The following is a 144,179-nucleotide window of genomic DNA, read 5'->3' as shown; positions in this document are numbered from 1 at the left end:
CAGGAATTTTTCTGATAGTTCCTTGCATTGTCGTCCAGAAGTCATCAATTTCGTCCGGGTTTTTCCTGTTGTAGTCATTAGTCGGTGCATGTGCGTTGATTATTGTGTAGGGTTTATTGGCTGATTTCACTGTGATGGTGCTGATTTTTTCGTTTGGTGACGAAAAGTCGATTATGCTGTCCGTCATTGACCTGTGTACTGCAAATCCTGTGCCAAAAAGCCTTAGGTTTTTCAGTTGCCTCGATGATTTTCCTTTGTATATTCTGAAATTCTCCGTGTTGAAATGGTCTTCGTTTGTGAATCGTGTTTCTTGCAGTGCACATATTTTGATTTGAAATTTTTCGAGAGTGTCTGTCAATTGTTTCATCTTTCCTGTCTTCATCAGTGTGTTCACGTTGAGTGTGCCGATGTAGTGTTTGCGTGACCTGTGTACTGCAAATCCTGTGCCAAAAAGCCTTAGGTTTTTCAGTTGCCTCGATGGTTTTCCTTTGTATATTCTGAAATTCTCCGTGTTGAAATGGTCTTCGTTTGTGAATCGTGTTTCTTGCAGTGCACATATTTTGATTTGAAATTTTTCGAGAGTCTGTCAGTTGTTTCATCTTTCCTGTCTTCATCAGAGTGTTCACGTTGAGTGTGCTGATGTAGTGTTTGCGTTTGATCTTGAGGGAGTTTGAGAAGCTCCGATTCTTCTCATGATGTGCGTGAGCCCCCGGAATCCGATGCTCACGACGATCCCAGTCTATTGACTGGGGCCCGGGGTAATGAAATTTTTCTCGTTGTACCATCATGATGATTAGTATTTGGATGTATGGCATGCTGCCGACTACAACCTGACTTTCCAGATCAGGAGGTTGGTTGAGGACGCTACTGACATGTGGAGCAGACGCCTTTTGTAGCCGCCCACTGTGGGAACAGACGCTACTAGTAGTTTTGGTCCGCCCCGAGTATTTCATTTCCTCGGTACCACCTATATCTAGGAGGCATTCCCCTATCCGCCACCTGGGGAGGCGCTCGGTTGCGGGTCTACTAACCGCCCCGATATATATATATATATATTTTGAATGTTTTGATGGCATCTCCAGAATTTCCCCAGAACATAATCCCATACCAGAGGTGAGAGTGTACAACTGCATAATATATACACACTGAAGGGTGTTGTAGCTGGTACAATTTTTAATGTATGTAACACAAAACAAGAAGTACTTAATTTTTTGTTCATTTGGTCAATATGTGCTTTCCATTTCAAGTTGTCTTGTAGATGAAATCCGAGAAATTTGGTACAGGCTGTTTTGGCAATTGTCTCTCCATATAACTACAGGTTGAGTGATATCAGATTTATTGTTCGTGCTGTGTGCATATCCATAGCTACAGTTTTTTCAATGTTTATTATTAAGTCATTGTCTTCAAAGTAACATGTTAGCCTGTCAGTGGCATCTTTTATGTTTTTTACAAGAGTTTCTTCTGAGTTTCCTGTAATTAGAACACTCGTATCATCAGCAAATTGAAATATTTTACTGCTGTTATTGCTTATGTTTAGGTCATTTACATAGAGTAAGAACAGAACAGGACCCATTACTGATCCTTGTAGCACTCCATATTTAACAGTCAGTAACTTGGAATTATATTTCCTAATGACATTGTCCCTTTCTTTATCTATTTCCACATATTGTTCCCTGTTCTTAAGATAAGAGCTGAACCAGTTGTTAGCTGTTCCCCTAATGCCAAGATTTTCTAGCTTGTGTAGCAGTTTGTCATGATTTGTAGTGTCAAGTGCCTTTGACAAATCTAAAACTCAGTATCACACCTATGTCAAAAGTATTATCATGTGGGGTATGAAGTGAAATTTGTGAGTGGATTAAGGACTTTTTGGTAGGGAGAATGGAGCATGTCATCTCAGATGGAGAGTGATCGTCAGATCTAGAAATAACATTTGGTGTACCTCAGGGAAGCGTGTTGTGACCATCACTGTTCATGTTGCATGTTAATGACATTGTATATGGTATTAATAGCGACCTCAGGCTTTTTGCAGGTGATGAATTTATTTATAATGAGCCACTATCTGAAAGAAGCTGCATAAATGTTCAGTCAGATCTTAATAAGATTTGAAAATGGTGCAAATATTGGCAACTTGCTTTACATGTTCAGAAATGTAAAATGCGCTTCACTAAACGAAAAACCGTAGTATCTATGACTATAATGTGAATGAGTCACTCCTGAATTTTCCCACCTCATACAAGTACTTGCATGTAACACTTTGTACGGATTTGAAATGGAATGATCACATAATTTCAGTCATGGGTAAAGCAGGTGCTAAATTTCGGTTTATTTGTAGACTACTGGGGAAATGCAATCAGTCTACAAAGGAGATTGCTTACAAATCACTCTTGTGACCAGTTCTAGAATATTGGTAGAGCACGTAGGACCCATACCAAATAGAACCAATGAAGGATATTGAACATATTCCGAGAAGAGTAGAATGAATGGTCACAGATTTGTCTGACCAATGGGAGAACGTCATAGAATTACTAAAGGAACTGAACTGGAAGGCTCTTGAAGATGGATGTAAACTCTCCTGGGAAATTCTATTAACAAAGTTCCATGAACCAGCTCTAAACGATAACTCTAGGAATATACTACAATCCTTTACATATTGCTCAAATAGGGATTGTGAGGATATGATTAGAACTATTTCTGCATGCATAGAGAAATTTAATAAGTCATTCTTCCCATACTCCATACGTGAATGGAATGGGAAGAAACCATAGTAGCTGTTACAATGGGAGGTACCCTCTGCCCTGCACCTTATGATGGTTTCCAGAGTACAGATGCAGATGTAGATGAAGGGCAGGGGCATGTAGATGCACCCTGGCAAAAGTTTCAAAGAGTAGTGGACCATGCACTGCACAGATATTTACCCAGTAGAACAGTTCATAATGGGACAGACAGTCCCTTGTAAACAGTCACTGTTAGGAAACTTCTAAATAAACAGAGAGTACTGCATAATAGGTGTAAATCATAGCACAGGGCTATAGATATAGAGATGCTGAATGAAATGCGATTGGCTATCAAGAAAGAAATGGGTCAAGACTACTGTAGCAGAATTTTCTCAAATGGTCTTTCACAAAACCCAAAGAAATATTGATCGTGGGTAACAGCTGTTAGTGGCACCAAAGTTAGTGCCTACTCATTCACAGATAAGATGGGAACTGAAACTGGGGGCGGCAAAGCCCAAGCAGAAATGCTCAATGTCATTTTCACAGGTTCCTTTACAAGGGAAAAACAGCTGAAATCGTTAAAACTTAACAAAACTCTAGGGCCTGATGAATCTCTGTCGATTCTATACTGAACTGGTGGTTGTGTTAGTCTTCTTGTAACTATAATCTGTCATAGAACCTCCGAACAAAAACCCGCACACAGTAGTTGGAAGAGAGCACAAGTCACACCCATTTACAAGAAGGGTAGTATAAGTGATCCATGAAACTACCTTATGATGCCCTCGACACCAATATGTTGTAGAATCTTGGAACACTTTCTGAGCTCAAATATAATGAGGTATCTGAAACAAAAACCTTGCCCATGCCAACCAATATGGATTCTGAAAAAACTGATCATGTGAAACCTAACTCACACTTGTCTCAGATGACATACTGTACTCTTTGATTAAGGCAATCACGTACTTGCAGAATTTCTTTACTTCCAAAATGCTTTTGACTCAGTACCAAATCCATATTTATTGTTAAAACTACCGTCATTTGGGATATCAATCGAAATTTGTGAGTGGATTGAGGAATTTTTGGTAGGAAGGACACTGCATGTTATCTTGGCTGGAAAGCCATCATCAGATATAGAAGTAACATCACATGACCCTCAGGGAAGTGTATTGGGACACTTGTTGTTCATGTTGTATACTAATGATCTTGCAGACAATATTAATAATGACATCAGGCCTTTCACAGGTGATGCAGCTATTTATAATGAAGTACTATCTATAAGAAGGTGCATCAATATTCAATCAGATCTTGATAAAATTTCAAAGTGGTGCAAAGATTGGGAACTTGCTTCAAATGTTCAGAAATGTAAAATTATGCAGTTCATAAAACGAAAAAAACATAATATCCTATGATTATAATATTAAAGAGTCACTCACACTTGGAATCGACCAACTCATAGAAATTCCTGGATGTAACACTTTGTAGGGATGTGAAATTAAATGATTACATAGACTTGTTGGTGGGTGGAGCAGGTGAAAGGCTTTGGTTTATTGGTTAAATACAGGGGCAGTGCAGTCATCCTATGAATGAGATTGCTTACAAATGAATCGTGTGACCAATTCTAGAATATCGCTCAAGTATTTAGAAACTGTACCAAATAGGACTAACAGGGTACATGGAATGTAAACAGAGAAGGGCAGCAAATATGGCCACAGGTTTGTATGACATGTGGGAAAGTGTCAGAGAGATTCTGAGGACTGAAATTGCAGAAGATAGACATAAACTGCCCTGAGAAAGACTTCAAGATTACGTATTGATCACTTAGGAATCGTGAGGAAAGGCTTACATTTATTACTGCACACACAGAGGTATTTAAACTATCATTCTTCCCACTCTCCATACTTGAATGGAATGGGAAGAAACCCTGATAGTTGGTACAATGGGACATACCCTCTGCCATGCACTTCACAGTGGTTTGCAGAGTACAGATGTAGATGTAATGCCAGGAGAGCATTTTCATTTGGGAAAGTGTGTATGGTCCTTTGTTCTCAGTTAACTGTGGTAGTAAAATATGATTTTGAGAAGCATGCAAGCTGTCCGTGGTGGTCTAGCGGTTCTAGGTGCGCAGTCCGGAACCGCGTGACTGCTACAGTCGCAGGTTCGGATCCTGCCTCGGGCATGGATGTGTGTGATGTCCTTAGGTTGGTTAGGTTTAAGTAGTTCTAAGTTCTAGGGGACTGATGACCACAGATGTTAAGTCCCATAGTGCTCAGAGCCATTTGAACCATTTTTTTTTAGAAGCATGCAAACATAACCTGTTTTGGTATCAGATGGTCGGACTGAGGTACACACTGAGGTGACAGTAATCATGGGATACACCTAATATTGTGTCAGATCTACTTTTGCCCGACATGGTTCAGCAAGTCAACTTGGCATGAACTCAACAAGTCATTGGAAGCACCTGCAGAAGTATTGAGCCATGCTGCCTCTATAGTCATCCGTAACTGCGAAAGTATTTCCAGTGTAGAATTTTGTACTCAAACTGATCTCTCAATAATGTCACATACGAGGGGCGTTCGAAAAGTACGTGCAAAAATAAAAACTACTTACGTGTTTGGGATAAACCTATTTCATTTTTCGACATATTCTCCTTTTAGACTTATACACTTTGTACAACGCTGTTCTAATTTGTTGATCCTTCCGAATAATAGGAATTGTCCAAGTCTGCAAAATAGCTATTAGTTGCTGCAATCACCTCCTCATTTGAATAAAATCTTTGTCCTGGCAGCCATTTCTTCAAATTGGGGAACAAATAGTAGTCTGAGGGAGCCAAGTTTGGAGAATAGGGGGAATGTGAAACTAGTTGGAATCATATTTCCATTAATTTTGCGACCACAACTGCTGAGGTGTGTGCTGATGCATTGTCGTGATGGAAATGGATTTTTTTTGTCCAATCGCCGGCGTTTTTCATGCAGCTCCGTGTTCAAACGGTCTGATGACTATGAATAATTTTCACCTTTCATAGTTTAACCCTTTTCCTGATAGTTGATAAGGATTATCCCTCATGAATCCCAAAAGACAGTCGCCATAAGCTTTCTAGCCGAAGGAATGGTCTTCGCCTTTTTTGGTGCAGATATCTCCTTTGGTAACCCATTGTTTAGATTGTTGTGTGGTCTCGGGAGTATAGTAATGTATCCATGTTTCATCCACAGTGGCGAAACGACGCTTAAAGTCCTTTGGATTCTTCCTGAACAGCTGCAAACCATGATTCCGTTTTTGGTCAAGCATGAGCTATCGCAGAACACATCATGCGGATAGTTTCCTCATGTCCAAATGTTAATGCAAAATATTATGTACCCGTTCATTCGAGATGCCCACAACACTAGCAATCTCATGCACCTTAACTCTTCTGTCATCAATCACCATATCATGTATTTTATCAATGATTTCTGGACTCATAACCTCCACAGGGCGTACAGAACGTTCAGCATAACTTGTGGCCACATTGCCACTCCAAAAATTTTGAAACCACTTATAAACTGTTCTAATCGAAGGTGCAGAGTCACAGTAATGTTTATCAAGGTTCTCTTTAGTCTCCTGAGGCGTTCTGGCTTTCATAAAGTAATGTTTAATCACCACACGAAATTCTTTTTCGTCCATTTTTTGAAAATCACTCGACGTCCTTGATTCACACGAATGCCAAACACAAAGAAATAGACCAATGTGGCTGAAACTCGGTGTGCATTCTTTCCAAAGATGCTACTAACTAAACATGACCTCGATACGCACCGGTGGTGCCATCTCTCGGACTTTGCACGGACTTCAAACGCCCCTCGTAAATACTCGATGGGATTCAGGTCGGGCGATCTGGATGGCGAAATCATTCCCTCGAGTTGTACAGAATGATTTTCAAACCAGTCGTGAACAACTGTGGCCGTGTGAGACAGCGCATTGTCGTCTATAAATATCCCATCAGTAGGAACATGAAGTCCGCGAATGGCTAAAAATGTTCTCCAAGTAGCTGAACATAACCATTTCCAGTCAATGATCGCTTCAGGTGGATCAGAAGATTCACTCCATTCTATGTAAACATAGACCACACCATTATGGAGACACCATCAGCTGCACAGCGCGTTGTTGAAAACTGGGTACATGGCTTCATGGGGTCTGCTTCAAATTCGAACCCTACAATCAGCATTTACCAACTAAAATTCGGACTCATATGATCATGAGACCAGGAGAGTAGGTGCAGGCGATGTCGTGCTGTTAACAAAGGTACTCGCATCGGTCGTTGGCTGCCATATACCATTAACGCAAAATTTCGCAACAGTGTCCTAACTGATACGTTTGTCTGCAGTTATTGCACCCAGTGTTGCTTGTATGTTAGCACTGACATCTCTATGCAAACGCTGCTGCTCTCTGTCATGCGAAGACTGTCGGATATTGTGTTATCCGTCGATCTGCTGTCTTCGACTTCTCTGACTTTAGATATTGATGTTGTTACAGGGTGTTTCAAAAATGACCGGTATATTTGAAACGGCAATAAAAACTAAACGAGCAGCGATAGAAATACACCGTTTGTTGCAATATACTTGGGACAACAGTACATTTTCAGGCGGACAAACTTTCGAAATTACGGTAGTTACAATTTTCAACAACAGATGGCGCTGCAAGTGATGTGAAAGATATAGAAGACAACGCAGTCTGTGGGTGCGACATTCTGTACGTCGTCTTTCTGCTGTAAGCGTGTGCTGTTCACAACGTGCAAGTGTGCTGTAGACAACATGGTTTATTCCTTAGAACAGAGCATTTTTTCTGGTGTTGGAATTCCACCGCCTAGAACACAGTGTTGTTGCAACAAGACGAAGTTTTCAACGGAGGTTTAATGTAACCAAAGGACCGAAAAGCGATACAATAAAAGATCTGTTTGAAAAATTTCAACGGACTGGGAACGTGATGGATGAACGTGCTGGAAAGGTAGGGCGACCGCGTACAGCAACCACAGATGGCAATGCGCAGCTAGTGCAGCAGGTGATCCAACGGCGGCCTCGGGTTTCCGTTCGCCGTGTTGCAGCTGCGGTCCAAATGACGCCAACGTCCACGTATCGTCTCGTGCGCCAGAGTTTACACCTCTATCCGTACAAAATTCAAACGCGGCAACCCCTCAGCGCCGCTACCATTGCTGCACGAGAGACATTCGCTAACGATATAGTGCACAGGATTGATGACGGCGATATGCATGTGGGCAGCATTTGGTTTACTGACGAAGCTTATTTTTACCTGGACGGCTTCGTCAATAAACAGGACTGGCGCATATGGGGAACCGAAAAGCCCCATGTTGCAGTCCCATTGTCCCTGCATCCTCAAAAAGTACTGGTCTGGGCCGCCATTTCTTCCAAAGGAATCATTGGCCCTTTTTTCAGATCCGAAACGATTACTGCATCACGCTATCTGGACATTCTTCGTGAATTTGTGGCGGTACAAACTGCCTTAGACGACACTGCGAACACCTCGTGGTTTATGCAAGATGGTGCCCGGGCACATCGCACGACCGACGTCTTTAATTTCCTGAATGAATATTTCAATGATCGTGTGATTGCTTTGGGCTATCCGAAACATACAGGAGTCGGCGTGGATTGGCCTCCCTATTCGCCAGACATGAACCCCTGTGACTTCTTTCTGTGGGGACACTTGAAAGACCAGGTGTACCGCCAGAATCCAGAAACAATTGAACAGCTGAAGCAGTACATCTCATCTGCATGTGAAGCCATTCCGCCAGACACGTTGTCAAAGGTTTCGGGTAATTTCATTCAGAGACTACGCCATATTATTGCTACGCATGGTGGATATGTGGAAAATATCGTACTATAGAGTTTCCCAGACTGCAGCGCCATCTGTTGTTGAAAATTGTAATTACTGTAATTTCGAAAGTTTGTCTGCCTGAAAATGTACTGTTGTCCCAAGCATATTGCAACAAACGGTGTATTTCTATCGCTGCTCGTTTGGTTTTTATTGCCGTTTCAAATATACCGGTCATTTTTGAAACACCCTGTATCTACTGTATATGCCCGACTTTTCGTTATATCTACACCTCAGTTGGAGCGGCCAGAAACATCTTCACTGTAATGGTCAACTAAATTTCGGGTTTCCATAATGATAATACAGTAGAGCGTCGATTATCCGAACGTCGGTCAACCGAACGACCGCTTAACCGAACTGTGTACTCGCTCGCACCTGTTACTCTCCATCCCCCCCCCCCCCCCCCCCTCACTCCCAAACCAAGTTTCCCACAGTAGTCGCCGCACTGGGTCACCGCTGGCGGAACATCGCTTCTAATGGGGCCTTCACAAGGCGCTGCTGACCGGCCGAGCCGCAAGTCGCCGAGTTTCAACAATCAGCACACTTCTGTCGGCTCGGCACTGGCAGTAGAAGTAGCGGCAGTATCAAAGCTGTTCACAGCAACAGCTGCGCCAGCTTAGAGTTGAGGTGTGCCGCTCCGCGCAGTTTGAAGGATTGCGCGCCCCCAAGAAGAGCTTCTCACGGTGCAAAACAGTCACCTTCTGTTTAGAGATGGGTCGAACTCGTTCATTCCCGTGAAGTACTTCATTTATTTCACTCTTTGCCGTGAAGCGTTCAAATGAAGTAGTTCATTCATGAAGTACGGAAGCCTGGCGAAGTTGCCCAGTTCGCCGCTCAGCCGCGGCTACGCTGGCATCGCCTCGCTCGTACAATAAAGCTTCGTAATACTTCGTAAGTTTACCAACAGATGGCCTAACTATGCAGTAACGTGCACGCAACGTTTTACACATTTACAGCGTCTGAGCTAACTTGAACAGAGCATGGTCGAAGGGGACAAAGGAAAGATAAACAGAGAAGCCTGTCACATATAAAGAAGGTATTACGTTTAATGAAGCTCGACATTTTCTCACGAAGCGCCCAAAAAAGTCTTTATCTGCCAAGTGAAACCTTATTTGTTGTATTCATGGACTGAAAACTACAAAATAGAATGAGTATGTTTACCACTGTCACAAAGTCTATATACCTACGTTAAGTAATTATTCAGAAGTTTTCTTGTAGATTTTATTTTTGTTGAGAGTAATAACCCTCAAAATTCAAAACGTAAACTGTCACCTGTAGTCATTGGTACCATTTCAAGTAAAATCCCTCTTTATTTTATTCGGAAAGCAGTTTTTGTGTTTATTCACACTTATACAATGGCTAGCAACTCGCGATCGCGTAAAAGTAGTGAAATTTGGGGTTTCTTCGCCGATTTAGGTGATGGGAAAGCAAAGTGCAACTGTTGTTCTAACAGTATTTCGCCGCGCGATTCGTCGACTGGCAGTAGAGGGAGGACTGAAGCGAAGGGAGAATGAGTGACGTAGCGCCGATGTAGTGGGAGAGGGAGAGGGGAAGAGAGTGATTGACCTAGAAAAAAGTGTGGAGTGTGCTATCTGTGAAGAGTTTGAAGTACCAGTTCATTGAAATTGAGTGGTTAGTTCACACTTCACTGGAGTGAAGCGTTCATTTGAACGACTCATTCACGAGCTCTCCATCACTACTTCTGTTCTCTGTTACGACCACTTGTGTACTGCTGCGTGAAGAAGTGAACTTGACGATACAAAATGCTTAAACGTAAACGTGTTGTCCTTTCTATGAGAGACAAGGACGAGATTATTAAAAGGTTAGAAGAAGGTGAATCTGCAACCACTTTATCCAACGAGTGCAAGGTGGGGAAGTCGACAATTACGGATATAAAAAAACAAAAGTCAAGACACGGCATTCGTGAGCTTACAATACAGGGAGAAAAACTGTCGGCTGATTCTTTCAAAGTCAAACTAAGGGACGTATTAAGGGAAGAAGATTATGCTCTCGAAAACGTTTACAGTGCTGACGAAACTGGACTTAACTGGAAAGCTTTACCGAGAAAAACTCTTGTTTCACGCCATGAATTAGCAGCACCTGGTCCTAAAACAAGCAAGGACCGTATTACAGCTTTGGCTTGTGCTAATGCTACTGGAAGTCACCGACTGCCTATGTGTGTCATTGGTAAAAGTAAAAAACCGCGTTGTTTCAAGCAAGTTAATATGTCAGCCTTGCCTGTTGTGTACACCTCGCAAAAGAGTGCGTGGATGGACAGTACGATTTTTATGAAGTGATTTCTATACGTTTTCGTACCCTCTGTAAAAGCTCATCAGCTAAAGACTGGGAAGTGGGAGAAAGCACTACTTCTCCTTGACAATGCACCAACTCAACCGTCATGTAATATTTTAAACGAAAAAGACGAGTTCATAAAGCTAATATTTCTTCAACCTAACGTAACCTTCTTATTACAGCCCATGGATCAAGGCGTTATTGAGACTTTCAAACGATATTACAGGAAAGAATTGTTGCGTAAGTTAGAAAGAGAAGAGGATGGAGAAGAAAGTCTCTTAAGAAATCATAAGAATATTGACTTGAAAGACGCATCCTACATGATCAGCGCAGCATGGAATAGTGTAAAGGAAGAGAATTTTAAGAAAGCCTGGAATAAATTTTTGAGCACAGAAGAAAATTCACAAGGTACGATTGAAAATGACGAACAGAGCGATATGTCCCAAATTCTCGCTATGCTAAAAGAAATAGATTGCCACGAATGTGATGAAGAAGACGTTCATGAATGGATGAATATCGATGATGCAGATCCAGGACACCAAATCATGCAGGACAGCGAGATTGTAAACGTCGTCACTGATAAAGATGACGCCGCCAGCATCTCGTCGATCAGTGCTCCAGAAAGTGAAGATGAAAGTATACCAACAGCTTCTGAGGCGTTCACTTGTTTAGATACTGCCTTGCGATGGTTTGCAGCCCAAGATGAAAGTGACCAGTTTCAGATATGTGTAATGAAAAAAGTACGTGACTTAGCTGCTCGTAAGCGTGTAGGCATTCTTAGACAGACCAAAATAAAGGATTTTTTTAAACGTTAATTTTGTATACTGTGTGTATTGTTCATGCAAAATGCGTATGTAATATGTATATATTTTTGTTTAATAAACTGTGCCACGTACTATATATTCCTACTGAAGTTGCCTTTGTATGTTACTTTGTAATACTAAAAGAGATGCCTGATTTTATGAATAAATTTACTGTGCAGTACTTCTTTTTGGCAAATAAACATGTACAGTTCGATTATCCGAACAAACCAGTTTTCCGAACACCCATGTCCCCCAATTACTTGGGATAATCGACGCTCTACTGTAATAATAATTAATGCTGACTTTTTGCACATTCGATCCCCCTTCATTTGTTGCTGTGTTACCGAAGACAACATAGTTAATCATATCTTTGGATTTAAGTTATTGCTTCAACTTCCTATTTCCGACGTTACTACTTATCCGCACTGTTTCTGACTTTGTATCATTTCCGCCCGATTGGAAATGAAATGTTAAATAGCGTTTCAGTCACAATTTACGTTTTGTAATACTTCATCCTCCCCTCATCCAGAGATACAGTTTGCAGCTTATAAAGGCACATTTGCATGCCGTGCGTGAGTTTCCTCGGAAACGCGAAATCTTAATTAAATAATTAATCTGTGACAAATAAATAAAGCCTATGGCACAGAACTGCAGCGCTGTGTCGCTGATAAAACAAAACACAATTACGATACTCTTATGTTTTATTAAGAAGGAGAGGTCTTGTACAATAGCTGGTGCGTGAACCACGTATATTTTATTAACTGGCACACCGCCATATTTGATGTTATATAAGAACACTGCGAGTTGCAATCTTACTAGGCACTCGATTCTGTAAAGAATTTATATTTATGAAAGTAAGTAGAATTATTTAACTGTAGGCTTATTCGTTGAATATATCTGATTTAACTAACTGTGTAAACTTTTTATGTTTAGTAGACAGTCGCCTCTGTACGACGTATTGACATGGCTGGCAAATTATTCTAATATTGAGATTTAGATTCGAGTCTGCACCTACCGCAGCAGTATTTGGAAACGATTTAAATACGAAGCCCGATTATTTGAGTCTTATTTCACGGTCAACTACGAATAACATTACATTTACGAAAAAGCCATTGTCAAGCGTCTGATACCGAATAATTAAACGTCCACGTTCCAGACAAGCAAATATTAATTACATCCAATCACTACCATACATATACAATAATTATTTTATTTAATTTATTTTGTAAGCTTACCAATGATTATCGTTCACTAATATGCACATTATTGTGGAAATCACTTTATTTTTTTATTAACAACATTTAATAAAAATTAAGTGATCATGAATGTTTGCGTTTTGCAATTACAGCAACTAAAATGTCACTCAAAGTTACTATAGCAAGAACTATGGTCCTATACTATACTTCGATACAGTCATTCGAACTTTGTACGCTTTTACTTTCACAAAGCTAAGTGCCCAATTCCGTTCTTATATTCAATTTAACGTCCCTTTGCATAGTCCACAGATCCTATTATCGGTTATTCAGCATGTAATAGAGTTTAATACTGAGAGCTACTTTCTCACGTGCACACAATTCCTCAGATATTCTTGTCCATGATCTTACGGAAAATATCTACCTAGACTTCAGTATAAGTTTCAACGTAAGTCTGTCCTGTATAAATTAACTATAGTCACTTTTCTTACAGTTTAACAGAAGTGCCCTGATCCCTTCTGTAGCACATCACACGGAAATGGCAGCTACACTATGTGAATCAAATGTATCCGGACACTGCCAAAAACATACGCTTTTCATATTAGGTGCATTGTGTTGCCCCCCTCCACAGCCAGGTCCTCCATATCAGCGACCTCTGTAGTCATTACACATCGTGAGAGAGCATAATGACGCATTCCGCAGAATTCACGGACTTTGAACGTGGTCAGGTGCTTGGGTGTCACTTGTGTCATACGTCTGTAGGCGAGATTTCCACACTCCTTAACATCCCCAGGTCCACTGTTTCCGATGTGGTAGTGATGCGGAAACGTGAAGGGACACGTACAGCACAAAAGCGTACAGGCCGACCTCGTCTGTTGATTGACAGAGACCCCTTACAGTTAAAGAGAGTTGTAATGTGTGCTAGGCAGACATCTATACAGACCATCACACAGGAATTCCAAATTGCATCAGGATCCACTGCAGGTACTATGACAGTTAAGTGGGAGGTGATAAAACTTGGATTTCATGGTCGAGTGGATGCTCGTAAGTCACACATCACGCCGGTAAATGTCAAACGACACCTCGCTTGCCGTGAGGAGCGTAATCGTTGGACGATTGAACGGTGGAAAAACGTTGTGTGGAGTGACGAATCACGGTACATAAAGTGGCGATCCGACGGCAGGGTGAGGGTATGCCGAATGCCCGGTGAACGTCATCTGCCAGCGTGTGTAGTGCCAACAGACGATGATATTATGGTCTGGTCGTGTTTTTCATGGAGGGGGCTTGCACCTCTTGTTGTTTTGCGTGGCACTATCTCAGCACAGGCCTACCATAATGTTTTAAGAACCTTCTTGCTTCCCACTATTGAAGAGTAATTCAGTGATGGTGACTGCATCTTTCAACACGGTCGATCACCTGTTCGTAATGCACGGCCTGTGGCGGAGTGGTGACACGACAATAACACCCCTGTAATGGACTGGCCTACACAGAGTCCTGACCTGAATCCTACAGAACACCTTTGAGATGTTTTCGAACGCCAGTTTCGTGCCAGGCCTCACTGATCGACATCGACACCTATCTTCAGTGCAGCACTCTGTGAAGAATGGGTTGCCATTCCCCAAGAAACCTTCCAGCACCTGATTCAACGTATGCCTGCGAGAGTGGAAGCTGTCATCAAGGCTAAGGGTGGGCCAACACCATATTGAATTTCAGCATTTCCGATGGACGGCGCCACGAACTTGTAAGTCATTCTCAGCCAGCTGTCCGGATACTTTTAATCACGTAGTGTATATCGCACGCCGCAGCTACGTAGACTTATTCAGAGTGCAGAAAACATGACAAGAGAACTAACAAAACCCGTGGATGGTTTACACAGGGTGTTTATAAATGAATAACAGGGTTCTAACGCTTAGTAATATTTATTACCCTAAACTTACAGTTATAAATGATATGGCAAATGAAAGAGCAACTCAAACAGTTTTAACAAGAACCTTATAAATGTTCAATGTGGGCACCGTTTGTCACACGGCACACACCAAGTCTATAGCCGAGTTCTTCCCAAACGTTGATAAGTGTGTCTTCAGCGACTGTAGCAACAGCTACTTCAGTCCGGTTTCTTAATACAGGGAGGTCTGCTGGTAGCGGAGGTATGTACACACGATCCTTGATGAAGCCCCAAAGGAAAAAAAATCGCATGGTGTTAGGTCGGGTGAATGTGGAGGCCATGCAAAGCAAGCCCTGTCATTGGGCCCCCTGCGGCCTATCCAACGCTTCGGCTATAGACTTGATGTGTGCCGTGTGACAAATGGTGCTCAAATAGAACATTTGTAAGGTTCTTGGTAAAACTGAGTTGCTCTTTCATTTGACATATCATTTATAACTAAATTTAAAGTAATAAATAATATAAAGCGTTAAAACCAGAATATTCATTTATAAACACCCTGTATAGTAGAATTTAAAAACAAAAGTAGCCACTTTGAACCCTCGTTGACTTCCCTGAGGCACTACTTTGCTGTGGGCATTATTCTGATGAGTAATTATATATCGATAATTTTTATTAAAACTTTTTCAATGGTATTAATTCTTACTGATATTATTGATCATCTGTATTGTTCTCAATTAAAAGAGAGGTTATACATGGTGAGAGGAAATGTCTGAAATCTGGTATTCTCGGCTCACAAGCGACACTGTGGATCAGGGAATATTGAATTCCCCGATAACTTCCTAACTGAAATGTCCCATGCGTCTAGCTACAACTACCATTCTCCGTTCAAAGGCCAATAATTGCCATTGGGTGGCCATAATCATGTTGAACACCTTCTCGCATGAGTCGCCTGAGTACAAATGACAGTTCCGCCAATGCACCTTCTGTACACGATACTACTGCCATCTGTATATATGGTGTCTATAACCTCAGCGTATAGGTTAAAGTCATTGACACCATGTATATGGTTATGTGGTTATTGTTGCTGGTTTTCCAGCTCTGCAATTCGTTTTCGTTCCCATGTAAGCACACAGCCTGTTTTGAAGTGTTATAGGATTGTCAGGTTTTGTGTTGTGTCATCTCATCTCATGTTAACTGTCTCGTAATATTGAGGAAACAATGTTTTGTACAGGCAAGGAGGACAAATACTGTACCGAGCAGGAAGTAATTCGTATGCTGTATGTAATAGAGGAAAAGGATATCTTAAATTTGCTAGATGGAAAGAGGTTCTGAAATAGTGATATTTTTACGGAACTAGCGAAATCTGTGGCTGAAGGTGGATACGAACGAACACCCGACCAGTTCAGCAAATCTATGACTGAAGGTGGATGTGTACGAACACCTGTTCACTTAAGGATGGGGCAACTTTTTAGATAAAAAGTAATGTGTAAATATAAATATTTCTATTTACATTTAAACTGGATGCACCTCCATTTATTGTTGTATTTCAGATCAAGATGAAAGTCTCTGAAGAGGGATTTCCATGAGGCCAAAAAGCGCTATCGAAAGTGAACGGTCAGATTTCGCATTTTACGATGACATGGTTAGTCTCTTGGACTGGAGACCACCTGCTCTAATTGAAGAACGTGGTGTAGATTCCACATCGTGCAAAGAACGTGAGTGTTTGGCTCTTATCAGGAAACAATATTTTTAGTTAATTCGATAAAACAAAACGCTACATCGCGCATTTTTTTACTGTGCCGAATCTGTAGAAACACACCAGGAAATGGTATATCGGAGTCTCTAGTAAATGAGGAAATTGATTTTATTTTATCTGTGGAGGATTCTCATAATTTTACAGTCACAGCAGCCAGCAGACCTGCAAAAAGTGGATGCTGCTTTTATTTGAAATTTATTTATCCTTGCCAATTGAAACTGAGTTTTGTTATTGATAAATGGCAATGATTGTCATTGTGGTTTTATTATACAGGGTGAACATTAATAAAACCAACAAACTGAAGGGATTGATTCCCGCCTGTAAGTGGGGAAAGAAAGGTACAAACATGTGTCAAGAAATGGACAGTGTGTGTACAACGACGACAAATTGTCCTGGGACTCAGTACAGAGCTGTGTTTCAGCTACATCACAAAAGATGGTCAAAATAGCCTCCATGGGATGCAATGCATGCATTTACATGACGGATTATGGATTGCCACAATCTTTTGCACGTTTCGGCCTCTCTCTGAATAGCATCACAAGCATCGTGAACACACTGTTGGAGGATCTGCACATACAGAATCTGTTCAGCATACACAACGCTTTCCAGGTGGCCCCAGAGGTAAAAATCCAGGGGTTTAAGTCAGGTGACCTAGCAGGCGTGCTACAGGGCGTCCAAGTCCTAACGAACATCTGGAGAAGATCTTGTTGAGGTGTCAGTGAATTGTAATTTGGTGGTGGGGTGGTGCTCTGTCATGCAGAAACCACATAACCTGCCGTACTACCAAAGGGACATTCTGAAGCAGCCCCTGTAGACTATTCCACAGGGTCTATGTATGTTCCTCTGTAGAGGCATTGTGGAATAATAACTGGTCCAAATATGTGGTCACCAAGAATCCCTACGCACGCATTGATGCTGAACCAAAGCTGATGAGACACCTAACCATTTCCCAAGGATTGTATTAAGCTGGCAGATGACGGTTATGGAGTTTAATTATGCGTATTCGTGATGGTCTGGTGCAAATGTAGAAGTAAATCCACTGCTGATAATACTTGCACACTTTGCGGGTGATAGGGGTAGCAGTGGTTCTCAAGCAGGATACGCATAATCCCACTTTGGCTTACGCCATTTTGGTGGGCCACTTGCCTGGAGATTGTACTACAGTTCGTCTCATAGTCCTTTAGAACCCGTTCCTCCAAATCTGGTGTATGCACAGTCCACCGACTACCTGCATGAAACATCCTGACAGATTAAAACTGTGTGCCGGGCCGAGATTCGAACTCGGACCTTTGCCTTTCGCAGGCAAGTGCTCTACCAACTGAGCTACCCAAGCACGACTCACAACTCGTCCTCACAGCTTTACTCCTGCCAGTACCTCGTCTCCTACCTAGAGTTCGAATCTCGGCCCGACACACAGTTTTAATCTGCCAGGAAGTTTCATGCAGGTAGTCAGTATTTTGCACCCGTGACTTATTAAACTGATAGTTCGGTAATTTTCACATCTGTCAACACCTGCTTTCTTTGGGATTGGAATTATTATATTCTTCTTGAAGTCTGAGGGTATTTCGCCTGTCTCATACATCTTGCTCACCAGATGGTAGAGTTTTGTCAGGAATGGCTCTCCCAAGGCCGTCAGTAGTTCTAATGGATTGTTGTCTACTCCCGGGGCCTTGTTTTGACTCAGGTCTTTCAGTGCTACAGTGCTCATATTGCGTTTATTTCGACAGGTATGTGATACATATTGGACCCCTACAGATGAAAATGTCGTGTGACTAGGGCCTCCCGTCGGGTAGACCGTTCGCCTGGTGCAGGTCTTTCGATTTGACGCCACTTCGGCGACCTGCGCGTCGATGGGGATGAAATGATGAAGATTAGGACAACACAACACCCAGTCCCTGAGCGGAGAAAATCTCCGACCCAGCCGGGAATCGAACCCGGGCCCTTGGGATTGACAGTCTGTCACGCTGACCACTCAGCTACCGGGGCGGGAGGTGATCCAATATCATGCTCTAGCTGCGGCACATGCTTGGTTATTCACTCACATTTTGGAACAAAGCCATTGTATCCGTTGCACAGAATGGAATTTACCTGGTGAGCCACATAAGACGTAACACTACTTTTATTTCGTGAACTGTTCCAAATATCGAAACAGGATTTTAGGCAAGTGATATTGGGCTAAGAGGCATGTACTTTTGCGTGTTATAAAGTACCTTAACTCTTGTATCGACTGAAACATTGAAGCTAGTGCCATTTTTAATAGAATGATACACTTTTTTAAAACAGCATCCGAAAGCACTTGAAACAACGAGTACAGTGGTATAATACTTGCTAGTGCGGAGGTTGAAACTCTTTGCAGTAGAATCCGAGAAATATTCCAAAATTGAAAGCAAATCGGCCGGGATCGGCTATTGCGCTGTAAACACGCTTACGGTGGTCTACGCTTCTGTATCAAGCATTGTGACTGTTTATTCGTCTCCATTGCAGAACTAGCAGGAACTTTGTCGTCTATAGGTAAGTCATTTGAGAAACTCATTTCCAAAAGGTACCAAATCCATAAAATCTAACGTTTTACAACCACAGTAGCATCAGAATATGTTTTGTAGCTGTGTTGTTATATTCAGACAGAAGTTGAGACTCATTACTACAAGTATCTCTGCTTAAAGCTTATTTGTTTATTTGTTATTGCTTAAATAAAGTGGATTTGGTACCTTATGGCAGAAAATTGTGTTAAGATTGGGAACTGTTGATCTGGAGCTTCTATTGGTGATTCACAGTATTCAGTTGATAGATCAGACTCCATAATTTAATTAAAAATTCACAATGAACGTAAAAAAGGCCCCACATGTCCTTACAAAGCACAATGTCATGTAAACAAATGGTGGCCATGTTGTGTATGACGTCATTACCAAGAAAAACAACGATTGGCTGCCAGCATTTGGTACTTCTTGGAAACGGAATAATACTGGATTTGGTGCTCCTCGCCATGAACGGCAAGTCTTAGGGGAAATATAAAACGCCTATGGTCAATACATAACAGTTCCTATTACATAGGTAATGTTTCTAAGTAGTGCTGATACCTGTCATCTCATTACGTTTCAATTTTTCAGATTTTGTACCTTTTGGAAATGAACTTCACATTTCTTCCATGCAGACATTTACTCCAATGAAGAGAAATGAGACACGCTACTTTTATACAGCAGATAATGGCATGAGGTGTATTGTGAAAGAATGTAGGATCACCCAGAGGAGTGTCACTCGCATCTTACCCATCCTTATCATTTGTCACCACATCAGGCACTCAAAGGATGTGATTCCAAAGGTCGTATAGAATTTTGTTGGTTTGCACTACATTGCTCGGAAGACAGCACTACATTTTTCCAACGTGTTCACTTTACCCATGAAGTAATGTTTATGAACCACGGTAATGCAAATTTGTGGAAAATGCACTATTGGGCAGCTGAAAATCCACACTGGCTTCGTCAGGTACAACAATCATGACTGTGAAGGGTACATCTACATCTATACTCCGCAATCCACCTCACAACGAGTGACGGAGGGTACCCCGTTTACCACTACTAGTCATTTCCTTTCCTGTTCCACTCGCAAACAGGACGAGGGAGAAACGACTGCGTATGTGCCTCCGTATGAGCTGTATTGTATCATATATCATCTTCGTGGTTGTGGTGTCACAAGGCTTAGGCCTGTCCCACCCCTCATTAAATCGACCAAGACTTACAGGAATAATTGTAAGAACATTATTATTATGTTCTTTAAGTTTGTTTTTGGGTTTTCAGGAATACCGTGGGAAGAAAGTTTATTTATGTTGCAGATAACGTGTAAGACGTTGCCCAACGATCACCATGAAAGTTTGACATAGCGGCAAGTGGGCAAGGAATAAAATGAATGCTGCAAACTACCGCGAGCCACGGAAGAGCCCGGGCTGCGAGGGTGTCGAGCTTCCTAGGTCGTTGTTGGACAACGTCAAAGGAAGAGATATTCTGCTTTCTCTTTGTAAACAGATTGATCGAGTCTTGAAAGGTTCATGTAAAACTTCCACAGTTACAAAAAAGTTGTTAAACGGCAAAACCAATAGTTCATCATTTATATAGATAAAAAGTAGTAAAGATATAGGAAAGGAAGAGTTGTGGCGTCAGAATGAAAAGTGATACATCGCTCAGCAACGACGAAGGACATAAACAGGGGTGTTATGTGGTGAAAACAAATCAACTGATAAAATAGTAAGTCTGTAATTAAGCATAAAGCCACATAACACTGCGTGGTCCTTACGTGTAATGTATGTTGGAAGTAATAGAATCTTTCTGCAGTCAGTTTCAAATGCCGCTTCTCTAAACTTTCTTAACAGTGTTTCTCAAAAAGAACCTCACCTTCCTTCCAGATGATATACATACGTGGTTTGCTGGCCCGAGGAGGAGGCATGAAGTCTGAGGATTGGCTGTAGTGTCACGACAAGAGGTGGTCACGAAGTCCGAGTGGCTGAAGCCACGAGCTGCGCAAGGATGGCCTGTGCAGAGCGAAGATACCAGAGTTCTTCACTGGGATCAGCGTTGACTACAAGCAGCAGGTCGAAATCCATTCGGTCGGTTGGCAGCATTCGTGTGGGACGACCGCTCGTGGCCTGGCTGCCGTCTTCTACCTGGCTTTCATCGGCACCACTCAGTAACCGCTGCGACGCACCGTGGATCCGTGGAAGTGCTTGCTGATAAAGGAGAGAAAGATTCTGTAATCCTCGTGGTGATTTGTTTCATAATCTACTTGCCCTCATTATTTTCTGGTTTGTACCCAACCCTCAGAGTTTTACTTGATTGGCTCTTTGGGTGTTATATTGTCTTTCCTTTCTGGTTTGTACCCAATCATTAATGTTCTAATTAATCAGCTGGAACAATTGTACTAAGGCACAGGTTGCAGTTAAACAAAAGAGGGCCCTTGTGGTTAGATTTAGCTGTTAACTGGTTCAATTCATTGATTGTAATTGCATTTGTCAGCCATTAGTTATAATCTGAACAACCTGTTGTAGTAAGCTGTTTGTTTGTGAAAGGCTGGGTCACTATTGGTGTATTTTAGCTGGATCTTGTGGTTCTGCTGAGTGATTTCTCTTGTAATAAGTGTTCCCAAGTAATGTTTTAAGATGTTCCTTCAGAGTGGTCTTAATAACTGAAAATCAGTTTAACTTTGAAAATATTAACAGCCAACTGTCACCAGGGCTTTAGTAAAAATAAAATTGTCAGAAGGAATGAGTTGGGATCCAGTCGCACCTCAGTTGCCCATTGAAATTAAGAGGTTGGTCGCTTTGAAGTAAGCCTTATCATTATCATATTGTTTCCTAATCTGGTTGGTTGGTTGTTGTGGGGAAGGAGACCAGACAGCGAGGTCATCGGTCTCATCGGATTAGGGAAGGATGGGGAAGGAAGTCAGCCGTGCCCTTTGAAAGGAACCATCCCGGCATTTACCTGGAGCGATTTAGGAAATCACGGAAAACCTAAATCAGGATGGCCGGACGCGGGATTGAACCGTCGTCCTCCCGAATGCGAGTCCAGTGTCTAACCACTGCGCCACCTCGCTCGGTTCATAATCTGTTTAACCTTTAAGCACAGGTGCACATCTTAACCCCGAACCTTTCAACATGCAGCTTTCAAATTAAAGTTAAGCTATCGGGTTTTGCGTAATTGAATCACCCTTGTCATCAATGGTGCTCATATAGTTTCATCTGTTGCAGAAAGGCATTTAATAAGACAGACTTTGTCCAGTGCAGTAGTAGACACCGCTGTTTCACCCGATAACGGGCGGGCTGCAGGTCTGGCCATCTTGTAATCATTGTCATATTGTTTGCTATTTTGCAATACAGCACTTCAGATTTCTTTCCAAAGATTAAAAGCTTGTTCAACTTAAGGTTTAAGGTCAAAAGAATTCTCCAAATTTGTTCATTTTGTTAAAGAAAATTGTGCGGTTAGATGCTTCGATTATCTGTAAAACATAGTTTATATAGTGTTAAATAAACAGATTGTGTGAAAAGAAAGTTATATTGGAGGGTCCTCCCTTCCACATTTTCCTTACTTCCAGTAAGTACCACGTATCAGATGGTACATGCAAGGAAAATGGTAGAGAGTACACAGACAACAGTTTTATTACTGTTCTGTAAACCTTTACATTCACGACTGCTGTGGGACTGCTTCAAAACCACCACCGTGTGAAGGAAAAGGTACAATTCCTCTTAACCAAACCCAAACTATACCTACAACTTGCACCACAAATATTGTGGAAATGGAAAGTGCTATTGATGTGTGGTCTTCACAGAATGCATTGGCAGTCAGAGACTCGTACTGTTAGCCAATCAACAGATTGTAATAATACTTAAAAAGTGTATGTTTTGTGCAAACATAAATTTGTTTAAAAATGGAACATCTGACATTACTGCTGGGAATGTGAGTAAATATTATTATTTAAAACAGCTATATAGTAATGTTCTCTTTGAAATCCGACTGAGCAATCTCATCAAAAAAGTTTAATAAAAAAGGTTCCTTCACCAGCTACAGAACACTATGTGATTGTACTGAAAATTTAGACTGAAACTAATAAGAAGGAAAATTCAGTAATTATGGAGTATTGAATTCCCTAACAATTCTGAAATGTAATGTCGCACGCATCTAGCTCCAACTGTTATTCTGCGTTTTAAGTCTGTTAATTCCCATCGTGAGGCCATAATAACGCCGTAAAACTTTTCACACGCATCACCTGAATACAAACGCGAGCCCTGCCAATGCACTGCCCTTTTATACCTTGTGTACACGATACTACCGCCATCTGCATATCGCTATCCCACGACTTTTGTCATGTCATACAATTTATAACAACAGCTACAGTACTCAGTAGTGCTGCAGCTGACATCTCTGTAGGCACAGTGAGTAAACTGTGTAAATACTTGCAGTTAAACTACAACTAAAGAACACAAAGGAACTGAGGGCTAATAAACATAAAATTCATTGTATTGGCACACTAGAAAGCCGTTGGGCCTACATGACCCATTTGGCTTCAGTGAAAAATATAATGTATTCTGTGAAGAAACCTAGTTTTCAAGAAAAGTGTTTCAAAACAAGTTTAATAAATTCTAATTCTCATTTATTTTAAACCATCTCCTTACCATCACAACAGACTCTGCCTTCTGAAACTCCTGTCCGGCCGGACATGGGGTCTGCATCTTTCCACCGTCCTTCACACCTACAAATCCTCAATCTGCCCCATCCTTTGTTATGCCAGCGTTGATTGGATTTCTGCCCCTCCCAGGTTCTATAAGGCCCTCCAAATCCTCGAACGCCGAGCACTCCGCCTCGCCTTCCGTCCCCCACTCGCATCCTGTACGACCTCATTCCCTTCCCACCTTCTCCTTTTCCTCGAACACATCCGCACCCTGTATATTGTGCGCCGCTCGATCCCTCTCAACCCCTGGTGTTTCTCTACCTCTCCACCACCAGCCTGTTGCCATGCCTTCACTATTATGTCCCACCCTCTCTCCATCTCCACCACCGGTCAATGCAGCTTCCAGCACCTACCCCTCCCGGATGATGAGCTTCACCCTGACGTCCACCCTTCCTACCAACTCTAACCCCACCTTCCTCTTGCCTCCTCCTCTGGGCTCCCCCTCCCTCCTCCTGAGCGGCTTTCCCCTCCTACACCCCCTCCCTCTCCTGTCCTCCCCTTCAGTTTCTCTGCACTCCCTCCTGCCTTGTCTTTCCTCTTCATCTCTTGCCCCACCTGTCTCCTGTCTCTCAGTGCACCCCCTGATGCCCCTACTCTTTTCATCCCACCCCCTCCCCTGCTGCACCTTGCTCTCCCCTCATTATCCATCCTCTCAGGCCTCTCCCTTCTGTCTTGTTCTGGAGTCTTTTTAATACCGTGGCCAACTTTTAACCTGTGCATGTGACCCCAGTATCTTTTTTTGTGCTCTCCAAATCGCCAACTGTGTTTTTAACTTTATGTCGACTTTTTTAATTGTCCCCCCATGAACATCTCCATGTCAGTGTATTTTTACCTCCGTTATCTCCTCTTACTCTGTTTTTATGTCCCCCTTTTTATCGCCTTTATATGTATAATTTTCTTTTTGTATTAGCTCTCATGTCACTTGGCTGAAGAGCGGCGGATTGTGCCACTCATAGCCCTCCCCTGCCCATATGGGGCGGGGGAGTGAAATCACAATAAAGAAAAAAAATTTTAAATTTATGTTTTGAGGGTATTTGTGGGAATGCAGATATAAGCGGCAAATGATGCTAAACGTAGCAGTTAATTTTCCCCAGCAGAACTTCTTGACACAGTGACGTTTGTATAACTGATTGAAATTGCTTGCCAAATCACTCGTCTGTCGGCTGTCAAGGCGAGCGACTGACTACAGGCGATATTGCATGTGACAGGTCACGGTGATCTGTCACTCATGTGTGGGGCCCTTTTAACCCATAGGTACCCCCTAACTGTTAATCTTGTAGAAACTTTGTCTATTAACGTACTGATTTCTATTCTATAGAACAGGTTACGAATTTTTCTGATCTATGGCACTTAGTAAATTCTTTTATCTTTGCTGCAATGTACATAAGATACAAAAATGTGAACCTCGGTTATTCAGCAGATTTCCATTTTTTCGACCATTACAATAAACGTCAGACTGCAGAAACTTTGAAATGGCACACAGAAATTAAAGAATATACAGTAATTTCAATCTGTAATAAAAATGTGAGAAAACACTTGCAAATAAATATTTAAAACCGTTGGCCCAAAATGAGACCAACTAATGCTGTCAATTATTTGTATAGTAAAACAAAACCAAATTGTAGCTTCACACTTGCATATTCCGTGCGAACAGGCCATGAAAGTCCAACAGTACAGACCGGCCGCCATGTCACTGTCAGCCCACAGGCGTCATTGGATGCGGATATGGAGGGGCATGTGGTCAGCACACTGCTGTCCCGGCCGTATGTCAGTTTACCAGTTTACGAGACCGGAACCGCTACTTCTCAATCAAGTAGCTCCTCAGTTTGCCTCACAAGGGCTGAAGCACTCCGCTTGCCAACAACTCTTGGCAGACCAGATGGTCACCCATCCACGTGCTAGCGCAGCCCGACAGCGCTTAACTTCAGTGATTTGATGGCAGCCAATGTTACCACTGCGACAAGGCCTTTAGCCACTTGCATACTAGTAAAATCAAATTGTAAAAATTGATTACTCACTTGCTGAAGGCATTTCTTCATTTCAGAAAGACAAATAGCGATGTTCCAAATGCTACCATAGCTCTGAATAGGCCATTAATTAATGGCTGCAGCAGTGGCCTAGACATAACAAATTTCCAGGAATAGTGGGGTTCACCTTGTGCGAATATTCACTTGTTACTTAAAATGCTTTTCCTTCAAAAATGTTTTATCACATCAAAGCAAGTACTACTCCAAAAAAAATGTGCTAGTACCAGGTAAGTTCTGCACGGGACATGATGGCTGGTGCACAGTGACCAGTTTTCGTCCAAAGCATTTATTTATTTGTTTGGAAGGAGAGGCCGCCACTGTCTGCCTGATACACCATGATGACAGAATTGAGGTGCAAGCCCTGTGTCTTTCTTAAATAATTTTACAGATACTATTTGCATTACTTACAGCTTTGTAAGTCAACTTCATGATGACATCCCCATAATTTCATTAATGGTCATAGTTATTGTAATATTTGCATTTAAGTAAGATGCTACATGAAACTCAAAAAAGTTTGCAATGATAGGGGTCCCTGTGATTTTGCATTTGGTGCATGTTTCGTAACATGTTTCACATATGAAATTTAGCTAACATATTGGATTTTTCTATAGACTTGGGTGGAGGCTTCTTTCCCCAGTGTTGAGAAAATTTATTTGATGTAGCACACTCACTTGTAGTTGTGCAGGCCAGCAATAAAAGGTTATTTCATAAATGGTTTGATATACTGAAATGAGATTTTGTCAAATGGCAGCAAGCAAAGAGGGAATTTGGCATATTGTTATTACAAAAAACTTCGTTACCCTTTTGTTGTATTCCACTAACTACATACGTTTTTTGATGAAACAATGTAATTTTAAAGGCACTGTAGAAGAGTTGATGCTGGTCAGTTATAATGCCTTGGACATTGCTCGTTTCTGGGCAAGGACAATTTAATTCAATGTCTGTTAGTCTATACTTAAGTGCATTTATGAATGTTCATTTATGTACAATTACTTCTAACTGTATGCTAACTGTAATGCTTTGAACATAGCTCACTTTTGGGCAAAAGCAAGTTAATTATAGATTTCTTTGTCCTTTTTCATGTTTACTTGTTAATGTCTATTGTCTACTTACATGTTTTATAACTGTTAATTTTTGTTAAGACCCTTGTAATTGGTGCCTTTGGCATGAATAAAAAAAACTGTAAAGGCTACCAAAAGTTTTTTTTAATGAGAATTGCTGTGGGGTTTGGATCAGAATAAGCGAAGACATATTTATTTTTGTACTGTGGATGTGCTGTTTCATAAGCTATTGACCTTACTTTTCGTCAGTCCCTCACTTAATAAACCACAGTTTCAGAATTCTCTTGTGCCTGTGTCTGCACAATGTATTAGTGAGGTGACATTGTGCAAACACTGCTGGTAAAAGAAGCAAATTTTAACATGGCAACAAGGGAAATGCAGGTTTCATTCAAAATTCGCCAAACATGATGCTTCTCTTAAAGTCACATATGGTTAAAAACCAGATGAAAATAAATTGTTGTTTTTCTTGCATTTTCAATGGAATTCGTTTTTGATACTAATCAAAGCAGAGGAGACAGCAGACCTTCTTGTGAATGGTCACCTTGCAAGTGTGGGCATGGAGGGGGGCCACTTAATGTTTACAAAAAATGTGAGCATAAGCTTCAGTTTAGAATGGCATTTCGCCTCCAGCACGCTACATTTCTCTTACAGCACCTGCCCGCAATTCCTAACAATTGCCGAATGCACATCAACCGGCCACGTCATTCTGAGTGCACTCTACCTTGTATCACAGCACATAACAACTCAGGCCACTTCAGAGAACACACTAGGAATGACTTATTTGCCATTAGAACCTATATCGACATCCACGAAGAAGGTGCACCTAAAATATCAACAATATGGCACTTCAAGAAGAATATAATAATTCCAATCCCAAAGAAAGCAGGTGTTGACAGATGTGAAAGCTACCATACAATCAGTTTAATAAGTCACGGCTGCAAAATACTAACACGAATTCTTTACAGACGAATGGAAAAACTGGTAGAAGCTGATCCTGGGGAAGATCAGTTTGGGTTCCGTAGAAATGTTGCAACATGTGAGGCAATTCTGACCCTACGACTTATCTTAGAAGATAGATTAAGGAGAGGCAAACCTACATTGCTAGCATTTGTAGACTTAGAGAAAGCTTTTGACACTGTTGACTGGAATACTCACTTTCAAATTCTGAAGGTGGCAGGGATAAAATACAGGGAGCGAAAGGCTATTTACAATTTGTACAGAAACCAGACGGCAGTTATAAGAGTCGAGGGGCATAAAAGGGAAGTAGTGGTTGGGAAGGGAGTGAGACAGGTTTGTAGCCTCTCCCCAATGTTATTCAATCTGTATATTGAGCAAGCAGTGAAGAAAACAAAAGAAAAATTTGGAGTAGGTACTAAAATCCATGGAGAAGAAATAAAAACTTTGAGGTTCGCTGATGACATTGTAATTCTGTCAGAGGCACCAAAGGTCCTGGAAGAGCAGTTGAACGGAATGAACAGTGTCTTGAAAGGATCTAAGGATATAAGATGAACGTCAACAAAAGCAAAACGAGGGTAATGGAATGCAGTCGAATTAAATCGGATTATGCTGAGGGAATTAGATTAGGAAATGAGACACTTAAAGTAGTAAAGGAGTTTTGCTATTTGGGGAGAAAAATAACTGATGATGGAAAAAGTAGAGAGGATATAAAATGTAGACTGGCAATGGCAAGGAAAGGATTTCTGGAGAAGAGAAATTTGTTAACATCGAGTACAGATTTAAGTGTCAGGAAGTCGTTCCTGAAAGTATTTGTATGGAGTGTAGCCATGTATGGAAGTGAAACATGCACGATAAATAGTTTGGCCAAGAAGAGAATAGAAGCTTTTGAAATATGGTGCTACAGAAGAATGCTGGAGATTAGATGGGTAGATCACATAACTAATGAGGAGGTATTGAACAGAATTGCGAGAAGAGAAATTTGTGGCACAACTTGACTAGAAGGGATGGGTTGGTAGGACATATTCTGAGGCATCAAGGGATCACCAATTTAATATTGGAGGGCAGCGTGGAAGGTAAAAATCGTAGAGTGAGACCAAGAGATGAATACAGTGAACAGATTCAGAAGGGTGTAGGTTGTAGTAGGTACTGGGAGATGAAGAAGTTTGCACAGGACAGAGTAGCATGGAGAGCTGCATCAAACCAGTCTCTGGACTGAAGACCAAAATAACAATATTGCACAATGACATTGTGAAATGTATTGATGATAGGCTCCAGGCAGTGAATCGATATTGTGTCAAGTCCTAGGTGTGCAAACGTGGCAGATATGGATGCCAGATGTTATTTGGTTCTCAGTCTGGCTTCGCATTCTCGTACAGAAAAGAGAAAGTGTAGATGGATAAAGGAGTGGTATACAAAGAGAGGAAGACTGATACATGAAAATTTACTAAGTGAGCTAAGGAAAAGTGATCTAAATGATTATCGAAAATTTCTGAGGGTGGACGGTCACTCATTTGACATACTTTTGCAAATAGTTACACATTTATTTAAGAAAAAGAACTCTTCCTTGTAGATGCTATTCCTGCAACCCAGTGCCTGTCAATTTCATTACATTATTTGGCAAACAGGAAATTCATTTGAAGAGCAGAAATTCATTAGTGCAATACCACCACAGCCTGATCGTTATGGAAACATGCACATGCCCTTTATTTACATACACATAATAAGGGGTACTGTGGCTGTTCTCATTTCAAAGATATACTTTGGCTGAAGAGAGTAAATGAGTGTGAATATATGTGTGTGTGTGTGTGTGTGTGTGTGTGTGTGTGTGTGTGTGTGTGTGTGTGTGTGTGTGTGTCAGAGAGAGAGAGAGAGAGAGAGAGAGAGAGAGAGAGTACAGATGACTAAAATAGGGAAGCTGAAACTGGCATTCGGATCGGGTCATGTGACATCCCTCAATTCCTTCTTTGGAGCAACCATATTAGATTGCATAGTACTTTGTTGTTTCTATATCATAACTTGCGTGTTATGACAGTATGCCATTTCAAGGAAATGGCACATAGAAGATTTATTGAAAATATCCCTCTTGGAATGATTTGTTACAATTAAATATCAGTTAACATATTGGTGGTGACAGGTCTTTGGGAGATCCTATGTAAACTATACTAATGCTCAGAGTTGCACGCAGTTGCGTTGTTGTTACAGACATGTGGTTATGGAGTCTAAGTACGTAGATTTGTGTCCTGCTACATGCTAGTATTTTTTTTCCGTCTTTCCTTTTGTAAAAGATTCTTATTCTTTCTTATCCATGTAATAGAGTATGTTCTACAATATTCGCTGTTATGCACTCTCAGGAACAAATTTCTTTGAGTTTGTGTCTTCGATTTTCAGTCTGATTAAAACAATGAACGGATGAAATTCCTGCAAGTGATACGACCGGCAACGATATTTGTATTCTTGAGCATCACAAATATTTGTCTGTTTTTGTCTATTATGTGGTTACCGTTGGTTATCCTGCACACATCCCATCGGAAGTCAGTTTCTTCCCAAATTAGCTGTAGCATTGCAGGTGCAACTTGCTCAGTGGCGGCATAAATTCTTGCTCTAAGTTCAGATAGAGAAGGCGGCACAGGAGGTACAAACATGATATCCTTGATGAACCCCCATAAAAAAAAAAAGAGTGGTGTCAGGTCTGGGGAACCTGGGGACCATGCAACTGGTGCATCACAGCAAATCCACTGACCTGGAAGCAGTCACTCTGAAAATCCCGAGTGTCAGCCAGGTAGTGGTGTGGTGCACCATCTTGCATGAAGTAAATGTTTTGTTCTTGATCTGTGGTATCAAAAATTGTTGTAACATATCCAGGTACACTATCCCATTGATGGGTCTCTCTCAGAAGAAAAGGGGCCGTATGCTTTGTTCTTGCTCAATGCACAAAAAACATTGTTTAGGGCTATCACAAACAGTTGCAACGATTGATGTGGATTTTCACTGCCCCAGATCCTACAGTTGTGTGTGTTAACCTAGCCAGTTAAGTGAAAAGGTGAATTATCAAAAAAGATGATTTTGTCCAAGGAATGTTCATTCTCAAGTAATCGATTTAACATATCTGCACAGAAGTTCTTCCGAGCAATTTTATCAGTATCTCTTATTGCTTGTACAATCATCAATCTGTATGATTTCAAATGCAATGGTTTCTCAACACACGCTAAACAGCTGTATGTGGAATTTGCAGTTTTCAAGATACATGCTGGGTTGATTTTGTAGGGCTGTTGAAAAAACATTGTCTCACTTGCTCAACGACGTCATCAGATGTGCTGTTTCTACAAACATTTATGCCAATCATAAGTTATAGGCCTACTAGGAGGATCTTTGGCATACTTGGCATAGAATTATGCTGAACTGTTGGCACCGACCTTGATTCTTCTAAACACCCAGCTAGCACACTTGGGTCCAGTGAAGGCAGCCATTGTTAAGGCAACTGCCGCTAGCACTCCTTACGGTACCATTTGGTACTAGCAAACTGAGACAAAACTTGATGTATTTCCCTACAAATTGACACTACAATCACCTCTGTAGGTACTATGAATTACTTTATATGAATTTTCAAAGTTGGAAAGTACTAACACCCTGTATGTCAAAAGATATCAGGATGGTATGAAGCAGGAATTTTAGAAATGTTCTCAATTTTGCTAATGACAGATCTGGCCTATATGACCAGACGCTTTCACGGCAAGAATGTATATTTCATACCAGTTTGATGACGTACAGATATGTTTTTGTACTTAAAAATGGCATAAGGCCGAAATCTGGATTGTATAATAACTACACTGAAGTGCGAAAAAAACTGGTATAGGCATGTGTATTCAAATACAAAGATATGTAAACAGGCAGGATAGCGGTCAGCAACTCCTACATAAGACAGGTGTCTGGTGCAGTTGTTGGATCGGTTACTGCTGCTACAATAGCAGGTTATCAAGATTTAAGTGAGTTTGAATGTGGTGTTGTAGTTGGTGCACAGGCAATGGGGCACAACATCTCTGAAGTAGCAATGAAGTGGAGATTTTCCCGTACGACCATTTCACGAGTGTACTGTGATATCAGGAATCCAGTAAAACATCAAAACTCTGACATCGATGCAGCCAGAAAAAGGTCCTGCAAATACGGGACCAACAATGACTGAAGAGAATTGTTCAATGTGGCAAAAGTGCAACCCTTCTGCAAATTTCAATGCTGGGCCATCAACTGGTATCAGCTTGCGAACCATTCAACGAAACGTCATTGATATGGGCTTTCAGAGCCAAAGGCTCACTTGTGTCCCCTTGATGACTGCACGACATAAGGCTTTACGTCTCACCTGGGCCCATTAACACAGACATTGAACTTTTGATGACTGGAAACATGTTGCCTGGTCAGACAAGTCTCGTTTCAAATTGTATCGAGCGAATGGACATGTACATGGATGGAGACAACCTCACGAATCCGTGGACCTTGCATGTCAGCAGGGGACTGTTCAAGCTGGTATAAGCTCTGTAATGGTGTGGCATGTGTGCTGTTGGAGTGATATGGGACTCCTGATATGTTTAGATACGACTGACAGGTGACATGTACATAAGCATCCTGTTTGATCACCTGAATCCATTCATGTTCACTGTGCATTCCAATGGACATTGGCAATTCCAGCAGGACAAAGCGATACCCCACACGTCCAGAATTGCTGCAGAGTGGCTTCAGGAACACAATTCTGAGTTAAAAATCTTTCGTTGGCCATCAAACTCCCCAGGCGTGAACATTATTGAGCATATCTGGAATGCCTTGCAACGTGCTCTTGGGAAGAGATCTCCATCCCTTCGTACTCTTATCGATTAATGGAGGCCTGCAGGATTAATGGTATCAGTTCCCTCCAGCACTACTTCAGACATTAGTCGAGTCCATGCCACATTGTGTTAGGGCACTTCTACATGCTTCCAGGGGCCTTACACAATTTTTGCCATATCCTGGCATCTGTTTACTGGTTAAATATGCGATTTTTATATTTGATTTCTTTTTCCATCTGACTGGTGGTACATTACTAATAGTTATGCTGGGTCCAATTTCATGATTACAGACAAATGTTTTAGAAAGTGAATTTTCATATGAGGTGTGCTATTTTCAGTTGTCTATAGGGATATTGTCTAACTTTGGAGTTTCCTCAGGGAAGTCATTTTCCTGTGTAGAATGTTGCTTATTTTGAAAATAATCATTGTATTTAACAATTTAGCATTTAGCTAATTTAACACCTTTGGGCACTTTAAAGCTACTATCTAAATATGAAGTCCATATGTAAACTGGAAAAAGTACAACTCATATCAGAGTTTTATCACTGTGCCAACAAACATGTTAAAATAGAAGACTGTACTATTAAAGTGGAGAGACATGTCCAGCGGTCAGCATCTTCAAATGAAATGGGATGCATGTCAACATATCAATGTGTTATTATGCTGGTGCAGTGACAAAACCCACATATGGGATGGTTTTTTTTATATACACCGAATTCTTTACATGTTGCATCCCCAGCACTGATGTGCAGAATACAGCACACTGTATACATAATATCTACTGTGATGTAGTTTGATAATGTACAGGCAGGCAATATTAGCTAATTGCTACATTATGAAATAAAATGTTTATTTTCAAAATAAAACAATAGCCTACACAGGAAAATTTGTTTCCTCGCAGAATTTGCAGCAGCTATGGACCCATGCGTACACTAACTCTGGCATGGAGAAAGTTGGTTTTCATGTTGATGATTGTGTAAGTCTACTGAATTCCATCATGGGGACCAACTGGCTGCCAAGCATTCCACAGCAACATGCACAGTGGCCGTAACCTTGTCAATGTACTCACTTGATGCGAAGCTGTCATAAGATGCACAGCAGGTTTACAGGTTCTGTCCCAAAATGTTTGAGAATAACGTTTTTAAAGAAGTTTATTGCTTTTTAATGTAAAAAACCTTATCTATGCATCACTAACAGTTTTGTCCAGTCGACACAGGCTCCCTGGACAGTATCACTGGGAACGTCCTTAAGACAGGGCATCAAAGCCTCTTTTTACCCTTCTGATATCTCGTGAGGGTACCCCTTCAAGCTTGTCTTTCATCCTCTGAACAAAAAGAAGTCAGCGTGGTACAGTGCCTGTGGCAGTCTGTTGCTAATGAGAAAGTCTTCCACAACAAGGGCAGTGTTGCTTGGTGCATTGCCGCGATGCTAAATCCTGTTGTTTGTGATGTCTCTTACCTGAGTGTTTTACCCTATCCGACACCTGGGTGAAGACCTGAGTATGAAACTGGCCATTAACTTTTGTCCTTGAGGCAGAAATTCCCTGTGAATCATACCTCTGTTGTCAAAAACGACAATGAGCATTAGCTTCGCACCAGATTTGCCCGTGTGTGGCTTCGGGTGAGGTGATATATCAAGCGCCACTCACTGCTTTGTCATTCAAAAACCCATATCTTGTCACCTGTCCCAACTCTGCCCAAAAAATTATGGTTACTTCCACAGAATTCCAATTATTCTCAGCACTTCCGCACATGGACTGCCTTCTGTTTGTTGGTCAGTTATTTGAGATTCTCTATCTGTACACCTTTCACATCCCTATTTCATCTCTCAAAATGTGATAAATGTTTTATTTCAGCATGCTACAATTCCCTGCTACCATTCTTACACTCAGGCATTGATTCCTGTTTAAAACTTTCTGCAGTTCCTCTGAATTTTTGATGTTGATAGATATCCTAAGGGCACGTTGTCATTGACATTTCCCTGGTCCTCCTGTATTATCTTGTGTCAGTCAAACTCTCAGCAGGATAGCACAGCTTCATCCCCTAAGGCTTCCCAAATTGTGAATGCTATCTCAGTTTTTTTTTTAATGCAAAAGTAGAATGTGCATCACTTTCCAATAAAGTGCTGCATCTCAAATCTTGGCATGTCAACGAGAAACACTGTATGTGAAACGTAGTCCTCCCTTTGTCGCTGTAAGGAGGCAATTGAGCCAAGTCGCATTTGGTAGCCCTGATCACTCGCCACAGTTTCCACAGATAACGACATCACTCTACCCAATGTGATTCACTGGAGCATTTTATTTTCAAACAATACACTGGTTTTGTATATCACCCAACCCTGATCAGTTCCAATACGTAAACAAATGCAAATATCGAAATTACTTTAATGCAATCTATTGCCAAATTCAGCAAAATTGTATGTATAACTGTTTGTAATTTAGATAAATGCCATATTTATCATTTTCAGTAAATACAGTAAATACAAACTTGATATAAAATAATATGAACTGTAATAAGAAACCACAACAACTGGTGGGAAGAAAAATTATAATTTAACTATGTTTAAAATGAACATTTTGTAAAATTAATTGTTAAGAAAACTTGTGATGTAAATTTTTATTTAAAAGAGGGAACATGTATTAAATTTAAGTACAGAAGTTGAATTTATATTTTGTCATGGGCACCACAATGATTTAATTGTAAATCAATAAAAATTTTACAGTCTATAATGAATGTACTGGTTTATATTGTTCAAACTACATTTACACTTAGGTTGTTGCCTCTGCCGAACAAGTAAACTGTACATACCTGCCACCAGGGTACACTGCAGGCCAGTAAAAGTACTGGCAGTTCAGTTCAAGTAGTTACGACAGAACACTACGTGAATAGGGTTTTGTGGAAGTTTAAAGCAATAAATGTGGAAATGAATTTTAAAGTGCTATTTGAGTTTTATTTAACAATTAACCAGTCATACAAAACAAAATTATATGCTGTAATATTCAAAATAAAAAGTACTCTTTACTTTTGTTTTCAGTAGTAAGCAGATCAGACCACTAATATTATAAGAGGACTGAACATACGAAATTAAGTACAATGTGTCACATTACGTTCTAAAAAAATTTAAACCTGCAAATAAGCTTCACATTCTACCTGAAGCTGCTGTAAATAATTAATTTGGTGTGATTTGACTTTATAATGGAATTCCTCTTCAACAGTAATAATTAGAATGGGGATGTTTCAGTGTGAAATTGTAAGGTGCACAGCAAGTTTATAAAAACTCATCTTCACTCTGTCGGCACAACATCTTCGGTGGCGTTTCTGATAGTACAGAGGCACAAATGTGGGTTCAAACTGGTCCTCCGTGCAAAGCGCTCCTCAAAGGCGGTGCAGTCTCAGGACTCCTGTCGCATTTGGACCTGCCCAGGTTTTTGCGAGGTCTCGCCACTGACGAACACCTTGCCACACGCGTTGCAGGCGTACAGCCACTCACCCGTGTGCGGGCGGTGGTGCACTTTCACACTTCTACTTCGCGTAAATGACTTTCCGCAGGTGTCGCAGCGGTACGGCCGCTCACCAGTGTGCATACGGAGGTGTACCTTGAAGTTCCTGTTTTGCGTGAACGACTTGCTACAGTAGTCGCAGCGGTAGGGCCGCTCACCCGTGTGGATGCGCAAGTGCTGCGCCAGGTTGCTGCCGTTGGTGAACCGCTTGTGGCAGACGCCGCACTCGTGGGGCCGCTCACCCGTGTGCTGCAGCAAGTGCTGCCTCAGATTATTGCTGCGCGAGAACGCCTTGCCGCACGTATCGCAGCGGAAGGGACGCTCGTCCGTGTGCTGCAGCGAGTGCAGCCTCAGCTGACCACTGTGCGAGAATGTCTGGCCGCAAGTGTCACAGCAGTAGGGTCGCTTTCCAGTGTGGACGCGCATGTGCTGTGACAGGTTGCTGCCGTAGGTGAACCGCTTGTGGCAGACACTGCACTCGTGAGGCCGCTCACCCGTGTGCTGCAGCGAGTGCTGCCTCAGACCGTTGCTGCGCAAGAACGCCTTGCCGCAGGTATCGCAGCGGTAGGGACGCACACCCGTGTGCTGCAGCCTGTGCAGCCTCAGATGATCTCTGCGCGAGAACTTCTGGCCGCAAGTGTCACAGCAGTAGGGCCGCTCGCCCGTGTGTGTCCGGTAGTGCAACTCGAGGCTGTTGGCATCGTTCCAGGTCTTGTGGCAGATGTCGCATTTCAGCAGGTGCTGCTGCACGTGGGTCCTCAAGACCCTCTTGTCGACAAACACTTCCCGGCAGACGTCGCACGTGTAGGTGTCACCTCCGTCAGGTAGAAGTGACGGCTGCCCGACGACACTGCCGTTCGTCGGCGGGGAGAGCCTCTCGCAACTGTCATTTACCTGGTAGCAGTTCGAATTTGCGTCCGAGGCATCCTTGCAGAATCTGTCGCTCAACACAGTACTTGTAGCGGAATAGCTGTCTTTATGGGTCCCAAGCTTCCTCTGCCTCTCAAAGCCCATCACCTGGCCTGAGAGTAGGTGCGTATTGCTTTCATTCCTGTCACGATCTTTCCGGCTGCCACTGTGATTACTGTCACTACACTGTATCTCATCTGTTCTGGTGCTTATGGTGGCACATTTGTGAATAGTACAACCACCCTGGCCTTGTGGGATAAACCTGAAAAATTGCAGAGATGGCATTAAGTCATTTGGTAATGATAAGACGTTTTATATTCATATTAATGTAACTGCCAATGTTCAGCAGTACTGAATAACATAATACACAGCACTAATATAAAACCTGATATATATTTCATCTATGTAATTTATGTCCTCTGCCTCTGCATTGCCATTTGATTTTACATAGATATTTTTTAACTTTGATTATTCTTCACAAAATTTTATCCTTACTGCAGTGTTACATGTAGCAATGGCGAAAATAAAATGTGGATATGTGGGGAAAACCGTTGTTTACCTAAGTTAAATTTCAAATTTTTCATAAATTCTAAAAGTAATATGAAAGGTAAAATTAACTTCATAATCCAATCAATGCTAAATGAACTGATGTTGGGAACTATTAAAATCTGATAATGAAATAAATTTTAATATTTGAGAAAATGAAATCTGATATAACAAATTTAAAACTGAGAAACAGTAATACTACTATGTCACAAAAAAACCTGATTGTTAAATAATAATAAAAAAATTTAGTAATTTATGATCTAGCAAATTGGTGTTGAATAACAAAAGCAATTCTACAACGTTAATGGATAGTTAAATGTTAAAGTCTACTCAACCAAGTGGTGGCATGGGAACACACACACACACACACACACACACACACACACACACACACACACACACACACAGGGATTTAAGTTCTACAAGCTTTCAGAGCCAGAGGCTCCTCCTCCTGGCAGCAGAGTTGAAGGAGAAGGAAGAGGGGTCAAGGAAAAGGTTTAGGCAAAGGAGTACAGTTCACAAAAGTCACCCAGAACCCAGGGTCAGGGGAGACTTACCGGACAGGGCAAGTGTCCCACCCGGTAAGTCCAATCCTTTTCCTTCAACCGCCGCCTTCTTCCCCTTCAACTCTTCTCCCAGAAGAAGGAGCCACTGGCTCCAAAAGCTTGTAAAAGTTAAATCCTTGTGTGTGTGTTTTCCCCTACCATGGCTCAGCGAGTAGATTTTTTATCTATCCATTTACATTATATTATCAATAATTGCCGTATTTACTTGAATCTAAGCCGCACTCGAATCTAAGCCGCACCTGAAAGATGAGACTCGAAATCAAGGAAAAAAAAAAAAAAAAATTTCCCAAATCCAAGCCGCATCTGAAATTTGAGACTCGAAATTCAAGGAGGAGAAAAGTTTTAGGCCGCACCTCCAAATCGAAACAAAGTTGGTCAATTGTAATATGAGACACAATTTAGGTCGAATGAATGACGATACAGCTACAGTAGTTTGGTTCAAGTCGTAAGCTTAGAAGTTAAGCTTTACCAGGTAGCCATTGCTATGCGTCAGGCACTCCGTCCGTATTTATACGGGTACCCTTCCATTTTCACGTGCTTCGTCTGGTTTGAATTGATTGCTTATTTTTCTTTGATCTGATAAGTGCCGTTCTCTTTGTTATAGGTGTTTACGTCACTCTAAGCTGAAAATGCAGTATTGTACTGTGTCATGCATCGTTTGTCGCATTCTGATAATGTGTGTTTACGACCTGTCGCCACTCGCAACATGGCTTGCTTTTGTGCGCGCTACCGCCGCTTACGATAAAAAAAAAGAGGAATTGTCTCATTACCGAAACAATGGCAAGAGACTGCTATTTGTTGTTACTTACACTGCTGCTTTCTTTGATAATGATTAACAAGAACCAAATAATAGACTGTGTATGATAGAAAATGTTCTGAACGAGAGTTTAGCTAAAATTTTTCGCCGTTTGAAAATCTTTGCATACGCCTCTTTCGTTCATTACATTCCGCGCAGAAATTAGAGTCATCTTAGGTTTAAAAATCTAGTCCATTGCCGTGCTTCATTTCTGACTGTATCGCTATTAGGCATAAGAATAATACGAATATATACATGACATGATATGTGTATTCTTCCACGTTTGCTGTTGTCTCACACTAGTTTCGTAGTTTATTAGGCATTATTAAATGAGATAGCAGCAAACACGAAAGAATACATGGCAAAATGTTTATATTCGTATTATTCTTATGGTGAGAGAATACTGCATGTGATTCACAATTCATAAAAGTTCCTATTAGCAACCATCTCTTATCACAGATACGAAAAAATTCAGAACGTAGAGTTGGCCATATTGACAAACATCCCAAACAGTCTTGCCAGTCGGATTTTCATAGTACATCGAAATGCTGCTACATTGGAAGATGAACAACACAGAATTTGTATTTACTTTGTTGGATAATGTATGAAAATGCAGTGGTCGAAACTCGGGGCGGAGAAAAAAAAAGCTCGTCTTCCACCTTTTTTTAAATTTATTTACTTACTCAGAGGTTTTGGCGCCAGAATTTATCTTTGTGCCTGCAAAGCATGCCTGGGTAGCGCTACATATATTCGACGGCAGAAGTTAGTTGTGGCGGCACCTACCAACATTTTTCAGAACTTCCGCTTACTTTGCACTCGATTCTAAGCCTCAGGCGGTTTTTTGGATTACAAAAACCGGAAAAAAGTGCGGCTTAGATTCGAGTAAATACATTGATTATTTTCGTTGTTATAAAAGCAATTCTATGTAATCCAAATGGTAATACGCAACAGTAATTAACTTAATTTTTTTAAAAATAGGTATGTGGTGGAGGCCGCTGGGCAGCACTGTTGTAGTTGATGTATGAGTTGCTGCCTCTGTGTTGGTGGGCACTGCACTTACAGCTACAGCATATGTATAACTTAGTCCTGAAGCTACAAAAATTAAAATTAATATCCCAATAAAAATGTGTCAGCATATCAGAGAAGAAGAACACACAGCCCGTTAATCCTGGATCCACATATAAACTATGATCACAAGAAGACTTTCATTATTAATCCAACAATGTCTGCTTTGTTGCCGGTATAGTGCAAAGTGTTCTGGGGGTCGTTTGGTCAAGTAAATCACACACACAATTAATTTTTAATGCTAGTTTCCAACTTTTGTAATGTTTTAATGAAGTAGGATACATTAGAAGCTGTCGCCTGCAAAAGGTTTGGCAAGTTATAGATAGTAGTATCGGTTGATAGGAGTCGTCCTGAGGCATCAATGAATTATCAATTTGGAAGGCAAAAATTGTCGATTCGGACCTGTCGTAGAACTATGCAACATGTTTCATGCTCTCACATATTATGACCTTTGAGGAATGAGAATCTCTATCCAAATCATTAGCATTTCTACAAACTGAGGTGTTGCATAACACAACTAGCTAAGTTCAATCACAAGATCCATAGAGTCAGAGACAACAGCACCCGCATTCCTGCCTTGTTCCTTGACATCCAGAAATCATTCAGTACAGCTCCTGCAATGTTGTTTGGTGAGCAAAATAGAAGTGTATCAAGTATCGGACCAGATTTGTGACTAGGTTTGAGACTTCATAGCAGATAGAATGCAACTCATCTTTCTTAATGGAACAAAATCAACATGTGTAAACATTAATTTCTACAGGTTGTCAGGAATGTGTCATAGAGCCACTGTTATTTACAATTTATATTAATGATCTGGTGGATAATGCTGGAGACTTCACAAGGCTATCTGCAACTGATACTGTTGTCTGTATTGTAAAGTTGCAAACCAGAAGACTGCAATGAAATGCGTGAAAGCCTGCCGAGGACCGAAGATTTGTGCAGGGACTAATAGTTAATGCTGAACCTAAATAAATTAAACTTGTTTTGCACAAACAGGCACAGAAATCTATTACTGTTCAATTATACTGTTTGAATAAATCACTGGAAACAGTAACTACCATAAAATACTTAGGCGTAAATGACCAAAGTGAAATGCCCACATAAGAAAAGGAGGTAGGGGAAAAAAAAAAAAAAAACAGCCAGGCAGAGATTCACTGCCAGAATCTTTAGGAAATGTAATTCACCTACAAAAGAAGTGGCTGACAAGACACTTGTTAAGAACTGTTCTTGACTGTTTGATATGAGCATGTATCCTTTACCAGGCTGGATTAATAAAAGAGATCGGGAAGGTTCAACGACGAGTTGTGCATTTCTTCACAGGTCGCACGGTTGGCGCGAGAAGGTTATCGAGATGCTCAACAAACTGCAGCGGCTGACGCTACAAGAAGAGGCAGTATCATAACCGACAGGCTGACAATTGAAATGGCAAGAACTTACATTTCAAGAAGAGTCTGTCAACATATTACTTCCTCCTGTAGCCACAATGAGAAAATACAACAAATTAGAGCTCATTCTGAGGTTTATTGACAATCTTTCTTTGCAGGAATGGAACAGTGGCAACAGAAGTACCGTCTACCACACACCACGAGGAAGCTCCCACAGTGTAACTATATTTGTAGATTAGGTTGGTATTCTGGGGATCAAACTATGATCTAATGTTTAATTTTGTAGCTAACGTTTTGTCTCTTACTGTGGGTGAGATTGTATGTGTTTGTGGTGGCAAAAATGGTCAATTCTTCACAGCAAACACGCTCGGCTAGCCGAAGCTACAAAACTGTTCAACTGTAGCCACGCTACAGCCGTGTCGTGACGTTGTCTGACAGCTGTAAAAGATGACTGGAGAGCTGTGTCAACATGCATTACAGAATCTGTACGGCGAGAGGGAATTGCTTGCGTCATTTACTATGAAGTCCCAGAACTTGTCTAATTTCAGTCCTCCTCCTCTTCTTGGTATGGCTGTTTTTCTGTTTACAAGTAAGTATGAACTCTCTTTGATCCCTAGCACAGAAACAATTGCACCTTGATAAAATTTTAGTATTTGAGAACATGATTAGGTGGTTCCCTGACACAGAAAAATGGTGCACTCAGAACACCAGTTCACTGGGCAAGAACTCTGTCAGATCCAGATAATTTGGTGATGGAGATAGAACACCTACAATCCGTAATGAGATTTTCACTCTGCAGCGGAGTGTGCGCTGATATGAAACTTCCTGGCAGATTAAAACTGTGTGCCCGACCGAGACTCGAACTCGGGACCTTTGCCTTTCGCGGGCAAGTGCTCTACTTGCCCGCGAAAGGCAAAGGTCCCGAGTTCGAGTCTCGGTCGGGCACACAGTTTTAATCTGCCAGGAAGTTTCATCTACAATCCGTGTTCTACAAAAACGGGCATTCTTCTCAGGATCTTCAAAAGGTGCTGCACCCCGTTTCCCTATGAGGGGTTCCTGAGGAGATACAAGAGGAAACGTGAAAGGTTGCACATTTGCCAGATCGGTAGAATTCTCCGCAAACATTACATTAAAAGCGTGTTCCATCCACCTGCCAAGATTAAGGCTCTGCTAGAGAGTGTGAAGGATGACCTGTGTCTACAGAAACCGGGCGTTTACCACGCACCGTGTGAATGTGGTATGGCATACATCGGCCAGGCGACCAGGACTGTTGACATCAGGTGCAAAGAGCACCAGAGGCACACAAGACAGACAGGCAACCAAGTCAGCGATTGCCGAGCATTGTTTAGAACTCGATCATTCTATGAAGTATAATGATGCCAAGATTTTAACACAAACATCGAGACACTGGGACACCGTCATCAAAGAATCTACTGAGATTAAGGTTGCGGAGAATCTCATTAACCGGGACACCGGTTTCCAGCTGAGCTCGGCTTGGAAACCAACACTCTATCTTCTGAAGCCGTAATGTAGGCAACATCCATACCCCCAAGGGACACAAGTATAAGGAGGGAATTACAGATAACAGCCCAGTACATATAACAAAGGACATATGTGAAATGGCACCTCAGGCAACAGACACAATATCTCTTCAGAGTCTGGAGCGACAGTTTGAACACAAATGGCCTGAAAATAGCACTGCAGCCGCTCCTGGGGGGGCCAGAACTTCGGACGGAAAACCTGACACGACACAGCACAGTAGCAGAATGTCCTAATTCACGGAAGGACTCAAATGATGACAATCGGAAGATAAAATGTCTAGCACAACTTGGACGCGATTCACAACGTAATTCAGCTACATTGACAACGGATAATAACCACAGAGTACTTACACAACGTTTGGAACAGCCGCGGCTGTAAGAAAATGTTACAGCCATTGCTATGGGTCGGCGCACACCACAGACAGAGCACCAGACGCAGCGTGGACCACAGGGAGAACACCTAGCACACTGTAGGCATAAATACTGGACTCATTCCACACTGGAGTCACTATCAGACAGCAACTGAAGACTGCGAGTCACACAGTTGAAATATCGTGGAGGAGAGATGCGAATAACTGGCAGAAAACCGATTAATCAAGATAACTCCTCACCGGGAAAGCTTGAAGAATTATAGCTAAATACTTATATGGCCAACAAATTTTGGGAAACTAGTGAGACAAATAATCCAACATATTCTTCACTTTAGTCAGGCGTGACTGAACCTGAGTGTGCAGCACCCTCTGGACCAGAAACACGAAGTGACCAGAAAATTTTCAGTTATAGTCTGAAATGAAGTCAGATGATTGTAAACATTCTCTTGAAAAAAAAGTCAAGCAAGTTCTTACATTTTTTTTAATGCCATATTCAGGAGCACACCATGGAAGCGTTTCATTTCTTCCTTGGCAATATTTCTCCAGTCCCACCACACAGGCTCTTGTGCAAGTGATGTCACTTTACGTATTTTGGCCATGGCATACCTGTTCGTTTGGTCTTAAATTTCTTGAAATAGGTTGTCTGTAAAAATTAACTGAAAGAAATCAACCGGAAATGATGGAACATTACCAGTTTCAGTGATAAAACAATACTTTGTATAGTCAAAAGGAAAATCTGTAAAGTCAGAGTATTTTTGCTCCACATTTGCCACGAATCTTATGCTGAATCACTATAAAAATGCACATTTTCACAGTTTTCATTGCGAACTTCACTAGAATGGTTTAGAAATGAAACACTCTCATCATCAATATCACATCACATCACAGCCATTGCACGCATGCAAACTTGAGCATTGTACTTCCAACATTCCTTTCAACAACTGCTACAGTTTGACACCGAGTTAACACAGGTTTCCCTAGATGGCAACACTAAGCTCCATTAATGCCTACTACTGTCAGAATTGAGAATTGAGCATGTGAGAGCCGAAAAAAAACCTGTTAAATGAGGCTTGCGGGGAAACAAATTTCACAATGTCGAGCACCACTCGACGTTTGAGTGGAAAGGTTCAATCTCCTGACCGTGGTTTCAATGTTCATAAAAACATTTCCTTCAGAAGGAAACAACTGACATGTTGTGGCAAAGGTACATTAAAACATAGCCAAAAGATGTCAGTAATACATAAAATTTCAGCTTTATAATAAATTAAAATGTGCACAACATGGTGGTTATCGTTTAGTATTACCTCACAAATGTAGAGCTAGTGTGCAAGTGTCACATAAGCAATGCTTGTGCTAAGTAAAGCTTCTGGCAGGAGAGGTCACTAGTAGTATACGAAAGGAGGGTGCACGATAATGAATGATACTTTATCGTGATAAACTTGCTTAAAACGTTAAAATTAAAATTAAGACATTAAAAACCAGCTCATGCTGTGTACATATTTAAAAATAATAAAATATGAACAAATAGAGAGATGGTCGCGGTAGTGGATGGAGGGAAGACGGTAAAAGTGTTAACTCACATATACATGTCTGAAAAACTGAACATCAAACCTCTTGGAATACGTTCACATCATAACAGAGAAGAAACCGAAATACCATTAGCATTAACAGGTAAGGAAAATGACATACCCTATAGTCATATGGAAGATCGAGCCTTTTCTTTGTTACATTAATGAAAGTAGTGGTCTGAAACTATCTAGCAAATTCCTATTTTTGAGTTGCAAAATAGATCCATCTTTGTGGGTAAAATGTTTAAGAATCTATAATTCTTCTACCAAGTCATCCCTGTAACCTATACTTTCTTTACGCAAAAGTACCAAGTTTACTTTATCTTATATAAGATATTTTCGATGTGTAAAGTATACAAGTTGTGTGTGAGACTCTACACAAATGGACCATTAGAAAACTTAAAAGTCAACAAAATGAAGCAGACTCTCACACACTGACAACATCAAAAGAAATGGCTTAACACACATTAAAAAAAAACGCACTTGAAAATGGGAATTATTTCTCGAAATGCGTCGTGCGAATAGTAAAATAAAGAAAAATCGTGACTGGTAGCAGAAGATTTATTTATTTATAAACAAACCTATTGTATCTACAGTCGCAGTCTTTCAGAAACCATTTATAATGGATCAAATCAAATTAAATTCTACTGTTGACATATAAACAAATGTAAATTCTGTAATAACTATAAACATTTGGAAGATGAAATGCTAGTATTCTTAAACTACCTATTTGGCTCTAGTCGAAAACACGTTAGCAAAGCCAGCTCTTAATTCCAAAGTAAGTTCCAGTTTCGTCAAAAGTATTGTTTGCATAGCTACATATGTGAATTTCATCATTTAAACAAATACTTCAGCTTAGTCCTCGTTGTAGGAGAAACTGTTAAAAAGAAGGAAGTTTTCAATGTATTCAGTTAGTTTAATTAGTTAAGCTTTAATTGTAATTTGTGTAAATTAAACTTCGAACAATGTGTAGTTTCAGCACGTATTATTGTAATGATATATAAGGGCCAAATTTTTGGTCATGAGACTGTCAGTCCACGGTTAAGTTTCAAACGAGAAACCTGTGTGGGTTAGAACGACAACAATGCATCAACTTAACAGTGAAATAAGTGTTACACCAATAGGCCGTGTGTTAAAGCAATAACAGTATCTGTTCGATTTATTTGAAAGACTGAACCGTGTGGTTAGGCTTTTACTGCTGGTAGATGTTCAACAGTAAACTATTGTAGCAGTATGTGGATGTTCGCCTGCAAACTATCAATGACACTTGTCGAAAGTTAAACAATAGTGCATTGGCCATGTAACTGCGTAATATTGGTGGGTTGTGAACAGTGAAAGTAAAAGACTGTGAAACAAGACTGTGCATTTGTTGGCTACATCATTTACAGTAGACAGTAGTTTTACTTCCACAACCCATTTTTGAGCCAGTACGTTGATTCGAGGACAACAAGCGAAGAAACAAACGAATGTGAATCGTCACAACTGAATGCAGTTCTCTTAACAATGTTAGTTAAGAAATTGATAGAGATAGATGTGCACTCACTGACAGCAATAATTCCTGTCATGTTTGGAACCGTTTATCACTGACAATGCACGACACTCATCTCTGGCCCCTGTCTGTAGGGTATTTTCGTAACAACCATTCACCCGACAAAAGATCCGTACCCAAAGACTGGAAAGTTGCACGGGTCACACCAATATTCAAAGAAAGGTAGTAGGAGTGATCCACTAAGTTACAGGCCCATATCATTAACGTTGATATGCAGCAGGATTTTAGAACATATATTGTGTTCGAACATTATGAATTATGTCGAAGAAAACGGTCTACTGACACACAGTCAACAAGGGTTTAGAAAACACCGTTCCTGTGGAACGCAACTTGCTCTTTATTCACATGAAGTGTTGAGAGCTATTGACAAGGGATTTCAGATCGATTCCGTATTTCTGGAAGGCGTTTGACACTGTACCACACAAGCAGATCGAATGAAATTGCATGCTTATTGAATATTGTCTCAGTTATGTGACTGGATTTGTGATTTCCTGTCAGAGAGGTCACAGTTCGTAGTAATTGACAGAAAGTCATCGAGTAAAACAGAAGTGATTTCTGGCGTTCCCCAAGGTAGTGTCATAGGTCCTTTGCTGTTCCTTATCTATATAAACGATTTGGGAGACAATCTGAGCAGCCGTCTTTGGTTGTTTGCAGATGACACTGTCGTTTATTGGCTAAAAGTCATCATAAGATCAAAACAAACTGCAAAACGATTTAGAAAACATATCTAATGGTACAAAAAGTGGCAGTTGATCCTAAATAATGAGTGCTAAAAGGAACTCAAACTTCAGTTACACGATAAATCAGTCTAATCTAAAAGCTGTAAATTCAACTAAATACCTAGGTATTACAATCACAAACAACTTAAATTGGAAGAAACACATAGAAAATGTTGTGGGGAAGGCTAACCAAAGACTGCGTTTCATTGGCAGGACACTTGGAAAATGTAACAGACCTACTAAGGAGACTGCCTACACTACGCTTGCCGTCCTCTTTTAGAATACTGCCGCGCGGTGTGGGACCTTTACCAAATAGGACTGTCGGACTACATGGAAAAAGTTCAAAGAAAGGCAGCACATTTTGTATTATTGCAAAATATGGGAAAGAGTGTCACAGAAATGATACAGGATTTCCGATGGAAATCATTAAAAAAAGGTGCTTTTCGTTCCGAAGGAATCTTCTCACAAAATTCCAATCACCAACTTTCTCTTCCGAATGCGAAAATATTTTGTTGACACCGACCTGCTTAGGGAGGAACGTTCACCACGCTAAAATAAGGGAAAACAGAGCTCATACGGAAAGATATAGGTGTTCATTCTTTCCGCGCACTATACGAGATTGGAATAATAGAGAATTTTAAGGTGGTTCGATGAACTCTCTGCCAGGCACTTAAATGTGATTTGCAGAGTATCCACGTAGATGTAAATGTTAGATTGGTTGACTGGTTCACCATTCCTTGTAGACACGTTGGAGAGCCTACATCAATACACTGACTCGTACGCAGGACACAGTAATAGATGTCCCTGGTGTACGAGGGCAGTTCAATAAGTAATGCAACACATTTTTTTTCTCGGCCAATTTTGGTTGAAAAAACCGGAAATTTCTTGTGGAATATTTTCAAACATTCCCGCTTCATCTCGTATAGTTTCATTGACTTCCGACAGGTGGCAGCGCTGTACGGAGCTGTTAAAATGGCGTCTGTAACGGATGTGCGTTGCAAACAATGGGCAGTGATCGAGTTTCTTTTGGCGGAAAACCAGGGCATCTCAGATATTCATAGGCACTTGCAGAATGTCTACGGTGATCTGGCAGTGGACAAAGGCACGGTGAGTCGTTGGGCAAAGCGTGTGTCATCATCCCCGCAAGGTTAAGCAAGACTGTCTGATCTCCCGCGTGCGGGCCGGCCGTGCACAGCTGTGACTCCTGCAATGGCGGAGCGTGCGAACACACTCGTTCCAGATGATCGACGGATCACCATCAAACAACTCAGTGCTCAACTTGACATCTCTGTTGGTAGTGCTGTCACAATTGTTCACCAGTTGGGATATTCAAAGGTTTGTTCCCGCTGGGTCCCTCGTTGTCTAACCGAACACCATAAAGAGCAAAGGAGAACCATCTGTGCGGAATTGCTTGCTCGTCATGTGGCTGAGGGTGACAATTTCTTGTAAAAGATTTTTACAGGTGATGAAACATGGGTTCATCACTTCGAACCTGAAACAAAACGGCAATCAATGGAGTGGCGCCACACCCACTCCCCTACCAAGAAAAAGTTATAGCCATACCCTCAGCCGGTAAAGTCATGGTTACAGTCTTCTGGGACACTGAAGGGGTTATTCTGTTCGATGTCCTTCCCCATGGTCAAACGATCAACTCTGAAGTGTATTGTGCTACTCTTCAGAAATTGAAGAAACGACTTCAGCGTGTTCGTAGGCACAAAAATCTGAACGAACTTCTCCTTCTTCGTGACAACACAAGACCTCACACAAGTCTTCGCACCCGAGAGGAGCTCACAAAACTTCAGTGGACTGTTCTTCCTCATGCACCCTACAGCCCCGATCTCGCACCGTCGGATTTCCATATGTTTGGCCCAATGAAGGACGCAATCCGTGGGAGGCACTACGCGGATGATGAAGAAGTTATTGATGCACTACGACGTTGGCTCCGACATCGACCAGTGGAATGGTACCGTGCAGGCACACAGGCCCTCATTTCAAGGTGGCGTAAGGCCGTAGCATTGAATGGAGATTACGTTGAAAAATAGTGTTGTGTAGCTAAAAGATTGGGGAATAACCTGGTGTATTTCAAAGCTGAATAAAACAACCCCTGTTTCAGAAAAAAAATGTGTTGCATTACTTATTGAACTGCCCTCGTAGAATAGGAATTGAAACAGTTGAAAAGAAATAAGTCACCAGGTCTGGAGTGGCATTCCAGTTCAGTTTTAAGGAGAGTACTCTGGAGCACTTGGCCCTTACTTAGTTTGCATTTATCACGAATCTTTGACGCAGTACAAAATCCTGAGCAACTGGAAAAAAGTGCAGGCAGCTCCTGTACATAAGAAGGGTAAAAGAACAGACCTGCAAAATTACAGACAGATATCCTTAATGTCAGCTGCAGAATTCTTGAGCATACTCTCAGTCTGAATATAACAAATTTCCTCAATATGAAAGAACTTTCATCCACAAATCAGCACGGTTTTAGAAAGTGTCGCTCGTGTGATATGCAGCTAGCCCTTCTCTCACATGACGACCTGCAAATTGTGGATGAAGGGCAAAAGGTACATTCCACATTCCTAAATTCCCAAAATGCATTTGACACTGTGCCACACTGCAGACTGCTAACAAGGGTCTGAGAATACAGAATAGGTTACCAGATATGGGAGTGGCTCAAGGATTTCTTAAGTAACAGAACTCGCAACAATGTCCTCAATGGTGACTGTTCGTCAGAGACAAGCCTATTGTCAGGAGTGTCCCATGGAAGTGTGATAGAACCACTATTGTTCTCTATGTAAACAACTGATTTGGTGGATAGAATGTGTATAATGTCCAGATACAGCATTACTAGTTACCCACTTAACACAGTAATGTCATTTAATATCAGGTTGCACCGATATGAAACTGAACGAGCATCTAAGGATTTGTAGTAGGGAATGTAAATGGTTGACTTCAGTTTATTTCAACACTTTTAGGAAAGTCTGAGTCATCCATAAAGGAAACCACATACAAGCAATGCTCGATTATTTGGGATCCGCGCCTAGTTGACAGCGATGCAATTGAGGGGCAGACTGCTACATTTGTTAACAGTAGGTTTAAACCACACACAAGCATTACAGAGAGGCTTTAGGGTATCAAATGGGAATCCCCGGAGGAAAGGTGATGTTCTTTCTGGGAAACACTAGTGAGAAAATTTAGAGAACCGGCATTCGAAGCTGACTGCAGAACGATTCTACAGCCACTAATGTACCTTCTGCACAAGGATCACAAAGGTAAGAGAAGAGAAATTCGGGCTTGTACAGAGGCATATAGACAGTCTTTGTCTCAGTTTATTTCCAGCTGGAGCAAGAAAGAAAATGACTAATAGTGGCACACGGTACCTTCTGCTATGGACCGTATGGTGGGCTGCAGAATATGTACATAGATACAGATGTAGAACAAATCGGGCAACTTCATTCACAGTGGGGTCACGACCCCACCCAGCGACAGTAGTCCCTCTCTGCCACTGTGTCACGTCTCCATTGTGGCTCATCTTGCTGCCCCGATTCTGTACAATCGACTGGCACAGCTGGAGGGTCAAATGACCATCTAGTATCAATTCTGCACCATCTGATGCACTCCAAAGAGAGCAGTGAGCTATTTTAATGAAGTGAATAACACAGGGCGATTCAAAATAAAGAACAATTTCAATTCTTTATTAAAGACAAGTTACTAAACATAGAAACACATTGTGTACGTCACAGGTTCAAAATTTTGATACACCTGCGCTGTTGTTTGTTTAAAGCTGCACGGCAACTACACCACCAGAGAAATCATTGCGTGTGCCACAATTTACGTGAAGTTCGAGTACAGCATACATTCTGCCATCGATTTGGCAACAAACCGCCTGTGCACGAGCAGATCTACGATTGGCATAAAAAAAATTCTTGGAAGTTGTTTGCATATGCAAAGAGATTAGCACTGGCTGGCCACACACATCTGATGAAAATGTCAAACATATCCGAGAAGAGTTCACAGGGAGCCCTCAGAAGCCCACGAGGTGGGCAGGACAGGAACTTCAATTTTCATGAACAATGGCGTGCCATGTTCTGAAACTAAGTCTGCATATGAAGGCTTACAAGTTGTAGGTACTGCAGCAATTGTGTCTCGGCGACTGCAACAGGAGGTAAGAATTTTGCATTTCAGTTCTTCAGGATATAGTATAGGACAGTCTTTCCAAACAACTCATCTGTTTGGACGAATAGACCTTAGGTAAAGTAAACTGCCATAATGTAGGAATCTGGGGGTCACAAAATCCTGTTGCTGTCACTGAGTGTGAAAGAGACTCACAGAAGCTGAATGTGTTTTGTGCTGATTCTGTTCACAAAGTTCATGGACCTCACTTTTTTGCAGGGAATACTGTGACAGGAATGACAGACCTGGAAATGCTGCAAAATTTGTTGTTTCCTCAACTTCACAAAAATTCCAAAAGTTTTATTTTTATGCACAACGATGCACCAGCTAACTTTCTCCTTGAGGTACAGTGCTACCTTATACCAGCGCCCCACAAAAGTAGACTGAAAGAGGTGGACAACAAAATCTCGTTCATAGATTTTGGCCTCGTAGGTCACCAGACCTCAACCTTGTGATCTTTTTCTGTGGGGATACATAAAAGACTGAGTCTTCGTCCTGCTTAGGGCAGCTACTCATCAAGATTTGAGGAATTGAACTATTGAAGCTGTCAGTTCAATAAACAGAGACCTGTTGATTTGTGTGCAGGATGAAATGGACTACAGTTTCAATATTTCTCGAGCAACATACACTGCTCGCATTGGGTGTACGGTATAGAGTGTGTGTGAGCACGTAACTTTGAACCTTTCTCTGTTCAGTACCATGTGCGATGTGTTTCTATCTTTCACAGTTTGTCTGTAATAGACAACTGAAATCTGTTCTTTCTTTTTGAATCAACCTATATTCTGTCCGACAAGGTTATTTTTGTGACAAAAAGGCAACACCGTACAGTGATGAAAAATGTACTTTCTGACCATCTCATGGCTGTGTCGACTGAAAGTTACCTCCTGTGAAGAGGATTTCCGATGTCTGACGAATAGAGTGCATCTTACCTTGCATTGCTCACTGCTGTACCTGCCGATTCAGGTTCCTGTAACAGATTTATTGCAGAATTAGCTAACACTGATCTGCAAAGCAAGCAAATTACATCGACACAGCACTGCACTATCAGAGTATGGTAACCAATTAAAAACATTATGATACTGCTACTTGTGGTTATTGCCACTATCTCCAATTCTTTACTCGTACAGAAACAGATCTCTCCCCAAGTTTCTTTGAGAATTGCACCACTCTGCTAAAGGAAACTGATGTCCAGGAATGACATTCAAACCTTGTACATATGGAAAACATCAAAGAAGGACACACTGTGTGTGTGTGTGTGTGTGTGTGTGTGTGTGTGTGTGTGTGTGTGTGTGTGTGTGTGGGGGGGGGGGGGGGGAGGGGGGGGGGAAGAGAGAGAGAGAGAGAGAGAGAGAGAGAGAGAGAGAGAGAGAGAGAGAGAGAGAGAGAGAGAGAGAGGGGGGGGGGGGGGGGGGGGAAGAGTTTTCTGAGATATTTGCTGTTCCAGTGTGGAAAAAACACAAATGCCAGTAACCAGTAGTACTGCTAACAGGCTTACACAGTCGAGCACTCGCAATGCTGCACTATGCAACACGGGAAAGACTGCTTCTACCACTGCAATGCAAGTTATTTCTTGAGGAACCTAAGAACATCTTGTAGTAGCCCGTGCTAAGATCTAGGAATATCAACTACTGCTTCTTAGCCTACAAGATGCTTCCGGGAAGTTCAGTGAACGGTATCAGAAAATAAAGGAAATAAATAGTTACAAACAAAGTACCTTTACGGGTCTTCGAAGTAATCACCGTTAGCTAAAACACGCTTCTGTCATTGGTTGCAAAGCTCTTGGAAACTGTGCCTAAATGCTTCTAGTGGAATCACATGAAACACCCTGGTCACGCCTTGTTGGATACCTGCAAATGCTAGTGAACAATAGTGCTTAAACTGTCTTTGCTTATTTCCGACTGTTCTGGTCTCATTCTCAAAGACAGCTACCAACTTTATGCAAGCATCAGTCACACTTGTTCAGTGTCGCCTGGGATTGTACACGCTGATCTGAATGTGGGTCATCATCAATACTGTCATTTCCATTTATAGAGCGTTTAAACTACTCAAACAAACACTTTCTAGTCACTACTTGAACACCGTACACTGACACTGCATTCCACGAGTCCCCGTCGCCATTTTTGCTAATCTGAAGCAAAACAGCGTGTTAAAGCACTGCTCCATTTTGCAAAGACACAAAAGCTATGCTTGCAGATAATCAGTGGCTGTCTTTGAGAATGAGTTGGAATTAAGCAAAGACAGGTAAGCACTATTGTTCACGAACATTTAAACACGTTTCAGATATCCAACACATGACCACAGTGGTTCAAGCGATTCCGTAACAAGTGCTTGCTGACAGTTTCCAACAGCTTTACAACCGACGTAAGAAGTGTGTCGTAGCTCGTGGTGATTACTTTGAACACCAGTAAAAGTATTTTGTTTGTTATTCTAGTTTCCTTTATTTTCTGAGACTGTTCACAGAGCTTTTGAGACACACCTTTTACTTACGGCTTAATGAAACTTGTCAAAAGTGATATGTTTCTCTTTCAAACCAATAGCTCAGAGCACAGCACCAGTATAAACAGTAAGAACAAATTTATATTTACATGTAAAATCACTTTCATTCAGAAAGGTGTCCATTATTCATCTGCACATGCCATCAATCGTGAAAAGGATCACTAGCAATGAAGAACAGCCTAAAGGATTTATTGGTTGCTAACTTGTACTCCACTGACAAACTTCTCAACAAAAGCAACTGATGTACTTGTTATTAACTATCTCATTTACCTAAGCCTTGCAAAGTGTTTTTGTTCTGATAATGCTGTGGAATTATCCCAAGCATGTTAGTGCGCAAAAATTTAAATGCCTGTGGCAAGCAAATGAAAAATAATACATGATTATTTTTTCTAATTCTTCCTCATCCTTGATAACTACCTTCTTAATGAACTGTGGAAGTAATATTTGTGTATCAGTTCTTCTTCTGTAAATATGCATTACATATTTCTGTTTTTATTAAATGTAAGGCTGCCCCCCCCCCCCCCCCCCCCCACACACACACACAAACACACAAAAGGACAGACAGACAGAGAGAGAAAATTCAGTTTTGGTTTTGGACAACATACATAATAACATTAGCAGTAATTGCAGAACACTGTCATTGTCAGTAAATGTGGGAGAATGTTCCCAAATAGTGGGTGTATAGTGAAAGAAACATTTAACTGGAAGACCCATATTACTGAACTTATGTAACAACAAAGTTCAACAATTTCTAGTACTGGCAACAAAGAAATCGACACATAGCATCACATTTTGCACATTTTCACTCACTACTGCATTATGGCATAAATTTTATGAGGCAACACATCACTTGATTGCCCACTTCCATACAAAAAATAATATGCAAGACTTAATATACCTACCATTAAGACCTCTGGCACCAATCACGGAGGGCCAAAATGCTGCATGCGCAGAAGGTGAGTTGGTCAGCTCATAGCAGCTCCGGCCCACCAAGGGACAGAGTGACATCAGGGGGTGCGTGGGGTCAGCGACATGTTTGAAATATGAAACTTATCAACTCCTGCCCAGACCATATGCAGAATAAAATCATATGCAACTCTGTGTCAAACCAGAGTGTCACGATTGTGTCACACCCAGTGACATCAACGAAGTATTGCGCATGAGCAGATCATGTGCTGCAGCTCACAGAATTACCCAGGGGTGCCTCACACAGAGAGCACCCCAGCGTGCCCCTGAGAACCACAACACCAAGAAGAATCGCTTCTCGGCTTTTGGCAAGATCAATGTGTAGCACGTGTGGTCATGAGAGATAGGGAAAGGAAACATACTTTATTTCAGTTTCAATAATAGAAGGTAACATAACCAGAAACTAATTTTATTACAAAGTCCATCTCCTTTATACCATACAGCAACAGAATCTGATACATTTATTTAACGATGATTCCTGGCCGTAACAAAAAAGGAGACCATACACGTAAAATACGACTTACCCATGTCCTGGTTGTACACCTCATTCACTTGAAACGTGCAATAAGAAATGACATCTCTGATATTAAAACTCTCCAGACCTGCAATGGCTTTGATTGTATCACAAATATACCACACAATTGTAGCAATCATTCAACCATTACCATAAGAAGCTGTGTCATTGCTTGAAACCGTAAAGTTCCCAACACACCTGCAAAACACGGACAGGCCTTGGGGGATCTCTCGTGCTCCCAATTTACCACTCTTAATAACTTCAACATTATCTAGAAAGATGGCATAGAGGCCATTCAGCTGCACGTTGTAAAGGGACACCTCTCCTCTAACAATACTTTTCTTTAACAGAAGTAGATGATATTAGGAAGATTTTCGAATCTTGAATAGGTGAACATTATATCAGCTTGCTTTTGTTCTACAATATTACTTTTATCGTTAACCGGTTTTTGGCTTACAAGGCCATCTTCAGATATTTACTCAGTAAATTATTTACTCAGTATTTACTCAGTAAATTATTTTACTGAGTAAATGTCTGAAGATGGCCTTGTAAGCCGAAAACCAGTTAAAAATAAAAGTAATATTGTAGAACAAAAGCAAACTGGTGCTTTTCATTTATTATAATGTTGTTCTACCAAGAACCGACAGAAGATTCTGTGAACATTATATCAGCTGTTTAACTAAATGAATTTCGTATGATTTTGTATATGTTGTGAATATAATAGGGAAACATTCCACACGGGAAAAATATATTTAAAAACAAAGATGATGTGACTTACCATATGAAAGCGCTGGCAGGTTGATAGAAACACAAACAGACACATACATACACACAAAATTCTAGCTTTCGCGACCAATGGTTGCTTCGTCAGGAAAGAGGGAAGGAGAGGGAAAGACGAAAGAATGTGGGTTTTAAGGGAGAGGGTAAGGAGTCATTCCAATCCCGGGAGCGGAAAGACTTACCTTAGGGGGAAAAAAGGACAGGTATACACTCACGCACACACGCACATATCCATCCGCACATACACAAACACAAGCAGACATTTGTAAATGCAAAGAGTTTGGGCAGGGATGTCAGTCGATGCGGAAGTAAAGAGGCAAAGATGTTGTTGAAAGACAGGTGAGGTATGAGCGGCGGCAACTTGAAATTAGCGGAGGTTGAGGCCTGGCGGATAACAAGAAGAGAGGATATACTGAAGGGCAAGTTCCCATCTCTGGAGTTCTGACAGGTTGGTGTTAGTGGGAAGTATCCAGATAACCCGGACGGTGTAACACTGTGCCAAGATGTGCTGGCCGTGCACCAAGGCATGTTTAGCCACAGGGTGATCCTCATTACCAACAAATGCGAACGGACAGTTTGTTGCTGGTCATTCCCACATAGAAAGCTTCACAGTGTAGGCAGGTCAGTTGGTAAATCACGTGGGTGCTTTCACACGTAGCTCTGCCTTTGATCATGTACACCTTCCGGGTTACAGGACTGGAGTAGGTGGTGGTGGGAGGGTGCATTGGACAGGTTTTACACCGGGGGCGGTTACAAGGGTAGGAGCCAGAGGGTAAGGAAGGTGGTTTGGGGATTTCATAGGGATGAACTAAGAGGTTACAAAGGTTAGGTGGACGGCGGAAAGACACTCTTGGTGGAGTGGGGAGGATTTCGTGAAGGATGGATCTCATTTCAGGGCAGGATTTGAGGAAGTCTTATCCCTGTTGGAGAGCCACATTCAGAGTCTGATCCAGTCCCGGAAAGTATACTGTCACAAGTGGGGCACTTTTGTGGTTCTTCTGTGGGAGGTTCTGGGTTTGAGGGGATGAGGAAGTGGCTCTGGTTATTTGCTTCTGTACCAGGTCAGGAGGATAGTTGCGGGCTGTGAAAGCTGTTTTCAGGTTGTTGGTGTAATGGTTCAGGGATTCCGGACTGGAGCAGATTCGTTTGCCACGAAGACCTAGGCTGTAGGGAAGGGACCGTTTGATGTGGAATGGGTGGCAGCTGTCATAATGGAGGTACTGTTGCTTGTTGGTGGGTTTGATGTGGACGGACGTGTGAAGCTGGCCATTGGACAGATGGAGGTCAATGTCAAGGAAAGTGGCATGGGATTTGGAGTAGGACCAGGTGAATCTGATGGAACCAAAGGAGTTGAGGTTGGAGAGGAAATTCTGGAGTTGTTCTTCACTGTGAGTCCAGATCATGAAGATGTCATCAATAAATCTGTACCAAACTTTGGGTTGGCAGGCCTGGGTAACCAAGAAGGCTTCCTCTAAGCGACCCATGAATAGGTTGGCGTACGAGGGGGCCATCCTGGTACCCATGGCTGTTCCCTTTAATTGTTGGTATGTCTGGCCTTCAAAAGTGAAGAAGTTGTGGGTCAGGATGAAACTGGCTAAGGTAATGAGGAAAGAGGTTTTAGGTAGGGTGGCAGGTGATCGGCGTGAAAGGAAGTGCTCCATCGCAGCGAGGCCCTGGACGTGCGGAATAATTGTGTGGCATCAATGGTTACAAGGATGGTTTCCGGGGGTAATAGATTGGGTAAGGATTCCAGGCGTTCGAGAAAGTGGTTGGTGTCTTTGATGAAGGATGGGAGACTGCATGTAATGGGTTGAAGGTGTTGATCTACGTAGGCAGAGATACGTTCTGTGGGGGCTTGGTAACCAGCTACAATGGGGCGGCCGGGATGATTGGGTTTGTGAATTTTAGGAAGAAGGTAGGGGCGCAGGGTGTCGGTGGGGTCAGGAGGTTGATGGAGTCAGGGGAAAGGTTTTGTAGGGGGCCTAAGGTTCTGAGGATTCCTTGAAGCTCTGCCCGGACATCAGGAATGGGATTACCTTGGCAAACTTTGTATGTGGTGTTGTCTGAAAGCTGACGCAGTCCCTCAGCCACATACTCCCGACGATCAAGTACCACGGTCGTGGAACCCTTGTCCACCGGAAGAATGATGATGGATCGGTCAGCCTTCAGATCACGGATAGCTTGGGCTTCAGCAGTGGTGATGTTGGGAGTAGGATTAAGGTTTTTTTAAGAAGGATTGAGAAGCAAGGCTGGAAGTCAGAAATCCCTGGAAGGTTTGGAGAGGGTGATTTTGAGGAAGAGGAGGTGGGTCCCGCTGTGACGGAGGACGGGACTGTTCCAGGCAGGGTTCAACTTGGATAGTGTCTGGGGGAGTTGGATCATTAGGAGTAGGATTAGGATAATTTTTCTTCGTGGCAAAGTGATATTTCCAGCAGAGAGTACGAGTGCAGGACAGTAAATCTTTGACGAGGGCTGTTTGGTTGAATCTGGGAGTGGGGCTGAAGGTGAGGCCGAATCCTTACCCAATCTATGCTCGAGTGTATACCTGTCCTTTTTCCCCCCTAAGGTAAGTCTTTCCGCTCCCGGGATTGGAATGACTCCTTACCCTCTCCCTTAAAACCCACATCCTTTTGTCTTTCCCTCTCCTTCCCTCTTTCCTGACGAAGCAACCATTGGTTGCGAAAGCTAGAATTTTGTGTGTATGTATGTGTCTGTTTGTGTTTCTATCGACCTGCCAGCACTTTCGTATGGTAAGTCACATCATCTTTGTTTTTAAATATATTTGTATATGTTGTATTATATTTCAGGTTAAAATGTATAAAAAGAAATTACTTTATTACAATCAATATGTATTAACTCTGTATGTACAGTTAAAATTACTCTTCTTTTAGAAACATATGAAATTACGAAATACCTGGCATACTTAAAATTCATATTAATAACTGCACAATTTGACGATATTTATTAAATTTATTTCTGGACTCATTTAAAAAATAATGATATAAGTTGCTGAAGATTCTTCTTTTGTCAAGAAAGTTTGAAAACGCTATTTGTTTTGTAAACTCTTTGGAATATTGTTAGTACTGCAGGAGTAGTAGTAGTAGTAGTAGTAGTAGTGGGCATGGCTCTGATGAAATCAAACTTGTTTTTATGTTTGACAATAACAATGTAAATTTCTGTTTTAAAGAAGAGATTGTAAAGATAGTGTGACACAGAAAAATGGGATAAAATAAAAAAGTCATAGGAACAGAAATAATGCAGCAGACTTATTTAACTCTTAATAAGTCATCTGGAAGCCAACAAGTCAAAAATTTCAGCCTCAATAATCTACCCCTAGACATCACGAACTGCAGCCAACAACGAGAAAATGAAAATAAGTAAAAAAGTTATTTGTACATCTTACTCCTCTCGAAGCTTACGAAATGAATCAACATTTATGAGAATGAAAATCTACTGGTGATGTATGTGAGGGTAAGATTACAATGTGCAACAGCACGGGATGGCGAACGGAGATGCGACATTATAGGACGAGATTTAGAAGTTCTCATTTAGAAGTTCTCATTTAGAAGTTCTCATTTAGAAGTTCTCATTTAGAAGTTCTCATTTAGAAGTTCTCATTTAGAAGTTCTCATTTAGAAGTTCTCATTTAGAAGTTCTCATTTAGAAGTTCTCATTTAGAAGTTCTCATTTAGAAGTTCTCATTTAGAAGTTCTCAGGCGACGGTGTATGAGGCCATTAATAACGTTGAAGTTACTGTGAGTAGTAAGGTGGGTGCACAAATGATAAGGCAAAGTCCGTCCACGTTCTGCGGGTGTGGTGTGAACTTTACAAACAATGATGCAGATTCTCTTGGTAATGGTTAGATCACTGCTGTAGTCCTGGCGATACAGTGAAAGCTGTTGCAGGTCTGGTGAGCTTTAATAGCAACAATGTGATTGCTTCTCGCACATTTCAAGTGAATGAGGAGTACAACCTGGAGGTCAGACTCCACATTTGATATGTGGCACCAGTCCCTCGCTCCACCTGATGTCTGTCACTCCTACAGTGGGCCGGAGCTGCTACGAGCTGTCCATCTCACCTTCCTCACACACGTCATGTTGGCACTCTCTGACGTGCCAGTGGGCCTGGTCGCAGGTATGTGAGTGAAAAATAGTGCCAGCTCATCCAGTCAGTAGTTTTACTCCTGACGACGACGGCGGAACTAGCCATCGACAGCTCGAGAGTTTTATCCGAACTGACACGGCTCGAGAATGAAGACGATTTGAAGATTTTATTCAGTCACGCCTCTGTGAAAGACTCCGAGGACACACATGGAGGATTGTCCAATATCGGTAGTCCAACAAGCTATGGCACATAAATGGGTGAATAAAACCATAAATTATAGGGTGCATAGACTAGACTTCGATTCATATTATTTTCTGATTGACGTTTCAGTGAGCAGTAAGGTAGGGCCCAAAAGTCAGCCAACCACAGTTGTGGCTCACAGTCTCAAGTGTTGCCTGCTATCCTGGTACAAACCTTTTCAGGTGATGTGGACGCAACTGCAGGGTTCAGAAGATGAACAGGTGCGGCTGGTAGCAAGGGAGGGAAGGGAGACATGGAAATGCCAATACACAGTGATTTTCGCGTTGCATCACTATAACAATATTATTATAGAAATAAGGTTGAAGTATGTCTGCTGCTGAAATTAGTCTTGTGTATAGTTTTAGTTTCTGCACATAAATATTGAAAAGAAAAATATCAGATTCACAGTGTTCTTTACACGATCACAAATAAATCATTTGATTAATAAACTGTTATGATAAGGATAGTTGTTACCGTACAGCAGAGATGCTGAGTTGCAGATAGGTACAACAAAAATGTCACAAAATAAGCTTTCGGCCCAAGGCAATTGTCAAAAATAGATGACTGACACACACACACACACACACACACACACACACACACACACACACACAAAAACCCAGACAGACAGACTAGAGTCTCTGCCAACTGAATTCAGAGACTGTGGTCAGCCGCGCACGCGTTTGTTGACACACACCATACTACTTCAATTTTCACTAACTTTCTTTTAAAGATTACAGTGTTGAAGTTCGTACATTAAGCACATGTTGTGCTTATTATCAAAATGATAGAAACAGATTGCCTCCACAGAACTATATTATTCAGGTAATTCAGTTTGCTGTCCTGGTTGCAATGAGCTAATTAGTTTCATCAGAAATCATGGCAATCAAAAATTATTACAATTATAAAATTTCACAAGTCTGGTAATGAGAAGAATCTGATGAACTAATAGATAAATTCGGAAGGAGACCACTTCCAAATGAAACTGCTATTTTTCTTCTTTTCAGTAAAGTATTTACACTGACAAATTCAATTAGTTTAAAAGACATTGTTAATTAAAGATTTTACCTGGTCCAAATTTTCAGTGCCTATTATAGCCAAACAACAGTAAATTTCCCAGATCTGTTGATATACTGTTGATCACTTGATTTTTCTGAATTTATTGGTGACAGCCATGTTAATGAGGAAGGGTGCTTAACTACAAACTACTAAATTTACAATTAGTGAATTTTAAATCACACACACACACACACACACATACACACACACACAAATCAATAGCAAATAAAAGATGAACTTTTTGACATATTAAATTTGTGAACAGTTATAAATTAAAGTAGTTCAGTGACATTCTGGAGCGAGTCTTCATAAGGCCAAAGTATGCGCCATTTTCAGTGAGTCTGCGCTCTAGCACATTCTTCATTCCACACTTAAGTCTTCATTTGATACAGACTTAGGTTAGCTAGTCCGTATTTTAGACCAGCCTTGGGAACCATTTGTATTGCCTCTCCTTTTGTTTAATTGGTTGGTTGGTCGTTTGGGGAAGGAGACCAGACAGCGTGGTCATCGGTCTCATCGGATTAGGGAAGGAAGTCGGCCGTGCCCTTTCAGAGGAACCATCCCGGCATTTGCCTGGAATGATTTAGGGAAATCACGGAAAACCTAAATCAGGATGGCCGGACGTGAGATTGAACTGTCGTCCTCCCGAATGCGAGTCCAGTGTCTAACCTCTGCACCACCTCGCTCAGTGTTTGTTTAATTCATGCTGAGAAAACATATTTTGTAATTACAAGCAATAGACATCAAAATGTGTGTTTTGGGTCATTTGAACAATATTTCTGACTACAGTAACAGCCCTGTGACTTTTTCTACTGTACTCTCAAACATGCACACCTTCGTATATAAAGTTCGCCAACCACAAACAACACTGAAACTTCCTGGCAGATTAAAACTGAGTGCCAGACAGAGACTCAAACTCAGGACCTTTGCCTTTCGCGGGCAAGTGCTCTACCATCTGAGCTGCCCAAGCACAGCTCATGATCCATCCTCACAGCTCTACTTCTGCCAGTACCTCGTCTCCTATCTTCCAAACTCCACAGAAGCCCTTCTGCAAAACTTGCAGAACGAGCACTCTTGGAAGAAAAGATAATAAAATTTGAGTCTCGGTCCGGACCACAGTTTTAATCTGCCAGGAAGTTTCATATCCGCCCACACTCCACTGCAAAGTGAAATTTCATTCTGCAAACATCCCCCAGGCTGTGGCTAAGCCATGTCTCCACAATATCTTTTCTTCCACGAGAGCTAGTTCTGCAACTTTCGCAGGAGAGCTTCTGTGAAGTTTGGAAGGTAGGACTGGCAGAAGCAGAGGTGGGAGGGCGGGTTGTGAGTTGTGCTTGGACTGCTCAGATTGTAGAGCACTTGCCCGCAAAAGACAAAGGTCCCGAGTTCGAGTCTCGGCCTGGCACACAATTTTAATCTGCTAGGAAGTTTCCTATCAGTGCACACTCTGCTGCATGGTGAAAATTTCATTCCACAAATAACACTGTCTTGTACGTTTCCATTGTTGCTTTACAACTGTGAGCCCATTCCTATACCTTCATTACTGCTTCAGCTAACCCAGTGCTACATTGTGAGCAGCAGTAATATAAAATAAACGGCATGCTAGGAGAGAAAAAAATGTATGATCTGTGCAAGAAAATGACTCTGATTCCGAGCAACAGGTACAACCCCACAATGAGGCAGTTGTGTACGAGATAATTAGCAATCTAATAAGCGGGTGGCTGTGATCTGATTAACTCCACTATTTAAAGGTTCAAGTGTGACATTACTATGAGGTAGGATTCATAAATGGCATCAAAATGATACAATGAAAGTTTATTTCATTATTTTTAGTTAAACAGTGATTTAGCACATATGTACATTTATTTCATCAACGTTTAATTTAACTATGATTACACCACGATTTTGCTTACTCATGTTTACCCTGGAAACATGAAGACAATTGATCTTTAAATGTGTACGAAATGCGTCTTGCACCCGCTCATGTTACGAAAATCGACATGCTTGCTTGAGGGTTAATGGCACGTGAAACATTTCTTTTGTCACTTCATCTGTACTGTGTGTTCTTTTGCTTTCTGACAGGACAAGAACAATTAAGCTCTGCATATGTCCATACTACCTACCTGTTTGCAGAAATTACAGACTGTAAGAAACTGATCATCATCGGAAGGATCTTTAAAAAAACAGCTTCTGGCTATTTGTTTTAACGATAAGTCCTACAAAGTCACTTTCAGATGGTGATCCAGCAAATCGGTGCAGGTACCGAGTAACAGGTGGGACTAGTTTACGTCACAACATCCACTCTGTGGGCCACTGAAAGCTTTCCCAGTCGATGACTTTGCGTTTTTTAGCAGTCCTTCATCCTTTAACAACCTCTGAACACTGGCTTCTGTGACTCCACATTTCTTTGACGACATACAAGTGTTTGTTTCTGCTGAATGCCAAACAGGCAAGAATTTGAAATTTGCATCATAACGACACCTGCATCCCTTTGAAAAATTCTATGTTGAACCTACATCTACACCCTGCAAACCACTGAACTGCAGGGCACAGGATATGTCCCATTGTATCAGTTATTATGGTTTCTTCCTGTTCCATTCACATACAGAGCGAGAGAAGAATGATTATTTGAATGTTTCCGTGCAGTAGTAATTATTTTAATCTTAGTCTCACGATCCCGATGTGAGCGAGTGGGAGTGTAGTATATTCCTAGAATCAACATTTAAAACCGGTTCTTGAAACTTTGTTAACATGCCTGTCTTCAAGAAACTGCCAGTTCAATTCCTTTAGTATATCTGTAACACTCACCCACAGATTAAACAGACCTGTGACCATTTGTGCTCCTCTCCTCTGAACACGATCAATAACCCCTGTTAGTCCTATTTGGTACGAGTCCCACGGAATTGAGTAATATTCTAGGATGGGTCGCAGGAGTGATTTGTAAGCAATCTCCTTTCGAAACAGATTGCACCTCTTCAGTATTCTACCAAGAAACTAACATCTTTAGCCCTATGTCATTATTCCCTTTCATATCCTTACAGAGTGTTACACACAGGTGTTTGGAAGATATGGCCGATTTCAAGGGTGACTCAGTGATATTATAACCATAGGATATTATGTTTTTTTTTCGTTTTGTGAAGTGCAAAATTTTACATTTCTGAACATTTAAAGCAAGTTGCCAATCTTTGCACCATTCTGAAATCTTATCAAGATCTGGCAATATTTATGCACCTTCTTTCAGACAGTACTCCATTACAGATAACTGCATCTTCTGAAAGAAGTCTGATGTTACTATTGTCTGCACAGTCATTAATGTACAACATTGTGAGTTGTTTTACACTTCGATCCTTTACACACTTTACTACGCAGTTTAGAAGTGGGATCTGCAAAGTCAAACGCAACTGAGGAATAAAATTTGCCACAAGAAACACTTCCTGCTATCGTAAAAAAAAAAATGCTCAAAGCACAGACATACGTTCATGGTTAATGCGGCAGGTGTGGCAAAGACTAGAGTTACAGCTTAATGAAAGCTTTAGGTTCTATTCGGTAGAAAAAGACTCCTGATCATATGCCGCAAATGCAAGACGTCACTCAACTTCTGAGCACTAAATCTTGGGAAACGACCTCATCTTGGATTCTGAAATATAAGGTCAACAATACTACTACTACTACTACTACTACTACTAATAATAATAATAATAATAATAAAGGAAATACTCAGAAACACTACAATCTCAGCTACCCTACCTTCAATATGCGCCATTCAGATGGCTGTGTTTTGGCGTGAATCCCATCTTCCTCTACAACTGCGTTCTCAGGCTCCTGTAACAGAAACCACACATTAATGGATTGACCAAAGAGAGGCAATGCCCCCACATACCTCTCAACAGCGTGGAGACCAACCTGAGCTTCATTACAGTCATCATTCTTCACATCATCTTCGACCCATTCCTGTTTGACAGCCACAAACTCAAACATCTGCAACACAAATAAATTGTTACTTGTTTATCAATACAATAGAGGGAAACATTCCATGCGGGAAAAATATATTTAAAAACAAAGATGATGTGACTTACCATACGAAAGCGCTGGCAGGTCGATAGAAACACAGACAGACACAAACATACACACAAAATTCAAGCTTTCGCAACAAACTGTTGCCTCATCAGGAAAGAGGGAAGGAGAGGGAAAGACGAAAGGATGTGGGTTTTAAGGGAGAGGGTAAGGAGTCATTCCAATCCCGGGAGCGGAAAGACTTACCTTAGGGGGATAAAAGGACGGGTATACACTCGCGCACACACACACACATGTCCATCCACACATATACAGACACAAGCAGACATATTTAAAGTGTGGTCTTTAAATATGTCTGCATGTGTCTGTATATGTGTGGATGGATATGTGTGTGTGTGCGCGCGAGTGTATACCCGTCCTTTTATCCCCCTAAGGTAAGTCTTTCCGCTCCCGGGATTGGAATGACTCCTTACCCTCTCCCTTAAAACCCACTTCCTTTCGTCTTTCCCTCTCCTTCCCTCTTTCCTGATGAGGCAACAGTTTGTTGCGAAAGCTACAATTTTGTGTGTATGTATGTGTCTGTTTGTGTTTCTATCGACCTGCCAGCGCTTTCGTATTGTAAGTCACATTATCTTTGTTTTTAAATATATTGTTACTTGTTTATTAATACATTTATTTTATGTGCAAGGTAGGGATCTCAACACCCTCTCTTACATTTAACTAGACACTCTTAGCAAGTCAACATTACAATATGTATAGTACAAGGGCAGTATACACTGGTAAGCCACTACCCACTGCAATGCTGGATGGCCATATGGTGGTGGTGACGGCACGCGATGCGGCAACAAAAATAAGAGGGCGAGTCAAATGAAAATCTTAAATTTGTAATAACAAATCAAAATTTCGCGCCGTTGGTAAGCGTGCTACAAACAGCGTGCAGAATGGCCTGTAGGTGGCAGCATAGTGCAGATGCACACATACCTTTGCAGTATCAGTCGAAAGATGACCACCCCACTTGCGGCTTGCACCAGGGTTTTTGCGTAGCGAAGGTGTGAAACCTGTTGAAATTCATCGACAAATGAAGGTTCAGTACGGTGATGCACGTTTGTCACAGCAGCAAGTCTACGAATGGAGTAGGAAGTTCGCAAATGGTGCAACTTCAGTGGAAGATGCTCCTCATCCAGGTCAGGCACAACGAGTTGTGACTCCACAGAACATTCCAGCAGTTGAAGGCATAGTGAAGGAAAACCGCCGAGTGACACTGAATGACATTGCAGCATGTTTACAGATTAGTTGTGGGTCAGCAGACCACATTGTGCATGATGTGCTCCAGTTTCACAAAGTGTCTGCAAGATGGGTGCCGCGGCAGGTGACGCCTGAAATGAGAGAACGACGTGTTGATGCTCGTGAAGAACTACTTCGGCGCTTTGAACGAGAAGGTGATGCCTTCCTTGCAAGAATCTTTACTGGGGACGAAACCTGGGTTCACTTACACTGACCGGAAACGAAGAGAGTGAGCAAGGAATGGCGCCATTCCTCATCACCAAGTGATTTCCATATGTTTGGATCACTAAAAGACACAATGGGAGGAAAGAAGTTCCGTTCTGATGAAGAGGTACGCCACGCGGTGCACAAGTGGTTGCACAGACTACCAAAAAAAATTTTTTCTAAAGGAATTTATGCACTTTGTAAGTGCTGGAGGACTTGCATTGCATGTGGGGGAGATTATATTGAAAAGTGGTACAGCTTTGTACCACTTCTGCACAATAAATAATATTTTAAAAAATATGTAAGGTTTTCATTTGACTCACCCTCGTATGTAAGTGAACTAGACATGGGTGGGGGATCACCCTAGTTAAGATATGGGCGGAAAATGGGGAAATCCATTGAGATAAGCGGTTTTGACAAAGGGCAGCTTATTATTACCCGGAGCCAGTGAACGAGTATCTCAAAAACAGCAAAGGTGGTCGAATGTTCATGTGCTACTGTCGTGAGAATCTACAGAAAGAGGTAGGACAGTGAAACTACTACTAGATGCTAAACGGTTAATCGTCCGCGACTCTTCACAGGGTTCGGAGGCTTGTTTGCTCTGTAAAGTAGGATGGGTGGTGATCTGTGGCATCTCTGCTGAGATAGTGCATTGCTGGTGCACACACAAGTGTTTCAGGGCACAAGGTTCATCATACATTGTTGAAAATGAAACTCCGCAGCAGACCACCTCTACATGTTCACATGTTGATCCAATGACATCTTCAATTATGATTGCAGTGGGCACGGGAGCATCAGGATTCGACTGTCGATCAATGGAAACGTGTCGGCTCTTCGGGTGAATCACAGTTTTGCTACACCTGGTTGATAATCGTCTCCACAGATGCCGTCACTGAGGTGAATGGCGGCTTGACACATGCAGCGTGCCATGGATGCAGGCTGATAGGAGGAGTATTGTGCTATGGAAAACATTCTCCTGCACTTCCATGAAACCTGCGGTAGCAATTGAAGACATGCTGACAGCTGCAAACCACATGCATCCCTTCGTGGTTTATGTCATCCTCGGTGGCAATGTCATCTTTCAGCAATATAATTGCAAGAACTGTCCTACCGTGGTTTGAGAAGTATTATAGTGAACAGACGAAGTCTCAGTGATCAAATTCGCCTGATGTAAATCCTATGAAACCCATCTGGGTCACTATCGGGCGCCATCACCGCACACGCAAATAGCGCCTCAACCTATTCCCAATGTTATTCAATCTGTATCCTGACCAACAGTAAAGGAAACCAAGGAGAAATTTAGGAAGAAAATTAAATTTCAGGGAAAAGAAAAACCTCCACTTCGACAGCTGCCACCTGTTCCATACCGAGAAATCCCTTCGATACAGCCTGGCCACCAGTTGGTGTCGCATCTGCAGTGACGAGCGGTCCCTCTCGAAATATACTGATGGTCTCAATGAAGCCCTCACAGACTGTAATTATCCTCCCAACCTTGTACAAAAACATCTTATCTTTCCAGTCTCCCAGCACCTCCCAAAGTCTCACCATCCGGCTACAGAGGAAAATTCCCCTTGTAACTCAGCACCACCAAAGGCTGGAGCAACTGAATTACATTCTCCACCAGGGTTTCGACTATCTCTTGCTCTGCCCTGAAATGAGAAATGTCCTGCCACTATCCTTCCCACCCCTCCCACAGTAGTATTCCGCCGTCTACTGAAACTACACAATACACTTGTCCATTCCTACACAACCCCTGCTCCCATCCTCTTACCTCATGGCTCATATCCCTGTAATAGACCTAGACGCAAGACCTGTCCCATAAAATCTCCTACCACCACATACTCCAGTCCAGTCGCAAACATCACCTACCCCATCAAAGGCAGGCCTACCTGTCAAAACAGTCATGTGGTCTAAAAGCTAAGTTGCAACCACTGTGCTGCATTCTATGTGGGCATGACAACCAACAAGCTGTCTGTCCACACGAATGACCGCTGACAAACAGTGGCCAAAAACAAGTGGACCAACCTGTTGCTGATCACACTGTCAAACATGACATCCTTCATTTCAATGACTGCTTCACAGTCCGTGCCATATGGATCCTTCCTACCAACATCAGCTTTTCTGAATTAAGCAGATAGGAGCTCTCTTTGCAATATATCCTACATTCCAGTAATCCTCCTGGCCTCAACCTTCGTTAAGCCGTCGGCACACGGACCGTGCATCCGAACGTTGAGCGTTGAGCGTGCCGAGTTTCTGACGTCATAGCGTGGAATAGCACGTTCGGGGGTCTTTCCGAAAGTGCAGAGTAATATCTGGCATGTCAGATATTCTGAGCGTGCGTCTGAGCGTTGACCAATGAGATGTCACAACGCCACCTACGTTACACGCACGCCATCTCCCTTCAGTACAGAGTTGTGAGGCGCCATATTGGCATTCATTTCAAGCCTATATGTATATATGCCATTTGTGAGCACCAGCAAATTAAGAATCACTGCAAAACCAGTTGTTAACTGCGTTATTCGTTCCAATAAAATAATGAGAAACATCATATTCATGACAAAAGAATTATTGTAACTTGGGTATTATGAGAGTAGGCTATTTGAAAGCAGCGACACACTGAAGATCCACCCAAAACGCATTGTTCTTGGTACAATTTGTTATAGTTAAATTTCAATTAGTAAGATGTCTAAGATTAAGGTTTCAGCATGGGGTAAAATAATGTGATTAGAGACGCTACACGTGATGTTAGTTTAGCGTAAGGAGTAGTGTCAGTCTCCAGCAGCAAGATTTTTATTGACGGCGGTGGTTCGCTACTTGACACTCCCAAATTTTTTTCCTTAAGATTCGCATTTTTATTAGGTTCTGACACTTAATTATTAGTTTAATATAAGTATATACTATAATATTTGATGCTATGTAAATATAAGTTCCTTTTTTTGAGGGGTCACCTTATTCGACTGGCTTAATCTGCAGGACAGCTTGCGCTACTTGTATAAAGATATTTTGCTTCTTTTTCTTTTACACTTCGTAATTCACATGTTGCAAAGATTCTGTTACTGTGCAGGAACAGCTATCAAGTAAGACTGACCTTGTGATTTTACTAAAATGTGGGAATGATGAAATAATGTTCATTTTATGCGGAGAAGCATTCCAAATTTGTACCGCAGTGTTTGTAATGGAACTTTTATAAGCCTGTGTCCGTATTGACTGGACATGGTACTTTCCTTTTCGTGGACGAAGGAGGAAATGTGCGTTTTAATAGAGCTCACTTGGGAATCTTACGCTCACCCGTTGAGTAATCAGTGTGATTTACGAACTAGGAACATCCCTCAACTGCCTCTGGAGTGCGTTGCGATCGCGTTTACCACGTTGTGGCCCACGTACCGTATGCACAAGTCGCATCGTTCCTGAGCTTTCAGCAGCACGTTGAACTTGGCACGCTCAATATTAACGTTCGACAGCACGGTCCGTGTGCCGACGGCTTTAGGCCAGTATTACACTATCAAATTTCTTTGTCAAAGATGTGATCAAATATTCCGTCAAATATATTTGACAAAGACCTCTGACGTAGCGCTAGAAGGGGTATTACACTGTCATCATATTTTTCGTCAAAGTTCAAGATGGCTGACAAGAACAACTTGTTATTAACCGCAGCTGTTGCATGTACCACAATTGCACTGTGTGCATATGCGGAAGAGAAGTGGGGGAAAAAAAGGACATACACCTGGGTGAAGCCGTGGGTTTTACGACGACACAATAAAAGCATTCAACAAAACATGTTACGTGAGCTTTTAGTGGAGGACATCAAGTCGTACATCAATTACTTATGGATGAGCATACTTTTCTGTATGTGCTCAATGAAGTGTATCCTCATATCACAAAGCACAATATTCACTTAAGAACTGCTACATCTTCAGAAGACAGGCTCACTGTAACACTCCGATTCCTTGCTATAGAAGAGGATTATGTTAGGTTAGGTCAGGTCAGGTTTCCAATCTTCTTGATCTATTTTTGTATTCAGCGGGCCTCACGCTGTAAAGTGCCTCATCAGCTTCATACATCTCTATTAATTTTGTAGTTGTCGGCACACACCAATTGTATTTAACGGCAACGTTTATAAAAACACTACAGACGACAGAATGCTGCAGCGATGCTAGCGCTCCATGTGGTAAAATGTCACATTGCAGTGAACAGAAGAGAAGCGACTTCTTTGATCAAATCTACAGCGAGGCCCTAGATTTGATCAAATATTGGACGACATTTGACAAAGTTCCCTATTACACCATCAAATATCTTTGACTAAAATATTGGACAAAGATATTTGACAAAGAAATTTGATAGTGTAATACCGGCCTTAGTCATGTCCTCACCCATTCAGCCCCTTCCCTGTTCCCATTCCAGCACTACACAGCCTTCATTCCACCAACGCACCCTGTCTTTTTAGACCTCTCATCCTTTCCCTTTCTCCTCCCCCCCCCCCCCAACATCTTCATCTTCCCTTCTCTCAGCACTTCACTGTCCCCCACACCTACCCTACTATCCTTCCCCCTCCCTGCCCCAGTCAACTTCTTACCCCCTGCCAGTAGCCAATCTTATCACGCACTGCTGTTGCTGCCAGAGACTGCAGTCTCGTTCGTGTGTGTGTGTGTGTGTGTGTGTGTGTGTGTGTGTGTGTGTGTGGTTTATTTTTGACCAAATCCTTGTTGGCCGACAGCTTATATGTGACAGTCTTTTTGTTGTGCCTATCTGCGACTCAGCACCTCCGCTATATGGTGAGTAGCAACTTCACTTTACATAAAATGTAAATATGACAAAATATAGTATACAGGGTGTTACAAAAAGGTACGGCCAAACTTTCAGGAAACATTCCTCACACACAAATAAAGAAAATATGTTATGGGGACATGTGTCTGGAAATGCTTAATTTCCATGTTAGAGCTTGTTTTAGTTTCGTCAAAATGTACTGTACTTCCTCGATTCACTGCCATGATTTCATACGGGATACTCTACCTGTGCTGCTATAGCATGTGCCTTTACAAGTACGACACAACATGTGGTTCATGCAAGATGGAGCTCCTGCACATTTCATTTCAGTCGAAGTGTTCGTACGCTTCTCAACAACAGATTCGGTGACCGATGGACTGGTAGAGGTGGACCAATTCTGTGGCCTCCATGCTCTCCTGACCTCAACCCTCTTGACTTTCATTTACGGGGGCATTTGAAAGCTCTTGTCTACGCAACCCTGGTACCAAATGTAGAGACTCTTCGTGCTCGTATTGTGGACGGCTGTGATACAATACGCCATTCTCCAAGGCTGCATCAGCGCATCAGGGATTCTGTGTGACAGAGGGTGGATGCACGTATCCTCGCTAACGGAGGACATTCTGAACATTTCCTGTAACAAAGTGTTTGAAGTGAGGCTGGTACGTTCTGTTGCTGTGTGTTTCCATTCCATGATTAATGTGATTTGAAGAGAAGTAATAAAATGAGCTCTAACATGGAAAGTAAACGTTTCCGAACACATGTCCACATAACGTATTTTCTTTCTTTGTGTGTGAGGAATGTTTCCTGAAAGTTTGGCCGTACCTTTTTGTAACACCCTGTATACAAATAATATTTGTTTTCAAAATTTGATAATGGTGACTGAGCTTCACCAAAACTCATGATGTAAACTTCCCATAATTTACTGTCACTATGGCTTGACTACTATACTGAAGTCAAGTTGAAATAAAAAGCAATATAAATCAATTCTTTCTGTTTATTTTATGTCTCCTTGTATTATCAAAATGAGGACAATCAATAAATCACGTAAGTTTAGAGTAAGTGTAATGTTAACTTTTTAGCCAGGTACCTTACGTCCATGAAGGTCTGTAATTTTGATTAGGTGTAATGTTAACTTTTTAAGCAGATACCATATGTCAATAAAAGTTTGTAATTTTGATTAATCATAGTAAGTTAAAAAATAAATTTTTCTCAGGGAATCTACTTACATATGGTACAATGAGTAACTAATGAAGCGGTACTAAATCAAATTAAGAAAATATGAAATTTATGGTACAATCTGATCAAAAGGGGTTGGTTAACAGGGCAGACACATTCACAAACATAAATAAATGGAGGAAAGTGTGTTAGTGTGTGTGTGTGGGGGTGGGGGGGGGGGGGGGGGGGGGGCAGCAAAAATTGTTGCGGGAGACCAGGAGGTGATTACAGTAAGCAGAGGTCAAGTGGTTGTGGGATGCAGTAGTTATGTAGAGATGAGGACTCTTTTGTACAGGACAGACAAGAGTGCGAAGCTGCATCCAACCAGTCTTTGGACTGAAGACCACAACAACCACTACACACACAAACAAAGCTGTTTCACAGAGAAAGACTGCCTTGTAGTTCCTTCTCTAGATTGTTGCACAGATGGCAAAATTGTAGATATTGAAATAGATGACAGAGGGATAGAGAAACAATTAAAATCGCTCAAGAGACGAAAGGCCGCTGGACCTGATGGGATACCAGTTCGATTTTACACAGAGTACACGGAGGAACTTGGCCCCCTTCTTGCAGCGGTGTACTGTAGGTCTCTAGAAGAGCGTAGCGTTCCAAAGGATTGGAAAAGGGCACAGGTCATCCCCGTTTTCAAGAAGGGACGTCGAACAGATGTACAGAACTACATACCTATATCTCTAATGTCTATCAGTTTTAGAATTTTGGAATACGTATTATGTTCGAGTATAATGACTTTTCTAGAGACTAGAAATCTACTCTGTAGGAATCAGCACGGGTTTCGAAAAAGACAATCGTGTGTAACCCAGTTCGCACTATTCGTCCATGAGACTCAGAGGGCCATAGACACGGGTTCACAGGTAGATGCCGTGTTTCTAGACTTCTGCAAGGCATTCGATACAGTTCCCCACAGTCGTTTAATGAACAAAGTAAGAGCATATGGACTATCAGACCAATTGTGTGATTGGATTGAAGAGTTCCTAGATAACAGAACGCAGCATGTCATTCTCAATGGAGAGAAGTCTTCCGAAGTAAGAGTGATTTCAGGAGTGCCGCAGGGGAGTGTCGTAGTACCGTTGCTATTCACAATATATATAAATGACCTTGTGGAAGACATCGGAAGTTGACTGAGGCTTTTTGCGGATGATGCTGTGGTATATCGAGAGGTTGTAACAATGGAAAATTGTACTGAAATGCAGGAGGATCTGCAGCGAATTGATGCATGGTGCAGGGAATGGCAACTGAATCTCAATATAGACAAGTGTAATGTGCTTCGAATACACAGAAAGAAAGATCCTTTATCATTTAGCTACAATATAGCAGGTCAGCAACTGGAAGCAGTTAATTCCATAAATTGTCTGGGAGTACGCATTAGGAGTGATTTAAAATGGAATGATCATATAAAGTTGATCGTCGGTAAAGCAGATGCCAGACAGATTCATTGGAAGAATCCTAAGGAAATGCAATCCGAAAACAAAGGAAGTAGGTTACAGTACGCTTGTTCGCCCACTGGTTGAATACTGCTCAGCAGTGTGGGATCCGTACCAGATAGGGTTGATAGAAGATATAGAGAAGATCCAACGGAGAGCAGCGCGCTTCGTTACAGGATCATTTAATAATCGCGAAAGCGTTACGGAGATGATAGACAAACTCCAGTGGAAGACTCTGCAAGAGAGACGCTCAGTAGCTCGGTTCGGGCTTTTGTTGAAGTTTCGAGAACATACCTTCACCGAGGAGTCGAGCAGTATATTGCTCCCTCCTACGTATATCTCACGAAGAGACCTTGAGGATACAATCAGAGAGATTAGAGCCCACACAGAGGCATACCGACAATCCTTCTTTCCACGAACAATACGAGACTGGAATAGAAGGGAGAACCGATAGAGGCACTCAAGGTACCCTCCGCCACACACCGTCAGGTGGCTTGCAGAGTATGGATGTGGATGTAGATGTAGAAAATATGGTGCAGTAAGCAGTCAGAATGTGGTGTGGGTACAGAAAAGGAAAGTAACAATCAATTACAGGATAAATGAAGTGGTACATTTATTAGGATATGGTCACATGTTACAATATGTGTTTAATATGGGCTCTCAACTCTGTAACATGTTGCATCCGTTAACATGGCACAGTCTACAGCTGCTCACAGCATATCCAATGGAATCAGATTGATATGTCATTGTATGCTGTCCTTCAAATCGGGAAGAGTCGAGATATATCCCTGACAGACACAATCTTCCAGATATCCCCACAACCAGAAGTCACACAGATTTAGATCTGGGAAGCTACACATCTTGAAACAGCCCAGAGACGATGCAGTTGTTACTGAAGGTCTCCAAATCAAATCTCTCACCTGGAAAGCAACATCATGTGTCACCCATCTTGCATGAAGATGTGGCCACACTTGTTGTTGTTGTTGCGGTCTTCAGTCCTGAGACTGGTTTGATGCAGCTCTCCATGCTTCTCTATCCTGTGCAAGCTTCTTCATCTCCCAGTACCTACTGCAGCCTACATCCTTCTGAATCTGCTTATTGTATTCATCTCTTGGTCTCCCTCTACGATTTTTACCCTCCACGCTGTCCTCCAATACTAAATTGGTGATCCCTTGATGCCTCAGAACATGTCCTACCAACCGACCCCTTCTTCTAGTCAAGTTGTGCCACAAACTTCTCTTCTCCCCAATCCTGTTCAATACTTCCTCATTAGTTATGTGATCTACCCATCTAATCTTCAGCATTCTTCTGTAGCACCACATTTCGAATGCTTCTATTCTCTTCTTGTCCAAACTATTTATGGTCCATGTTTCACTTCCATACATGGCTACACTCCATACAAATACTTTCAGAAATGATTTCCTGACACTTAAATCTATACTCGATGTAAACAAATTTCTCTTCTCCAGAAATCCTTTCCTTGCCATTGCCAGTCTACATTTTATATCCTCTCTACTTCGACCATAATCAGTTATTTTGCTCCCCAAATAGCAAAACTCCTTTACTACTTTAAGTGTCTCTTTTCCTAATCTAATTCCCTCAGCATCACCCAACTTAATTCGACTACATTCCATTATCGTCGTTTTGCTTTTGTTGATGTTCATCTTATATCCTCCTTTCAAGACACTGTCCATTCCGTTCAACTGCTCTTCCAAGTTCTTTGCTGTCTCTGACAGAATTACAATGTCATCGGCGAACCTCAAAGTTTTTATTTCTTCTCCATGGATTTTAGTACCTACTCCAAATTTTTCTTTTGTTTCCTTTACTGCTTGCTCAATATACAGATTGAACAACATCAAGGAGAGGCTACAACCCTGTCTCACTCCCTTCCCAACCACTGCTTCCCTTTCATACCCCTCGACTCTTATAACTGCCATCTGGTTTCTGTACAAATTGTAAATAGCCTTTCGCTCCCTGTATTTTACCCCTGCCACCTTCAGAATTTGAAAGAGAGTATTCCAGTCAACATTGTCAAAAGCTTTCTCTAAGTCTACAAATGCTAGAAACGTAGGTTTGCCTTTCCTTAATCTTTCTTCTAAGATAAGTCGTAAGGTCAGTATTGCCTCACGTGTTCCAGTGTTTCTACGGAATCCAAACTGATCTTCCCCGAGGTTGGCTTCTACTAGTTTTTCCATTCGTCTGTAAAGAATTCACGTTAGTATTTTGCAGCTGTGACTTATTAAACTGATAGTTTGGTAATTTTCACATCTGTCAACACCTGCTTTCTTTGGGATTGGAATTATTATATTCTTCTTGAAGTCTGAGGGTATTTCGCCTGTTTCATACATCTTGCTCACCAGATGGTAGAGTTTTGTCAGGACTGCCTCTCCCAAGGCCGTCGGTAGTTCCAATGGAATGTTGTCTACTCCGGGGGCCTTGTTTCGACTCAGGTCTTTCAGTGCTTGCAATATCATATCTCCCATTTCATCTTCATCTACATCCTCTTCCATTTCCATAACATTGTCCTTACGTACATCGCCCTTGTATAGACGCTCTATATACTCCTTCCACCTTTCTGCTTTCCCTTCTTTGCTTAGAACTGGGTTTCCATCAAAGCTCTTGATATTCATGCAAGTGGTTCTCCTATCTCCAAAGGTCTCTTTAATTTTCCTGTAGGCAGTATCTATCTTACCCCTAGTGAGATAAGCCTCTACATCCTTACATTTGTCCTCTACCCATCCCTGCTTAGCCATTTTGCACTTCCTGTCGATCTCATTTTTGAGACGTTTGTATTCCTTTTTGCCTGCTTCATTTACTGCATTTTTATATTTTCTCCTTTCATCAATTAAATTCAATATTTCTTCTGTTACCCAAGGATTTCTACCAGCCCTCGTCTTTTTACCTACTTGATCCTCTGCTGCCTTCACTACTTACATTCTTGCAAAGGTGGAATCAAGTGTTGCACATGTAGGTCCTTATAATGTGTAGTGTCACTGCACACGTAACAGGCCCGCAAGGCATCATCTCTTTAGAGAAAAATAGATCGAGAATGAAGGACCTTGTGGAATCACACTACACAGTCACATAAGAGTAGATCCCTAGATGTGACAACTCGGTCTATCCACAGCCCCGTGCTGAGTAAAATGTACCATGTTCATCCAAAGAATACTCCCTGGCCACATGTCATCCATTTCAAAGCGTGCCAAAAAACAAATGGCATAGTCAAGGTGTTGTAGCCTTTCTTGTTGCTTCACTCTGCGCACATTCTGAATCTTATAAGGATACTGGTATGAAATGTGCTGCAAAATATTTTCAATTGTTGGCCAGGGAAGAGAATTTATGTGACACAGCTCAAGCACTGCCTACAGAATTTGAGGCACGTGCAGCACGGTCGGCTATGGGGACTGCAACCTCATTAACAACTGCTTTCCTCTCCCTGCTGCACCACTGAATTCACCTGTTCCTTCAGATTTCTTGATCATATTCTTTAGCCTATTCATTGACACGGGGGCTCTTCACAGCTGTTTCTGTAGGCAATATTCCCACAATGCAGCACTGCTAATTCTGCCGTTCTGCAGTACATGAATTTTCTTCTCAATAGCCATTGTTTTTCATACAGAAAAGTTCAACCTTCTTAAAGCTTCACACAAACACTCACTTCTCAAAACAAACAAACATACGTCGCCAAGCGACAAACAGGATACTGATGTCAAAACAGGAAATATTTCACATTCTGACTGCTTACAGCACCATACTTTCTTCTGGTTGCAGAAAACAGAAGTATTATTTTGTCAGCATACTCCACTAGTGCACCGATTAATGAACATACCTACAATGTTTCAGTGTCCTGCAATGTATACAGCTTGCACGCAGCATTCTTATCACCATCAGTTTAATGATAACACCTTGCTACATATAGAATGCAAGAAGTATCAGTCTTATTAACATTGCATAAAGCAAGATTTACATTAAATTCTTGATTAATATGAGGAATGATCTGACAAATGTGTGATAGCAGTGCAGAAGGAACAATGAGAAATGAAGTTGACTGGCAGAAGAAGACTGATAAACAATGGTGTAAGATTAGAAGATGAGGAAGGGGGAAGATAACAGAATGAGAGAGGAATGAGAAAAGTGTGTATAGTTTACAGTGTGGCAGGAACACTGGTGTCCTCTCTGACAGAAGGAAGATGGCTGGGATATGTGGAGAGACCAGCCATGCTGATGATAATCGATGTCAATAACACCTTTGAGGTGGTTTCTGCCTGAGCAAACACAGTTCTCCTCCTTTTTCAGATACTCATGTTTGCTGAAGTTTCACCAACTTATAGATTTATTTTACTCTGTGGAGAGTAAGGGGAAAAGCAACTGAATGATAATATATACTATGCTGGGATTATGGTCATTATATACAGAATATTGTACAGAATACATATATACTTAACAGCACACTGTTCCATATGTAGCAACCTGTTGGGCGAAATATAGCCTCATCACATGTCATCAGCAGCTAACCAGGATTTCTCTACAGCAGCGTCTACATTACTTACGCTGAATGAACATGTTAGCTCTAAAATGGAACTATTAGTGTTCCGGCTATTTTGTGATTTGGTAATGTTATAATATATTACTGCAATTATTTTATGTTACTTTCTGCTATCAATATTACTAAGTTAATGATCTTTTGACATTTGCTCGGTAGATTATTGTAGTTGTTCTTAAAAATGTTTCTTCTTATTGGATGTCAGAACATGAGCGAGGAGGGAGACAGCGTATATTGTTTACGTAATTCGTTTGCACTTAGTTTCTGTGGTTTCCATGTTGTCATGACTCTACAGAACTATGTTGCAAACACAAACTGTGTCACATATTCAATAGTTTCTCAAAATATCCAATTCTTATTTAAGAAAGAATTCTCACAACTTTTTATTTACTATGTAAATTATTGAGTATACTCTTGCGATTAGTTCACCTAGAAATATTTTTAAGGGAATGTTCATGAATTACCACACATACAATCATTCTTGAAGTAAAATTTTCAATGAGTAAGACTTGTTTGTTTCTAAATTGATGTAGCTGATTTGAAAGCCCTCATTCTCCTCTTTTCATTTAATGTTTTATGTTTTTTAAAAGCCTTCATATTTCGAAAGTTATTTGTATTAACAAGTATCATGTTTCAAAATCTTCAAACTTTAAACTTTACTTCTTTCCCAAATTCAGTACCAGCTTCATAGCCCCAGTTTTTCTCATTACAAAAAAGACTAATTTCACTAAAATAACTTGTTAGTTTGTTAATTATTCAAACTAGAAAATTTCAGTTTACTGATATTTTACTACTTAACTTTGGGGATCATCATCATGTTAATTTTACTCTCCCACAAAATAGTACCTATACTTTGGCTATTTCCTAAGTCTACAACTATGTTTCTTAACATTTAAGAAGCACGTATTTTACTGTTTCGTGATTCCTGTAAGTCTATAAATATTCATGATGCACAAGGGCTTCAGTTAACAATTGTTTGGAAACAGTAATATAACATTACTATGTTGTTCAGTTCCTGCTCACTAACTGAAGTGATTACTTGCCATGTTTCTCCATTATCAAAAGTTGTATTTCTTAGTCAGGTAGCACTGGATTGTTTAAATTGTAAAGCTCCTTGGCATATCAGACTGGTGAGAAGTATTATGTTGGTTCGTCACCAATGAATTGTGAGAATGTTTGTTAATTAGTGTAAACTGCTGATCTGTGTATCATATTGAGAGTCCTACATATACCAAAGCTAATCTTCAAAAGGAGAAATTGTGCCTCAATATGCATGATGAGACCAAACATGAGTTCATCCTGTCTTGTGTATTTTCTTTAACAAATGTCTATCAGTTGCACTAATAGGAGGATGGTCAAAGAAAATGAATGAAACAATGGAAAATCCAGGATGGAATAACGACAATGTTATGAAAAGGACGGATTAACGTCAATATTATGACAAGGATAGTTCCTACTCACCATATAGTGGATATGCTGATAGCAGATAGGCACAACAAAAAACTGTAGTTTTTTTGTTGTTTCTATCTGTGACTCAGCATCTCTGTTATATGGTGAGTAGCAACCATCCTTTTCACGAGCCTGTCATCATTCCATCCTGGATTTTCCACTGTTCGAAGAGGACGGACTACTGCTCATTATGCAGGGTGTCCCATTTATCTTGACCACCCTAAATAACTGTTTGTCCAGATGCAAATTACAAAATGTTTCAAGCAAATGTTCTTTAGCTGTCAGGGGGACACCAATCAGCATGACTGCCTTCATTGTAGCTTTGTTCTTTACAAAGATATGAACAGCAGTATGAGTTTTTTGAATGGCACCCTGTATTTTTTATTCGGTAATTAATTTCCTCTCCTAGAAGACTTATTCAAAAACGTATCGCAGTGTACAATTCACTGAAACACAATGTTAATTAATAACATAACACACCACTGACACTGACGCTGACACTCCCAGCACTTAGTGCACGTACTTGGGGTAATGGAACACATCCACATCCTGACATTGACAGAGGACAAATGTAAACATAAGTAGAGCTCACACCCGTCATTCCATAAACCATTGTCAGTTGAAGAGTTGTGTGAGTAGAATGTACACCAATGAAGAGAAGGAAGAAATGCTACTCATCTATGGGGAATGTTAGCAGAACAGTAATTGTAATACTGTTTTCTTACGTACACGTACATTTACTACAGCAGTTTAATCCTTTTGAATACTGTTGTGCAGAGTAGGCATACAGTAAAGGCTGTCCTCCTTACAAACTGCATCGACAATGTTTCTTTTATTGTTGTTGTTGTTGAAGGTAGGCGAAATGCTACACAGGCAGTGGAACTCTACGGATAGTGATATCCTGTCAAGAACCCACCTTCCCGACAGATGTTTTCTTGTCTTGTTGTGATGCTTCAGGAAATGGGAAATTTCAACCTACAACAACGCAATCGTCGTAGCACTCGCACAGACGAAGCTCCCAAAGATACTGTTCTTGCTTCCATTTCTATGAATCCACATGTGAGCACACGACAGCTTGAACACATGAATGATTTCCATAATCATGTACAGTTCTGTCAGTGGGCACAGCAGCAAATCCTCGCCAACCCGAGCTTCTTCTCCAGTGTTCTATTTACCAACGAATGTTACTTCTCAAACAAAGCACAGGTAAATACAAGGAACATGCATTATTGGTCCAGCGACAATCCACGATGGCTCAGACAGGTGAGACATCAGCGTCAATGGAGAGTTAACATCTGGTGAGGGATGCTTGGTACTACAATTGTTGGCCCTTATTTCATCAATGGTAGTCTAAATGGCAAAGTGTATGCCAACTTCCTGGACTAATTCTTCGTCCTCTTCTGGCTGAAGTGGCACTAAGAACCAAAATGCTTATGTGGTATCAACACGATGGATGTCCAGCACATAATGCCTTGTGTGCATGTCGTGTTCTGAACCGAAGGTATCCTGCCAGATGGATCGGTCGAGGAGGAACAGTTACTTAGCCTGCTAGGTCCCCTGATTTAAATCCTGTGGACTTTTTTCTTTGGGGATGCATTAAAGACGTTGTCTATCGCGATATTCCAACAACTCCACAGGACATGCAGGAACGTATCGTGCTTGCTTGTAATTCTCTTCAGCAGGCAACACTGGGAGCAGTAAATAATTCACTCATTCACTCATTCATTCATTCATTCATTCATTCATTCAACGAGTGCACCAGTGTATCGGTGTTGAGGGTCACCACTTTGAGCACCTTTGAATGTTCTACTCCTGGGAAACAGTACAGGAGAGTCAAAGTCAATTTTGTGTTATGTTTTTACTTGGTTTTCATTTGTTTTTTTGACAACTCCAGCAAGTGGATGAGTTTGTGATCCTGGGCTCAAAGTCAATGTTGTGTTATGTAATTAATAACGTTGTGTTTCAGTGAATGGTACACTGTGATACATTTTTGAATAAGTCTTTAGGAGAGGAAATGAATTACTGAATAAAAATACAGGGTACCATTTAGAAAAGTCATACTGCTGTTCATATCCCTGTAAAAAAAATGAAGCTATAACAAAGGCAATCGTGCTGATTAATGTCACCGTGACAGCTAAAGAACATCTGCTTGAAACATTTTGTAATTTGCATCTGGACAAACAGTTATTTAGGGTGGTCAAGATAAATGGGACATCCTGTATAGAGGAGATACAAGTCACAGAGAGGCACAAGATAGACTGCTACTCACTATACAGAGGTGGTACAGTGTCAGGGAGAGGCACTAAATAAAGAGTTCTATTAGTCAGTATCTCCTCTATATAGTGAGTAGCAATCTACTGCCTCCACAATATTAAAGAAAATAAATTGTGAGACTTTCTATGAGCAGAACAGTGTCAGTAAGCTTTCAGTGGTTTATAAAATATTCCACTGCTGCACCATACTGTTCTACGTGTACCAGTTGGAAATTTTACTCTTTGTTTTGATTAAAAATAAAGTGAACCAAGTGGTAGTGATATTCAGTGAAACACGTTCAGGTGAAATTGGAGAAAAAATTGTATTTGCTCAAGATAGAACCCTTCTCAAAAACCTATTTGTTTGATAGAAAAAGGAACAAAAAGTGAGAAGACAAACAGATAAAGGTTTACTCTACACTAAAATGTATAGTGGTTTTGTATAAGACGCAGGTTACTGGAGATTTTTTCCACGGTCGTATGGCGGGAGAGGAGAAGGAGGTGTGGAAAGAGTTGGTACAGTCGAGATGCTGGATGTGTCCGATTTGGTATTGCAGTTGTGGAGTGCTGGTGAGTACCCAATATGTGAGGAGTGGTACTCAGGATACAAGTGACTAAAAAGTGGCAGATGTAAGCAGAGTGCGTGAAAATCACACTGGCTTCTTTCTTTCTTTCTCTTTCTTTGCCTCGAAGTAGTAACAGGAATGTGGCACTTACCGGAGTTTCTGTCACTTCCGAGACCGGTAATTTAGCAGCACACTTGCTGCGTACTTTCGCAGCTGTGAAGCATTTGGGTGCCTGCAAAAGACATAACTTGCTGTAATGAAACACAAAAAATGAAGATATCTCACTTTGAGAACTGCAATGTAAAACTAACTTCATCTCCAAATGAGCCACACAGTGGTAAAGTGCAGCAAAACTACTAACAAATACACTTCATGTCTTACATGTACACGTGAATATCATGCGAAGTTTGTAAGCGTACTGAGACTTACTCGGTAAGTGAGATGCAGATTGGAGATAGACATAGAAGTAACTTTAGGTGCGCCTGAGGGAAGTGTGTTGGCATTCTTGCTGTTCATGTTCTATATTAATGACCTTGCAAACAATACTAATAGTAACCTCAGACTTTTCTCAGACGATGCACTAATCTATAATGAAGCACGACCTAGTGTCTGAATAAAGCCGTACAAATATTCAGTCAGTCCTAAAAACATATCAAAGAGATGCAAATATTGTCAACTAGTTTCAATGTTCACAAACGTAAAACTGTGCACTTCATAAACTGCAAAAAGCTAGTATCCTAAGACAACAATATTAATGAGTAACAATTGGAATCTGACAACTTATGTAAATACCTTGATGTACCAATTTCTGAGGATGTGAAAACAAAATACACTATGTGATCAAAAGTATCCAGACACCCCAAAGATATACATTTTTCGTATTAGGTGCATTGTGCTGCCACCTACTGCCCGGTACTCCATATCAGCGACCTCAGTAGTCATTAGACATCGTGAGAGAGCAGAATGGGGCACTCCGTGAAACTCACGGACTTCGTATGTCGTCAGGTGATTGGGTGCCACTTGTGTCATACATCTGTACACGAGATTTCCACACTCCTAAACACCCCTAGCCCCACTGTTTCCGACATGATAGTGAAGTGGAAACATGAAGAGACATGTACAGCACAAAAGCATCCAGGCCGACCTCGTCTGCTGACGGACAGAGACTGCTGACAGTTGGAAGAGGGTCATAACGTGTAATAGGCAGATATCTATCCAGACCATCACACAGGAATTACAAACTGCATCAGGATCTAAAAAATGGTTCAAATGGCTCTAAGCAATATGGGACTTAACATCTGAGGTCATCAGTCCCCTAGGCTTAGAACTAGGTAATGTAAGGACATCACACACATCCATGCCCAAGGCAGGATTCGAACCTGCGACCGTAGCAGCCATGTGGTTCCGGACTGAAATGCCTAGAACCGATCGGCCACTGGGGCCGGCGTATCAGGATCCACTGCAAGTACTATGACAGTTAGGTGGGAGGTGCGATTTCATGGTCAAGCAGCTGCTAGTAAGCCACACATCACACTGGTAAATGTCAAACACCACCTCGCCAGTGTAAGGAGCGTAAACATTGGTTGGTTGAACAGTGGAGAAATATTGTGTCGAGTGACGAGTCACGGTACACAATGTGGTGATCCGATAGCAGGGTGTGGGTACGGCGACTGCCCGGTGAACCTCATCTGCCAGCATGTGTATTGCCAACAGTAAAATATGGAGGTGGTTGTGTTGTGTCCTGGTTGTGTTTTCCATGGAGGGGGCTTGCACCCCTTGTCGTTTTGCATGACACTATCACAGCCCAGGCCTACATCAATGTTTTAAGCACCTTCTTGCTTCCCACTGTTGAAGAGCAATTCGTGGATGGCAATTGCATCTTTCAACAAGATTGAACAACTGTTCATAATGCACGGCCTATGGCGGAGTGGTTACATGACAATAACATCCCTGTAATGGACTTGCCTGCACAGAGCCCTGACCTGAATCCTACAGGATACCTTTGGGACGTTTTGGAATGCTGACTTCATGCCAGGCCTCACCGATTGACATTGATACCTCTCCTCAGTGCATCACTCCGTGAAAAAAAGGCTGCCATTCCCCAAGAAAACTTCCAGCACCTGACTGAACGTATGCCTGGAAGAGCGGAAGCTGTCCTCAAGGCTATGGCTAGACCGTATTGAATTCCAGCATTACCTATAGACGGCACTACGAACCTTTTAAGTCTTTTTCAGCCAGGTGTCTGGATACTTTTGATCACATAAGCTCAGTCGTAGGTAAAGCAAGCGACATATTTTGGTTCATTGGAATAATACTACAGAAATGCAATAAGTTTACAAAGGAGATTGCTTGCAAGACAGTAATGTGACCCATCACAGAATATTGCTCAAGTGTGTGGGACCCATACCAAATAGGACTCTAAAGACCTCTTTGTCAACATGACATTAAACACTAATATCCTCCTCTTCCTCCGAACAGGACTGGCAGTGGATGTTCAACATATACGGAAAAGAGCAGCACACACGGTTGCAGGTTTGTTTGACCGTTATGGTTTAGATACTATATACAAGAAAATTATTTGTTAGTAAAAGGGATTAAATTTAACCAACAAGGCCAAAGCTACAACACTCCAAGCTGCTGAAATTTGAACACAGGAAACCAGAGCAAACAAAAGTAACTGAATGTGTGAACTTCAGCCAAATTGTTTATAAGCAATACACCACTGGATTCCAGCAATATCACTTGTCACTCAAATATATGAATACCCTTTACAGCAACAAACAACAAGCCCTGCATGTATTGCTTTAGTTAAATCATTCCCATTTGAATCCGGTCAACAGTGCATTCTTGCCAAAAATTATACGAGGGTAAGTCAATTACGAGGGCAGTTCAGAAAGTAACCTCCGATTGGTCACAGTGCGGGTTGTGGGGGGAGTAGCGACGCCATCTGTGCGTTCACGCACTCAACAGGTCAGTCGGCATCAAGCCGTGGTCGAGTGAACGTCGTACCTGCGCTAGTTTAGTTTTTGTGGCAGTTTGAAATGTGTGCTGCAATAGAAAACCCCGCCAAATGTGAAGGGCGTGCTGTCATAAGGTTTTTTACAGCCAAAGGATATTCTGCAGCAGCTATTCATCGTGAGCTTTGTGCCGTGTACGGACCAAGAGTTATGAGTGAAGGAGTTGTCCGTGAATGGGTACGTTTATTTAAAAGTGGACGAGAAAACATTCATGATGAAGAGAGGAGTGGTAGACCATCATTGGTGACTGACGAACTCGTTCAGACAGTTGATGCAAAAGTTCGTGAAAATCGACATTTCTCAATGTCGGAGTTGTCTACTGGTTTTCCACAGATTTCTAAGACTCTCTTGTATGAGATAGTGACAGCAAGATTGGGTTACCGTAAGTTCTGTGCACGATGGGCGCCCAAAATTCTTACCGACCACCACAAAACTCAAAGAATGGCCTCTGCATTAGACTTTCTGTCACGTTATGAGGACGAAGGAGAACCATTGTTAAACAGAATCGTGACCGGTGACGAAACCTGGATTAAGTACGTGAACCCTGAGACAAAAGAACAATCAAAGATGTGGGCACATTCAAATTCGCCTACCAAACCAAGAAAAGCCTCGCAAGATTTTTCTGCCAGAAAACTGATGGCAATGGTGTTTTGGGATGCCAAAGGGGTGTTGTTGGTTGAATTCATGGAACGTGGTATGACCATTAATCAAGACGTGTACTGTGAAACAATAAAAAAGTTACGACGGGCTATACAGAACAAAAGCCGTGGTATGCTGACTTCCGGTATCGTTTTTTTGCACGATAACGCCCGTCCTCACTCTGCTCGCAGAACAACGGCCCTTCTTGAGTTCTTCAAGTGGGACGTTATCAACCATCCACCTTACAGCCCAGACCTGGCGCCAAGTGATTATCACCTCTTCATGCATTTGAAGAAATGGCTCGGGTCACAGCGGTTTGATGACGACGAAGAGCTCAAAGATGCGGTCACAGGCTGGCTCCAGGCACAAGCGGGTGATTTTTATGCAGAAGGAATTTCAAAGCTTGTGAAGCGATACGATAAGTGCCTCAATCGCTATGGAGACTATGTAGAAAAATAGTGCAAAGATGTAGTTGTAAGATGTATATATTAAAATATTTTTATTTAACTTGGTATATTTTTTTAAATCAACCGGAGGTTACTTTCTGAACGGCCCTCGTATTATCCACAATTTAATTATATTTTTGTTTATTTTGGTAGTACTGTCATTTTACATTGATAACGCATGCTTTGGTTATTTTTTGTTATATCTTTGCAATTTTCAAGTTGCAAGGTTAGTTTCGTTATCGCTGCTGTGCTGTTAATCATGACAGGTCTGCTGTCTATTTGCATCAAAGAAGAGCAACATTCAGTGATCCGCTTTTTGTGGTGCCGAAATTCATCGAAGACTTTCGGTACAATACATGAAAAGTGTTTTGCCACAATGGAGTGTCTACGAATGGATTGAAAAATTCCGAAATGGTCGCCCAAGTGTTACGCATGATGAAGGAGCCGGATGATCGTTTACAGCCACAAATGAAGAAACCATTGAGCGTTTAGATGAAATGATTCTCTTAATCAGGCGATTAACTATTGACAAAGTGGCACATTGTCTCCACATCAGTCACGGTTCTACCTATGAAATTATCCACAACAGACTTCGGTTTCATAAAGTTTGTACAATTTGGGTCCCAAACAACTCACACAGTTGCATGAACAAATGCGTTTGGAAATCCGCAAAAAACATTTGGATCCCTATGGTAACGAAGGGGACAACTTCTTAGAGAGGATCATTAGTGGTGACAAAACATGGATCCATCGTTACGAGCCAGAGAGCAAATGGCAGAGTATGATATGGAAACATCCAAGTTCTCCGTGCAAGAAAAAGTTCAAGGCCCAAACGTCTGCAGGAAAACTGATGCTTACAGTTTTTTGGGTCATGCAAGGTCCAGTACTGCTACATTATGGGGAAAGGGGCACAACAATAAACAGTGTATGTTACAGTGAGGTGCTTGCTTCCAAGCTAAAGCCTGCAATTCGAAGCAAATGCCGAGGATTGCTGTCAACGTGTTGTGTTGTTGCACTTCTTGTAATAGACTTACCCTTGTACATTGCATAAGCTAAATAAACAATCATTTGCCTTATTTCACAAAACTTTATTTTCACAGGACACAGGTTTCGGCTTGCACACCCATTGTCCTGTACACAACCGACTGCGAAGACAACCAATCAAAGATTAAAACATGTCAATTCCCTGAATCTACTGATTCTTGACACAATCTATAAAAATTATTTCTGTTGGTTCTCTAAATTAAGAAACAGTTACATCTCTATTGTACAAACCCATAACATTCATCATGATAACATTTACTACAACTTTTACTAAGCATCTGCTTCATCATCTACATCTACCTCTATCTCTACAACTACCTCTAAATTTATGCTCTGCAACACAATGAAGAGCTTGGCAGAGGGGGCATCCAACTGTGCCAGTTGTTAGGGCTTTTTTCCATTCCAATCACACATGGAGTGCAGGATGAATCACTTTAAATGCCTTTGGGCTTGCCCCCAGGAACTCCGTGGGAGCAATCCATAGGGGTTTGTAGTACACTCTTACGGCTCATAATTTAAAGATGATTCTTGAAACTTTGTAAGTAAGCTTCCTCCGGATATTTTACATCTGTCTTCAAGAGTCTGCGAATTGAGTTCTTTCAAACCCTCAGTCACACTCTCCCATGAATTAAGCACACTTGTGACTTATTCGTGCTACTCTTCCCTGTATACGTTTAATATCCACTGATTCCGTCACAACGAAAAAACACCTTTCTTTTAATGATTTCCAGCCCAAATCCTTTATCATTTCTGTGACACTCTCCCAAATTTTGTGATAATACAAAATACGCTGCCTTTCTTTGAACTTTTTCGATGTACTCTGTCAGTCCTATCTGGTAACAATCCCACACCGTGCAGCAGTATTCTAAAAGAGGACGGACAAGTGTGGTGTAAGCAGTCTCCTTAGTAGGTCTGTTACACTTTCTAAATATCCTGCCAATAAAATGCACTATTTGGTTACCCTTCCCCACAACATTTTCTGTGTGTTCCTTCCAAATTCAAGTTGTTCGTAATTGTAATACCTAGGTATTTAGTTGAATTTATGGCTTTTAGATTAGACTGATTTATTGCGAACCAAAGTTTAACGAGTTCCTTTTAGCACTCATGTGGATGACCTCACACTTTTCGTTATTTGGGGTCAACTGCCAATTTTTGCACGATTCAGATATCTTTTCTAAATCGTTTTGTAGTTTGTTTTCATCTTCTGATGATTTTATTAGTCGGTAAATGACAGTGTCATCTGTAAACAACCGAAGATGGCTGCTCAGATTGTCTCCCTAATCATTTATACAGATAAGGAACAGCAAAGGGCCTATATCACTACCTTGGGGAACGCCAAAGATGACTTCTGTTTTACTCGATGACTTTCCGTCAATTACTATGAACTGTGACCTCTCTGACAGGAAATCACTAATCCAGCCACATAACTGAGACAATATTCCATAAGCACTCAATTTCACTACGAGCCACTTGTGTAGTACAGTGTCAAAAGCCTTCTGGAAATCCAGAAATACGGAATCGATCTGAAATCCCTTATCAACAGCACTCAGCACTTCATGTGAATAAAGAGCTAGTTGTGTTTCACAGGAATGATGTTTTCTAAGCCCATTTTGACAGTGTGTCAATAGACCGATTCCTTCGAGGTAATTCATAATGTTCGAACGCAAAATATGTTCTAAAATCCTGCTGCATATCGACGTTAACGATATGGGCCTGTAATTTAGTGGATTACTCCTACTACCTTTCTTAAATGTTAGTGTGACCTGTGCAACTTTCCAGTCTTTGGGTACGGATCTTTCGTCGAGCGAACGGTTGCTTATTATTGCTAAGTATGGAGCTAATGCGTTAGCATTCTCTGAAAGGAACCTAGCTGGTGTACAGTCTGGACTAGAGGAGTTGCTTTTATTAAGTGATTTAAGTTGCTTCACTACTCCGAGGATATTTTCTTCGACATTACTCATGTTGGCAGCTGTTCTCGATTCGAATTCTGGAATATTTACTTTGTCTTCTTTTGTGAAGGCATTTCGGAAGGCTGCGACTGGTCCACGGACCTCAATGGCTGGACACCTGGCTTCACTAACCACAGCTTATTGTCTGTCACTACCTGACACTCTTCCTCCCCTAACTGCAGGATCCATGACCCACCAGTGAAATGGCAGCTCGGAAGGGAATGGCGCACCCTGTACTAGTACATTCCCTGCATGCCTCCTCTGCAGCTCTGTTAGCAGCCCTGTTTGCTCCCCCAAATTCCCACGTGCCCTGGTACCCGACAAAATGACACCACCTTCTCCCGGTGCTGTGGGAAGAACAGTAGGTCCTGCAGAGGCTGCGCCAATTTATAGGTCGAGTAAGTGTGCAACAACTGCAGTAGGGCACTGAGGGAATCAGACCAGATGACAAATTGTTTGCGCTGCAGACACCTCATCTGATCCGACGCCTTCAGGATCACACGGAGCTCTGCAGAAAACACAGTACAGGTACGGGGAAGGCGAATCCAGAAGACATGACTGGGAAAGACAACAGAATAGCTGAGGGTGACCCCCGTCAGGAGGCATCTGTATACACAATTATAAAGCCGTGACGCCTTGCTAAAATGTTAAAGACAGAGATAGAAATGTAAAATTGGGAGTGCAATCTTTCGCACAATTTGTCAAATCACGAGTCTCTATAGGAGCCGAGTTGGGAGATCTGCTCTAGCCTCGCTGTAAAATGTTAAAACCAGCCATACCCATCTCTAACAGGCAATCCTTCACACAAATCCTACAGGGCCTCATCGTTCGCTGCCGATTACGAAAAAGCCTTTCCATCAGAGGCCGAGCAACAGTAGGGTATGCAGCAGTATATTTTGAATGTCCATCCTTCTGAGTGATAGTTTGAGGGACTATAAATTCTATATACAAGAAATATAACATGGATGTTAAAGATTATCAAAAATTAGCTTCAATGTAGGATTACAACCAAATTTGCAACTACACGAGTTTTGAGAAAAAACGCATTTTGAACCACAAAAAATTCTTAGTACATGTAAACAAACCTCTAAGCATTAACATCACAGAAATAGCAATGTTAATTTCAGTAACAAACCAAAAAACAAAAGTTACAACTGATGCAATAATATTACATTATTAATTAATCACCTTTTGGAACTTTACGACTCATCCAAAAACTTAGGAGATAGAGACACTGAAATGCTTCTTAGATTTTGTCAGTTCTACACCAAATAGAAAATAGGCAAATTTGAAATATGAAAATTGCGTCATAAAATTTGAATTCAAAAGCATAGTTGATTCGCAGAACTGTCCACTCCAAAATTACTTTTATTATTTGTAAATCCTGATAGGGAACATAAAACAGATGTAACCTATTTGTAGAAGAACATAAAATTCCAAACACCTGTCTGACAACTAGTGTGGAAAACACACCCATACCAAATTAAATATACCATTGTTAACACAATAAAAACATCATATGCCCATAAATAATTACTAATAGTTACTGTTAGAGTTATTCTCAACCTACAGGTTTCACATTTTTCTAGTTTTTGTAAAGGCACTAACCAGTCTCAAAAGTGTATAAACTAAAATCAGAAAAACAACTCTAGCCTGAACCTGGAGGTTTACGAGGTCTTTGGCATATCGATGCACATGACGCACTTTGTTGTCAGGGATGCTATGAAACAAATGTGCGTTAACGGTTGTTCTATAAACTGTTGTCATCACTAGTATTATGTGAATATTGTAATCTGTCGTGAAAGTGTATCAAACCCTGGAATTAAACCATTTGGCAGAAAATGACATCGTGCTGAAGACTATTTATTTAAAGACAAACATCAAACATAAACCTGCTACAAGAACCTATTCTTACAAGCTTACACAAGTAGAAGAAGAAGAAGAAGAAGAAGAAGCAGCAACCTGGGAGATTATCATCAATACTTCAACATCATAAAGCTAAGCACGATTGATTCAGCAACTCCTTCTTCGCTTTGTCCAAATTTTGATACTCTAGGCAGAGGACTAGTGCCAAAATTTTGTCATACCCAAAAGATATTAGGACAGGTGAATGAAGTGGCCTTACATTAGGTAAGAGTGTTCGTTTCCAGGTTTTAAAGAGGAATTAAAACTACCACTTGCTGCAAGTCGGGAAAGTGACCCGATGCCAAAACAAGACTTAAAATGGTGAGGAGAATTTCTTTGCTTCGCCCCAAGAGGTGTAGTAGGATAATACAATGGATCCAGTTGTGGTCAGGGGACATGTCGTGTGCTGCAGGCAGTGCAGAATCTAGCTACCACATGGAAACGGGCAGTTGTATTCTTCACCAGTGGTGGAACTTAAGTCCCAACTGCTTCCGTCAGCAGCCACTCTGTGGCGCCAGAACGCTGCATCCTCATGGGCATTGGCGGTTACTGTGGCAAAATCTACACCTACATCTACATCCATACTCTGCAAGCCACCTGACTGTATGTGACTGAGGGTACCTTGAGTACCTCTATCGGTTCTCCCTTCTATTCCAGTCTCGTATTGTTCGTGGAAAGAAGGATTGTCGGTATGCTTCTGTGTGGGCTCTAATCTCTCTGATTTTATCCTCATGGTCTCTTCGCGAGATATACATAGGAGGGAGCAATATACTGCTCGACTCCTCGGTGAAGGTATGTTCTCGAAACTTCAACAAAAGCCCGTACCGAGCTACTGAGCGTCTCTCCTGCAGAGTCTTCCACTGGAGTTTGTCTATCATCTCCGTAACGCTTTCGCGATTACTAAATGATCCTGTAACAAAGTGCGCTGCTCTCCGTTGGATCTTCTCTATCTCTTCAATCAACCCTATCTGGTACGGATCCCACACTGCTGAGCAGTATTCGAGCAGTGAGCGAACAAGCGTACTGTAACCTACTTCCTTTGTTTTCGGATTGCATTTCCTTCGGATTCTTCCAATGAATCTCAGTCTGCCATCTGCTTTGCCTACGATCAACTTTATATGATCATTCCATTTTAAATCACTCCTAATGCGTACTCCCAGATAATTTATGGAATTGACTGCTTCCAGTTGCTGATCTGCTAGATTGTAGATAAATGATAAGGGATCTCTCTTTCTATGTATTCGAAGCACATTACACTTGTCTACATTGAGATTCAATTGCCATTCCCTGCACCATGCGTCAATTCGCTGCAGATCCTCCTGCATTTCAGTACAATTTTCCATTGTTACAACCTCTCCATATACCACAGCATCGTCCACAAAAAGCCTCAGTGAACTTCTGATGTCATACTCTGGAAAATGTCTCACGATGTTATTTGGAGACCTCCACTCCCCATAACAGCACCCACCGGGTATGACCCTCCTCGCCCAGAAATACTCCTCATCTACATCTACGTGGCCACTCTACAAATCACACTTAAGTGCCTAGCAGGGCGTTCATCGAGCCACCTTCATGACAATTCTGTATTATTCCACTCTCTAACACTGCGTGGGGAATTAACATCCATATTTTCTGTGCGAACTCTGATTTCTCTTATTTTATTATGATGACCATTTCTCCCTATGTAGGCTGGTGTCAACAAAATATTTTTGCATTCGGAGGAGGAAGTTGGGTATTCAAATTTCTCGAGAAAACCCCACTGCAACGAGAAACTCCTTTGTTTTAATTATATCCATCCTAAATCCTGTATCATGTCAGAGGCACTGTCTCCCTTATTTCTCGATAATACAAAATGTGCTGCTCTTCTTTGAATTTTCTTCGATATACTCCGTTAACACTATCTGGTAAGGATCTCCAAAAGAGGATGGAGAAGCCTAATGTAGGCAGCCTCTTTAGTAGATCTGTTGCATCTTCTAAGTTTTCTGCTAATAAAACGCACCCTTTGGTTTGCCTTCCCTTCAACATTTTCTGTGTGTTTTTTCCAATTTAAGTAAATGTTATTCCTTGGTATTTAGTTGTATATATAGCGTTTAGATTTGACTTATTTATCATGTACTCAAAGATTCATGGATTTCTTTTAGCGTTAATGTGGATGAGCTGACACTTTTCATTATTTAGGCTCAATTGCCAATTTTCACACCGCACAGATATCTTTTCTAATTTGTGTTGCAATTTGTTTTCATCTTGTGACGACTTTACTAGATGATAAATGACAGCATCACATGCAAACAACCTACGACGGCTGCTCAGATGGTCTCCTAAATTGTTTATATAGATAAGAAACAGCAGAGGACCCATAACACTACCTTGGGGAATGGCAGAAATCATTTCTATGTTACTCGATGACTTTCCACAAATTACTACGAACCGTGACCTCTCTGAGAGGAAATCACGAATCCGGTCGCGTAACTGAGATGATATTCCATAAGCATGCAACTTGATTACAAGCCACTTGTGAGGTATGGTGTCATGAGGTCTGCTGGAAATCTCAAAATAACGAATCAATTAGAAATCTCTTATCAATAGCACGCAACACTTCATGTGAGTAAAGAGCTAGTTGTGTATGGCCTCCCTTACAACTGTGCTTTTAGTGGAACAGTTTATCATGGACAGGAAGTTTTGTCACAATCTCTTTTTGCTCTCCCTAATAATTGGGCAAGGCAACAGCATTGCCGCAGTGGATACACCGGTTCTCGTCAGATCACCGAAGTTAAGCACTGTCGGGCTTGGCCGGCACTTGGATTGGTGACCATCCAGGCCGCCATGTGCTGTTGCCATTTTTCAGGGTACACTCGGCCTCGTGATGCCAATTGAGGAGCTACTGGACGGAATAGTAGCAGCTTTGGTCAAAGAAAACCATCATAACAACTGGGAGAACGGTGTACTGAGCACACGCCCCTCCTATCTGCATCCTTAGCTGAGGATGACACGACTGTCGGATCGTCCCGATGTGCCACTTGTGGCCTGAAGACAGAGTGCTTTAATTGTGGTAACCAACACCAACTGCAGGAACGCCTAGGGCTGTGTATCAGAGCCGCCAGGCGGGGAAGCCGCCGGCGGAGGAGCACGCACCATGGGGTAACCACAAGGACGAGTCAGACGACAGACCAACGACAACAACCGACTATGACCGACACAACAAGGAAGAGATACACAACGGAAGCTTGTAGAAACCACAACACCAAACACCAACAGTAAATCCACTTGGAACCCAAATGTCAACAACGAGCAACGACCAGAACGCAGTACCGCTGAGATAGAGACGCAATCTAGAGCAAGTACCAGACTGCCTGGACTAGGGCAGAGTGGGTCCCTATATACGAAACCAGAGGGAGCGGCTATTGGCTGCGGTCTGCACGTGGTGTAGCAGTGGCGCCCTCGCTGCGCAAGAGCCACTGCATGGAAGAGCCACCGCGGACGCGGAGCCCTCTATTGGTTGACCACATCCATTTGTTCTGGCGCATGTTCGACTTCTGCGGCGGGAGGTACTAGATTAATAATTGGGCCACATTTTGTCCTCACTACCCTAAAGGCTACAGGATTCTCTCCGGCTGACCATCACTTGAACCGATGCACAGCCGCCCACCTGGACCAGATCGCAATGTCGTATTCATCACTTCACAAAGGATAGCTGGCCTTTCCAGCAGACCTGAAGATTGTGGAATGCACACTTCAGCGGAATGACGGCTTATACAGGTAATTCAATCCACCTATTCCACACAGTGAACTGGCATCCAGTCTGCCCTGGGAAGTATCCATCGTGGCTGATGTCTTTCAGGCACTACTCTGATTGGCAAGTGAATCCAAATCGGGAAGTGGTGACTCGAGTGCAAGTAACCGACCACTTCTCATCGACTGGTGTGTGCAGGGCCTGGAGAGCCGGCTGAGAAATCGATGGCATTGAGCGACCCTGACGCAGTGCCAAAGTGCATGTTCTGCCCCGTGTCCGACAAACGTGCACGTGAGGACGAGACGAGACTTTTGATTGCTCTACCCCTAGGGCAAATAGTTGCAGAGCCCAAAAGCACATCCTACACCAACATCAACATCTACATCTATATTCTGCAAAGTGCCTTTAAGTGCATGGCAGAGGGTACATCCCATTGTAACAGTTATTACAGTTTCTTCCTGTTCAATTCACATAGGTAGTGTGGAAAGAATTATTGTTTGAATGCCTCTGTGTGTGTGCAGTAATTATTCTAATCTTGTCCCCACGATCCCTATGTGACCAAATGTAGTACATTCCTAAAGTCATCATTTAACACCGGTTCTTGAAACTTTGTAAATAGATTTTCCTGGGACAATTTACATCTATCTTCAAGAGTCTGCCAGTTTAGTTCCTTCAGTATCTTTAAAACTCTCCCTCAGAACAAACCAACCTGTATCCATTCATGCTGCCCTTCTTTGTACACGTTAAATTTCCCCTGTTACTCCTGTTTGGTACAGGTCCCACACACGAGTAATATTCTAGAACCAGTTGCACAAGTAATTTGCAAGCAATCTCCTTTGTGGACTGGTTGCACTTCCCCAGTATTCTACCAATAAACTTAAGTCTACCAGCTGCTTTATTCACAACTGTGTCTATGTGATCACACTATTTCATATCCCTACAAAGTGTTACACCCCAGTATTTGTACAAGTTGGCCAATTCCAATTATAGCTCACTGATGTTATCGTCTTAGCATGCGCCTTTATCTATTTTGTTAAGTGCACAGTTTTACATTTCTGAACATTTTAACCAAGTTGCCAATCTCTGCACCACTTTCAAACATGATCAAGATCTGACTGAATATTTATGCAGCTACTTTCTGACAGTGCTTCATTATAAACTTCATTATCTGCAAAAAATCTGAGGTTACTGTTAATGTTGTCTGCAAGGCCATTAATATACAACATGAACAGCAAGGGTCCCAACACACATCCCTAGGGCACACCTGAAGTTACTTCTGCATCTGATGATGACTATCCATCCTAGATAACATGTTGCAAAAACTCCCCAATCCAGTCACAAATTTCACTCGATACCCCGACTGATCATACTTCTGACAATAAGCATAGGTGTGATACCAAGTCAAATGCTTTTTGGAAGTCAAGAAATACTGTATCTACCCGACTGCCTCGATCCATGCTTTCAGTATGTCACGTGAGAATAAGTGCAATTTGGGTTTCACATGATCAATGTTTTCCGAATCCATGCTGGCTGGGATTGAGGACGTCACTCTGTTCACGGTATCTCATAACGTTTGAGCTCAGAATATGATCTAAGATTCTACAACACATCAATGTCAAATACTAGAGGTTGAAAATACCACTTCACTTGTAAATTTCTTTTATTATCACGACCGGTTTCGGGCTCTCATAAGCCCATCCTCAGGTGTCACAACCGTACTGTGGCTCCTGAGCGCCGCAGTGGATGTGTACTAGGCATGGTGTGCTACATATGAGTGCAGAACCCTGTTCTTCAGTTGTAAATTTCTTTTGTTATCACAACTGGTTTTGGGCTCTCATAGGCCCATCATCAGGTGTCGCAACTGTGCTACGGGTCCCGAACACCACAGTGGACGTGTACTAGGCGCGGTGTTCTGTACTAGGCAGGGTTCTGTGCTCATAGGAGCACAGAAACTCTAGTATAATGCTCAGCTGCGGATGTTTGTACAACAGTATTGTTTGCAATGTCAAGTACACGTACATTAAAATTGCCACACAGGATGAAGGGCTGGGGGAGCTGAGATCATGGAGAGCCTCTTCACCTAACATCTCATGTCTGGGCAAGTAAAGTGAACATACTGTCAACTGATGATGAACATGGACCAATACAGCAACTGCTTGCAGGCCAGTTGTGAAGGAGAGAAGCGAGGACTGGTAGGTGTTGTTGACAAACATGGCCACTCCTCTTTTACCAGTCTCTCCGCTGAGGTCATCCTTGTTGTGGAGAATGTAATAATAGCTCAGGAGCATCAGAGAATTTAAAATGTCACTCTTGAAGACAAACACACATTGGTCTACCCTCAGTTAACAGACGCAGTTCCTCCATGTGTGTCCCAAAACCATTCAAGTTCACTGCAATAAGAAGCCATTTAAACACTGAAGTTTTCCTCTTTCTTTCCCATTCCCTTTAAGCTGTAGTGGTAAGATTGCAACGGAGGGGTGGGGGTGGTGGAGGGGCACTTTAAGGACTCGCTGGCTCTCTCTGGCAAACACTGACATCCATACCAGTGATGGTATGATCATTGTCAGATCCACCAGATGACAACGGCTTCAGAGCGGATCGCTTAGGCCATTTGGCCTTCATCCATAGCTCAGATTTTGGGACATGTGGTAACGCCAATGTAATACAAACACACTGCTGGATCTCTTTCACATCTGCCGTGAGAGTCTGCTAATTAGGCCAACATTACATTTGGCAACCTTCAAAGTTTCAGCAATAGGAAGATTGGGCTGCGGGACCAGCAGAGCATGCACTTAGTTGAATTACAGGTGCAGGTAGATGCGCCCTGCTCAGCTGTCTTTGAGTGCTAACACTGACATTTTGCACAAGTTGTTTCAACACAGACGCAAAAGACTTGACACTGAGTGTATATGTGGACAAGGAAATAAAATTCCTACATTTTTCACGGACTTTCCTTTCAAAAATACACTTCTGGCCAGGTTAAAATACACTCTGTCCTGGGTGAAAATACATTCTTCCTTGTTAAGTGGTAATATAATTTCTCTCAAACCTATCAAACTTCTCAATCTTTTTAGTGGTAAAGGGTTCATACCTCACCACAGAATGTCCCAGCACTTCTGAGGGAGAGGGGGGGGAAGTTTTGGAAAGATCTTTGACATGTGAAAACACGTATACTGCATATTTTCATATTAGAAACACAAATTCCACCAGATACAGGATGGTGCTATTATAATTTTCACTGCCTCACAATGAACATTTAGTAGGTTACCTGGCTGAATACTTGTTCCACTGTGCACTTCAATTTTTCCATAGAAAAGTCAGTTACATGTGAAATTGCTCACAAACTCACCTCACTTTTTTTTTTTTTTTATAATCATACTTCTTGCCATAATTACTGCATAATTTGAATCTGTGAAAGAACTAAAAGGAATATGAAAAAGTAAATTTTAAGCTTGGTCCATTAAAATACAGCAAACTAAAATGTGCCAGTAAGCTTAAAAAATCCGGTACTCCAAATTTCACTTGACCTATGTGGCTCAAATGCAGCCTTCAGTGCCAGGAACCCACCGACAAAAACAGTGGACTGCCAATTGTTCTTATCCTATATACCTCGTAAGAAAAGCCTCAATACCAAGAAATGCACACACACACAACTCCAAAACCAGACAGGATCAGGTGGGGTATTTGTAAACTATGCGTAACTGGAAAGTGCAGGTATAAAATTTTGCTGGAGAGACATTTGGTGTAATTGTAGGCAGCATTATTTTCAGCCAATCTCTTTTTATTCTGACATAATTTTGCTCTCTTTTTTATCGTTAAATTTTGTCAGTAGTAGAGCTCTTTATGTTGATGTGTCTAGTAGTTTGTTAGCTTCAGACTTTGGAAGAAAGAAAGTTATATTTATTCCCCTATAAGTTGAGCATATTTATGGTTTATTAAGTTATTTTATCATTCTCAAATGAGATTATAATAACAAAATTACTTAATTTCAAGTAAAATAATAACAACTGCTTGTTTACATTTACCCCTAAAAATTTACAAAGTGGGGTAATTGGGTACAGAGACTGAATGGAGATTGCAAAGAAATAGGATGGTGTTCTTCCATATGAAGTTATGAAAAATGCCAAGAACCAAAATTTTTAATAAAATGTTCAGACTGCAGTTACACTGCAAATGATGGGTCAAGGGCTATACAAGATGTTATAAATAAAGTTAACACATTTAGAAAAGCAGAAGCAGCCTTTGCTGTCCAAAAATTAGTCACATGCCACCCAATAAAAGGGTGAAATTGATATTTTTCTGCGAGCCCAGAATTAAAGAATAAAAAGACGTTAAATCTGACCCTTTACACAGGATTTACATGATATTATTCTACCTACTACTTTAGATCTGAGGGTATCACTGGATAAATTAGACCTCAGGCGACATCAAAATTTTTCTAGATATACCGAAACTACACTGGCCAACTGTATTTGCTCACGCAGAAATGGGAATACGATAGAGAGGAACTTAGGTCATTGGTACAACAATATGTTAAACAGAACTCCATTTAAATAGGGTCATCCTGGTGAGGGTGGGTTTACAAATCGCAATCCCTATATGTCTCTGAAGAAACCTGAGCACTGTCAAAAGTCCCAACAGAATGCTAGAGATCTATCTGTAGTTTATACATTCTACACTGAATGTATAATTTGTATTAAATTTATAGGCCAAAACAATGTGAACTAATGCTTTGCTTACAGTTGTGATGAGTCTTGGTTTGGGAGTGACCCAACGAGAATAAAAGCTCTCGGGGAAGACGAAATATATATTCTTCCACTGGATAAGAAATCGACAACTATATTGGCCTGTGTTGCTGCAGATGACACTTGCCACAACTGATCATTTATACGCAGTTCAGACTCTATGGACTTTGGGTAATACCTGTCCGGGGACACTTGGTTGCTTCAAAGATTAGGTTAGATTTACTTTCATTCCAATTGATCCGTAGTGAGGAGGTCCTCCAGGATGTGGAACATGTCAGAAAAACAACAATACATGACAAATATTTACAACTAAAACAAATAAGCTAATGTACCATTCCACAGGTCCCAAGTGGAATGATCGTCATTTTTTAATGAACACTAAGAGTCATTTTACAAATACTAATGCACTGAATTTAAAATAAAAAAGTTTTTTATTTATTTATAAGGTAATAAACATGTAATACAACTACTGTAATACTTATTTACAACGAACACATTACTGCACTGAAATGGTGCAGAAGTTATGTTGTACTTATATACAAATCAGTTGGTTTTACTAAGAAATTCATCAATGGAGTAGAAGGAGTTGGCCACCAATAAATCCTTTAGGCTCCTCTTAAACTGAATTTCATAGGTTTTTAAGCTTTTTATGGCTGCTGGCAAGTTATTGAAAATGTGTGTTCCTGAATAATGCACACCTTTTTGTACAAGACTAAGTGACTTTAAATCCTTGTGAAGATTATTCTTATTTCTACTATTGATTCCATGAATTGCGCTGTTGGTTTGAAAAAGTGATATATTTTTAATGACAAATTTCATTAAGGAATAAATATATTGGGAAGCAGTAGTTAGTATCCCTAGTTCCCTAAACAGGCTTCTGCAGGATGTTCTTGAGTTCACACCACATATAACTCTCACTGCACGTTTTTGTGCCCGGAAAACTTTAGCTTGGCTTGATGAATTACCCCAAAAAATAATCCCATATGACATTATGGAATGAAAGTAAGCATAGTATGCCAGCTTTTTCATTTTTATATCCCCTATGTCTGACAAAATTCGCATTGCAAACAGAGATTTGTTAAGACGCTTCAGCAGTTCTGTGGTGTGCTCCTCCCAGTTGAATTTATTATCAAGCTGTAATCCCAAGAATTTAACACTGTCCACTTCTTCTATCTTCTTGTCATTGTATGTTAGACATATACTCTTAGGACACTCCTTACAAGTTCTGAACTGCATTTAGTGTGTTTTTTCAAAGTTTAGTGACAAATAATTGGCTAGGAAACAGTGATTAATGTCCACAAATATTTTATTGGCTGATCTTTCTAAGACTACACTTGATTTGCTATTTATTGCAATGTTTGTATCATCGGCAAACAAAACAAACTGGATGGAAGAAGGAGCCTAAGTTTTGTCAGTGGTTCACTACAGCTTTTATTCCCCATATACAAAAATGTCACGCAAATCACTAATTACCCAACCAAAATGCTGTTTTGATATCTGATGGACACACTAGCCATGTCAGTTTAAGATTAGTGGAAATGGCTGTAAGAGATAACATTCATTTAGTGTGCTAGCTGAGTCGTTTACCTGACAGACTATATAACCTCTTGACAAATTTGTGTTTGGTTCTGTTACAACCAAATGGGGAGGAAAAGCATAGCCATACATTTTTGTGTTTGTGTGTTCTGTTTATATATGCTGACATTACTTACCACCTCAGTTTTAATGCTATTTGATAAATTTCTTTAAGACATTGCTTATTTTGAAATGTTTAATAAATTTCTTTGAAAAATGGTTAATTTTATAATTTTTAGTATTTGTTGGTTGGGGAAATTTTAACACAGTTTTAATCACTCCGGAAAATGTTCATAACTCATAGAGCAATGTTGCTCTAAAGTTAACCCAGCTGGCAAATGCATACCCATCCCACACTTTGTGAGACAAACAGTAAATGTAAACTTATAATGATGTCAGTTAGAATCAATAAATTAATGAATCCAAGAGTAGAGTTCGTATTTCAGCCTATTATGTCTCCAAATTACAAAAGTAAGCAGCTTAAACTTAGCAAGCTCGTAATTACTTCAGATCATAGTGAGGACTTCTCAAAACTGTTTCCAATTACCCCACCTGACCCTAATCATAATTTCATTGGCCTATATGGCAGCTAAAACAAAGCCTGCAGTCTCAAAAAGCAATACATTCAAACACTCAAATCCACTGTCCAAACCTTCGCTTTCCTACCTATCTAAAACAAAGTCCACAGTATAACAAACCAAAACTTAATTTTATATCTAATATCAGAAATGTAACCTAATGAACAATGGTAAATCAAAATCCATAATACCTATCAACCACAGCCTGACCACATTTACCAAACACTAATAAGAAAGACCCCAACATTCACGAGTACTTTCATCATAATCAATTTCGATATACCCAAACAGCTGTAACAAACACACTACCATTGACACTGGAATAAAAACAAAATAAAATCACATCGTACAAAAAACCTATGAAACAAAACAAAATCGCCCACTAGCAACACAAGCATCTATTGCTACTTGATTAAGGACAACGTATCTTCAACCACTGCAATGAACACAGACCTCCTTATAAATTTCTTTGTCTTACCCATTACTGACAAAAAAGGCAAAAACACTATTAAATTTCCGATCATAAGAAACAGACAGCACTAATAATACCGAATCACCCGTAACACAGAAAATAAATGTAACTCACTGGCAAAAGAGCACAAACTCTTTCAATGATAACCTCACACACTCAACTAATAACATCAAATCACTGGCTGAGATCCCTAACAAACAACTTTGAAACAAACATCCAACCCAAGAATGTGGCTCACCATACAACAACAGGCTATCGACTAACATGACCCCGCTTAAAAAGACTGTGCCATCATGAAGTCACGTGACATAACACAGTTGAAGCAGATGGGTGGAATCGCAACGCTCAGATGACAATAAATAAACATCTATCATTTCAGATAATGCTTTTGCACTGTCTTTGGTTTCATTTTCTTTTCTGAAAAAACTTACTTCCAAACCTATGCAATATGTAATACAAACACCTTATCCCCTTTCTGAACTTAAAATCTCACTCATTACAGATGCATGCTGGCTCAATTTTTTCAGGACACAAAATGGGAAGTTGTGGCAAACCAAATCAAAACAAAACATTCTCATTGAGGTCCTGATGGCAGTTGATAGCGTGTCTAGTGTTACACTATGAAACACTGTATGAGTAATGTGTTCATGACTGGTATTGAATAATATATGAGCATTAGGGCACTAGTCTTATTACTTAACTTTTTTGCAAAGCAACATTGTACTCTAAGGAAGAACCACGTGAGGTCATGCTGTTTTAAAGAGAATTGCCTTGCTTTTGGGAGGGTGGATACTCTGATCTCCATCTGCTCATCCAGGTTTAGGTATTCTGTCATTTCATGAAATTACTTCCAAGTAAGTGACAGGACAGTGGCCAATTACCTCTCAAACCCCTGTCAAAATACAGCTGTAAGTACATACACACCTGTTTATATGGATTACGTTATTTTTGATGTTACTAAATTGTATTACTATGCCACATCCAATATCCTTGCAACAGTGGCACACAGATGAATAGAGTCAATGGAAGCGTCCGAATCTACCTCGCTGCTTTGAGCCGTGACGTAATGGTGGGGTGGTGTGTGACATCACTACTATGCGGTGTTTCCGAGTTGGTTGTATTTGTAGATGTCATATTGTTGTATTTGATGGTGCCCTCTGCTGGTGGATGTGGAAGTGCTCAGTTTAACACGTGGTATTGGGTTCATTTGAATTTTGATTGTCATTATGCTAACGTGGCTTTGAGTTTAGGTAGTTGGCGCAGTAACATGTGTCGCGTAAATGTTTGCAGCGAGTTGAACTAAGGTTTTTTTTTATGTACGTGTTTGGTGTTTCTGTTAGGTCTGTTTAGTTCAGTGTTTGTTGTGTGGAAAGAAGTCTAATTTTTTTATTGTTTTTTAGTTAGAAATGGATATGGCAATGATGTTCACAAGTGGGTGTTTTAGGAGAGTTTTTAGCTCTGTGTATGTGGAAGGGAGGGGGGGGGCAGAGGGGGGGCACGCATGTGTCCATGCATGCACATGCTGTGGGGGGGATGCAGGGCCACACGCGCCTGTCCATGTGTGCACACTGTGGGCAACCTAAGTGTTATTGCCAGAGGCTTTTGTTGGTAAGTAACTTTTGTTTCCGTTTTACTCTATAATCATTCTGTTGTTTTGTCTGTAGTATTTTTATGCTAGGTCGGTTCTGTTTCAATTCGTGAAGTGGGTGTGGAGCATTTGGGTTTTTGAGCTGGTGCGGTTTTGGTTCCACTTTTCGGTGTTGTCTGTGTTAGTTTTTTGGTATCAGTAGCTGCACTCGAACTATATAAGTCAAGGGAAATTTCCGATTCCACTTTTCAACATTGTAGGTATTAGAAATAATTCAAAAGCCACGATCACTAAAATACTGTTTACTGGGTAACTGGTTTCAACACACCAAAGGTGCCATCATGGGATCTGAATGTAGATTAACATTTATAAACCATTTGGATATAACGATACATGAGGCAGATCAGCTGATATAAAATCATTGTCACAAAAATTAAGAAAAACTGTTCTCCTGGTCATTCTTTTCCATGAGATATGTAAAAGAATGACCAGGAGAGCAGTTGTTTCTTAATTATTTTGTGACAATGATTTTACATCAGCTGGTCTGCCTCATGTATCATTATATTCAAATGTATTACAGATGTTAATCTACATTCAGATCTGACGATGGCACCTTTAGTGTGTTGAAACCGGTTATCCAGTAAAGCGATCTTGGCTTTTGAATTATTTCTACAACAGAGTGATTGGCCCACTACACACTGTGTGTCCACCGCAAAATTGTACATATTATTTTTTTGGTATGGATAGTTGTGGTTGAGCTATATAGGTCAACAAATGTCCATTCCTGTGGTTTTGCTGGTGTAGCAGAATGTAGTAATTTAATTTTTTTGTTTTAGGATGGTACAGTGTTTCTTTTATTGTTGCGTATTTAGCTGTCCCCACCATAAACCCCCAATTTTCTATGGTTGTCTCATTAGTTTAATTTTATTTTTGGGAGTGTGGTCAACGGAAGCGTCCAATTCCACCCGTCGGCTTTTACCTGTGACATAAGGCTGTTGTAATGTGTGACATCATGAGGCACGGAATTTAGTATGTGAGAGTGGAGTATTTGTAGGTGTCTTTTTGATGTGATTGGTGGTGCTCTCTGGTGGTGTGTTTGTGTTGTGTGTTAGGTGATGGTTTTGGTTTAGTTTGTGTGTGTGGAGTGCTCATGGGTGGTGTATTGTTGCAGTCGGTGGTTCTATCTGGTGGTGTGTTTATGGGTAGCGCGTTACGTGGCGTATGGGGTTCATTTGCATGGTAGCATTGCACATGTGTGGTATCGGTAGTGACTGTGCTTTCAGTGGGATATTTTTCAGTACGTTAACGATTTTGGTTTCGTTATGTCGATGTTATTGTAGTTCTTTTCTGTTCGTCGTGTGTGAATTTTGGTAAATTGCTTTGTTTATGTCTTTGGCAGGTATGGATATGACTGACAAGGATAACAGTTCACGGTTGTCGGCGATGATGGGGGACAGTGCGTTGTCTCTAATAAAATTTCTTCAACTATTCGGATTGTTGGATGAAGTCGTGAAGTGTTCACTGTGTCGTGAAGAAACGAGGCTTCCTAATGTTCCGGTGTCTCAGACCAGGGACAGCTATATGTGGAGATGTCGTGAGGATAACAGGTCAAGAGAAGTGTTCAATTCTAATTATGATTTTCTAGGCATTCTTTTTGTTTTTGTTGAAGGATTAAGTGTGGTGGTGGTGGTGAAAGTTTTGAGATTTATAGTGACGTCACTGGTCAAAGCAGATGGGTGGAATCAGACGTTTCCGTTAACCCTTTGAGTGAAACATTGTGTCATTTTTATTTTTGTTCATGTTTCTTTGCGTAGGTATGTAGCTATGCCATTGTCACCATACTGTATACACTGGAACTAGCAGTTTCCGGCATACTGATGATGTCATGGATGAAAGCAGACAAGTGGAATCATACGCATCTGTAATGCCGATGAATAAAACTACTACTGCTAAATGCACAATTTCCCTTTTGGTCTATATGTTTAATGGTTACTGTAGTCATTTGGCTTGCTTCTTCAGGTTTGTTTTCAAGAACATCATCAATAACATTGGATTAAGTTCATTATGTGCAGCTACTGACTGTACTGTGTTAAGTTCCTAGTCATTGCCTTCTTACGACAAAAAGATGATGGATCATATCTCATTTCATTCATTAGTTACACAAAAAAAGTCAACTGGAGGAAATAAGTATGAGTGAGGCACACTCAAACTTGTTAAAGGTCTCACAATGAGCTATCAGAAAGTTAGGAATTGATGACAGCTCCATATGTACCAGTGCCATTGAGAACTGGAAGAAAATATCAAGCTAATTACAGCATGCACAGTGGTGTTTAAACAGGAATTCTTACCACATTCCACATGTGAATGGATTGGGATAGACTCTAGTAACAGGTACAATGGGAAGTACCCTCTGCCATGCACTCGTGGTTTGTAGAGTATGGATGCAGACTTCCATGGCATATTATACAGACACAAAGAGCTCCAGGCTTTCAGGTGAGTGGCAATGCTGAAACACTGAGACATTTCAAAACTGTATTCTGGCGGATACTATCCAGCATGGTATTTCTGTCACCTTATTTTCAAAAGTCTAGAAAGTTTATAGTTTTTCATGTGAACTTTCACATTTTCTCTGTTAAAATACATAGAATTACCAGCAGAAGTTACTGCACAGCGAAAGGCATATTTGAAAGTCACACAAGTGAGAAACAAATGATAGTTAATTATCCACGTCAAACTGATGTCTTGACTAATAAAAAGTCTTGAAGTTGTGAGGGAGGGGGCATCCCACGTCCTGATAGACTACGTAAGTCCAGTTACTGATTTAACATATTTCATCTAAGAGAATGGCTGAAGTAGTGTTGGTAATGTACTGTATATGGGATTCTGTATTTAAAACAACTATATACTTCGAAACATACCAGTGTAGTCAAGTAAATGTTAAATTACCAATAGAAGATATGCAGGAACTACTCAATATGTTTCAGGAATGTGCAGGTTCTTTCTCACAGGAAGGTCTACTTTCTAATTTACTCAGCTAAACTGAGATGCCATATGTGTGAATATGCATTTAGCAGTATTGAGCTAGAGTATGATAACGACTGACATTTCGTGTAGACCAATGTCCAGGTTTGGTTGGATGGTGATAATATGGCTGTAATGTGGAGAAGCCAACGAATGTAAACGCAGAATACTGGTTGTGCAATACCGACTGACATTTAGTGTAAAGCAATGTCTAGATTACATCTGACGGTGATAATATGGCTGTAATGTGGAGAAGCGAACGGCTGTAAATGCAGATTACTGGTTGTGGTACCAGACTGGTGTGTAGCATAGTCTAATATTTCCCTACGCGACTTATTAAACGCATTTTGCACTATTTAACTCACTTTTAGTCGTAAATACTAAAACTGCGAGTATTTTGAGACATTATTCACGTATGTTGCACATTAACTAACAGAAATGCAGATGTGTCCAACCCAGTATGGCTAGTTTGGTGTTAATATAGGTACACAGTATGTTCCCACGAGTTCCTTGTCTCTTTTATCAGCATACATCGGCTTGTTCCACGTACATGAAAGTTTTCCTTGAGGGGTCTACGGAACGTGATGGATGAATGAAAGAAAGGAAAGAAAGAATTGGGGTCCATTCTCACCTCGTCGTCCGGCGAGTAGGAGTTCACAGGTTCTTCCTTCATGGCAATACTACAAAGTGACACATCGGCCGACAACCAGAAATCTCGGGCATCAAGTTCCTTGATTCGGTTCGTGTTCCCAGGCACTGTTGATAACGGAGACTGAAACAACTGCACTTACAGCAAGACACACACACGCATTGATTAGCCTGATATGATTAATCACTCTCGGATTCACACCAGTTCACGCAACTGCTGTAACTACGAATTGCCAGTAGACGTGTAAAAGTCGGATCTAATTTTGAATTTTACCGAGAACAGTCATACACGCATCTACGCCCTAAAATATTGTCAAGCCAACGATATGCTTAGCATTTTCTACACGTCTGCGTCTGTTGTGAAGCACTTGTTGAGGTTTTGCAACATGAAATATGTTATTGCAGTATATACTTTAATCTATACCTAGCCTACGGATTATCAAATAGCGACGATGACTCACCAGCACGAGAGATAAACAAAACTCCACTCGTTTCGAATAATTTACAAAACTCTACAACGCTATGCTACATTCAACTGTTCTCTGACCTAGGCTAAGCCTACGCATTCTGAACCCAAACATGCATAGCCAACGTCTGAAGCGAAGAAACATTGTCAATAATATGAATGGAGACGTCAGCTCTGTTTAATTCGTTTTAACTATGTAACATAGATGTCTGTTTCCGTCGATAAATAAGTATAATAACTATCATCTGAAATATATTGTTTAATGGTTTGCTATGACGCACGACACAACGCTTGATGCTCAATCATTCGGCTTTCCGACATTGGCAACGCATCTTGTTTTCTTTTCCGCTGTGCCACTAAATAGAAATTGGCGAGCAAAAATTGAAATTTTTGTAGCCATGACTGGGCTGTATGGGTCCGTAAATATTAGACAAGAGGGTATTTTTAGCTCACATAACAGCAGGAAAAACATTACCAAAGATTTCCAGTGCCACGAATATTACCAGTTTTTTTGGTAACTAAGTAAGGAAACTGTAACAGTAACAAAAATACTAAAAAAGTCCAAGCAAATTATTAAATTCATGGAACCTAAAAAGTCAAAACAAATTATGAAATTCATGGAGCGCGCGCTGCAACAAGGAGAAAGCGCTCCTGGCGGTCAGCTTGCGAACCCTGTTGACATACGCCAACCGATCAGTTGATTGACATCTGCTTCGGCTGACGCCCGACGACGCTACACCAGCCCCCTTCGGGAAAGCCGAGCGCCCTTGGACGATACTGGAAGTGACGTCTCTGAAGTGTGCCGGGAAGTGAACCCGTAGTTTGGAACGCGTTTGCCGTTCAATCGGAGCCGGTGATGGTGCCGGTGGAGATTGCTGGGTGATGGCCGGGGGTTTCGCCTAATTGCGTCGCAGATATAGAGAGTGTAGAAGATGTGAAGAGACTAGTAGGACGAACGCTGGTTTCACTCTATCAGCAGAAATGGTATCCATCTTGCCATTGTCGATGATATAAAATGTTTTGTCACCTCTACTGACGACATGATGTGGACCATTATACGGCAGTGTGAGTGGCGGGTTGATTATCTCTACTTGCAACATTACGTGTGTATAGGATTGTAACTCACAGGGTATGAATGTTTGCGATGTACCATGGCGTGATGGTTGTCGCGGTTGGATCTATGTCAGCCTTCCCCTGAGGTGGGTGACAAATACTGGTGAATTATCATGATCCAGTGAAATTGCGTGTGGGTCCACGAACTCACCGGGAAGTCGCAGGACTTCTCCATATACCAGTTCTGCCAGTGAGGCTTCTAGATCGACTTTATACATTTTACGTAGGCCGAGCAAAACCAGTGGTAATGCAGAGGTTCATTGTGATTCATGGCACATTAAGGCAGCTTTAAGTAATCGATGCCAACGTTCAGTCATGACATTACTGGCAGGATGGTAACTTCTTGTTGTCTGATGCACAGCGCCGCAAAATTTACGTAGTTGGGCAGATAGGTCAGATTCGAACTGCTGCCCTCTGTCCATGGTTATATGAAGCAGACAACCAAAACGGGTGATAAAGTGTGACACAAATGCAGTGGCTAGCATCTCAGTAGAAATGTTATCTACCGGAGTAGCTTCTGGACAGCGTGTGAATCGGTCTATTACTGTCAGTAGGTAACTCTGTCCTTCTGAAGGGGAAGCGGACCTACTACATCAATATGAATATGGGCAAACTGTGCTCTTGTGCCTGGAAATTTGCCCACCGGCGCAGAAACATGGCGAGAAATCTTGCTGCACCGGCACTGCACACTTGTGCGACAGTCTTTTTTTATTCCGGGCCTCACAAAACAGGTAGCTATTAGTCTAACTTTGCCTTCAGGCCAGGGTGACAAAAACTATGTAGTCTTTCGAAGGATTGCTTGCATAGTGTGGTAGGAACGAATGGACGAGTTTTCCCAGTTAGAACGTCACAATATAGCTTTGTGTTTGTAGCAGGAACGTCAATTGGCTGAAGTTGCAGGCCAGACTTGGCATCTTGTAAACAGTCTCGAAGTTCCAGGTCAGACTCCTGTGCTCGGGCTAGCTGTGCGAAATCTACAGTCTTTGTGATACTGCTCACCTGGCATAGACAATCTGCAACGACACTGTCAATTTTCGGTATATGCCGTACATCTGTAGTGATTTGTACAATGAACTCCATTTGATTATATTGTCACGGAGAACATTTGTCTATTTTACCGAAAGGCACAGGTGAGGGGTTTACGGTCTGTAAAAGTGACAAAAACTCTAGTTTCCAGCTGTGGACAGAAATATTTAATGGACACATAAACAGCTAACAATTCACGGTTGGCTGCGGTCCATTGTTGCTGAACAGGAGATAGCTTTCGTGAAAAGAATGCGAGAGACTGCCAGGCTCTGTCTACATATTGTTAAAAGGCAGCACCGATTGCCATCTGGCTAGCGTCTACTACCAGTGCGAGAGGTGCTTCCAAAGCCGGATGTGCAAGAAGGGGCCACGCAGAGTGGCCACATGGGTAGAGGCGTCATGTCACTGACTGTGCGGCCCCTCGCACTGGAGGTTCAAGTCCTCCCTCGGGCATTGGTGTTGGAAGGCAGCAACGATTGCCGTTTGGCTAGCGTCTACTACCAGTGCGAGAGGTGCTTCCAAAGCCGGATGTGCAAGAAGGGACCACGCGGAGTGACTGCGTGGTTAGCGGCGCTGATTGCGCGGTCCCTCCCGCCGGAGGTTCGAGTCCTCCCTCGGGCATTGGTGTGTGTGTTGTTCTTATCATAGGTTAGTTTACGTTAGTTTAAGTACGAGGTGCATTCAAGTTCTAAGGCCTCCGATTTTTTTTCTAATTAACTACTCACCCAAAATCGATGAAACTGGCGTTACTTCTCGACGTAAAGGCCCTGCAGACGTACACATTTTTCACAACACTGACGCCATGATTCCATGGCAGTGGCGAAGGCTTCTTTAGGAGTCTGTTTTGACCACTGGAAAATCGCTGAGGCAATAGCAGCACGGCCGGTGAATGTGCGGCCATGGAGAGTGTCTTTCATTGTTGGAAAAAGCCAAAAGTCACTAGGAGCAAGGTCAGGTGAGTAGGGAGCACGAGTAATCACTTCAAAGTTGTTATCACGAAGAAACTGTTGCGTAACGTTAGCTCGGTGTACGGATGCGTTGTCTTGGTGAAACAGCACATGCGCAGCCCTTCCCGGACGTTTTTGTTGCAGTGCAGGAAGGAATTTGTTCTTCGAAACATTTTCGTAGGATGCACCTGTTACCGTAGTGCCCTTTGGAATGCAATGGGTAAGGATTACGCCCTCGCTGTCCCAGAACATGGACACCACCATTTTTTCAGCACTGGCGGTTACCCGAAATTTTTTTGGTGGCGGTGAATCTGTGTGCTTCCATTGAGCTGACTGGCGCTTTGTTTCTGGATTGAAAAATGGCATCCACGTCTCATCCATTGTCACAACCGACGAAAAGAAAGTCCCATTCATGCTGTCGTTGCGCATCAACATTGCTTGGCAACACACCACACGGGCAGCCGTGTGGTCGTCTGTCAGCATTCGTGGCACCCACCTGGATGACACTTTTCGCATTTTCAGGTCGTCATGCAGGATTGTGTGCACAGAACCCACAGAAATGCCAACTCTGGAGGTGATCTGTTCAACAGTCATTCGGCGATCCCCCAAAACAATTCTCTCCACTTTCTCGATCGTGTCGTCAGACGGGCTTGTGCGAGCCCGAGGTTGTTTCGGTTTGTTGTCACACGATGTTCTGCCTTCATTAAACTGTCGCACCCACGAACGCACTTTCGACACATCCGTAACTCCATCACCACATGTCTCCTTCAACTGTCGATGAATTTCAGTTGGTTTCACACCACGCAAATTCAGAAAACGAATAATTGCACGCTGTTCAAGTAAGGAAAACGTCGCCATTTTAAGTATTTAAAACAATTCTCATTCTCACTGCTGGCGGTAAAATTCCTTCTACCGTACGGTGCTGCCATCTCTGGGACGTATTGACAACGAACGCGGCCTCATTTTAAGACAATGCACATGTTTCTATATCTTTCCAGTCCGGAGAAAAAAAATCGGAGGCCTTAGAACTTGAATGCACCTCGTAGTGTCTAACTCTAGGGACCGATGACCACTGCAATTTGGTCCCATAAGAACTTGCATACATTTGAACAGTTTGCAAGAAAGGCTGTGTCTGCTATACTTTTCTTGGCCCCTCTGAACACGTTTTCCATCGACTCTGTCCACAATACCGGCATTTGGCCTTTAACTTTAGGACCAGCTAAAGCTGGGGTGCCGGCCGGGGTGGCCGAGCAGTTCTAGGCGCTTCAGTCTGGAACCGGGTGACCGCTATGGTCGCATGTTCGAATCCTGCCTCGGGCATGGATGTGTGTGATGTCCTTAGGTTAGTTAGGTTTAAGTAGTTCTAAGTTCTAGGGGACTGATGAGCTAAGAAGTTAAGTCCCGTAGTGCTCAGAGCCATTTTAACCATTTGAAAACTGCGGTAAGAGGGTCTTGGAATTCTGCCGCACGAGGTAGATGATGTTGGTAGAAGTTGAGGACTCCCGAGAATCGTCGCACTTCTTTAGCAGTTTCTGGCTGTGGAATATTCAATATAGCGTCTACTTTCTCCAGTAACGGCAATGACCCCTTTGACAAAATCCGGTGGCCTAAAAAGGTAACCTCTGTGTGGCCAAAAACACACTTTGAGGTGTTCAACACTACTCCGTATTCGTCAAGGCGTTTAAATGCCTCAAGCAGGTGCTGTTTGTGTTCTTCTGGGCTCTCTGAAAATATGAGTATATCATCAAGATATGCAAAACAACACTGCCAACCTTTGAAACGGAATCTATAAATCTTTGGGGACTACTGAAGAACGGGATACAACGCGTCAGCTTTGACCAATGAAGTCATACTTTGCCAGACATGATTTATTACACAGATTTAACAGCAAAGACGAGTGTTCGTAAATAAAGGAATGCAGGACAGAGAAAAAAGATGATAGACATGTTCAACATGCATTAATATTTCGAACATAATGTTAAGTATATCGCTTGTTTGAGTCCTAATACTTCTGTTCAAAAAATGGTTCAAATGGCTCTGAGCACTATAGGCCTTAACATCTGAGGTCATCAGTCCCCTAGAACTTAGAAGAACTTCAACCTAACTAACCTAAGGACATCACACACATCCATGCCCGAGGCAGGATTCGAACCTGCGACCATAGCGGTAGCGCGGTTCCACACTGTAGCGCCTAGAACCGCACGGCCACACCGGCCGGCCTAATACTTCTGTAAAAAATAAAGAAAAAAAGGGATAGAAGTAACGTTAGCATGTAACAGTTCAGATGATATTTAAATGAGTTGTATCTTGAATTGCAGTCGATCTGTATAGGTTAGCTGCAGTAAAGGATACACATTTAACGTATGTAGATTTCTTCGTTTTCATTAGCATTGGTATCCTATCCTTCAGTCGACCTATATTGGTCAACTGAAGTACGGGACACAACTGTTACAGCTGTTGCTCTTTTGGCCTCTGTTACTACCACCATTCTGTTCTTATGTAGATATTATTACTAGCGAAGGCGAAAAGATTTACATACACAATATTTGTATCCCGTACTTCAGTTGACCTATATAGTCAACTGAAGACTAGGAAACTAGTGCTAACGAAAACGAAGAAATTGACGTACAAAATATTGGCATCCTGTACCTCAGTTGTATTACGCAAAGGCGAAAAAAAACACAGACATAGAATTTGTATCCCATACTTCATTTGAACTCTATAGGTAAAGTGAAGTATGGGATAGAACTTTTTTGCTTTCGATACTAATACTATGGACTGAAAACGATGATGGTCCTGCTGTCGACAACAGTAAATTTTGTATCCCTTTCTTCAGTTGAACTATAGGGGTCAACAGAAGAACAGGATACTAGTGCTAGCGTAGGCGAAAAATAACGACATACATTACATTTGTATCCTGTTCTTCAGCTGATCTGTGTAGGTAAATTATACCAATGTTACGTATGTCGCTTTTTTCGTCTAGCTAGCACCAGTATCCCGTGCTTCAGTTGACCTGTGTATATCGACCGAAGTTCGTGATAGAAATTTTATGTATCAGTAGTGCTAGTATAGACTCGAAAAAATCGTAGTGATACTAGAACTAGGAAAGGGGAAATGAACAACAACTGCAAAATTTGTATTCCGTACTGCAGCTGACAAACCCGTACTTAAGGCAGAACAATATACTACGACAAAAAACTACATCAAAATAGACCAATTCAGTACAACATAAAAATAAAAGACTGAACTTACCATACACCAACTCCTCCGCAAAAAATCAAAGCTCGCGTTTAAAGAAGCCAAGAAAAATCACACACCCACATACACAAGAAACACAACATCACAAAAAACCACACATACGCACAAACATTGGCAAGAGACACGCTAAGTAGCTCGCTACGGACTTTTGTTGAAGCTTCGACAACATATCTCCACCGAGGAGTCGAGCAGTATATTGCTCCCTCCTACATATGTCTCGCGAAGTGACCATGAGGACAAAATCAGAGAGATTAGAGCCCACACAGAGGCATACCGACAACCTTTCTTTCCACGAACAATACGAGACTGGAATAGAAGGGAGAACCGATAGAGGTACTCAAGGTACCCTCCGCCACACACCGTCAAGTGGCTTGCCGAGTATGGATGTAGATACATACAAATATATAAACCCAGAAGTTTACATCAACGAAATGAAGTAAAATTAATCAAAAAATATTCACAGAAGAAAAATACTTAACGTAAGAAAATGATGACTGATGGGTCAACCCCAAAAAATCCAAATCAATATTTTAACAATCCCGACCAAACCCACGCTTTTCCTTAATTATCAATCCACCCCCCCCCCCCCACCCACCGTCCCAACCTGAAATTAACTAACAAATTTTGGAGGATGCATTTGCGCAACACGTTTAAAGGAAACACTTAAACGGGAATAAGTATCGGGAACTCGACACCTCCATGAATATTCATCTAAATGGCTCTGTAATGTCGATACATGTCGTTTCCCCCTCCCTACAACAGATCTTATGGCTGACCAACAATCTTCTATACTATTAGTATAAGCCCCAGTTGATGAAGATCTAAATTCAATATTATGATTGACGACAAGATGCTGAAAACCCCTATATCTCAAATCCATATATGAGGAAAAACCATCGGAAATAACTAAAGTACCCTCTGCAACATGACCTTCAATTTATTTCACCAACACTTTCTTCGATTAGGAACTACATTAAAAACTGCACCATCACATTCTGGATCTGAAACTACAGACCCCCAAACCCATAATCCCACCGCAGGTTCCCCCCTGTTGTACTTGGTTTTGCCAAAATGAGACTCATCGATTTCGACTATAAAATCCGCTCCCCCAAAGGGCTCCCACACTTTATATATTCCCCACAAACTCCCTTACAAAACATCTACATCTACATTTATACTCTGCAAGCCACCCAACGGTGAGTGGCGGAGGGCACTTTACGTGCCATTGTCATTACCTCCCTTTCCTGTTCCAGTCGCGTACGGTTCGCGGGAAGAAGAACGATTGGCACAAAGCCTCCGTGCGTGCTCGAATCTCTCTAATTTTACATTCGTGATCTCCTCGGGAGGTATAACTAGGGGGAAGCAATATATTCGATACCTCATTCAGAAAAGCACCCTCTCGAAACCTAGACAGCAAGCTACACCGCGATGCAGAGCGCCTCTCTTGCAGAGTCTGCGACTTGAGTTTGTTAAACATCTCCGTAACGCTATCACGCTTACCAAATAACTCTGTGACGAAACACGCCGCTCTTCTTTGGATCTTCTCTATCTCCTCCGTCAACCCGATCTGGTACAGATCCCACATTGATGAGCAGTACCCAAGTATAGGTCGAACGAGTGCTTTGTAAGCCACCTCCTTTGTTGATGCACTACATTTTTCTAAGGACTCTCCCAATAAATCTCAACCTGGCACCCGCCTTACCAACGATTAATTTTCCATGATCATTCCACTTCAAATCGTTCCGTACGCATACTCCCAGATATTTTACAGAAGTATCTGGTACCAGTGTTTGTTCTGCTATCATACAATCATACGATAAAGGATCCTTCTTTCTATGTATTCGCAATACGTTACATTTGTCTATGTTAAGGGTCAGTTGCCACTCCCTGCACCAAGTGCCTATCCGCTGCAGATCTTCCTACATTTCACTGCAATTTTCTAATGCTGCAACTTCTCTGTATACTACAGCATCATCCGCGAAAAGCCGCATGGAACTTCCGACACTATCTACTAGGTCATTTATATATATTGTGAAAAGCAATGGTCCCATAACACTCCCCTGTGGCACGCCAGAGGTTACTTTAACGTCTGTAGACGTCTCTCCATTGATAACAACATGCTGTGTTCTGTTTGCTAAAAACTCTTCAATCCAGCCACACAGCTGGTCTGACATTCTGTAGGCTCTTACTTTGTTTATCAGGCGACAGTGCGGAACTGTATCGAATGCCTTCCGGAAGTCAAGGAAAATGGCATCTACCTGGGAGCCTGTATCTAATATTTTCTGGGTCTCATGAACAAATAAAGCGAGTTGGGTCTCACACGATCGCTGTTTCCGGAATCCATGTTGATTCCTACATAGTAGATTCTGGGTTTCCAAAAACGACATGATACTCGAGCAAAAAACATGTTCTAAAATTCTACAACAGATCGACGTCAGAGATATAGGTCTATAGTTTTGCGCATCTGCTCGATGACCCTTCTTGAAGACTGGGACTACCTGTGCTCTTTTCCAATCATTAGGAACCTTCCGTTCCTCTAGAGACTTGCGGTAAACGGCTGTTAGAAGGGGGATAAGTTCTTTCGCATATTCTGTGTAGAATCGAATTGGTATCCCGTCAGATCCAGTGAACTATCTTCTGTTGAGTGATTTCAGTTGCTTTTCCATTCCTTGGACACTTATTTCGATGTCAGCCATTTTTTCGTTCGTGTGAGGATTTAGAGAAGGAACTGCAGTGCGGTCTTCCTGTGTGAAACAGCTTTGGAAAAAAGGTGTTTAGTATTTCAGCTTTACGCGTGTCATCCTCTGTTTCAATGCCATCATCATCCCGGAGTGTCTGCATATACTGATTTAACGTAAGACTAGGACTTCCTAGGATTTTCTGTCAAGTCGGTACATAGAATTTTGCTTTCGAATTCACTGAACGCTTCACGTATAGCCCTCCTTACGCTAACTTTGACATCGTTTAGCTTCTGTTTGTCTGAGAGGTTTTGGCTGCATTTAAATTTGCAATGAAGCTCTCTTTGCTTTCGCAGTAGTTTCCTAGCTTTGTCGTTGAACCACGGTGGGTTTTTCCTGTTCCTCACTGTTTTACTCTGCACGTACCTGTCTAAAACGCATTTTACGATTGCCTTGAACTTTTTCCATAAACACTCAACATTGTCAGTGTCGGAACAGAAATTTTCGTTTTGATCTGTTAGGTAGTCTGAAATCTGCCTCCTATTAATCTTGCTAAACAGATAACCCTTCCTCCCTTTTTTTATATTCCTATTAACTTCCATATTCAGGGATGCTGCAACGGCCTTATGATCACTGATTCCCTGTTCTGCGCTTACAGAGTCGAAAAGTTCGGGTCTGTTTGTTATCAGTAGGTCCAAGATGTTATCTCCACGAGTCGGTTCTGTGTTTAATTGCTCGAGGTAATTTTCGGATAGTGCACTCAGTATAATGTCACTCGATGCTCTGTCCCTACCACCCGTCCGAAACATCTGAGTGTCCCAGTCTATGTCTGGTAAATTGAAATCTCCACATAAAACTATAACTTGCTGAGGAAATTTATGTGAAATGTATTCCAGATTTTCTCTCCGTTATTCTGCCACATGCTGCTGAGTCGGGAGGTCGGTAAAAGGAGCCAATTATTAACCTAGCTCGGTTGTTGAGTATAACCTCCACCCATAATAATTCACAGGAACTATCCTCTTCTATTTCGCTACAGGATAAACTACTACTAACAGCGACAAACACGTCACCACCGGTTGCATGCAATCTATCCTTTTTATATACCGTCTGTGCCTTTGTACAAATTTCGGCAGAATTTATGTCTTGCTTGAGCCAGCTTTCCGTACCTATAACGATTTCAGCTTCGCTGCTTTCTATCAGCACTTGAAGTTCGGGTACTTTGCCAACGCAGCTTCGACAGTTTACAATTACAATACCGATTCCTGCTTGGTCCCCGCATGTCCTGATTTTGCACCGCACCCTTTGAGGCTGTTGCCCTTTCTGTACATGCCCGAGACCATCTAACCTAAAAAACCGCCCAGTCCACGCCACACAACCCCTGCTACCCGTATAGCCGCCTGCTGTGTTCAGTGGACTCCTGACCTATTCAGCGGAACCCGAAACCCCACCACCCTATGGCGCAAGTCGAGGAATCTGCAGCCCACACGGTCGCAGAACCATCTCAGCCTCTGATTCAGACCCTCCACTCGGCTCTGTACCAAAGGTCCGCAGTCAGTCCTGTCGACGATGTTGCAGATGGAGAGCTCTGCTTTCATCCCGCTACCAGTCTTAAACGGTACGCTCACTCACACGACATTCATGCTCACAAAACCAGGATACCTCAAACACCAACACTATGAGATTTTTATTATAGCCCTCAAGGCCAGCTTCGATTCCTCTAACCATGTTCCTCGTCTAATTCAGCGCCATAATCGATCGTTAATATACCTCCATATGAACAAATCTTGAGTACGACGAGCAGGTACACTTTTCAGGCGCATATGTTCGCCGCACTCACGACATCGAACATAGTCAGCAAGAAGCCCAGACATTTGCAAAAATTGAATGGTTGCCATCATGACTACCCCCAAAGCCTGCTTTAAGTCTTCCATACTCATGAGAATAGATAAATCCATACCCATAAACGAAAATGAAAAACTAAAAATTCTTTTAAATGGAAAAACTATTCTTCCAAATTATCTCAAACTCACTAAGACTGAAATTAAGAACCGAATGAATTGTAAAGAACCAGTTGTCTAAATCAATTCAAACGAAAAAATTCGTACGTAATGTGGTGTGCGTACTGTAAGACCTTCGGCACACACACCATCGGATTATTTGACTTGTCGCTCTAACGAAGTAGGCGAGTGTCAGCAATATGTCTCGTGGTCTCACCGTGGCGAATTTATCTTCTGCCGTTAGGTCAGACGATAGAAATGCCACTTGCACACTTAGAGTAGCAGATTGATGGTGACCAACATTAAACAGAACTTGATTAATTTTCACACACATTTATTAAAATAATAAAAATCGTAGATATTACATAACTTGATTCTGGATGCTGTTTACAATTGACAATCTGAAGTTCTTTTGGTCTTGGTACGTTAATCTTATTCTCACATATCTCTGATACTTGACAAAGTGTCTATTCATTTACCTTCATGGCTATGTACAGGAATATGATAATCTTATTAGGCGCAGACTGAAACTTGACTACAGACTAATGCAGACTAATGCAGACTGACTAATCGGAGGTCTGTACACTCGTTATAATACCTCGAGCATTCAAATATCACTGCGCGAGTGTGATTCGCGAGGAGAAAAGATTCTACGTTCGCAGCAATCTCATTGGCTGTGTTACATATTAATACGCGGATCGGCAGAAGCAGAATTTGGTCCATCTCTAAGACAGCGCCATCTCGTAGTACGGAGACAGACGAGCGCTGCGCCTGCGCTGTTGTACTTAGCGGGGTGCGCTCTAGTGGGAAAGTTGTGTTCGCGCTGACTATGCGGAACTATGTAGACAACACGTAATGTCTAGCGCTGTCTTTTAAAACCAGACTAATTTATTTTAATTTACAGTGATGGCGCTTATCCACAGCAGACCACCGATTTATTATCTATGGCTCGAAAGTAAATACATTAAAATCTATGACGTCATTGGTCAGAGCTGACAGGTTGTATCCCGCTCTTCAGTAGACCCGATCTTTGCCATTTCTGGGTAGCATTACTCAATCTGAACATCATAAACAGGCATTCGAACAGTCCAAACTGTGTTATAATGGCCGTTTTCGGATTGTCTGTTTCGGCAACAGGAATCTGTATACGAGGTGCGGCTAGAAAAAAACCGGACTGATGCTGGAAAAAACATTTATTTACAATTATTTACAATTTCATGTTATCTCCTTCAATGTACTCTCCTCCTCGGTCTCTACACCGCTCCATACGAATTTTCCACTGTTCATAGCAATGCTGCAGATCATTTTCGGTAAGTCCATACATTACTTCCGTCGCTTTTTCTTTTACTGCTTCAACAGTCTCAAATCTAGTTCCTTTCAAAGCTGACTTGACTTTAGGGAAAAGAAAAAAGTCACAGGGGGCCAAATCAGGTGAGTAGGGTGGATGATCTAAGATGGGAATGTTGTGTTTTGCCAAAAACGTCTTCACTGACAACGCACTGTAAGCTGGGGCATTGTCTTGGTGAAGGATCCGTGACTTTTTTCTCCACAAATCGTTCCGTTTTCTCCGTACTCGCTCACGTAGGGTAGCCAGGACGCTAATGTAGTAACGCTGATTCACTGTTTGTCCCTCTGGTACCCAATCAATGTGCACAGTCCCTTTGATGTCAAAAAAAAAATCATCATTGCCTTGAATTTCGATTTTGACATTCGTGCTTTTCTTTGTCGTGGAGAACCAGGAGTTTTCCAATGCATCGATTGGCGTTTAGTTTCGGGATCGTAAGTAAAAAACCACGATTCATCGCAAGTAATAACATTTTGTAAGAAGGCTGGATCACTTTCAATGTTTTCCAGGATGTCAGAACAAATCATTCTTCGGCGTTCCTTCTGTTCAATTGGGAGACACTTTGGAACCATTTTTGAACACACTTTGTTCATGTTGAAACTTTCATGAAGAATCTGCCTAACACTTTCCTTGTCAACTCCTGTTAGCTCAGACACTGCTCTGATTGTTAAACGGCGATCTTGTCGAACAAGTTTACCGATTTTTTCAATGTTTGCATCAGTTTTTGCTGACAATGGTCTGCCAGTGCGAGTGTCATCACTGGTGTCTTCGCGGCCATCTTTAAATCGTTTAAACCACTCAAACACTTGTGTTCGCGATAAACAATCATCGCCGTACACTTATTGTAACATTACAAACGTTTCACTTGCAGATTTTCCTAGTTTGAAACAAAATTTGATGTTAACACGCTGTTCTTTCTGTACACTCAACATTTTCCGACGCACAGACAAAACGTCAACTACTTAAAACAGACGCCACGGGCAGACTGAGTGCAGGAGGCAGATGAAACTCGAGCAGTCACGTGACAGGCCACGCGACTTTCAGCCTTATTGCATTCGTTTTATTGTTTCACCAGTACTAGTTCGGTTTTTTTCTAGCCACACCTCGTATATGCCGTTGCACAATCTAATACGCTAAATACATGTTTTCCACAATGTGCGTAATTATAATATTTCAAGAGGGGAACAGGGTACCAATCCGGTATTGACCTAACATTCAAGGCTCGGTAATCACCACAAGGGCGTCATGCACCGTTCTTTTTTGGTACTAAATGGAGGGGTGGCGACTAAAACCCACCAGGCAGGCGAACGTGGCCTTCCATCAACATTGTATTAAATTCCTCCTTGGCAACAGCGTATTGGTCAGGAGCAAGACTCCTGGGTCTGCACGAAATCGGAGGGCTTGCAGTAGTATTGATATAATGTACAGTATTGTGACAGACCTTTTGTGGGGCTCCAGGAGGCCTTGTGATAGCCGGGAATTGTTCTGAAGCCCAGTATACTCATCGCTCTTCGGCTTGATCAATTTGGCGTCGTATACCGCCGCAGTACGTCGGAAACCATCAGTAGATAGTCCCATGACGTTGCCTATACGGGGGGGGGGGGGGGGGGGGGGGGCGGGGCGTTGGCGACCTCAGGTAGCAGTCGATAATGCGCTAATAAATTGGCTCAGATTATAGGCTCGGTTACGTCCGCCACTGTGAAATTCCACTCCAAGACACGCCTTAATGCCAGGTACAACTCGATGAGCCGCGTTCTGTACATCGCGATGGTTGAATTGTTAGCAGTGGAAAGGCAAAACGAGGTGGCTGGTCGATACTTGTGTAACTGGGTCCGTGGCAAAATACTTAAGTCGGAACCTGTGTCCACCAAAAACTTGCTCCTAGTCTTGTGATCTGTCATAAAGAGATGCAAGGACGGCGAAGGACAGTCTTGAGTGATTACTTCTGATAGTCGCTTTCAGCTGAGAAAGGTACACGCCGAAGTGCACTTGTGCACCTGTTCTGCAAATTTCCCGTGGTCCCAACACATGTCTGCCCGGTTTGAATCTTCGGCCACAGCAGAGTTTGCCAAGGAATGACTTCTAGTTCTTATTCGGAATCGTCCTCTAGTGTACCTATCAGAGAGTAGTTCGCCCATCTGATTATTCAGAGCGTCGACCTTGCTCAAGAGACGGTCGTAATCCACCCGCTTTACCACTGAGGTGCCATTACATGATATCGTAATTTCAGGGCAGGAGGTCGGTTCGATGTCGTCTTGAATTCGATCCGCCAGGAGCCCTATTCTGTATCTTTGCGCCATTTTGCGATCGTTTCGGTACTCGTGCGCACCGAACGGTCTTGTTTTTGAAATGGAGCCCGAACGTTATTCAGTAAGCATTTCGAAAGCGATGTCGAACGGTCCCAGCCATGGAGGTAAAAATAAGAGGAGTTGTCATGACGTCACAAACTTGAAGCCGATCCAAGAGAAGGTCCGCCATGTTAGCTACCCCAAAACATTCGCTTCTGGTGGTTTGATTCCGTGTAGTCGTGAAGTGTTTTGATAAAAAATGCCGGGCTTGCGTCGCTCACGGGTGTACTAATCGTTCTGATTGTAGTCTAAAGTTTAAACAAATCACATTTCATTCGTAAGTGGACTTATTTAAGCGCTATTTCCTTATATATACTTGAAATTCTGATGCACTGTAAAGTTTTACAGTATGGTTTTATTTCTGTGATTTAACTTTAGATTTCTATCAATCCAAGGCGAAGAGCTGCCTGGAAGTGAGCATTACACTTGGTTTTCACTGTGTGGTTATTCTGAAGTAACTGAAAAGTCCTGGCAAGAAATATCCTGGAAATGGAGACTAATGTTTTAAAATGCAATAATTTAATATAAAACTAATGTAACTACATGTAGTTAATTAAATCTTCAGTAAAATGTGTGGAACACCTGTTACAGTGGTTAAATTATAAGTACTTAAATGGTTACATATTTGTTAAAGCAAAGTCCCCTATCGAAGTCCTGGCTTAGATCATTACATTAATCACTGTGTTGTTGTATTACCCTGTAAATTTCTGTTCTTTGCCACGCTGAATGTCATTTGGTAGGTACAATTTAAAAAGAAAGCAGATGTGGAAATTGCAATGGGCCTGACAATCTTAAATTCAGTTCTGTTCCTTCGTAATTTAACGTATTTTTCACTTTGTTGACATGACAGCTGGCTTGTTTATATCATCCCTGCATACATCTATGGGACACCAAAGGAAATAAGGTAAGTTTCTTGCAAACGTGAACATTTAAAATTTGCATTTGACTTGAAAATGCAACGAATACAAATCGGTGCCTCTAAACTATCAATCATTGTTTTTGGAGTTCTGGCTTTATCAATTATCGACACAAACACAATGAAAGTGAATAGAAATGGATTACAAAAGCACGCTTTTCATAGCACATACGTCTCTTCTCGGTTATTCTAAGTGTATAAACAAAAAGGAATTACAGTACTGAGGCAAGACGCGTAATATTTTTACGTACTACTGTATCGAATACTCATTTAAGACCAGAAAAACGTTTGAAGTTGCGTTCCTTATGCTGTGTTGTTCACTAAAACCGAGTAACATTTACTATATAAAACAAATATCACGTGCACACGACATAAATAACGAACAAGAAGCAATTGTAAACACTCGTCTGCTAATGTTTTGGGGGATCCAAGATGGCGACAGGCCCCGCCCACTGCCTTCAAAACAACGTACAGCGCAAGTCTGTAGCGCCATCTCCCCTTATTCTACCTCCATGGCCCAGCGAACTGAAACGCTGTTGTCAGTTCTCTTTGCGCCAACCAATGAAAAGCAATCCACACATGCACACTGCAGCGCCACAGCGGCACGAACTCGAAGCGGCTAGCAGCCGACATAGGCATGCCATTCTTCACAGTACCGAATAGTGTCGTTAGAGTACGTAATACTGTTCAAATTTCGCTGACCACAGGCTTCCATGAATGAATGATAACGACAGAATATTGATTGTGTTCTGGAAACTGTCGCAAATGTCACATTATGTCATTTTATTCTCGTTCACATCGACGTCTTGTTTTGGACTTTAGGTTTAGGAATATGAGTTAGGAATGGAGTGTAGTACCACATTGTACAAATACATCTATGAAAACACTCGAGAAATGTGTCTTCTTTTTTTTTTGTTTTCCGTTGTTCCTTAGTTGCTTCAAAATTCATGGAGGTACGTTCCGTCTATGCAACTAACTGGAGGCAGTTTGTTTATTGCCATACGCGTTTCGTTTCCTTTATTCGTGATGAGGCTTCACAAATAAAATAAGCGAAACACGTAATGGAATAAACTGTCTTCAATTAGTTGCTTATCTCAAAGAACCAGCAAAATTGTGTAAGAGTGTGTCAAAGAATAAGAAGATGCGTAGAATGTGGTTGTATCTCGCTTCTAGAGATCCAAATGCTGAAGCAGACTACATTCCTGTATGATTCATCAACGACTTAGTTCATAATAATAAAATTTAAAACATCGCCTTTTCGGGAGCGTGTGGCGACTGCAGCTATAGAAGTTCGTTGTAGTTTATAACATGCGTCTGATGAATCGAAATGTTTCATATATGGTGGTATAGTCTGAAAATATTGGGGTGGGAACTTTTCATCTCTGTCTCCTGTTGTTAAGGATTAGATAGCAGGTAAATACTTGTGACAAGCTAGAATATAAAGACAATTGCTGCTAGATTCATTTGCAATAGTTTACGTTGTGCTCATATTTTCCTGTCTGATCTCACTCTCGAAAATCACTACGTATTAAAAAAAATGGTGAATTATTTGTGACAAGAAGTAGTGCAAATGTCACTGTTAGTTGTTTCACGCACAGTAATTTCATCTTTTATTTCTTAAACATATGGAAGTCACGAAATCTGAGATACTTGTTACTGAGAAAGCGCGCTCTTACGTGTAAATTACAACGAATATTTCAGAAAAATGCTTAACTTCGACGATTAACGAAGTCACGGAGTGTGTTGCAAGCGTGAAGAGGAAAAAAATTATTTTCGCATCCAGCTGTATACGAACCTACACCCTACCAACTTTGCTACCACAACTCATATGGTGTTGGCGGTTTATTTTTATATAATTCCATTCCAGACAGACAAAGGCTGACTTTGTTGCCGAATGATGTGTAAGCCATAAATGCATGAAATTTTCGAAGCTTTCCTCTATCAGCCCTCACAAAATTCCTTTGAACTGTTACTTAAACGTTTTAAACACGTTTCGATAGTTAATAAGTAAATCATTTGCAGAGAAGAGTACGCGAAGTCACTATTATTTCAGCTAACACTCAAGTAATATACATAAGCAGAGCCCATGTCTTAATATTTAATGATCTTTAAACTATCAATTGCATAAAAATAACAAGTAGTTTGAGAGAATTTTAACTGAAAAAAGTTTTTTTTATGTTGTAATCATTCACAGTAACAGCCTAACCTAACTATATTTCTAACAAAGGAAAATAGTCTATTATGAACTCACTTTCCAACCAGACGCGTCCTGTGGTGATTCTTCAGTAACACAATCACTAAATCCAAAGCTAAAACTACTCAATATGTTTGAAATAACAAATTATAGTTGTAAATAAACCACAGATAACCGAATGACAGGGCCACACCGAAATCCAAAACCTCTCGGTACAGCTGTCGAAAAATCGGCGGAAAGACCATTCGGTAACAAATCTCAGAAGCTTATTGAATAGGAAATTCGGATAAAGAACCGAAAATGACGTCACTACCGAGCTTAACCTACTGCACCGATTGGTATGAACGATATAGAATAGGGCCTCAGGTCCGCAACAGTATCTAGCGACAAGTCCATTTGAGATGCTATAATGGTCTTCACCTGTGCCGGCAGACGGTTGCTCCACTACATGCATAGTAATGTATCAGGCACCGTGTGCTCATCAACCTTGCTTCTTAAATGACGGAGGTACTGCGATGGTTTCCTGTCAGTGACATCCTCTTGAGTGAGGACCTGCTGCACTCATTCTTCCTGCGAAGCAGATACTCTTCAAATTAATTCAGTCTTTAATTTAGTGTGTGCTTCCGTATTCGGAGGTGAAGTTATATTTGTTGTGTACATGTTTCCACGTAGTCAGCGCGTACACAACTTTCCCACCAGAACGCGCCCCGCTAAGTGCAACAGCGCAGGCACAGCGCTCGTCCGTCTCTGCACTACGAGATGGCGCTGTCTTAGAGACGGACCAAATTCTGCTTCCGCCGATCCGCTTATTAATAGGTAACGCAGCCAATGAGATTGCTGCTTATGTAGAACCTTTTCTCTTCGCAGATTACACTCGTGCAGTGATACATGAACGCGCGAGGTATTATAACGAGTGTACAGACCTCCGATTAGTCAGTCTGCATTTGACTGCACCAGTCTGTACCAGTCTGCATTTGTCTGCACCAGTCTGAACCAGTCTATACTCAAGCTTCAGTCTGCACCTAATAAGATTACCATATTCCTGTACATAGCCATGAAGATAAATGTATAGATACTTTTGTCAAGTATCAGAGATGCATGTGAGAATAAGATTAACATACCAACACCAAAGGAACTTCAGATTGTCAATTGTAAATAGCATCCAGAACCAAGTTAAGTAATTTTAATGCTTGTTGTTGTTTTAATAAATGTGTGTCAAAATTATGGAAGTTCTGTTTAAAGTTGGTCACCGCCAATCTGCTACTCTAAGCGTGCAAGTGGCATTTCTATCATCTGACCTAACGGCAGAAGATAAACACGCGACGATAAGACCACGAGACATATTGCTGACACTCGCCTACTTCGTTAGAGCGACAGGTCAAATAATCTGATGGTGTGTGTACTGAAGGTCTTACAGTATGCACACCACAATATCTTGAACCTTAGCTGCGTAGCGGTGATCCAGCTGACTGACCACCAGTGCGTACTTACTGGAGTTGGCGGTCATTCCAGCGCAGAGGAAACTTGATTCCATCTGTGCACACAATGATGTTGGATTGTGTGGCCAAAACGGCGGTAACCGCACGACCAGCCTTGATATGGTTGGCAGGTCCGCTCCCACACCAATTTCCAACTCTTGAAGCTCACTGCTAGCCATTTGTGCTGCTGATTTATTCCCTCTCTAGCTGGAACCACGTCGTGGTCACCACTGTCGCTAGCTAGGTGTGCTGTACTTGCGATTTCGTTATCGTGTTCTTGTTCACAGCGAGAGTAAGATATGCGCGATGTATAATTCTGTCCAACACTTTAAGCAGATACTGTGTCTTGTGCCGTCACAAACAGAAACCCATGTTTGTTACTCTGATTTCTGGGTACTTTTTCCAGTCACACCCCAGTATCTGAAAGGACACCAAATGGCTGCATCAGACCATCATCAATCGAGCTTTAGTATTACATCATACACAGGGTGCACATAAAGTCTGGGAACACTTTCCATTATTTATTGAACAAGAACCAAACATTGTACATATATCATACATACGTCATTTTGAAGAGAAACCCTAAAAGTTTTTTCTTTTCATGCCGGCCGGAGAGGCCGAGCGGTTCTAGGTGCTAAAGTCCGGAACTGAGCGACCGCTATTGTCGCAGGTTCGAATCCTGCCTCGGGCATGGATGTGGGTGATGTCCTTAGGTTAGTTAGGTTTAAGTAGTTCTAAGTTTTAGGCGACTGATGACCTCAGAAGTTAAGTCCCATAGTGTTCGGAACCATTTTTTTTTCATGTATACTGACACAGCGTAGTTTGGTAATTTGCCAATAGTCTGCACTAGCCACAAGCATGGCGAGTTCAAGTGCGGAGCAAGCTTTCTATGTGTTGGAGTTCGACAAAAACAAGTGTGATACAGCTGTTCAACAGATGTTTAGAACCAAGTACGGTAAGAAGCCACCAACAAGGAAGGCCATTCACCACTGGCACAACAAATTCGTTACGATGGGTTGCTTGTGCCCGGCAAAGAGAAGTGGAAGTCCCAGTGTGAGTGAAGTCACTGATGTCTGTCGAACACTTTATTTAGACAAGAAGTTATTTTTAGCTCACATAACAGTTGGAAAAACATTACGAAACATTTCCAGTGCCACGAATATTACCAGTTTTTTGGTAACTAAATGAGGAATCAGTAACAGTCACTAGAATACTAAAAAAGTCAAAACAAATTATTAAATTCACAGAGCACACACTGCAGCAAGAAGAAAGCATCTCACAGCGCTCCTAAACTCAGACTGGAATGTATACCGCAGAGACAGGCTAGACAGTGAAGGGGGAGGCGTGTTTATGGCGATAGAGAGTGCAATAGTATCGAAAGAAATTGACGGAGATCCGAAATGTGCAATAATTTGGGTGAAGGTCACGGTTAAAGCAGGCTCAGACATGGTAATTGGATGTCTCTATAGGCCCCCTGGCTCAGCAGCTGTTGTGGCTGAGCACCTGAAGGATAATTTGGATAATATTTCGAGTAGATTTCCCCACCATGTTATAGTTCTGGGTGGAGATTTTAATTTGCCAGATATAGACTGGGAGACTCAAACGTTCATAACGGGTGGCAGGGACAAAGAATCCAGTGAAATTTTTTTAAGTGCTTTATCTGAAAACTACCTTGAGCAGTTAAACAGAGAACCGACTCGTGGCGATAACATATTAGACCTTCTGGTGACAAACAGTCCCGAACTATTTGAAACAGTTAACGCAGAACAGGGAATCGGCGATCATAAAGCGGTTACTGCATCGATGATTTCAGCCGTAAATAGAAATATTAAAAAAGGTAGGAAGATTTTTCTGTTTAGCAAAAGTGACAAAAAGCAGATTTCAGAGTACCTGATGGCTCAACACAAAAGTTTTGTCTCAAGTACAGATAGTGTTGAGGATCAGTGGACAAAGTTCAAAACCATCGTACAATATGCGTTAGATGAGTATGTGCCAAACAAGATCGTAAGAGATGGAAAAGAGCCACCGTGGTGCAACAACCGAGTTAGAAAACTGCTGCGGAAGCAAAGGGAACTTCACAGCAAACATAAACATAGCCAAAGCCTTGCAAACAAACAAAAATTACGCGAATCGAAATGTAGTGTGAGGAGGGCTATGCGAGAGGTGTTCACTGAATTCGAAAGTAAAGTTCTATGTACTGACTTGGCAGAAAATCCTAAGAAATTTTGGTCTTATGTCAAAGCGGTAGGTGGCTCAAAACAAAATGTCCAGACACTCTGTGACCAAAATGGTACTGAAACAGAGGATGACAGACTAAAGGCCGAAATACTAAATGTCTTTTTCCAAAGCTGTTTCACAGAGGAAGACTGCACTGTAGTTCCTTCTCTAGATTGTCGCACAGATGACAAAATGGTAGACATCGAAATAGACGACAGAGGGATAGAGAAACAATTAAAATCGCTCAAAAGAGGAAAGGCCGCTGGACCTGATGGGATACCAGTTCGATTTTACACAGAGTACGCGAAGGAACTTGCCCCTCTTCTTGCAGCGGTGTACCGTAGGTCTCTAGAAGAGCGTAGCGTTCCAAAGGAATGGAAAAGGGCACAGGTCATCCCCGTTTTCAAGAAGGGACGTCGAACAGATGTGCAGAACTATAGACCTATATCTCAACGTCGATCAGTTGTAGAATTTTGGAACGTATTATGTTCGAGTATAATGACTTTTCTGGAGACTAGAAATCTACTCTGTAGGAATCAGCATGGGTTTCGAAAAAGACGGTCATGTGAAACCCAGCTCACGCTATTAGTCCACGAGACTCAGAGAGCCATAGACACGGGTTCACAGGTAGTGTTTCTTGACTTCCGCAAGGCGTTTAATACAGTTCCCCACAGTCGTTTAATGAACAAAGTAAGAGCATATGGACTATCAGACCAATTGTGTGATTGGATTGAAGAGTTCCTAGATAACAGAACGCAGCATGTCATTCTCAATGGAGAGAAGTCTTCCGAAGTAAGAGTGATTTCAGGTGTGCCGCAGGGGAGTGTCATAGGACCGTTGCTATTCACAATATACATAAATGACCTTGTGGATGGCGTCGGGGGTTCACTGAGGCTTTTTGCAGATGATGCTGTGGTGTATCGAGAGGTTGCAACAATGGAGAATTGTACTGAGATGCAGGAGGATCTGCAGCGAATTGACGCATGGTGCAGGGAGTGGCAATTGAGTCTCAATGTAGACAAGTGTAATGTGCTGCGAATACATAGAAAGACAGTTCCCTTATCATTTAACTACAAAATAGCGGGTCAGCAACTGGAAGCAGTTAATTCCATAAATTATCTGGGAGTACGCATTAGGAGTGCTTTAAAATGGAATGATCATATGAAGTTGATCGTCGGTAAAGCGGATGCCAGACTGAGATTCATTGGAAGAATCGTAAGCAAATGCAATCCGAAAACAAAGGAAGTAGGTTGCAGTACGCTTGTTCGCCCACTGCTTGAATACTGCTCAACAGTGTGGGATCCGTACCAGATAGGATTGATAGATGAGATAGAGAAGATCCAACGGAGAGCAGCGCGCTTCGTTACAGGATCATTTAGTAATCGCGAAAGCGTTACGGAGGCGATAGATAAACTGCAGTGGAAGACTCTGCAGGAGAGACGCTCAGTAGCTCGGTACGGGCTTTTGTTAAAGTTTAGAGAACATACCTTCACTGAAGAGTCAAGCACTATATTGCTCCCTCCTACGTACATCTCGCGAAGAGACCATGAGGATAAAATCAGAGAGATTAGAGCCCACACAGAAGCATACCGACAATCCTTCTTTTCACGAACAATACGAGACTAGAATAGAAGGGAGAACCGATAGAGGTACTCAGGGTACCCTCCGCCACACACCGTCAGGTGGCTTGCGGAGTATGGATGTAGATGTAGATGTAGATGTAGAACCCAGTTGACATGCGCCAGCCGATCAGCTGCTTAACTGACATCTGTTTCGGCTGACGCCCGACAATGCTACAAGGCAATAATGACACTATAGGGTGACACCTCGGGCCACATAGGGAGGGTGGAGAAGGGAATGGGAGGCAGGGTCAAGGTGGCCACTCAGAGACAAATTCAATTTTCATCAACCTGCGGTTGTTAAGAGAAGCTTACAACTTACACATATTGAATCTACATATCATAAAGTACGACAGCAAATTTTTTAAGTGAAAAAGAAAATAATGTATTGGAACTACATCAATACTGAAAGCTTACATAGTGACAAATTTTCCGGATATAAGCAATTACTGTGTCTCGTGCCATCGCAACAGAGAACCATGTTTGCGGCTCTGGTTTCTACACACTTTTTCTAGTTACGTCCTACGAGGGCGGTTCAGAAAGTAACCTCCGATTGGTCACAGTGCGGGTTGTGGGGGGAGTAGCGACGCCATCTGTGCGTTCACGCACTCAACAGGTCAGTCGGCATCAAGCCGTGGTCGAGTGAACGTCGTACCTGCGCTAGTTTAGTTTTTGTGGCAGTTTGAAATGTGTGCTGCAATAGAAAATCCCGCCAAATGTGAAGTGCATGCTGTCATAAGGTTTTTTACAGCCAAAGGATATTCTGCAGCAGCTATTCATCGTGAGCTTTGTGCCGTGTACAGACCAAGAGTTATGAGTGAAGGAGTTGTCCTTGAATGGGTACGTTTATTTAAAAGTGGACGAGAAAACGTTCATGATGAAGAGAGGAGTGGTAGACCATCATTGGTGACTGACGAACTCGTTCAGACAGTTGATGCAAAAGTTCGTGAAAATCGACGTTTCTCAATGTCGGAGTTGTCTACTGGTTTTCCACAGATTTCTAAGACTCTCTTGTACGAGATAGTGACAGCAAGCTTGGGTTACCGTAAGTTCTGTGCACGATGGGTGCCCAAAATTCTTACCGACCACCACAAAACTCAAAGAATGGCCTCTGCATTAGACTTTCTGTCACGTTATGAGGACGAAGGAGAACCATTGTTAAACAGAATCGTGACCGGTGACGAAACCTGGATTAAGTACGTGAACCCTGAGACAAAAGAACAATCAAAGATGTGGGCACATTCAAATTCGCCTACCAAACCAAGAAAAGCCTCGCAAGATTTTTCTGCCAGAAAACTGATGCCAACGGTGTTTTGGGATGCCAAAGGGGTGTTGTTGGTTGAATTCATGGAACGTGGGACGACCATTAATCAAGACGTGTACTGTGAAACAATAAAAAAGCTACGACGGGCTATACAGAACAAACACCGTGGTATGCTGACTTCCGGTATCGTTTTTTTGCACGATAACGCCCGTCCTCACTCTGCTCGCAGAACAACGGCCCTTCTTGAGTCCTTCAAGTCGGACGTTATCAACCATCCACCTTACAGCCCAGACCTGGCGCCAAGTGATTATCACCTCTTCATGCATTTGAAGAAATGGCTCGGGTCACAGCGGTTTGATGACGACGAAGAGCTCAAAGATGCGGTCACAGGCTGGCTCCAGGCACAAGCGGGTGATTTTTATGTAGAAGGAATTTCAAAGCTTGTGAAGCGATACGATAAGTGCCTCAATCGCTATGGAGACTATGTAGAAAAATAGTGCAAAGATGTAGTTGTAAGATGTATATATTAAAATATTTTTATTTAACTTGGTGTATTTTTTTAAATCAACCGGAGGTTACTTTCTGAACGGCCCTCGTAGTTACTCTGATTTCAGGGCATTTTTCCCAGTCACACCCTAGTATCTGAAAGAATACCAATTGGCTGCATAACACCATATTCAACTGAGCTTTAGTGTTACACCAAATACAGTGTGTACATAAAGTCCAGGAACACTTTCAATTATTTATTGCACAAGAACCAATCATTGTCCACATATCATACATACGTCATTTTGAAGAGAAACCTTGAAAGTTTTTATCATGTATACCGCCACAGCGTTGTTTGGTAATTTGCTGATAGTCAGCTCTAGTCACAAACATGGCGAGCTTTCTGTGTGTTGGAATTCGACAAAAACGAATGCGCTACAGCTGTTCATCATAGGTTTAGAACCGAGTACAGTAAGAAGCCACCAACAAGGATGGCCATTCACCACTGGCACAACAAATTCGTTACGACAGGTTGCTTGTGCCTGGCAAAGAGAAGCGACCGTCCCTGTGTGAGTGAAGTGAATGTCACTGGATATTCCTACTTGGACATGTCGCAGCAATGGCTGATGCCTCAAACGCAGACTGTCCGTTCATCTTTCAGCAGGTTGGGGCTCCGCCACATTTTCATCGTGAAGTAATGTGGGTGCCTGAACATGGAGATGCCACATTAATGGATCGGCTGTGCTACAGAAGGGGACAGCTGTTTCATGAAATGGTCTCCTGAATCACCAAATCTCAATCCGTGTGACTTTTTCTGTGGGACACATAAAACATATGGTGTATGCACCACCTCTACCACGTGATGTATAAGACTCTAGGAGAGAGTACAGGAAGTGATTGCCACAGCCGACGATGCCATGCTAGGATGGGTATGGAAAGAATTCGGTTGCCGGATCGACGTCTGCCGGGTCACTCATAGTTCGCATGTTGAATGTTTGTAAAAAAAAACGTTCAGAGTTTCTTTTCAAAATGAAATATCTATAACATCTGTAAAATGTTTAGTTCTTGTGCAATAAATAATTGAAAGTGTTCCCGAACTTGATGTACACCTTGTGTAAGAGAACAGAGACAGTTTTAATAATGTAAATAAATTTATTCAAAATTGCCACAGAGGCATAGAATGGCGGAAGATATATATGCATATGCTACCAACATTGAGTGAAATCGCAGAGAATGCCTAGGTAATGTACAGAATGCCTGATGGCTTTGGGCAAACTATGAAATATAGCTTTATTTGTGAAAAACTTACATATTTCTCCTAGGCAACATATACAATTCCCAGGCATTATATAGAATGACCAGTATCATTGATGTAAGTGTTAAAAGGGCACAAGATGAGAAGCCATCATTTATCAATGCATATTTTATTTTTTTTAATTTTTCATATTTATTTTCATGTTCTATAGATCCTTGATGCAAGTATAGCGCTAGGATGTAGAATGTGTCAGATTATTACAGTAATAAGCGTATCTAAATTATCATGAGGCTTACAAAGTAAATCATATATTAACAGATACATGAGATTCAACTGTTTAAACACCAACACAGTTTATTGTACTAATAATTATTACACAAACAATGTATAAGTCTTACATGCTAATATATATATATATATATATATATATATATATATATATATTTATTTATTTATTGACATCTCTGCCCAAACTCTTTGTCTTTAAATATGTCTGCTTGTGTCTGTATGTGTGGTTGGATATGTGCGTGTGTGCGAGTGTATACCTGTTCTTTTTTCCCTCTAAGGTAAGTCTTTCCGCTCCCGGGATTGGAATGACTCCTTACCCTCTCCCTTAAAACCCACTTCCTTTCGTCTTCCCCTCTCCTTCCCTCTTTCCTGATGAGGCAACAGTTTGTTGCGAAAGCTTGAATTTTGTGTGTATGTTTGTGTTTGTTTGTGTGTCTATCGACCTGCCAGCACTTTCGTTCGGTAAGTCACCTCATCTTTGTTTATATATATATATATATATATATATATATATATATATATATATATATAAAGCATTCTGTCATCAATTGATTTGCTGTTGCTACATAATCAGTTCTTATTGGAATGCTTAAGATTAATCACATTGTACTAATTGTTATACACTGTCAAAAAAATTCCTGTAAAGAATGTAAAGAACAATTCAAAAGTAAAGTTTCACCTTTTTTTAATTTTAGTCATATCCCCAATGACTGATTTAACACGAAATGGAAATTCATTGTATACTTTTGTGCTTGAATAATGTGCTCCTTTCTGTACCATGCTGAGATTTTTTATATTTTTGTGAAGATCAAGTTTACTTCTTGTATCATGATCATGATTTCAATGTTTGTTTTGTAAATTGTATGATTATTGTTCACAAAGCACATTAGTGAAAAATGTACAGGGGATCCAAAGCTGTTTGAATAAGTTTCTGCAAGAGCATCTGGAATGCACTCTATCCATCATCCTGATGACTCTTTTCTGTGCAATAAAGACTTTGTTTGCTCGTAGTTAGTAACACCAAAATATGATGCCATATGTCATAAGTAAATGGACTTGTCCTAGGTATGCAGCTTTAATCATTTACATGTCACAAACAGATGAAACTGAGAGAATGGCAAACATTGCTGAGTCAGTCTTTTACGTAGGTCTGACCAGTTTAGAGTGATGTTAATGTGTAATCCCAGGAATCTCAAAGACTCAACTCTCAATATTCTTTTGTCACCACATTTTATTTCAATATTTTCCAGTTTTTTATTTGCTGTTTGAAACTGAGTGAACATGTTAACACTGAGTGACAGACCATTTGAAGTGCACCAATCTAGAGCTTCTTTGAATACAGTGATCAATGTGTTCCCTAGAATACAGTTGGGTGTTTTGTCAATCACAGTGGTTGTGTCAGCAGTAAACAGGGTGAAGTATGCTTTTTGTGTCACACAGTATGGCAGATTATTGATAAGATGAGGAAAAGTAAAGGCCCAAGCACCAAGCCCTGTGGAACTCCCAATTTTACTGTAATCCAGTCAGAGCAGGCAGGTGCCAATGCACAACTGTCCAGTACCACCTTCTGAATTTTGCCTTCTTGATATAACTTGAGCCACATCCAGACTTTATCATTTAATCCACAGTGCTCAACCTTCGTAAGTAGAATTTTGTGATCTACACAGTCAAATGCTTTAGACAGGTGACAGAAAATCCCAATTGCCGACATTTTATTGTTTAAGGTTTCAAGAAGTTGGTTGACAAATCAGAAAATGGGGTGTTAGTTGAAGTACCCGTTTGGAATCCAAACAGATTTACATTAAGGATTTTATTTTTATTAAGATGATCCATGATTCTCTTGAACATTAGTTTCTCTTTGCTTTTAGCTTTTTGCTTTGCTGGCATTAATTGGCCAGTAGTTGGAAACATCAGCTTTATCACCTTTTTTGAACAGTGGTTTCACAATTGCATATTTGAGTCTATTAGGGACAGTAACTTGATTTATGGACTCATTACATATGTGACAGAGAATTTCAAGGATAAATTTGCAGTGGTACTTCAGTCCTTTGATAGATGCATTATCGACACGAATGAAATTTTTATTTTTCATTTTTCTCAATCTCTTCAGTTGTAATATTGGGTACATGCATCTGACTAATTTTGTTCTGCGCTGTTTTTGTAGAAGATTCATGGCTTCAACTCTAGAACCTTTACAACCAATTTGATCTGCCACTGTCAAAAAATGGTGGTTGAAGATATTGGCAACTGCAGCACCTTCACCTACAATGCTTCCATTATAACACACTTCAATACTGTCTGTATCTTCTGCAATTTTTCCTGCCTCCCTTTTGACAATTTTCCAAATAGTTCTCATTTCATTATTTAATTGTTAGGTTCAGATTTAATTAAATGCTCTTGGATTTTTAATGATGCTCTTTAGGATGCTATAGTATAATTTGTAGTGATCCCTATCCTGAGATTTGTTAGAATTTCTGAGTGAGATATAAAGCACTCTCTTTGTGTTACAGCATGTTTTGATTCTCCTTGTTAGCCATTGCCTTCTGTAATCACTCAGATTGGTGTTTTTTGAAATTCTCTTGGGAAATACGTCTTCAAAAATGATAATGAGTTCGCTAAGGATATGTTAAATTTATCATTGACATCTTAGCCTGATATACTGCGTCCCATTCTAATTGCTGCAAACGTCTGCTGTAGGTGTCAAATTTCTCACTATCGATTAGTCTAAAAACTCTAATGGTAAAACTACTCTTGTTAGCTGGGCTTACATCATGCATTTTCAACAACTACCCATCATGGTCAGAAAGGCCATTCAAGATTTGTGTTATGCATACGTTATCAATTCTGTTATTGTTTACAAAAATATCGCCAATCAGACTTGTACAGTTCTTAGTCACCCTTGGGGGAAAGCCAACAGCTGCCTTCAGATTAAAAGAGCTCATTACAGTCTCAAAATCTGTTCTATCATTATTACAAGTAAGGAAATTTACATCACAATGCATGATTATTTCTTCGTTTTTTGAGAGCAGGCGAGTTAAAAGCGATTCTATTTGCTTTAGCAATATACTAAGCTTTCCCGAGGGTGTTATTTAAAAAGTAATCATGTAAACAGACAGATTATTAACGTGGAGTTCAATGCAACAAACCCTAAAATGTTGATCAACATAATAATTTTCTACATCTATGGACTTGTACACTATATTATTTTTAACATACATTAATACTCCACCTTTATCCATTATAATTCTAGTATGATAAGTTGCTAGGTTGTACTTATATAGTTGCGCCATTTCAGCAATTTCCACCAAATAATATATGGACATTGTTTATTGCATCAGTGCCAGTAATTCAAACAGACAACTGGTCCAGTCTGTTTCTCAGACCCATTATAGTCTGATGATAAATGTAAAGTTTGTCATTTTCTAAATTCTTAGTTTTGATGTCACCGTTTAGTTGTAAGTTGAAATTAGAGATTATTGGCAGTGTACCCGCAGATTTTTGACTTAGGTCAGTAAATTTGTAAATTTATGGTAAGATCTTATGGGACCAAAATCCTTAGGTCTTCGGTCCCTAAGCTTACACACTACTTAATGTAACTTAAACTAACTTACGCTATGGACAACACACACACACCATTTGTCAAGGGAGGACTCGAACCTCCACCGGGGGGAACCGTGTGGACCGTGACAAGAAACCTCAGACCACACGGCTACCCACGCAACACTTAAGTTAGTCCTGGGACTTATACTGGGTTCCAAAACTCCTGTAGAGTTGTGTGTTTCCTGGTTCTTGTGCTGCTTCTGCTTGCCTCTTTTACTGCTGAAAGTGGTGGAGACATATCAGCTGGAGAAAGATCTTGCACTGCTGTAGCTTGTGGAGGGACTTAGACTGATAAAGCGTTTTGAGCCATTGATGGAAGGTCAACAGTAGATGGAGTTACTACCACTGCCACTGGTGAATTCAGGGGTACAGCAGTTGCAGGTTTGATGGCCGCATTTTGAGATTCCACTGTAGCTGCACATGTGAAGTTTGTGGTCGTGTTCCTACTGTTTGCACAGGTTTGGTTAGGTCTTCAATTTTTATGACTGCTGGAAGGGGAATTGGGATACCGTTTATCTTACTTGTTGACAGAACAGCTTTCATTATTTCAGCAAACATGACATCTTTAGATCTCTATTTCGGTGCACACCATGTTTTGTAAAGCGCTGTCTCACAGAGCTGTCGTCCGCCCCCGGTAGCTGAGTGGTCAGTGCCAGTTACATCAAGCCTTTGGTCAATATTACGAAAAATTTCGGCGATTCCTTCACCATGGCTATCTGCAAGAACATGTATTTTGGTATTTTCCTTCGGTAAATGGATATATGCACGATTTACGTGATGTAAGTTTTTGCTAAGTGTCTTTCACAATCATGTCATTACATGCAATGGATGGTATGCACAGCTTCTCACCGCCACTGTTTTTCCTAATGCTAAACTTAGGCGATGTTTCGCCATTCTATCGACATGGTGGTTTTGAATGTTCATTTCCATTTACCGTTATTATTTCAGTTTCTTCACTCACAGTAAGAGCTTGAAATTTGTTTTAAGCACCAGTTGGTCTATGTTTTCACTTGCTGGCGATATTTTTGGTGCTCAAACTTTTGTTGTTATATGGTACCTTAGTTCACTTGTTTGAATTTTAAGCAGAAAGTAAGTGGTCCTTTGTTTGCCTAACAGCTGACTCATTCCTTTTCGAAGTTCAGAGATATCACTGCTCAGTGCACTAATGATTAACTGAGGGCTAGAAATATGCTCATTTAACTTCACGATTTCAGTCCTACAATTTGCACACACTCTACTTTTGCCATCATTATTTGCGTTTCCGCAGGAACACTATTCATTTGCACACACAATGCTAACATGTTAGCCATTGAAACTGAAAGAACAAAACTGCGAAGTAAAACACTACTTGGCACAGTAAGTACTCACTTTACATTTTGACAATTTGATCCTGTTCATACCTTTCAAGACTTAAAGAAGAATGCAAACAGAATATTGTTACTGGTAAAACACAAAGAAATGCAGACATGACCAACTCGTTGCAGCAGGGAAGGCTATAGTGAAATTTTGAATTACACTTAATTTTCTTTTTCACACAAAAGCACCTCATATTTTGGCATTTCTTACTGCACGAATTCTTGGCCACTGATGTGGATGTAATTTCTGCTGTTCCCCAGGGAAGTGGGTCTCTTGCTGTTCGTGTTATATGTTAATTACCTTGCAGACAATATTAATAGTAACCTCACGTTTTCAAAGGTGATGCAATTATCTGCAATATACTTTCTGAAAAAAGCTGTACAAATACTCAAACAGATCTTTACAAGATTTCCATGTGATGCAAAGATTGACAGCTTGCTTTCAACGAACTTCACAAAACAAAACATAAATTAATAAATAATAATATAGTGCCCTATGACTAGAACATCAGTGAGTGACTGTAAACTCGTACAAATAGGTGGGTGTAACACTTGGTAGGAATATGAAATGGCATGATCACATAGGAATATTCAGAGGTAAGGTAGGTGTCCGACAACCAGTATAAGAAGGATATTGCTTAGAGATTACTCACACGACCTGTTTTAGAATATTGTGCAAGTGAGTGGGACCAGTAACAAATAGGACTAACAGGGGATATTGACCGTATACAGAGAAGGGTAGCACGAATGGTAGAAAGTTTCTTTGATCTGTGGGAGAGTGTCATAGAGATGCTAAAGAAACCGAGCTGACAGACACCTGAAGACAGACGCAAACTATCCTGAGAAAGCATGCTAGAGAAGTTTCGAGAGTCAGCTTTAAATGATGAATCTTGCAGTCCACTACAACCCCCTACATGCACTATGTGATCAAAAGAATCCGGTCACCTAGCTGAAAATGACTTACAATTTCGTGGCGCCCTACATCGCTAATGCTGGAATTCAATCTGGTCAGGACTCTGTCCAGGCCGATCCGTTATAGGGATATTGTTGTCGCGTAACCACTCAGCCACAGGCCGTGCATTATGAAGAGGTGCTCGATTTTGTTGAAAGATGTAATCGCCTTCCCCGAATTGTTCTTCAATAGTGGGTAGAAAGACGCTGCTAAAACATCGGTGCAGTCCTGTGCGGTGATAGTCACACGCAAAACAACAAGGAGTGCAAGTCCCCTCCACGAAAAACACGACCACACCGTAACACCACCGCCTCCACAATTTACTAGCACTACGTATGCTGGCAAATAATGTTCACCAGGCATTTGGCATACCCACACCCTACCATTGCATCGCTACATTGTGTACTGTGATTCTCACTCCACACAACGTTTTTCCACTGTTCAATCGCCCAATGTGTACACTCCTTACACCAAGCGAGGGGCCTTTTCGCATTTACTGGCGTGATGTGTAGCTTATGAGCAGTCGTTCGAGCATGAAATCCAAGTTTCTCACCTCCCGCCTAACTGTCATAGTACTTGCAGTGGATCCTGATGCAGTTTGGAATTCCTGTGTAATGGTCTGGATAGATGTCTGCCTATTACACATTATGGCCCCCTTCAACTTTCAGCAGTCTCTGTCAATCAACATACGAGGTCGGCCTTTACACTTTTGTGCTGTACATGTCCCTTCACGTTTCCACTTCACTATGACATCGGAAACAGTGAACCTAGGGATATTTAGGAGTGTGGAAATCTCGCCTACAGACGTATGACACAGGTGACACCCAGTCACATGACCACGTTTGAAGTCCGTGGGTTCTGCAGAGCGGCCCATTCTGCTCTCTCAGATGTCTACGATGTCTAATGACTACCGAGCTTGGTGATATGGAACACCTGGCAGTAGGAGACAGCACAATGAACCTAATATGAAAAATGTTAAGTTTTTAGGGGTGCCTGGATACTCTTGACCACAAAGTGTATCACTCCCAAAGGGACCGTGAGGACAGGATTAAATTAATTACACATGGAGCCATTTAAACATTCCTCCTTCCTGCTTTCCATACGTGAATGGAACGAGAGAAAACCCTAACAACTTATACCGGTAGTGTCTGCCTTGCGTTTCATAGTGGTTTGCAGAGTACAGATGTATGAAATCCGCCAAAAACATCGATAAGCTTTAGGAATAACCTGTCCAAAATTTAACCATCTGCTGTAGCATTGTACGAGGGTTGCTCAATAAGTAATGCCTCACTTTTTTTTTCTCAGAACAAATTTCTTGTTAAGAGTCAGAATTTGGTGACAGTATACATCAATATGAGTTGTCCGCCCCCCCCCCCCCCCGCCCATGAACCATGGACCTTGCCGTTGGTGGGAGGCTTGCGTGCCTCAGCGATACAGATAGCCACACCGTAGGTACAACCACAACAGAGGGGTATCTGTTGAGAGGCCAGACAAACGTGTGGTTCCTGAAGAGGGGCAGCAGCCTTTTCAGTAGTTGCAGGGGCAACAGTCTGGATGATTGACTGATCTGGCCTTGTAACAATAACCAAAACGGCCTTGCTGTGCTGGTACTGCGAACGGCTGAAAGCAAGGGGAAACTACAGCCGTAATTTTTCCTGAGGGCATGCAGCTTTACTGTATGATTAAATGATGATGGCGTCCTCTTGGGTAAAATATTCCGGAGGTAAAATAGTCCCCCATTCGGATCTCCAGGAGGGGACTGCTCAAGAGGATGTTATTATCAGGAGAAAGAAAACTGGCATTCTACGGATCGGAGCGTGGAATGTCAGATCCCTTAATCGGGCAGGTAGGTTATAAAATTTAAAAAGGGAAATGGATAGGTTAAAGTTAGATATAGTGGGAATTAGTGAAGTTCGGTGGCAGGAGGAACAAGACTTTTGGTCAGGTGACTACAGGGTTATAAACACAAAGTCAAAAAGGGGTAATGCAGGAGTAGCTTTAATAATGAATAGGAAAATAGGAATGCGGGTGACCTACTAGAAACAGCATAGCGAACACATTATTGTGGCCAAGATAGATACGAAGCCCACACCTACTACAGTAGTATAAGTTTATATGCCAACTAGCTCTGCAGATGACGAAGAAATTGAAGATATGTATGATGAAATAAAAGAAATTATTCAGATAGTGAAGGGAGACGAAAATTTAATAGTCATGGGTGACTGGAATTCGAGTGTAGGAAAAGGGAGAGAAGGAAACGTAGTAGGTGAATATGGATTGGGGGACAGAAATGAAAGAGGAAGCCGCCTGGTAGAATTTTGCACAGAGCACAACTTAATCATAGCTAACACTTGGTTTAAGAATCATGATAGAAGGTTGTATACATGGAAGAACCCTGGAGATACTAAAAGGTATCAGATAGATTATATAATGGTAAGACAGAGATTTAGGAACCAGGTTTTAAATTGTAAGACATTTCCAGGGGTAGATGTGGACTCTGACCACAATCTATTGGTTATGACTGTAAGTAGGCTGTTTAGGTTTTCTTATTGTTAACGCCACGTAGCGCTCTGTGTGAGAATCACTGGCTGTGCTGTGTGCAATCTGTGGATGGTTTGCATTGTTGTCTGCCATTGTAGTGTTGGGCAGCGGCAGCTGGATGTGAACAGCGCGTAGCGTTGCGCAATTGGAGGTGAGCCGCCAGCAGTGGTGGATGGCGGAGATGGCGGAGTTTGGAAATTTGTAAGACTGGTTGTCATGATCTGTTATGTATATTATGATTTTTCAACACTACTAAGGTAAATACATTGTTCGTTCTCTATTAAAATCTTTCATTTGCTAACTATGCCTATCAGTAGTTAGTGCCTTACGTAGTTTGAA

General features: G+C 41.4%; 1 protein-coding gene and 1 pseudogene across 1 annotated transcript; one reads left to right on the top strand and one right to left on the bottom strand.

Moving 5' to 3' along the window:
* Positions 1-35,764: 35,764 nt before the first annotated feature.
* Positions 35,765-108,997, bottom strand: LOC124554148 (zinc finger protein 2-like). Its single transcript, XM_047128216.1, has 7 exons — positions 108,959-108,997; positions 108,481-108,621; positions 83,292-83,372; positions 65,311-65,385; positions 65,155-65,229; positions 52,178-52,215; positions 35,765-37,240 (listed from the first exon to the last, which is right to left on the bottom strand). The coding sequence occupies exons 2-7, from the start codon at positions 108,520-108,522 to the stop codon at positions 35,962-35,964; spliced, it is 1,590 nt and encodes a 529-aa protein (XP_046984172.1). The 5' UTR covers positions 108,523-108,621; positions 108,959-108,997; the 3' UTR covers positions 35,765-35,961.
* LOC124554364 lies at positions 94,860-94,977 on the top strand (annotated as a pseudogene).
* Positions 108,998-144,179: the final 35,182 nt, after the last annotated feature.

The sequence above is a fragment of the Schistocerca americana genome, chromosome 11 (assembly GCF_021461395.2).
Source record: "Schistocerca americana isolate TAMUIC-IGC-003095 chromosome 11, iqSchAmer2.1, whole genome shotgun sequence".
Taxonomy (NCBI): Eukaryota; Metazoa; Arthropoda; class Insecta; order Orthoptera; family Acrididae; genus Schistocerca; species Schistocerca americana.
The sequence above is the reverse complement of the archived record's forward strand: the minus strand, read 5'-3'. Positions and strand labels throughout refer to the sequence as shown.

Excerpts from the sequence above, each read along its gene's own strand:
- LOC124554148 (XM_047128216.1), bottom strand. The coding sequence starts at position 108,522 with ATGAAGGAAGAACCTGTGAACTCCTACTCGCCGGACGACGAG. Across the intron at positions 83,373-108,480 it reads CCTACTCGCCGGACGACGAG|GCACCCAAATGCTTCACAGC; the intron begins GTGAGAATGGAC and ends TGTCTTTTGCAG. Across the intron at positions 65,230-65,310 it reads ATGACTGTAATGAAGCTCAG|GAGCCTGAGAACGCAGTTGT; the intron begins GTTGGTCTCCAC and ends TTTCTGTTACAG.